Source organism: Haliotis rufescens, unplaced genomic scaffold, assembly GCF_023055435.1.
Source record: "Haliotis rufescens isolate VD_foot unplaced genomic scaffold, xgHalRufe1.0.p SCAF_118, whole genome shotgun sequence".
In the NCBI taxonomy this organism is placed as follows: Eukaryota; Metazoa; Mollusca; class Gastropoda; order Lepetellida; family Haliotidae; genus Haliotis; species Haliotis rufescens.
This window is the reverse complement of record NW_025963800.1, coordinates 86,318-230,496: the sequence shown is the minus strand read 5'-3', so window position 1 is coordinate 230,496 and position 144,179 is coordinate 86,318. Positions and strand designations below refer to the sequence as shown.

At 43.0% G+C, this 144,179-nt stretch overlaps 4 protein-coding genes across 11 annotated transcripts in view; 3 read left to right on the top strand and 1 right to left on the bottom strand.

Annotated features, from left to right (window-relative positions):
* The window catches only part of LOC124123871 (60S ribosomal protein L21-like), a 7,661-nt gene extending 7,320 nt beyond the window's left edge, over nucleotides 1-341 (top strand). Inside the window, exon 5 of the mRNA XM_046487061.2 lies at nucleotides 218-341. Within this exon, the coding sequence (XP_046343017.1) occupies nucleotides 218-307 (90 nt within the window). The 3' untranslated portion in view covers nucleotides 308-341. The remainder of the gene's footprint in view (nucleotides 1-217) is intronic.
* Nucleotides 342-4,500: 4,159 nt separating this feature from the next.
* On the bottom strand, nucleotides 4,501-35,184 carry LOC124123868 (sterile alpha motif domain-containing protein 9-like). 7 transcript variants are annotated; one of them, XM_048393209.1, is made up of 8 exons: nucleotides 34,949-35,169; nucleotides 30,374-30,738; nucleotides 24,347-24,566; nucleotides 23,798-23,919; nucleotides 16,069-20,690; nucleotides 7,582-7,662; nucleotides 6,340-7,473; nucleotides 4,501-5,761 (listed from the first exon to the last, which is right to left on the bottom strand). In XM_048393209.1, exons 2-8 carry the CDS (start codon nucleotides 30,714-30,716, stop codon nucleotides 5,711-5,713), a joined length of 6,573 nt encoding a protein of 2,190 aa, XP_048249166.1. In that variant the 5' UTR covers nucleotides 30,717-30,738; nucleotides 34,949-35,169; the 3' UTR covers nucleotides 4,501-5,710. The 7 variants fall into 7 exon arrangements, with proteins under 7 accessions (XP_048249166.1, XP_048249165.1, XP_048249167.1 ...); XM_048393208.1 differs by having other exon boundaries at nucleotides 6,340-7,493; nucleotides 7,602-7,662; XM_048393210.1 differs by lacking the exon at nucleotides 6,340-7,473 and having other exon boundaries at nucleotides 34,949-35,184.
* Nucleotides 35,185-43,716: 8,532 nt separating this feature from the next.
* LOC124123866 (translation factor Guf1, mitochondrial-like) lies at nucleotides 43,717-105,757 on the top strand. 2 transcript variants are annotated; one of them, XM_048393203.1, is made up of 19 exons: nucleotides 43,717-43,864; nucleotides 46,467-46,515; nucleotides 47,327-47,438; nucleotides 48,691-48,839; nucleotides 50,509-50,589; nucleotides 50,919-51,080; nucleotides 51,375-51,439; nucleotides 52,596-52,708; nucleotides 54,683-54,773; nucleotides 56,868-56,997; nucleotides 58,703-58,812; nucleotides 61,726-61,853; nucleotides 68,558-68,628; nucleotides 69,098-69,199; nucleotides 83,281-83,414; nucleotides 86,161-86,206; nucleotides 88,170-88,382; nucleotides 98,154-98,205; nucleotides 103,766-105,757. In XM_048393203.1, the coding sequence occupies exons 1-19, from the start codon at nucleotides 43,785-43,787 to the stop codon at nucleotides 103,897-103,899; spliced, it is 2,022 nt and encodes a 673-aa protein (XP_048249160.1). In that variant the 5' UTR covers nucleotides 43,717-43,784; the 3' UTR covers nucleotides 103,900-105,757. The 2 variants fall into 2 exon arrangements, with proteins under 2 accessions (XP_048249160.1, XP_048249161.1); XM_048393204.1 differs by lacking the exon at nucleotides 103,766-105,757 and having other exon boundaries at nucleotides 98,154-103,196.
* An 8,596-nt stretch (nucleotides 105,758-114,353) lies between these two features.
* LOC125378201 lies at nucleotides 114,354-130,603 on the top strand. Its single transcript, XM_048393202.1, has 9 exons — nucleotides 114,354-114,588; nucleotides 124,574-124,687; nucleotides 125,664-125,885; nucleotides 126,221-126,413; nucleotides 127,176-127,288; nucleotides 128,463-128,625; nucleotides 129,728-129,832; nucleotides 130,157-130,182; nucleotides 130,513-130,603. Exons 1-8 carry the CDS (start codon nucleotides 114,384-114,386, stop codon nucleotides 130,164-130,166), a joined length of 1,125 nt encoding a protein of 374 aa, XP_048249159.1. The 5' UTR covers nucleotides 114,354-114,383; the 3' UTR covers nucleotides 130,167-130,182; nucleotides 130,513-130,603.
* The last annotated feature ends 13,576 nt before the right edge of the window (nucleotides 130,604-144,179 follow it).

Here is a 144,179-nt window from a genome sequence, read left to right as displayed (position 1 = left end):
ACTATGCTTGTCAGTAGAGGCAACTATTGGGATCAAACGGACAGGCTCACTGACTTGGTTGATCCATGACATTGTATCCCAATTGCGTAGATTGATGCTCATGATGTCCATCACTGGATTGTCTGGTCCAGACTCGATTATTTCCAGACTGCCGTCATATAGCTGGCATATTGCCTAGTTAAATAGTTACTTGAAGAGTGAAATTGTTTTTTTTCAGCCCAAGCAGCCCCGAACTGCCCACTTTGTGAGGACACGCTACAACAAGCCCCAGCTGGTGGTACCGATCCCATACGAGATCATGGCCTAATATAACTGCGTGAAATAAAAAAATATGAAAATTAGATGTGTATGTTGATTATTTATAGATGTTGCCACCTGCACAGCATTAAAATATTTCACGTTTACTCCATAACTGAGCACATATCACTTTTCACCCATTCAAGGCATTAAATTCACCTGCTGTGACCTTCAGGCTACTACTGTTTTAAGGATGGGAATTTATGGAGGTCAACTTCTATATTATGAGGAACACAACGTTTCAGAGTACGTGCTTACTCCTTCATGAGGTGAAATGTTGTGTTCCTCATAATAAAGAAGTTGACATCCATAAATTCTCTTCCTTATGTGTATCACTTCTAAATGCCTTTCAAAGACCTACTACTGTTTTAGATTGTTGGAAAATAAACAGACCAACACACTTCTTTATGAAATGTTAAATACAAAAATACTTCAGAAGAAAAGTGTATGTTATTCATCAATCACATTCAGCTGGCGCAGTGGACTCAACAAATGGGAACTGACACACAGTAAGAACTTTTCCCCCTCAACCTACAATACAAAGGACAAGATCTCTGTCGGAAAGTCTTCCCAGATATGTTCTGAAGAGCATGCGCACTTGGTTGGACCAGCATCACAGGACTCGCCTCCGTTTGACATGCTGTGATGTGACTTTACTGTTGTCCAACTCTGAAGAGCATGGGCACTTGGAAGGACCAGCATCACAGGACTCGCCTCCGTTTGACATGCTGTGATGTGACTGTGCTGTTGTCCGACTCTGAAGAGCAGGAAGGATCTATCTGTTCTGCCTGACATTGAACTTATTGGTTTGACGGTCTCCAGGCTACATGTTTACTCAAGGCATGGGGAGTCTGACTTAGAATTGGTCCCCATCACCATTAATTATGTATAATGGATGGCCAGTAATGGTGTCAACATGCCCTGTTGGCATTGATTGTTGCTTATGATATCAATCACTGGATTGTCTTGTCCAGATTCAACTATTTACAGGCTGCTGTCACACAGCTGGAATATTGCTCAGATGCAGCATTCAGCAAAACAAACACATGCACGTCTACTTAACATTTGCAGCTCATGATCTATTGAATATGGGGGCACGGGTGGCCCAGTCGTCCAAGGCGCGTGATTCGCTATGCAGAGTTGCGTCCCATGGACACACCAGAAACCTATGATTGTGGGTTCGAATCCCATTTTGGCCCGATTATGTTTCTGGCTTTGTCACCACCATACCGTGCTCGTGGGTTTCACTGTAGTGGTAAACGTCTGAGACCTGCATCACTTCCGGCTTTCATCCCATATTAAGCTGACACTCCCGTGATATAACTGGAATACTGTTTAAAGCGGCGTTAACCCCAACTCACTCACTCAATTGTATATACTTTGTTTTCACAGATCGCTCAGCCTCCATTAACTAGCACTAAAACAGGTAGCACAAACTGACCAGAGAATTTTCAAAATGATCAATGCAAGTTCGTTGTGTTGGTGTCAGTATATAGCACATCTTTACCTCAAGTTGTATAGGAGTAAATAGAGTTCAGCTGTTACTCTGGTTTGTGTGATGTAATTTTGATCAAGCTTAATCCTAGGTATCACAGCAAGGTGGGAACAGACTTGGCAATAATATCTTAAAGCACAAAAGTGACGAGATTCAAAAAGTCTTTCACAATATGTGCAGAAAACGCAAAAAATATCCCATACGAATCATTGTGTGTAATACATGGGCTCGTTCAGTGCCTCTGACTACAGGACACGAGTTGCCCAGTCTTAGGCACCGCAATTCACTGTGCAGAATTGTGTCCCTTGGGCATGCCAGAAGCTAAATGATTTTCTTGAATCCAGGTTCGCCCCGTCTGTTTCAAGGTTTGTCGGTACCATACTCGTGGGTTTAACCAAAGCGGTAAATGGCTAAAACTTGCATCACTATGGGCTTTCCCCCCCACACCCAGCTGACACACCATGATATAACTGACATACTGTTCACAGCCACAATAAATCCACTTCACTCACACACACAACTACACTGCTGTCTGAGAGGGGGGTCTTGGCCCGTATTAAAATTCGTGTCAGCATCCTCATATCCAGGAAAATTGTACAATGCACCATACCGCTATTTCAAAAGAAAAAAAGACGCCATTACATGTGACAAATTTAATTAAGAATGAAGAAGATATTGTATTCAACATGGTGGGGCTCCTTGCCAGCGGTGGTCAAGCAAAAAAGTGAAGGGTCACGTGCCACATTGACATGTTGGTTTGGTTGGTTTGTTGTTCAATTCTGCGCTCAGCAATATTACAGCTATATGGCGGCGGTCTGTAAATAATCGAGTCTGGACCAGGCAATCCAGTGATTAATATCATGAGCATCAATCCACGCAATTCGGATCGATGACATGCATCAACCAAGTCAGCGAACCTGACCACCCGATCCTGTTAGTCGCCTCTTACGACAAGCATATTGACATGAAACTACATGTATGACCATTCCTTTAAAATATATTGTTGGAGTGACAATGTAAGACATGCTCAATCTGTATTTTCCAAATAGGAATTGTTGTTCCACTTTGGTGCATCTATATTAAGTTCTATAGGTCAGTGCATATAAATGAGGTGTCAAAGTATAAGTTTATACCATATCTATGGTAACATAACTCTAAAATTGAAACAGTGCATTCATTAGCCATCATGACAAAGTTGAGCCATAGGTTCTTGGTATTTTCATAGAAGTTGTGGATGATGGGACATTGGTGAAGTATGACATTTGGAGTAGGTGGCCGAGTAATGCGTGGGGATTTTGTGATGGATGTACACAGAGCAAACAACCAACACTCCAATCAACCAGGCAGAACCATAAAGACTATTTCGACTGGCAACTTTGACAGCACATAACTGACCAGCACCCCTAAAAAGAATTAATCAGTCTGAAAGTTATAGTCCTACAGAGCTTGCCACTACCACATCATTGGGATACAAACGATGTCAGTTGGTGTCAGATTTCAAGATTTCTGTGGCTTCCTGAAATGCATTTTCCAACAATGAAATATGTTTTAGATAAGTGTCATAACAGCATTTTGCAACGAACATTTGCTGAAACAGTTTATAAAACTGCCTTCCAGCGTTTTGCTTTAAGCAGTGATGCATTTTCTCAACTCAACGTCGTCAGCTAGGGATGGAAGTGTAATGGAATGTCATGACGCGAACCAATGTGAACCTTAAGTTCGGGCACTAAACACATATTTGCTAAACTAAATTAGAACTGTCGTAGCAACTTTGCAGGTTTTAATACTTTAGGGCATACCTAATCACACACGCTTTTCTAACATAAAATTTGAAAAATTGATATAGCATAAAAACACACAATAAAAAAACGACAGGCAATAGCGTCCCCCAAAAGAAAAAAATCCACCAGAAAGGGGATGCCCTTAGTGGGGTTAATAGGTTCCAGCTGTTTGACGCGCTGCGCAATTACAACGATCATGGTGATCTGGCCGACGCCGAGACTGCCTACTTCTGCCTCGGATTCTGTAATGAACTGAACTGGACTGGACTGGACTGAACTGAACTGAAATTTACACTCAGGCCGCTATCAGAGGTACAAAATTATTTCAACAACATAATACATATAAATATGGAATAGATCAGAGGTACAAAATTATCTCAACAACATAATACATATACATATAAATATGGAATAGATACACAAACATCTTTGCCGAGCATGCATGCATATTTATACAGATTCACTAGTGTAGTAATATATGTGCAATTCAAAAAGAGGTTTAAAACAATGACATGATGATTTTACAGAATTTGGACAGTTTCTCAATGTTCCTACTCGTGAATTATTGAAAAGTAAATTTATTTTATGCCATTTGGGTTTGACGTAGTAGAATCTGTGTAAAAATTGTTTTCTTATGTTTTCTAAACATGGACAAATAGACAAATAATGGAATTCCTTGCCTTTGTCAGATAATTTTCAAAGTTGGCATTTCCTTTTGGTTAAAGGTATTTTTCTCCATCTCCCAGTTTCAATAGGTAGATTATGGTTACAAGTCTTAAACTTAGGTAAGACTCGCCAAATGTTTTGCTGCAATAGGTTTAAATAATATTCAAAATTAAGGTAATCATTTTTTTATGAAACTATACATTGCGCCTTTTGAAGACTTAACTCTTGCACTTGTCAAAACTGTAGGTTAATGTCATTTAATTTTTCATGGACTAAATGTTTTAGCTAAGTAGGACTTTTTAATACATTATATTTTTCTGTCTGCTCATATATTAGATTACGGTATCCACAACTTATGTCGTCACCTTAGTAAGAACACTGAAGATGCCTTCAGTTGTCTACACAGATGACTAATCCCTGACAGGTATTTATCGTGAGGATTAGGCCCGAGGGCAGCTGGTGGTTTATTACCTAAACATGTTGGTGATAAAACGCTAGTTACTAATTATTAATTGTTATTTTAATCACTCACAAGGTTAAGATCAAAGGTCGTTTCACACATTTAATAATGTATGCAATGATGATATTATGATTAACACAAATAGCAGAAACAGTGTGTGTATAACGGCTGAGAATCACACGATAAATAAACAAGGCAAACCTAATAAAAACAGTTGTCACGGCTGCGCCGGTAGCTTTAAGCCACACCCCAAAATAGGTTTGTTTTGGAAGCCAATTACAGAGCGTGTGATTTCAGGACTTTCACATGGAAATTTAAATAATTTGTATGAATATTTTGAATTTTTCTCTCTCCAAAATTGACTAAATGTATTTTGGAAAATTTATATTAATATCGAAAAGCATTTTATTCACTTACTTACCCTTAAAAGATAAAGTGCAAACTTCTAACAATCAACAGTATTTCTATAAACTATAGTGACATCAAATCAATATAATATCACTCACTACAGCAACCTTTTTCCCAGCAGTAGCAGCTGCAAAACCACACATAGAAAAGAATGTGATGTCTTAAGATCTCTCCCTCACTTTCTTCCTCATTCATCCTCTCCGTCACTCTCTCATTCCTCTTATCGCCATGGGGATTCCAGAGTAGAATATGTCCCCAGCAACACTTGCTGACGTAAGTGTCTGTGACATCAACCACTAGGCCGAAACCCAACTCCAGCAAACATTTTTTCTATCTGGTAATATCAGCTAATAGAAGACATTGAATATCAACTTTGAAATATACTGAAGAAAGTTCAGGTCAGGTTTGGCACATGGCCGTTTACATGAGGTCACAGTGTGCCACTGTACAGCGGGAGCACGCACCACACCATCTAGCACTAGTCTACCCGGCCGAGATGCTGTCCGGGCCTCAGTAAGCCATACACCGAGCACGATGACATTGTGGTGAATACTGTGATCCTGTACAGTATCAGAGAGAGACTGAAACCACAGGTGTTGCTCATTACTGATCTCTTGTTTGCTTCTCGGGTTGTCTCTGTTTTGGGGAGATCTCCTGAAAGTGAAATTTCAGAGCATGTATATTTTTGCCTGACGACTATTTTCAGAGTGATATTACTTGCATTTCCACTGCTACAATTTGCTATTTCAGTTATACATAAAATGTCCACAATCATCACATCAGGGTCTTCTACCTTATATGTCATCTAGAGTCCTCGCCACTTGAGAAAGAGTCTGGTAATATCGCGATGATTAATTAACGAAGATAGCTGCATGTGTGCGAATACTACTGAAGTGAAAACAAGCCATTCCGCCGAAAAGGAATATTACTTACAGTAATAACCAAAAATGCCAAGTGCGCCTTTCTGTCAAGTTCTCAGCGATAGACATCATTATTGAGTTTTCATCACATGGTTACAATGCGGGCAAGAATCGGCATCAGGCCACAAACAAACATTTGTTTATGCAAATTGTTTGAGTAGCGGGTGCTACATGTAGGGCAGGATATAGTTACACTTTTTGCAAACACCTGGTGTTATCGATGATTTTCAGTGATCCATTTCTATTATTTTGACTGCTATTTTCAAACAATATTCCAATAGTGGTATTCCAGAGTTCTTGACCTCCACTTACCCCAGATGCCGTGTTCTTATGTCTTGTCACATTCCGAGGTGGACCTCCACTTTCCCCAGATGCCGTGTTCTCATGTCTTGTCACATATCGAGGCGGACCTCCACTTTCCCCAGATGCTGTGTTCTCATGTCTTGTCACATATCGAGGCGGACCTCCACTTTCCCCAGATGCCGTGTTCTCATGTCTTGTCACATATCGAGGCGGACCTCCACTTTCCCCAGATGCCGTGTTCTCATGTCTTGTCACATATCGAGGTGGACCTCCACTTTCCCCAGATGCCGTGTTCTCATGTCTTGTCACATTCCGAGGTGGACCTCCACTTTCCCCAGATGCCGTGTTCTCATGTCTTGTCACATTCCGGGGTGGACCTCCACTTTCCCCAGATGCCGTGTTCTCATGTCTTGTCACATATCGAGGCGGACCTCCACTTTCCCCAGATGCCGTGTTCTCATGTCTTGTCACATATCGAGGTGGACCTCCACTTTCCCCAGATGCCGTGTTCTCATGTCTTGTCACATATCGAGGTGGACCTCCACTTTCCCCAGATGCCGTGTTCTCATGTCTTGTCACATATCGAGGTGGACCTCCACTTTCCCCAGATGCCCTGTTCTCATGTCTTGTCACATATCGAGGTGGACCTCCACTTTCCCAAGATGCCGTGTTCTCATGTCTTGTCACATATCGAGGTGGACCTCCACTTTCCCAAGATGCCGTGTTCTCATGTCTTGTCACATTCCGGGGTGGACCTCCACTTTCCCCAGATGCCGTGTTCTTATGTCTTGTCACATTCCGAGGTGGACCTCCACTTTCCCCAGATGCCGTGTTCTCATGTCTTGTCACATTCCGGGGTGGACCTCCACTTTCCCCAGATGCCGTGTTCTCATGTCTTGTCACATATCGAGGTGGACCTCCACTTTCCCAAGATGCCGTGTTCTCATGTCTTGTCACATTCCGAGGTGGACCTCCACTTTCCCCAGATGCCGTGTTCTCATGTCTTGTCACATATCGAGGTGGACCTCCACTTTCCCCAGATGCCGTGTTCTCATGTCTTGTCACATATCGAGGTGGACCTCCACTTTCCCCAGATGCCGTGTTCTTATGTCTTGTCACATTCCGGGGTGGACCTCCACTTACCCCAGATGCCGTGTTCTCATGTCTTGTCACATTCCGGGGTGGACCTCCACTTTCCCCAGATGCCGTGTTCTTATGTCTTGTCACATTCCGGGGTGGACCTCCACTTACCCCAGATGCCGTGTTCTCATGTCTTGTCACATCCCGAGGTGGATACCATTGTCGTGTCCAATGTTGACCACCTCTGTTAATCTGATTATAGACAAAAATATACTTAGGTCATCTTGCTATAGTCAGCCTCATAAGCCATTCATTCTTCAATATTATTCTTTCAAAACTGAGAAAACTTTCAATTACCAGGTTAAGTTCGAAATATCGTTTTATGTACAGTCTTCAGAACCAGATACTGCAGGTAATGAAGCTCACCTTTCTTGGATGAAGTAACACTTTATTGAGGATGTACTCTGGAAGTTTGCCTTCAAACATAATATCAAGGTATAGAAATTTGACAAAGCTTTTTTGTTTAAATGTGTTTCCATAAACCTTGAGAAATTGATTATCTTGTTTTATTAAGCCTCTTTTCAATAAGCATTTTTGTTCTACTTAAAATTATTCATGATTGTTCTGTGGTATTGTATAACTGGATATTTTTAAAAACAAAAAGATTTGCTCATGGAGAAATGGTTCAAATTTCACATGGCATTCACATGTCATATACTAATATCTGATGTTACATGTATGGACACGTGATGATGATGATGATGATGATGATGAATAAATGTTACTCTTTAATATATGTATTTGTGTCTGTTTACATGACCTCACTGCAGTTGATTTACTTGTGACGAGTGCTACCTGTGGGCAGGATATACTCACCTTTTCGTGAACACCTTTTATCGTCACTATTTGATAGTGATTCATAAACACATGCTCATGATATAATGATATAATCAGAATCATACAACCCATCTCACCTTAACACTACGTTACATAAGACTGCTTTATCATGGAAACAGCTTAATTAACATCCCTCTACTGACTGTTATCAGTAATGTCTCTTCAGTTTGTCACCACACTCTGTCTTTTGGAATGCTGGATCTGTCTAGCACTGGTTCTTGGTAGGGGCGGGGGAGTGGAATGGGGGGATTGATGGAAGAAGATGACGATAATCTACAACTAAAGACGTCTTGCTTTTTCTTTGTTCTTAAATAGTCCTTATAGAACACAGTATATAGATATATTCAATATACATGGACTTCATGAAAGAAATACATATACTGAGTCAAATCCTAGGTGTGTTCGGGTGAATTGTTTCTTACAAGTAGGTTTCCACTTAGGATTGAAAGAAGATGAGAAATGCATAGTGTGAGATGGAGGATAAAATTTAAAAACTTCACATTTTTAAAAGTAATCCCATATATGATATACAATGGACAAATGTATCAGAGAAGGTAATTTATATTCATTAATGTCAAAAGAAGAATTTTAATTAATGGTGGTAACCATCATTTGTTCTAAGCACCTACGGTATTTGGTAATAACATCAACAGTTTAAATCATAAGTCCCAAGCACGAGAATCTGATGGCACACAAGTTCAGTAGCGTGTATGGCCACCATGTGCGTTGACTGCCACACAACGCTTCCGCATGGACCTTGTGATGCTTGTGAACACATGATTGGGAAGACGACGCCATTGTTGCTGCAAAATGGTGCCAAGATCTTGCAAATTCTGTGGTTGGTTCTGGAGAGTGCGCAGACTTCTGCCAAGAGCATCCCAGACGTGTTCGATGGGATTGAGGTCGGGAGACCTTGACGGCCAGTCCATGATGTTGACTCCCGCATTCTGAAGGAAATTCCTTGTCAAAATTGCTGTGTGGGCTCTTGCATTGTCTTGTTGTAAGATCAAACCGGGTCCATGTGCTGCCATAAAAGGCAGACCTTCTGGTGCCAGTACCTGGTCGCGGTAAGCAGCAGCGTTGAGGTTGTCACGGATGACAAGAAGCCTGGAACGTGCATTGCCACAGAAAGCACCCCACACCATGACACTTCCCTCGAAATCTGTCAACTTCCTGTACACAACACTGGGCGGAACGTTCATGACGGCGCCTCCACACCCCTGCCCTACCATCAGCAAATTGAAGATTAAATCGGGATTCATCACTGAAGACGGCTTGATTCCAATTCAACGGCTTGAGTCCATCGTAAGTGTCGCTGTGCCCACAATTGACGTTGACGTCTGTGTAATTGAGTCAGAATCGGCCCACAGTATGGCCGTCGTGCTTGAAGGTGAGCAGTTTTCAGACGGTTTCGAACAGTTTGCGCACTCAGTCTCCCCCTAAACAGTTCCTTTCTGGTTGATGTAGCCATCAAAAATCGGTTACGGATGTGCCATAAGACAATCTGACGATCCTCTGCATGTGACATCACACGTGGTCGACCTGGCCGAGGGCGATCAGCGGTGGTACCCGTTTGCTGTAGACGCGTCTGTAAATCATAAACAGTCCGTCGACTACAACCCATCGTCCTTGCGACTTCAGCTACGGACGTCCCCGTCTGCAACATGCCGATGGCACGTTCACGTTGCACATTTGAAAGGCGTGGCATGACAAATGGCCGTAAAGACTTTTATTTTCTTGTGTTTTTCTTTTTTTGTTAATGACTGCTAACAAGTATGGCTGAAAACACGTGCAGTATTATGGCCACGTGACCAGTTGCACGTGAAAAAACACTTATGCCACTATAGTGCTGTGCACATGATTTTGATCGATTCACCTGCACAAAAACGGGTGTTATCTGAAGACAATACGTGGCCATTACTGTTTAAATACACAATAAGGGCCCACAATGATAACTGGTCAAAATGTTAAAATTTTTACAAACATGTAGAGGTTATGAATTCTTTGATGAAATCCTCCTTGGGGCACTTATTGCATTTTCCTTGCTCAAGAAAATCTACATGACATAGTTGTAACCATTTTCCTTAATAAAAAATGTTACCACACAAAAAACTTTGTTTTTGTATGATGTATGACCACCCTACGGGGCCTCACCCTCCACGCCGCGTCACGCCAGGGGGAGCAACTCTCACCCAAATCACTTTCCATATGTCTAATGCTGACGGAATGTGGGGAGGTGGGTGGCCGTGGAGGATTTCATCAGAGAAATCATAACCTCTACAGGTTTGTAAAATTCTCTTTCAGATTAAATCCTCCTTGGGGCACTTATTGCATCAAGATAGACTCGTAAAGCTAATCTAGGAAGTGGCATCCGTCAGCAACAAGCGTGCATAAATACATCGTATTTTGATTTTTTCAAAGAATAAACAAGAGTTCAATAAATGGAACCAACCTTATTGTGAGGCACCACCGTCGAAGGGCGGGGGCTAGAGTGCGTGGTCGACCATATACAATGAAAAGAGCCATTATTTGTGGCTTATCATATCGAGAACTCGAGACCCCCCACCCCCTACACACACTTTTTGGAACAAGTGATAAAGGGGCGTATATCACGATAGACCATAAACCCGCGCTGCGCTAGGCCAGAGGGTCCCCGTGAATCGAAGGAGTGCGTGTGCAAATACGAGTATTATCAAGTAGTAAAGACTGGTAATTTTATCGACAGCAGAAGATATAATCCGGACCATTACTGAGCAGTATAACCGGAGTGTGGTCTAAAATCTCAAAGGCTCATTCGGCTAGAGATTAGAACTTTGCCCAGTTCGGAGAACTGACTGACCAAACTGAGCACGCTCGCTTGAGTGTTTGTCGAGTTGGTAATGTTTGATGAACGTGCTGGGCTGGCTCCAAATAGCCGCGGAGCAGATCTCTTCAATGGGCAGAGCTGCGGCGTACTCTTGTGACGTAGCCACTGCTCTAACCAAATGAGCCTTCAACCTGGTAGGGGGGTCCCTGCCTTGAAGTGTGTACGCATTTCAAATAGTAGACACTATCCACCTGGATATAGTTTGTTTGCTCGCAGGTGAGCCAGCCTTCCTACCGCCATAACAGCAAATAGTTGATTATCCTTACGGATACCCATAGTTCTGCTGATGTAGGCCTTGAGGGTCCTGCGGACATCCAAGACATGAGCATGTCTTGTAGTGGTCCCTGACGAGGAAGGCTGTGAAAGAGCAGGTAGCTCAATAGGAGCCGTCACGTGGAAGGCGTGTGCGACCTTAGGACGGTAAGAGTCCAGCAGGCGAATACTGACCCTGTCCCGGTGGAACACAGTTAGTTCGGGATCGGCTGACATTGCATGAATGTCGCCTACCCGTCTGCCAGACGTTACCGCCACAAGGAACGCCATCTTCAAGCTCAACAGCTGAAGAGAGAGAGACGACAGATCCCGAAAGGAAGGACTGGACAGCCAATCAAGAACGATTGACAAGTCTCAAGGGGGACTGATCCGCCGGACAGGCGGTAGGATCCTGTCCACACCTGCTAAAAAGCGCTGCACTAATGGGTGTGCACCCAGAAGTGCCCCGTTGACAGGGACGTGAAAAGCTGCAATAGCTGTAGTGTACCCCCGGACTGTCATCTAGTCGCGACTGGAGGAACTCAAGCACGGCTACAAGATCTGCAGAAAAGGGATCTGCAATCCCTTTATCGACACACCAGCATGCATAGCAGGCCCATCTTTCCTCGTACTGAACGTTTGTCGAATCCCTCCGCGAAGCCAGTATTGTGTCTGCAACTCGTGCAGGAATACCGCTCTTCTGGAGGCGATTCCTGACAGTGGCCAAGCCACCACTGAATCATGGGACGAACCACTTAGCCACGAAGCAGATCCAGGAAGCGTTGGAACACCAACCTGACCGCTCTCAGTTATAGCACATTGACATGCAATTTGATCACCAGCTGGGACCATAGTCCCGAGCCAGTGTGATCGTTCAGAACGCCTCCCTAGCCGGAGAGTGACGCGTCTGTTTGAACTGTGAGAGACGGAACGGGAGTGTCGAGGGGGAGTCCCCGGGACAGATTCCCGACCTCGGTCCACCACTGAAGGTGTGTAAATGAGCCACTGCGGGGTCTTGAGAACAATCCCGAGATCTTCCGAGTTCACCCAAAGTCGACGGAGCGCTTGTTGAATGGGCCCGCCAAACCACATCCACTGTCGCCGCCATGTTGCCCAGTAACTGGAGCCATGTACGAGCAGTGTGAATTGCTAACAGAAGGAACTGGGTCATAACACTTCTGACCTTGGTAATGTGATCTTGTGAAAGAGATACAAGACCGCTCACCATGTTGAAATTCGCCCCTAGGAAGACTAGATTCTGAGTAGGGCTCAGATCTGACTTCTTGAGATTGACTATCCACCCTAGAGTGATCAGAATATCTATCACTTGTTGTGTAGCTATCTGACTTAGGGATTGCGATAGAGCTCTTAGTAACCAGTCGTCGAGGTACGGATCGCAGAACCGACCTTTCAACCTGGCCACTTAGGCAGGAATCAACATCAGATTGGTGAACACCCTCGGGGCTGTTGAGATGGTAAAACCCTGAACTGATAACACCTCCCATCGAAAGAAAACCTCAGGTATTTCTTGAACTCAAGGTGTATGGGTACGTGGAGATAGGCGTCTTATAGGTCTATTGACGTTAGCCATTCTTCTGTCTCGACAGCTGAGATCACTGAGCGCAGTGTCTCCATTCTGAAGGACGGTACCTCTATAAGTTTGTTCAGCCAGATTAAGGATAGGGCTGAACCCTCCGTCTTTTTTGGTGACTAGGAAATATGTGGAGTAGAAGCCCTCACTTTCATGTCCCACGGGAACCGGTTCGATCGCAACCTTCATTAGAAATGTGTCGACCTTGGCACGGAGGAATTCCACCTTCTCTCGGGTAGCAGGCACCCGAAGTGGGGCGGATGATGTTTCCACTGAGGCAAATGGCCATCCCTTAGAGTGGACAGGGTCCAGGGATTGGATGTGACTGTCTCCCATTCCTTCAGATATGAGCCAGTCGGCCGCCTACGGGGACATCCGGCTTGAGGCAGTGGACCCCGGCTGTCGGCAGGTCGATAACATGCGACTGTGGGTCCACCCGGGGCTCTTCGGGCGCTAATGGAAACCCGATGGGTTCCCGGCCCCGCGAAAGGCTGCTGGCCTCGACCAGCTGCCTTGCCCTGGCCCCTGCCTCGCTTGTTCTTCCCGGCCCCCTTACCTGTAGGAAGCGGCTGCTTCCAAGCAGGTGCAGACTTCTGACCCGGCGCATCAGCATAGGAGGAGTCAAGTGGAGAGGTCCGCTTACGCGGTTTAACACTGGGTACCTCCAACAAGGCCTTAGAATCCTAGATAGAGGCATACAACTGCGCGGCCTCTCGGACCACCTGCTGAGCCCCAGGGAAGAGGGTGGCTACCATCTTATAAGGCAAAGCAAGTAGATCCTGGCGTGTGGAAGCCGAGTATTTTGATACCGACATCCACAGCCTGCGCATGCCCACATCATCTGCGAGGCACAGCTATGAACAGCATCCCGCGCAAGATGACTGTGAACCTCTGTAAGTTACGCGGCCAACTCAGGAGAGTCGGTCGGCCCCTCTCCCGCTAACTCCCTCTGCCGACAGATATGCGGAGTGTACGGACACACCCGCTGTTGTCATGCATTACGATATTGCTCCTCGAAACATATGTAAGCAGCCTTCAACTCCACACCGCACCGGGAAAGGGTGGCAACCGCCGGCCCTGCTTGACCTTAGGTAACGGAGGTCCTAACGCATTCATCCACCACCGGTACCTCAAAGTCACCATCCTCTGCAAGTGGGTACCGCTTAATAAGTTCTGGCAGGTCGAACTTCCTGCGGGCACCCGACAACAGAGGGTTGATGAATTCATGCACCAGGGAGGATAGAACACGGAGCCGCACCTGGGGCTTTTTGCTAAGAGCAAAAGCGTCCCCCGGAAGGTGGAACTCGGTTTGGGCATAGACGCAGTACCTGGACAATCTTGTCCCGCACGTGCCTCAACGAGGAAGCGAAGGAAAATGTTCTCGATGTCTCTGAGTCGTCTCCCCCCTCTTCCATCCACTCCTCTCTCGATTCCGAGCCGAAGTTAATTGATTCTTCCCCGACAGATGAGGCAGACGAAGTCGGAAGGGGACGCCCGAAGGCCTGGGCCTTCGCATCCCCAGGCAGCACCCGGCCCGAAGCCGAGTCCCGGTCCCAAGGTGCCGGGGGTTCAAGGGAACCCATCTGGCTCTGGGCTAGGAATCCACTAGAGGAAGCCTCGGCCTCGGAAGAGGCGTCTCGCTCCGCTAGGGAAAACTGTGCATCGGTAGTGCACGGGCCAGCGCCCGCCACCCCTCCGCTGGGAAGCGACCTTGAGCCTGCGCTGAAGCCTGGTCTGAGATCGTTCCCGAGACCAAGTGGCCTGCCTCGGCCGACGCCGGTCATATCACAAGGTCTCGAAACCCCATCCGGCGCCGACAATGGGGAAGGCTCGGCCCGCAGCTGCTGCCGGAGCTGAGACTTTACCTCCTCCATCATCGACACCATTTGCGACTTTAATAAAGACGGTGCAGGAGAGGGTGCAGTGTTTGTTACGGGGACCCTAGAGCCTTCTCCCCCGACCCATCGTCATGCCCGTCCTCTGCCAGACATTTGAGGCAGCTGTCATGCTGGTCTTTGGATGCTGAACACCCTGTACACAATTTGAAGGTCTGTAAAAAAGACCGTAATTTCTGAGGTGGGCAGGAAGGGTATTAAAGTGTATCAGTGCAATTGAAAGATCGGAAAGATATGTGCAGAAATTGTGAAACTAGTAGCAAAGGCGTAATTTAGAATGCGATTTGTTAACGCGATACTAATAGCCAATGTCGTATTATAAATATAACCGCGTGTTCCGCGCGAAGGTGGAAAAAAAACGTAAAAAAGGTAAGTGTAGTTTAATTATAATTAACACACCACCTTGGGTTTATGTAAAGGAAAAAATTGTAGACCAAAGCCGTATGATATAACAAAAAAAACCAGCCGTTTTTAATGGCCTTGGTGTTACATGTAGTACTACAATATGGACGCCATTACGGCCATTTTAATTCAAAGGCACATACACATGTCGTATAATTACAACTTTATAACTTTACAATGCGAGGTATTACGCCTTTGCATGAAAGAAATGTACCATACATACAGTTTGGTCAGCCATGGTTTTTGTACGAATGATATTCTTGTATTCTTGTACTTTGTTAGTCTTGAAAAACACAGGGACGTCTGTCTTACAACAATGTCATGTAGATTTTCTTGAGCAAGGAAAATGCAATAAGTGCCCAAAGGAGGATTTAATCTGAAAGAGAATTTAGGATTGTGAAGTTTTTAATTTGGTTTAGTATATTTGGTTTTATATTAAAGTGATAATGCTATATATACTATATATCTGGTATTAAATATACCTTTAAGAATGTTTGTTTTTTAAGTTGTTATTCTTTCATATATTCAACAAACATTCTTCTTGATGGTCACAAAATCCCAGAACAGGACCAACAGTTGACACAATTAGGAAGTGACAATCCTTGTGTGACAGGTCCATATTGAGATATAAACAAGGGGTCTCATGATAAAACCAATAACACCAGCTAGCTACAGATGTTGGAAAGTTAGCCCCTGGTGGTTCTTTAAGACTGTATTTAAGCAATGTATACCCTACATACAACAGATGACCTTACCGGAAGTCTTTGGGTACCATAGTCTCTTCCAGTATGGTGCTGCAACTGTGGCTGTGGAGAGTTTGATGTTGAAGCAACAGATGAAATCTCCTCTTTGGAAGGATCATCCAAAGTGACATCATAGGCCTTTGGTCCAACCCAGCTGAAGCCAAGTACAAAATACACCTTCTTTTGCCACATATTCTTTTTCATTGGCAGTGACGTTGGGATATAGATTTCATAATGGTTTCCTCCAGGTGACTTAAAGGTGGCTAGGATCTTGCAGCCATCCATCAGCAATGTCCCTTCATATCTAAGAAGTCTTTGCCTGGCCCTCGGTGTGTTCCAAAAATCATCATTTATTCGCATTTTATCTTCACTTCCAACCAATTGTCCCTGATAAACGATTTCATCCATTCCTTCCCCTCGACCAAGAAAGAACAACGTTGTATCTTTTTTCCTGAAGCGTTTTTGCTCCTCCTTCTGTTTAGGGTATCTGGTGTAAAATGCTTCCTTCCAAAGTTTCATTGTGTCTCTGATAGTAACAGACTGACACAGGTCATACCCGTGTTTTAGTCGTGATGGAGTTGGTACATTGAACAGCAATATGTAGAGGAAGGATTCCAACATTGGTCTGTCAGGTTGATTCTGGTCTATCAACTTCTGACTTAGGCCAATGATTTCTGAAAAGGGTATCGTTTTTACAAACTCATCCTCACACATAAACATTGCAACCAGTGCATTCAAAACTGTTGTCAGGTCAAAGGCATTACAGTTCTGTGTTGTCACATTCTGCATGATCAAATCATACACCCTTAAAAGGTAACTGTGATCACTGTTTTTTAATCGAAGCGTCAACAGACCTTGTAGTGATGTCCCACCAAGACGACGTACACGTCGGCGCCTAAACTCACATTGGTCTTCCTGGTTCAGATTGTCTGGAACTTTATCTGTGTTTTCCCCATAAAAACGAAACAATTCTTCCTTGACTGAAAGCAAATCACTGAGACTGAAGAAATAGTTTGTATGAAGAGACTCATGTTTGGTGTCTGCCTTTAACTGGAGGAGTTCATCTTCAAGTTTCTGGATAACCATTGAAGCAGTTTTACCACATACCTTAACAAATTCAACATGTTCTTCATCAAGAAAGGAAAATGCCTCAGGTATGAAATCTGGTTCTACAAGAAATGCATGCAAATCACTTTCTTCAGCTTGATCATGACATTTTTCCAAAGCTTTGAAAAGCTTAATAACAACTCGAACTTCACCCAAGTAGCCATTGTAGTTGTATGGTGCATTTTTTTCTGTTTCACTGATAGTCAGTTCTTTCTTAAAGATTTCAATTGCCTTTTTAACCAATTCCAGAACTTCCAACAAGCATTGTTTTGTAATGATTGTGTTTGCTACTTTCCATTTGAGTTGCTGTTCAAACACCTGTGCATAGGTATCCCACAAAAAGGAATTGGACTGAACGAGTTTTGTTGCTTTTGCAGCGTATTTTTCAGCTTCAGACCAGTTGCGGTAATGTATGTATAGGCGAGCAAGCTGTTGTGCAACCATAGCAACATTTGTCACCTTGAACACCTCTACGAAGACTTCAGCAGCTTTGTCCTCTCCTTCCTTCTGCATGATTTCAAGAATTAGAGGAGAAAACTTTTCCACACGCTTGTCTTTTAGTGTTGCTCTTTTCTTCACAAGGTTATTTATGAGGCCAAGCAAAAAGTCAGTATTTGCATTTTCAAATTCAAAGATTTCAGATCCCAGGAGTTCCAAAATAATATCACTAAGCTTAGATGGACCAAGCAGTGTAGCCAGAATCTCTCTTGACAATAAGGAATTGATGATCTGTATGCTGCTTGTTTTTGCACCATACACCATCCTCTTTGAGGATTCATTCAAGAGTACTCTAATGGACGACCCCAGTGTTGTCTCCCAACCCCTCGGTCTTTTTTCCACTCTGTAGAGCCCTGTTTGCATAAGAACTGTCTTCTTGGTCCTCACTTCCATTATAGGATCAAAACATGATACAGGTATTGCGTAAAAGTCAATGTCATATGTGTTCAAAAATGATAGATATCTGAGGATTTTCCTTTCTTTGGGATCATCGATGTCATTCATCAGTTCTTTTACAGTTCTTTTCACATAGTCTTCAGAAAAGTTTGTTTTCAGCATGTTGAATGAGATTAGCAGTTTAGGATCTACACCTTTGTGTTCATCACACATACGCTGAAGGTCATCATATTTTTTGCCAAACCAGGACAATTCTTGTGGTGACAGATCATGGCGTAGATGGATTTGCTTCCCTTCATGAGACTGTGGTAAATTAGCTCTTCTCACACAATGAAGTAAAACACAGAATACATTTGTACATTCCTCATTTCTCCTGGCACTGAGGCGTGCTATATCTTCAAGTTCTGCCAGAAGACGGTCAACACTTTCCTCGTCATAATTGTCTATTAGAATCAGTGGTGGTTTAGGATTTGAAGCTTCTCCAAATTTTCTCAAAGATGCAATTTGTTCTGCCGTCTCATCAGTAATTCTCTGTACAACAAAGCATTTGTATTGTTGCCTGAGATCCCACAGGACTTGCCTTGATGTTGTTGTACCACCAGCTCCAGGTTGATGTAACAATGTCACAAGGATAACCTCGTCTGCTTTAGGAGTTTTCAGGGCTTTTTCTACCTCTTGAATCAGATTAGCATGCTGCTGTCGTTTTTTAACATGATCCTCCCCAAACCAAAAATTCCACCACTCAGCTGTTCCTCCTCTAAAGAACTTCTCTTCAACCCTTCTCCTGATAGATTCCAGTTTATCTTTGTCATTGATGTCCTCAATGACATCACATTCTCTACTGCTGAGAATCTCCAGGCCACACAAGTTGTTTCTCTCTCTTTCAGAAAGTTCTGTGAATGCACCAGTTGATAATGGCAAGTAGCATGATGGAACCTTCTGTGTTTGAAAGATGTCCATGAATGTCTGATTGATGTGTGACCAAGGCATACCAATGACACAGCGTTTTTCCAAAGAATCTTTCTTCAAAACATTCCGTCTTGTCATCTCAGAGTTCCAGAGATGAGCAATAGCTTCATTCTCAGCAATAACCATCCAATGATCTTTAAACTTCAAGAGAATCTCTTCTGCTGCTTCTAGCAGTACTTCATAGTTCTTTGAAAAAAGGAAAATGATGGCTAGGCCTCTGTCCAGTGGAATGTTTTGATGATAAAAATGCAGAGCTTCTTTAAAGCCTGCACTCCTTTCCTGCTTCCAGTCAAATGGCTGAAGTCCTGGCTTATGAAGGCCACTATAGCCATTATTGAAGATCCAAGCCTTATGAGCAGAAGTGGCTTCTTTGTGCGTTTTCTTATCTCGTTGCTTGAAATTGTCAGTAGTCAGCACTGCATAACACTGATTCTCCTCCTCATCCAAGAACTTATAAAGACCATCATCACTACTCTCTGGGTCAAAATCAAATACTGCACTGGTATCAAAATGTTGTATGAAGGTGAGGTTTTCTTTCATAAACTCTTGATCCATATATTTATCTAGAGGGCTTGTAAATAACACCGGATAGATATCATCCTCTATTGTATCACTCCCACCTGTAACCAGATCCAGTAATTTCTGTCTAAGGTTTACTGCTGGTTGAGTTGGTGGTTTAGTTTCTTGTTCACGTCTAAGCTCTGTTAGATTTTGCTTTTTGTTCATAAACGAGATCATGCTGTCTTCTGTCTGTGGTTGAAGTTCTCCTGAAATGAATCGATACAAGTCTTGCTTTCTTTTCTTTCTCCGTCCTCCAAGTAATTTAGTTTTTACAAAGAAAGCATTGTTTCCAATGAGGACAGCACTAGGTATAACATCAACTTCTACGACATACAGTTTTTTTACTTTCTTGGGTGATGTTTCTTGATCAGTGACTTGTATGAACTTGATATCACTGATTGCCCGCTCAGCAACATCAAGTTGTTCCTCATAAAATGACTCGTTTATGTATTGTTGCACCAGTCTCTCACACTGGCCTCTGTCGATCTGAAGTCCAATGATTTCTCCCTTTTGTCCACTGTTGGTTGTTGATGGGCTTATTCCAGCATGAAGTGTCCCGTTCGTTCTGTCATTCATGCAGGCTGAGGCAAATATTACCACCTCCCTGGCCACTTTTCTGCACAGCTCTGTGCCCTCCTCCTGGGGGCAGATGAAGTGTCTCCTGGGTACAATCATATTACCTCTTGAGTGACCGTCTACCTCAACTAATCTCCCTCTTATGTACTGGTCAGTGACACAAACACTTGTGTCAAATTGGCGGAATGAATCTGGATACATTTGATTCTTCTCTCCTTCTGAGGCAGTGTCATCCTGTGTGCTTGTCCTACTGTATACAAGATCCTCTCTTGGTTGAACAAAGGATTCCACTTCAAGTTGATTTTTCATTGCTATGAACTTCAGACGTTTGCCAAGCGTCATCTCAGAAAAGTATTCTTTCAAATGGTTTTCTTCTAACAACAAAAATGCCTGGCCATCAATGTCTTCAGCTATCATGTTATCAACAATGTCTTCTTCCAAGTTTACGTCCTTGAGTCTTGGTCTGAGGAACTCTCCGAGTTGACTGGCTGACATTGTCATAATGTAGTCCTTCATCGTTGTTGTTCCTATGAACAATGTCAATGTATTAAACACTATAAGGCAAAACTTAAACAACTTTCATACAATAAAAAAACAAAGACCTAAATATTCTTTTGCCCCAAAGTAAATGAAGTATATATGGTATCCCAAGGGTGAATACAGTGGCAGTATAGCATGGAAAGACACTGTGTCTTGCTCCTATTCTAGGTAATCAGATAACGTACATGTGAAAACACAGTCTGTTTGGCTCCAAATGAGAATACTGAATTGCAAAACCACTCAAAATCGAGAATAGTCTATTAAATGTCTGTACCCTACACGGCTATGAATACCATGTACCCAATAGTATCTGATGATTGTTATTTTTATTCCCATCACTGTAAGAAGTTGTTTAAGAAACTATCGTGTTGTTATGTGTGCAAGATGACATTTTGAACAGAGGGGGGCACAATGGTACAAACTGTACATGTGAAATACTTCAAAATATCTGAAGACGGAATAGTGCACGAAGTAAACACATGACTCTCACACTTAAAGGGGCACTGATCTAAAGCAATTCCCCGGGACTGGTTGTTGCCTTTGTTATTGTTTTTTCCCAGTGAGTACCCGGATGTATAGCAGAAATCTAGACTAGTTCGCGACCTCTGCTGTGCCATTCGTAAGCGCATTAGTCACTTTTTAAGGGCGTATGGTCACATTGATCAACAAAATGAAATACAGTTTTCGAGATAATAAGGAAATGTAGGTATATTTGTGGGTAGCATCGGTAATGGTGACGAAGTTTCGATAAGTCACTTGCTTGGTAATTTTGCAATTTTCGTTTACACTATTTTTACTTGCAACACAAAGAAAATATTTCACCTGAGCATTGCTTTTTTATAGTGTGTATATTTTTTACAGTCAAAATGTGTAACATTTTAAAATTTATTAAACGCCTAAATATTCAGTTATTTTACAAAGTGACTGAAAAACATTTCCATCTGTATTATTATGATAATGAATTCCAAACATTTTGATGTTTAATGTCATCACCAAGACACTGAAAATGTTACGTTGAAAAGTACATTTCTATGTTGTTTTGCTTCTAATCCTACATAATAATCTGTTGTGATGTTTTAGGCCCTTTTGATCGTCTTAATCAAGTTTAGTCAATCTGGACAGATTTTCAGTCAAAATGACTGAAATATTTACACATTTTATAAATTGCCTGAGAGAATCACATTTTACAATTGACGGTAATATATACACGCTTACAAAGGAAAAGACGTGAAAACAACGTCTATCGTGCATTGAAGAATTTCCCAACCAAGACGTAGAGAAACAAGAACGAATCGGTTCAATGCTACAGCAAATGAAGGAAAACAAAATGCAAATACCATAATTACAACCTGCAAAATTTATGTGTATAAATTTTAGGCAGCTTCCTTGTTCGAGGAAAGTATCCTTGAATATCCACACAAAGGAACAATATCCCACTTGTCTGCAGCTGTACAAAGAAACTTATTCGATGTCACGTGTCTCTGTAACAATCAAATATTTTAAAAGATATATATCGTTTCGGGATATTATAACCCGTGTTCGTTTCTCAACTGATCACTTAGATTGATTCAGGTGTTTAACATAGGTGTCAAGTCTCAAGGCGCCGGCTAAGAAAGCCCACGTGACAACTATTTTCATAACGTCAACGGTTCCTAAAAAATCGATTGAGTGATAGATAACAATGACCAATCAATCAACGTATTGTCAGTTAACCCTTTGAACAAAGTATGTTGTTTTTACATCGGCGCTTCACGCCATGATATGAGTGTATTCCCTTTGTTTTAGTAAACCTTGACATGTAAACACTCACTTTTGACATATCCACTGTGCAAGATAATAGTGATTAATCAATCAACGTATTTTCTGTTAATCCTTTGATGAGTAGGAACGATCCGTTGATTTACAAAAAAAGCAAATCAACTGATCATTCACCTCTTGCTGGACTGCCACGTGCATATTACATAACACACATTTCACCTCACTTCAAACCAGGATTTAGATTGAATAATTACCCCAGACACAATAAATGCCAAATGGGAACCTTTGTCAGGTAATCTAAGTGGTGCTCCCACTTATTGTACCTGTAATAAATTCATTAACTGAGCATCAAGTGAATGATGACAAATAGGGTTGTGTAGGGTTATACCAGAAAACGTGGATGACAACAAGGGAGTAGTAATCGTATTATCGACACAATCCGAAATCCGAAAATGCTTTCACTGCATGGATACTTTTTATTATTATTAAACTATAACCATCTGGGGTATTTCCAAATGACGACATCTGATGAGCTCCGCCGTTCTTTTTGTCTGTTTGTTTAGGCTGAAGAAATTTATTAACATGCACCCTTTGTCGAAATCTTCATAGATCACGGTTAACCAGTGTTCAAATATGCGTAAAACAAATATTGCCTCCAGCCTCCAAGTTTATTTAGCTGTCCTTGCAGACGGTAGCCCCAGACTCTGGTCACACTCAGTTGCTTTGCGTATCATCCGGGTACTCACGGGGAAAAAACAATAACAAAGGCAACAACCAGTCCGGGGAATGGCGTTAGATCAGTGCCCCTTTAACATTGTATCATTTTGCTTATTTGTTGTCACACCCTAAGGACTCATACCACATTATATTCACTGACAGAAAATATTTCTTGCGTAAACAACTTGATCATCCACACTAGTGAACAGTGTGTCAGTTCGCAGGCCAGAGTATAAAACACTGGATAGAACTAAAGAAGGGAGATCTCGCATCCACATTGTAAAAGGGGATTACTAATTTTCCTTTCTCAAATAACGGAGCCACTTATGATGACCTACTTGCATAAAGTGCTTTCCAGCACTTATGGATGTGAGAACAAAGCAGTGAGACTGATTTTTAAACATTATATTGTTATAAATAGGGTCATAACAACTGCTCTCATTTGCTGCTTTGATTTTCAATTTTCTGACTGACTTAACTGGTGGACGTTTAAATATCGGGAGTATTTTATGTATCCTTGGATATTGTTTCAATTAACATAGGTCACACATCACACAGCTCAAAATGCAAGACAGCTAGTATTAGTCAGACAACTATTAGTGGCTAAACTAAATCTTACCATCAGCACCTGCAGTTGGTGTTTCATCAGAATTTGCTGTGTCAGGTTTTCCTTCTTCTTCCATGTGTGTGCTGACATCAGAAACCTGATCTACCTTCAGACCAATGTTTCTAAAGAATGGACTGAACAATTGTGTTAAGTGCACAACGAGCCTGCATTTCTGTGTGTGTATGTATGCATGTCAATGTGTGCATTTCTGTCTGTGTATGTGTTTATGTCTGTATGTTTGTCTCTAAATCTATGTGTGCATCACGTTGTGTGCAGTTTTATGTGTGTGTATATTTAACTTTCTGCTTTTTGTGTGTTATTTTGTGTCTCACAATGTGTGCCACTGTATTCCAGGTAAACATATCTTTGTGTTTTCAAAGAAGCGTTACAATCGACTCACAAATTCACTGTTAGTGTTCATGTCTCTATTTGTTCCTCTTTGTCTCTGTGTGGATGGGTGTTTGTTATTAGGCCACTCTTATTCAGAACAAATTTAGCTAACGGTAATAACACAGCCCTGTCTGTGTAGAAATACAAAAAGATTATTATAATAAAGGATACTTTTTCTTCTTTTTCCTTTTCTGGTATTCAACTCCAATAAATACTTCGATAACAAAGTTCCTCAGTTGGTCGACGTTCCAAGTGAATTTGATGCCATCATTCTCTACCTGCTTCGCAACATGCTCCACTTCAGACAGACTACAGGTGAGACCTGTCTTATTGTCAAATGACTGCACAAGCAAACTTCGAAGCCTTTTCTTTAGGTTTCCTTCCGATGTATCTGAAAATGTCAAGATGTATCATCAAATTTGTTAGATACATAAGGCATGATTGAAAAGTTCTGAGCAAAAAAATGCCTTTAATGCCCACACACACTTCTAACAAATAGTGCCAAGATGTAGAAGGCTTTCTCCTGGGGGTGTGAAAAGTCCTGCCCAGTAGAAATTACGTCATCATAGTTTGAATAATGCTTGCCAGACAGTTCTTTTTTCAAGTTTTGTAAGAGATGGATATATGACTGTACCAAATCTGGTGAATATGGAAGATGTTCAATCAGTTCAAAGGTACACTCCTGCAGCCATGATGAAAACATACTTGTGGGCAGGTGCATTGTACTGCTGGAACAACAGGTTATGAAAAGATTATCGGTTACAGCTACAATTACAGTGGTTGTGCATGCTGGGTGACACCTTGTGAAATATAGTGATCAGGTGATTACTGATATTAGTTAACTGATTAGTTCACAAATTGACATCTGATGGAGCTCTGTATATATATTTTTGCAACAGAAAAAAACCCGTAACAAATGTGCCCACTCGTGTGTTGACTACTGCCAGAAACGTAACACTATTTTATTGATCTACCAGTGTTTTGACATAATGTGAGATGCAACATTTCATTGAACCATTATAAACATTAGTCAATATTGAAGGTCATGCAAGGGTCTTTGCATCTCAAAGATGTTCTATTATGTGGGTTCCTTTCTGGACTAAGAGCAGATCATGCTCTGGTTACAATTGGTATCCTATCAGTGTGCAGTCAAGCATTATCGTGCTGAATTTAAAACTTTTATGTCTGGCAATGAGGGTGCAACTGCGATCCCCAAAACCTGATAGATAAAAACCCTGCGTTGTCATACCATTATTGCTACTAGCTCCATCAAATTAAAAGACGACAAAGGCAGTTTTTCAATGGAGACCATGACAAACTGGCCTTTCCATGAGTTTTGTTTGAGAAGACAGTTGTCACTATTCCATTATTACACTCATACGACCATTAGAAATATACACACAAAAAATACCCTTCATCTGAGAGAACAAGATGATCCGCCATTGGTGATGTCACCAATTAACTACAGCCATGGACCACTGGAGATGCCTGATGATGACATAAGGTCAAAGAACAGCTGGTTATCACTCAAAGTACCTGCCTAAACATGGCGTCACTGATGGCACTACCATGGGTTTCTATCATGTTTGGTGCAATTTCCATGGCCATTAATCCTTAGGACTTGCCCCAGTGGTGGAAACGTGGAAGTAATCAGTTGTATATCAGATTTGGTGTACCAAATGCTCACTGTCGGATTTTATGTATTTTAAAGTTTATCCTCTATCTCACACCATGCATTCTCATATTCTTTCAATCCTAAGTGGAAACCTACTTAAAAGAAACAATTCACCCGAACACACCTAGGATCACCATGGTCACCACCCAACAATCTGGGTCATGCATGCTTTTCATGCCCAGTGACCTACATGAGCTAAACACATGCTTCCCCAAACTCATTGTCTTTCTAATTGCCACAATGTGGTGATGTGTTCTGGAAGAGACTTCTATTTTGGTTGTTGTTTTTTTCTCTCTTCTGAGTATCTCCCTCTTTGAAGACTTCAAGACTTTTTTCTCCGCACATGGACGAATAAGCTACACGCTTATCTGTGTCCTTCACTTGTAGGCGGAGTTTTCCCCTACAGACCCACATAATGTCTACTCGGATTGCCACGGTCACTGCAGTTCATTTGCGCATTGTTCACATTTTGTCTGCCTAAATGGCGAGTATGTCAGCATTTATCTACACAACTCACGACGCAGTGAGCAAAACAAGCTCTTAATCCACTGACAAATTATCCAAGGTGAAGAAAACACCTGCGAAGAAGTCTAAGAAATCAACTACGCTACCTACAACTCCAACGATCAGCGGATTGTTTACCCCCTCACTTCTTACACTGTCTTAATGATGATGGAGTATCTGACGGCTTTCTCACGAAAGACATTCACGTTTCGAATGTTTGCTCCTTTAAAAGTTCTCTCATTGTTCTTGGATCTGACCAATCCACGGTATTTTCTTCACAGTCAGTCGTGCTCACTCTTGCTCACACGAAGCCTGCCATAGACCGTTGTTCTCTTTCATCGCACTCATTTACTGTTGTCAAGCTTCAGCTGAACCTTTGTAGTTGCTCCTATGATCCATGTCTACCTCTCCACTTTCCAGTTCCCCTGTTTGACGTTCTAAATGACCTCTCTCTTGGGGATCAGTCGTCGCGGTGTGGGTGCCCAGACTCATCGGACCCTTCTCTCAATCAAGAATCGCATAGGTCACGTTCTCGAGAGTACTCAGCTAAGGATCAGTGCTGGAGAGTACTCAGCTAAGGATCAGCTTGCGTAGAACGGGCTTTCGGCGAATAAGAATTCCTCCACGGTTATTTCGGGGAGATTAAATTGATGCTGTTCGAAGAATCGATGAACTCAAAATTGGGATTAAAAATATAGGGCTCGACGATCTTCACAGACTCGCCATACTTTCGACAATGTTCTCAGGTTCTTTGAACATATAAAGATGCACCTCTTGACAAACTTCCAAGGTTACATGTACCTGTCCGGATCAAAGTACCTCAAAGGATTGACGCACAATTACCTCTCTAAGGATCGATGTTCCACCATGATTCGATGAACGTAAATGACCTGCATCCACACCCACTCCGCCCAATATCTGGAAGGTTATTGGTAGCAGATCCAGTTCTTTTCATGCATGTGGTCGTGGTCACCAAGGACAATAATGTGGCAAATCTATCGGATGTACCATTTCTTTCTTGGGACCGAAAGGTTGCGGGGAATCTCCCAGAATGGGAGATATGAACAGCAGAAGACTTGACTCCTCTTTAGACACTGAGTGGTCACATTGCCCATAGGTGGAAGATTGGGTGTTTTCACAAAGAATTGTACCATCCTGGACGACCCATTTATGTGACACCTTCTACAAATTGGTTATCATCTACCCACCATTGCGATTCCTCCTACGACTAACAAGACTCTTCAGCAGCTGTATTCAGACAAGTGGCTTCTGGTTATCAATGATGCCATAGGTATGGTACTTGCAAAGAATGCCATAGGATAACATAGAGCACAGCTCCCACAACCCCAGGTTTCTACTCACCCATCCCAAAGAAAGACATGAAAACTTTAAACAAGTTATTCTAAGTGATACGGCCACCACTACCAATGGAGGCATGTTTGAGTTGTTCCTACATGTTTGAGGCATCGTCTTTAATTCAAACATCGATGACTGCATTCAGGTATCCTTCTACTACATCTCAACTTCATGCAGCGCTTCCTTCAACTCAGCTGGCTAGTTAACACCAAAAACTCTGAGACGATTCCCACTCAACGTCTTCAATTTATCAGGCCCTGTTCAACTTGTGCCTAGGCAACTTGTTCATGCCCCAAGATCCTTGGGTGAAGATTTAACACTCAGATAGTCACTCTTTCTGCATCAAAGACAACAACTTCTCAGTCTCCTGGCACCGGCACAGGCTCTCATCAGGAGAGGACAACTCCACTGGCGACCCAATCAGTGCTTCCAGTCTATTTGATCTATTTGGACAACCTATGAGTCGTCTGTAAAATAGACAGGATGGGCTCCACCAAGTCGATGTCACTACTGTCTCTGGCTCTCCAACTCTTTTAGCCGATCGACTCAATCAAAATCCCTGGTGTCTCCAACGTCATGGCCGACTCCGTGTGCGAACCCAACAGGCCATCTCTGATGAAAAGACGCCTCCATCCAGTGCCTGTTTCCAGTACTTTTTACAACCCACTTCAATACTCAGCAATCCCAGTTCTTATCTCCCATCCGAAATCCTCAGGCTTGGGACCACGATGGATTAGCAATCTTGTGAGAGGGCCTACACGCTTATGCCTTTCTACCTCGGGTCCTGCAGAAGATAGCATCCACCAGTCAGGTCACACTGCTTTGGGTCATGGCCTATTAGCCAACTCGCAGAGATAAGATTTCATCATCTACAACCACGGGTAAACCTTCTTCAACCTCACTCCAAGCTGCTCCACTCGTTGCACAAAACACGCAATCTGAGCATTTGTCACATTTACAGAAATCACTTGTTATTCCAGAAAAGTAGCCAAGACCATTTCGGAAGCTCATAGATCATCATCCAAGTCCCTGTTCAACCATAAGTGGGTTCTTCCTTAGCTACGTATCTTGGTACGATCAATTCTACCTAATTCGGTCTTACAAGTTGGTGGACCAGTAATCTCATTTCGACCACTGACCAGGGATCTCAAGTTCTCAACGTCATACTTCAGAATTTAACTTCGGCTGGGAAGGTTTGAAGGTTCCATGTTTGAAACAGTCTTTCTTTTTGCTCTTGTGACAGCTGCTCGAGTGAGTGAGATTCATGCTTCAGACGTCAACAGACTTCGCTACAAAGGTGCTCTGCATAGAAAGCTTTTCTGGGCTTGTGGTTGTGGTTGGACTTCATCAGCAATAATAAACTCCCCGGACAACTTGATTGGTTATTTACTATCCTGCCTTTGACGTCCATCCTGAATCCTGAGGATCTTGAAGACATATTCTTGTGCCCTGTACGTGTGCTAGGGATCTATCTTGATGCTCTTTATTCAACTTTCTATGTCAGCTGTTACACAGTTCGTACCACAATTTCTTTTTGGATTCGGTTTTGCTCCTTCTCCTCGCTTATACTTTTGCTGGCCTGCCTGCTCCGGTCGCTTCCATCCCTTATGAAACTCACACTGTCGCCACTACTATGGCTTTACACAGTAAATGCACTTTATGTGCACAGTTTTCGCATCCCACTACCTTCCAGACATCTCTGTGACTGACATCCAAGGTCTGCATCAATTTGGGCCATTGCTTCTCTTACGGCGTGTACCCGATCCAGTTCGTTTTACTACGTCTTCTCTCTATATAAAATAAACCTTGTCACAATTATGTGAGTGTATACTTTTTTAGGGTTTTTCTCCCAGACTGAGTATTCAGTTGGAGGATGCATTTACTCGTCTGCAGAGACTTTGTTTTCATGTTGAAGTCGTCGTCAGAACTGTCCATCCCCGCATCACATTTCCTATAGCCAATTAGCTCTAGAAAGAGAATGAGTTTGATGGGGAAATCACGTGTTCAACGAAGGTCAGGTTGCTCGGCATGAAAAGCGTGCATGAACCAGATTATTGGGAGCTGACCATGTGATGATCGGTGTGTTTGGGTGAATTGTATTTTAGAAGCTGGAAACCTTTGTTTAAGCATGTTTCCACTTAGGATCAACAGAAGATGAGAAATGCATAGTGTGAGATAGGATAAGTAGATAAGCAGAAATGTCAATCAGCTAAAGTCAATTTATTCACGTCCATTCAAATATAATTGTATAATATTCATTGCTTATATTAAGTTCTTCGTCTACACCTACCAGTATCTGTGTCACATAGGTTCTACATACAATAACACATATGCGATCCCCTATCGACAGTTAAGAGGTGATTGTTACTCACTTAATGCTTATGTATAACTATCCCAGTCTGTTACCTTGTTACACCATTACTTCCTTCACCATAGTTAGGATAGGTACGAGGCAGAGGTGGCTGTGGACCAATTCTAATCCAGAATCCCATGTGGTTTTATTTCTGATTACCAATGTGACATGTTCTTTTTCATAACTGGAAGAATATTTTGAACATCCTCTCAACATTTTGAAAACATTGTACCAAATGGATCGACTGACACACGGACAAAACATTTAAGGAGGGCAAAGCATATGTGATCCATTAAACAAATAAACTTACCAACACAATCCTCACAGGAAATTTGTTCATCATTAGTTTTCAAAGATACATCTGCTGCAGCCTTGTCCAAGTAATCAACGAGAAACTTGCTGTCCTGTTCGAGTAATACTTCTTTCAATTTGCTGTAAGGTCGGCATGTTGCATCTTTGTGCTTTAAAATATTCAACAACTTTTCAATCTTGTCATTTGCAACCGGCTCTACAATTATACGTTGCTGGTCCTCAGGTTGTAAAACACCTCCTTCAATGAGCTTATCCAGGAATCTGTTCGTTATGACCAACTGGTCAATAAGCTCAGGCCAGCATTTGAGAATCACCTCCCACTCATTTTTTGGCATAGGCATGGTTGTTTGTCTTGTGTTTTACCTACAACATAAAGATAAGCCATGGAGCCAAAATAAGCCATGGAGATACCTACAGTGCAACAGAAAATTCACTGCCCTCACAATCCATTTGCTACAAAAGATGTTCATTCCTTTACATAGATACTCCCCCAATTCATCTCCTGATGCTTCTTTAATAAAAAAAATGTGTTTAATAAAGTTTCTTTGAGCATTTGCCCCAACATCAGCTCAGGGCCCTTGTCCCCTCTACATGCAGCCCAGACAGAAAATGGGACTTCTCCTAGGAAGCGCTGCCTTGTCAAACCCATCCAGAACTTTTCAGAGAATGTGAAGAGTCCCCAACACTGCAGCCTTCTGCATTACCAAAATTGTAAGAAGGGCTGTATTCCTGGTAGCAAACGCGGATACTCTACCAATGTCAGTCAACAAATTGGCAAGTACCAAACCTAAGGCACCGAGAACAATGGGGAGTCGGGCAACTTGGTATTTGGGATGCAAGCATGGCATTTCGAAAGCGAGCCCCACATATTTGCAATGTTTTTCCTGAATCTTGACAATCACATTATATGATTTCATTGAATTTATCAAAAAGGATGAGATCCGGTTTGTTGGCCTGGATACGTCTGAGGCTGTATACGGGCCTATTCCAAATAATTTTGTATTTTTCATTTTCCATGACGGCCTCTACGTATTCCGGGTCGTACCATGGATGAACATCTGTGTCAAAACGACAAGCATGGCAAAGACAGTAATAAAATGATCAAACTATTCCATCATGTCGCTTAAGATACTGTGTTTGTGCCAAAGCGGGGCATCCACTGACAATGTGTTGGACAGTCTCATTAAATTCATTGCATAATCTACATTATATATTTACATTTTGATGCAAAATCACACATTGACGGTTTCGAGTGGGACGTGGCTGGTTCTGAGCAGCAAACAGAAAGTATTCTGTTTCACTTTTCAGGCCAGTCGACTTCTTCAGGGCTGCTGATCTTCTCAACACACTGCACATAGACTCGGTGCAGTGGTCGTTCAGATAGCCTCTCCTTGAAAAACTGAGTCTGGGCCGATTTGATATGGCACTTCGGTTGGATATACACTCATTTCTGTACCGTCCAGCAGTACAGAACCATCAACAAAATCAACACTTACATTGAGGTTATGTCCCACATCCTTGGCTCGTTTAAGAAAGCTGTGGAATGCCTTGTTTTCATCATGGGTCTTGAGATGCTTCACAAGATCATCAGACAAATAAATGTGTGTAAAAGTGCACAATACAATTCTATCATGAAGAGCCTCTATGTTAATCAAACCACGCCCTCCACACGCAAACAAATACTGTATATATTGTATATGCTAAGTTAGTATGCAATATTGTATGTCATGATATAATATATAATAGTGCATGTTCTAATGTGGTATGTAATACTATGTATGATAATGTAGCATGTAATATTGTATGTCATAATGTTGTATTCAATATTGTATGTAATAATCTAGCATGTATTATTGTTGTGTATTGTTTCATGTAGCGATGTAGGTAATATTACATATATTAATGCTGCATGAAATATTGTATGTGGTAATACACACACACACACACCCCGTTCCGAAAATTTGTAATTATTTCGGTTTAAATGAAAATCGTCCGGGAACTGAGGTTTCCGGATATTTGAAGTCCGTATAAGCGGGGCATGACTGTATTCTGTGACTTTGAATATTATGCGCAGAAAAATTACACCATACCCCTTCAGCGAAGTCCGGCAAACGAACGGATGATGAGAAACTTCGTCAGTACAAATTCGAAATTTGAGATAAAAAATCCCCAGACATGTTGATTTACCGTTTAAATTGTATTTTTTTGTTCAGCTAGACATTGTTTTTATATCCGGGGATTAAGATTACCTTCTGCATTTTCTCGTAAAGTAAGTGGGACACAGCAATCAGCTGTACACACGTTTTCTTAGAATCTACCGGTGATTCGATCAAGACACACCCAATGATATAACTTTACAGGATTTTAAAATGCAAGGATCGGCAAAAGTTGTATCTGAAACTATTTTTTATCAGGAATAATATATTCCAATATCTTGTTAATTTAGATGCAGCTTTCACTAAACATATTTAAAATAATAATAACCCTAAGCGAAGCAGCTGATCGCTATTGCCGAATATTATTTTTTACATGGAACCAGTCTGACCAGTCACCGTCAAGGCTCCCGTGCACGTGAACGCGTGATCGCGAGAATTACGTGTTGACATATGACCGTCCAACAAAAACAAATATGACTTTTAACGAATCAAAGTATGGCATTTATGATATATGTATCCATTCTCTGTCAACTAAAGTTCGTTTCAAGGCGTCAATAGCGGTAATCTGACCGTGGTTGCTGTTAATAACGGCGAGTTGTGCGATCTTCCGATCGCTTCACACACGAACTAAAACAATATTAAAAGGAATTTTGAATAAAATTAATGAAATAAGTTACAAACTTAAGTCCAGATATACAAAGAACACTTTTTATAGCCAGACAGTGTAATTACATGAATAATTTGCGAACTTCAGTATGGATTTGTTGACATGGTATTTCCGGTGTTACGTGCTCACAGTAAGGTCTTTCCATGGGGGACAAAACATCAAAACTCATTAATTCGTGTATAATGCGCACCCCCTTCTACACAGCTGTGTTTTTTGGAAAAAAGTGCGCACTATTCTCAAGAAAATACGGTAAGGCTTACTGATGAATTTACGCCAATTTGACTCTGAATTGGTCCCAAAAAGCGCCCACCTCTTCTGTCTTTTTTTAAGCGCCTTCGGCGCTTATTGGGTCGAATACGGTATGTAATATTGCATTTAATGTAGCAGCATTTTCATGATTGGTTAACTTTGAACGCCTCTTTGTTCATCATTCATGCTTATGACAACACACGAAGAACTGAACACTGCTTAATATTTCTCCATCTATGGAGCATCAGAGTAGAAGATTGTAATGAGATCAGATAATACATCAAGATTTGTTGAGATTATATTTTTGGTGCGCCTATGTATATGAAAATGTTGGTACACAACCTTCTGACCCAAATGTGAAAGGCATGCAGGATCCTTTAGACCTCTAGAATACATAGAATGTCATTATTTATTTACTCAGTTTCCATATTGAGATGTAAAACGCTTAGCTAAATCATCAATGTATATCAAGTGGCTTTTAGTAATCGTTTCCACCATGCACATACAGGAATTGTTGCCTCCTCTTACCTAAATCAAAGAGTAGGGTTTGAAAGTGGCTTGTGGCTCGTGTACCTTCTCGTATGTTCACAGGTCCTCGTCGCATGTCAGGATTACTTCTGTGCGGCGTTAGTCAACAAACACTTTCTTTTTCATATAAATTATCTGGCGTTGGCGTTTTATATTGATGCATCACAGTTCACATTGTTTCAACTTATTTCTTGCTGACATTTATTCAGAAATAAGTTCGCCTCACTACGGAGGCTAATTATTTAGTAAAATAGACGTCAATGGTCTGGCCATCCATTCCACATTACTGGTTGGGGTAAATCTGAGTACTTAATACTTTATCCATAACGCAATGTATCCGATGTCTCAACAACCCGCCAGTTCACCCGGAAATCTTTTGATAAGGTGGACCAAAAAAACGCCAAATCTACTTCCGGGTTTAACGTCAGCCATTTTGCCCGAAAGCGGCTGAGTGAACATTTCTCTATTAGAGTCATTAAACAGAATGTTATTGTTAAAACTAACCAACGTTACTTGTAATTACCCTGTATGGTGTAAACCCATGTTTTCAGGCAGTATATTCACGTGTTACTAGCCTATAGTCTATGTTGTGTTGACTTCCTAGTTTAATCCACATATAACTTCACTTTTCATGTTACTTATATATACTCATTTGTGAAATAATTGAAACTGATAATGTTTACATGCTGAAGGTAATGTAGTAAGTCAGACCGGAAAAGACATTTGTCTGTTGCAATTTGGATAGCCTGTGACTCACCTGAAAATGAAATAGTCTTTAATATTTTCCTTGGACATTCCCTCAGTTGTTTGCCAAATATTCCATGTCATTCTATGACAATTTTTACTCCCACCTGGGCTACGTGTGATAGTATTCCTGGTATTGGACGTGAAACCACTGTGACTCATACTTTCGGTTTAAGATCAACGACTAGAAATGTCGACATGGTCGTTACTTTATCCATACCGTTCTTACCGGTTTAGCTATTAACTCCAACACATGTCCAACTCCAAAATGTTGTTTTCCTTCCGAACTGTATTCACTGCCTACATCAAACGCACGCCGTATTAGTCTTATGGTAAACAAATAATCGCCAAATGCAGACTAGGCCAGGTGGGTCCCGCCATTGTGGATGTTGCACAAGTGGATTCAAGTTATCTCGATAACGCGTCACCACATTATGAGGGATGGTATAGCAGTGTAAACCCACGTGACAGGCGTGAAGAGCCATCACCCGTGATCAGACCAACAGTGGTTCCTGGGTAACCAATTAACAGATTTTGAGATATCGCAGTTTCTATGGACAAGGGCACACAGCTGAAATCTGTGCATTATAAAAAATATATTGCTGAATAGATGGGTATGTGCTCTTGATACAACCCATCTCACTTTGAGGGGTCGTATAATAAACATTTTGTATAGTTTTTTTTGAAGGGCGTGAACCTTGGGTATTCGGTATATCAACTAGATTATGTCAAAGGCATCCAGGAACACAGGCCAATAAATGATGAATAACATAAATAAATTATGAATAAAATAAACAAATGATGAACAATGAATGAAGTATCCGCCGAAGATGTTGTTCTACTGAATAGTTCTTGAACTGAAAACACAAGTCTGATTGCAGGCCCACAAAATTATATTCTCCACCAGACTTTAAGCCCCAGCATGAAGCCCTCGAATTCCAAGCGTTTGTCAGGCTTTCAGAATATCATACAGGATATAGTGCAGGCTTCACCAGAGACCTCATTAAATTCACCTCCAGCCATTATTAGCCCTTGCAATAATTGCGATAAAAGCAAACTACATTATTTCCGTCTCTATCGTGAAACCATCTCATTGCGGGACATGCTTAGGGAAGATCATACCTCGCATAGTCCATAGTCTTCATGAGTATGCTGAGCAGAGCCTTAAATTATTGCAACAACTTAAACTTAAGATCAAATCTTATTCTTTAAATCTATAATAGTAAAGAGGATTAAATTATGCCAATCAGATGCAACCGTTCTAAAGCGAATTTGCTACTTTTTCAATCTTCGCGGCCTTCAACGGCACTATACGGATAGATTTACTAATCATTGGTGTAGGAATATGGTACCACCGTCAAAATAATAATTTTCGTTACGTGACTTAAAAGTCAGGCTGTAAATTATCGATAACATAGCGTCAAATTATTTATATCCATTCTGAACTGCCCAATTACCTTCGTTTTCGAGAGGGGGCACGGGTGGCCCAGTCGTCTAAGGCGCCGCGATTCTCTGTGCAGAGTTGCGTCCCTTGGGCACGCCAGAAACCTATGATTGTGGGTTCGAATCCCGGTTCGCCACGATTATGTTTCTAGGTTTGTCAGCACCATACCCGTGCTCGTGGGTTTCACCGAAGTGATAAACGTCTGGGACCTGCATCACTGCGGGCTTTCCTCCCACATTAAGCTGACACGCCGCGATATAACTGGAATACTGTTAAAAGCGGCGTTAAACCCAACTCACTCACTCACTCGTTTTCGAGAGAATCAGAAGGCAAGTATGCTCTGAAGGCTTTGCTCGCTCCTACCGATACTTTATAAGCCTTCATGCTAATTAAGTAACTTCACCTGACATGGCCTACAACGAGAGGTTTGGCAGAGAAGGGTATCGACCTGGAGTAACAGAGTAAGTGAGTGAGTATGGCCAAATGTCAAAGAAGTTTATTGTACAAAGGCCTACGGCCAATATATACTCAACAACAAAAGTTCCCGTGACACCAATATTTTAAGTAAAGTTTGGTTTTCAATATTGTAGTACATGTATTGAATCAAGTCACAAAAACGCAACTGCTACAGAAAAGCATGCATTCCATGCTTTTATGCCAGCCCCATGCATTTCACTACCCAAGAATGGGTATAAAAACATGTGCGTTAACGGGATTCTATATGCATTGTTTCGCATCGTGCTGACAACCACTCAGAAAAACAAGAAAATTACGCAATTATTTAACATTAACAAAATGCCACGCCTGTCTGAAAATGAGTGTCTGCGAGCCATTGGTATGCTTGAAGCAGGATCGAGTCAACCTGGTGTTGGAAGACAATTTAACGTCCACAGAAACACCATTTGGTGCTTTTGGCAACGTTGGCAACGGACGAATGCAGTCAGAGACCATCCTCGGAGTGGCAGGCCACGCGTAACCAATAATCGACAAGACAACTCGATTCGAACAACACACCTACGAAATCGATTCCAGCCAGCAACAGTGACTGCAAGAAGCATCCCTGGCCTTCGACGAATATCTTCACAAACCGTTCGTCGCCGCCTCAGATGTGCAGGGATTGTCGCCAGAAGACCCTCCAGACGTCCCACTTTGACAGGAAACCACCGTCAAGCACCTCTACCGTGGTGCAGACAGCGTCCACGGTCGACAGCCTTGCAGTCGGGACAATTTCTATTCACTGACTAGTCTCGTTTTCACCTCAGCCACAGCGATGGACGGATTCGAGTGTACCGACGTCGAGGTGAACGTTACGTCAATCATTGTGTCATGGAAGAAGATCGGTTCGGGGGCGGCAGCGTTATGCTATGGGGTGGGATTACAGCAAGACAGAGGACCCGTTTGAGGGAAAACTCAATGGACAGCGCTACCGCGACGAGATCATTGGTCCTGTTGTTCTACCGTTTTTGTGTCGACATGGTCCAGGCATTACCTTTCAACATGACAACGCCCGGCCTCATATTACTCGACTTGTTCAGGAGTCTCTTCAACAAAACAACGTGAATGTCATCCCCTGGCCTGCTCGCTCCCCTGATCTCTCACCAATCGAGCACATGTGGGATGAGATGGATCGGCGTCTTCGGCGTCAACCACGTGTTCCGCAGACACTCCAGGAACTTCAAAACATGCTCCAGCAGATAGATATATATGGACACATATCCCAAAGGACTTTGTGCGACGCCTGGTCCATTCCATGAGACGAAGATGTGTTCCTTGCATCGCAGCAACCAGGGGGTGCCACACATCGCAACCACGCGCTTTTTTTAAAAATGAAATCACGCATTTTCTGAAGACAGTATGGCAAATTAAACCATTTCAACACTTACAGGAGTCTTTTATCCGTTGCAAACCGAAATTGATTTGTGGCAAGACACTGTTACAATCTCCACAGAAAAAAAGAGTGAGTGAGTGAGTTGGATTTTACGCACCTTTTAGCAATATTATAGTTATAGCAATAACTATCAAGGTGGGGAAGAAGAAGAAGAAGAAGAATATGATGATAAATTTTCATTTTCTGCTTACCTGAAGGAGTTAAAGATGAATTAGATTAGTGTAGGGCAGAAATAATTATAGATCCTTGTAATACAGTTACTGCGCGAGATAAAGTTGTTAGTAGACATTGTATAATTTGTCAGCAAACATACGCCTGTAAATAGCAAAATACTAATTGCCCATATTTTATACTTTAAACTATATTATACATGATCATGTTTTGGAAATCCAAATTTGCCATTTTATCGATGTAGAGAACGTATTTGATAGCACTTCGCAACATAGTATATCAAAACATATTCATGTACATGAGTAGTATAGTCTCAGTCCGCAGAAACCCTTTTTGGTTGATCCAGTTGATCCAGGCAGATCCGAAGTTAATTGGCTGATCCAAGTCACGTGATCAGATAGGATGACTCATGGATCAACGGCGCGTCGGGAAAGGGGGGAATGAAAGGTGTGTGTTTTTAATGCAGGAAACCCTTTATATGAAAACAAAAGCAAAGGGTTATGAATAGAGCTATGTGTATAGCGTGCTGCCCTGAAGTACCTGTCAGCCCAGTTTGAATTGAGCGCGCTTGACAACTCACGTGGCCTCGTCGTTTCAAATAGCCCGCGCTCGCTAGAGCGTGCGACCTGGTTTGATGAATACAGGGTGTGTGTTGAAAGTACAATCATACCACAATAGCGACGGGTTGTGTCAACATGATATGCGCCGGGTAATGTAGGGGGAAAAAAATGTACGTCTAGCTGGATCAAATCCATCTTATACGGTCTACAAGTTGTACACCATGAACGTTAGACAACCTGTATGGAAAAGACATAGAAGAAATATATAAGACTACACAATCAGCAAGCTAGCAGTGACGTTTAATTACATTTAGCGCGCAAGAACGAGGTAGTCATGTCACCCTGCATTGACTATAACGCTGAAGGCAGCCGGATTTCGAATCACCCGCGCTGGGTACTATTGTGAACCATTTGTAAAGAATTATTCAGCCCTGTCCCGACTTGCATAGTTGATGTTTCAATGCTAGCTTTTCCATTTAACGCGATGACAAATAAGCCCTACGGTTTGAGTTTTAACCGTATAACATGATGTGCACAGTTTTACTTCAGAACGTGCTATTTTGAAAATAGATAGAAAACTGATAAGTACATGTACCAGTGTGACAGCACAAAGCTAGGTTTGTTGGGAAAGTGATGGAAGCAATATATAGGACATTTTCATGTTTACAATACTCACCCTTAATTCGAAGAGAGAACAGAGTTTATCATGGAAAATTGTTTGACGAGGAAAATGTTTTATTGGAAATATATGTCGAAGCAGGTTTATTCATAGCTAATGTATAGCAGAGAGACTAAGCGACCGACCGCCCATAACAATGTCAACATACCCCGGCCTTACAATTAATGTCAACATACCAGCCTCGCCTGAAGCTTCCCATTCATAAATTGTGACCAGTGTCCCGTATTTATGATATGTTAGGGAAGATGTGTTGTACATTTGTTATTTTAAAAGGGAGTTATTTCAGAGAGGATATATATGGGTATTCCCCTCATTAAACCTTTCTTTCGTTGATGTCTATTAAACGTATCCGGTATTTAATACATTTGAATGATGTAGGAAAGTATGTGCGTGTAGATGTTGTACCTATATCCCAACACGAATGTATGACACCTTTCAATAGATCAATTACGGTTCATGGTAAATGAGGCAGCCACGAGTGGACTTGCGATGTGCTTGTAACGGCGTGTGTGGATTTGCAGCGGCGGCGGCGTTAGCGGGTGGGCTTGTAATGGCGGGTGGATTTGCGGCGGCGGCGTTAGCGGGTGGGCTTGTAATGGTGAGTGGACTTGCAGCGGCGGGTGGGCTTGTAACGGCGGCTGTATGCTAAGTTTATTTCTCCTGTGTCGTAACATGACAACTCTCCTTGAAAACATTTTTACACAATCCGGACTGGTGGCAACCCCCATGGTGATTCAATACGGTGTGCGATTAGAGGGTATGAAGCTTTCTTTTATACCCTTGACTCTGTTGACGCTTCAAGGCAGCAAGTGCCCGTTCCACCACAGCCTTCACCTCTGACACATGTTGTATTTTCACGGGTTGGGGTGTTGTCTTCAATCCCTGTTTGGTTGTCATCGTTTTCATTTTAGGTGTTACCTGTCTCTTCTTTGTCTTCAGCGTTGACTTCTTGGCTGCTTGTGGTTTCTTTCTCTGTTGTGATATTCTCAACGTAGTCTTCCTAAATATATCTCTAGGGTCAAGTCTAATCTCTGATGCTTTCTTCATGTTGTTCACGTCCAATCTGTTTGCTGGCGAGAATAAAACTGTTTGTCGGGCTACACTACTGTAGAGTTTATACTGTCTTACACGTGCAGGGAATCTTGGAAGACACTCTTTTCTTCACAGCATTTTGTATGTTAAAAAAGTGATCATATTAGTATATAGTCTTCGTCATACTACACCTGTGAAGGTCCGGGTTATAGAATCGACCTTCAGTAACCCATGCTTATCGGCGACTGACGGGGATCGGTTGGTCAGTCTCGCCGACTCGGATGACACGTGCCATCGGTTCCTAGTTGCACAGATCGCTGCTCATGGTGTTGATCACTGGATTGTCTAGTCCAAGCTCGTTTATTGACAGACCACCGTCCTAGAGCTGGAATAATGCCGAGTGTGGCGTAAAACTAAATTCACTCACTCACTGATACCAATACATCTAAAAAGTAATGTCATCAGTTAAATGGTGCGTTTAAACGCGTATTTTACCCTTACAAGGACGAGTGCATTCCACACACCCTTCCTGTTATCAATGTGTCACTGTTTACAGTTCGGGCGAACATAACCCTTTAGACATGTGTGCGGGCGAGTTCATTCATCAGAAATCTGTCATTTACGATGTGTTTATAAATATGAACTGCTAACCACGCTCATAGTCATGTTGCGTGTCGTGGTTAGAACCGTAACTGATCTATTGAAAGGTGTCATACATTCGTGTTCGGATATAGGTACAACATCTACACCAACGAAAGGAAGGTTTAATGAGGGGAATACCCATATATATCCTCTCTGAAATAACTCCCTTTTAAAATAACAAATGTACAACACATCTTCCCTAACATATCATAAATACGGGACACTGGTCACACAATTTATGAATGGGAAGCTTCAGGCGAGGCTGGTATGTTAACATTAATTGTAAGGCCGGGGTATGTTGACATTGTTATGGGCGGTCGGTCGCTTAGTCTCTCTGCTATACATTAGCTATGAATAAACCTGCTTCGACATATATTTCCAATAAAACATTTTCCTCGTCAAACAATTTTCCATGATAAACTCTGTTCTCTCTTCGAATTAAGGGTGAGTATTGTAAACATGAAAATGTCCTATATATTGCTTCCATCACTTTCCCAACAAACCTAGCTTCGTGCCGTCACACTGGTACATGTACTTATCAGTTTTCTATCTATTTTCAAAATAGCACGTTCTGAAGTAAAACTGTGCACATCATGTTACACGGTTAAAACTCAAACCGCACGGTTTATTTGTCATCACGTTAAAAGGAAACGCTAGCATTGAAACATCAAATATGCAAGTCGGGACAGGGCTGAATAATTCTATACAAATGGTTCACAATAGTACGCAGCGCGGGTGATTCGAAAATCCGGCTGTCTTCAGCGTTATAGTCAATGCAGGGTGACGTGACTACCTCGTTCTTGCGCGCTAAATGTAATTAAACGTCACTGCTAGCTTACTGAGTGTATAGTCTTTTTTTTCTATACAGGTTGTCTAACGTTCATGGTGTACAACTTGTAGACCGTACAAGATGAATTTGATCCAGCTAGACGTACATTTTTTATTCCTACATTACCCGGCGTATATCATGTTGACACAACCCGTCTCTATTGTGGTATGATGTACTTTCAACACACACCCTGTATTCATCAAACTAGGTCGCACGCTCTAGCGAGCGCGGGTTATTTGAAACGACGAGGCCACGTGAGTTGTCAAGCACGCTCAATTCAAACTGGGCTGACGGGTACGGTCTGTCTATTTAGGGCAGCACGATATACACATAGCTCTATTCATAACCCTTTACTTTTGTTTTCTTATGAATTCTTTTCTGCCTTATAAACACACACCTTTCAAAAACCCCTTTTCCGACGCGCTGTTAATGCATGAGTCATCCTATCTGATCACGTGACTTGGATCAGCCAATCATCTTCGGATCCGCCTGGATCAACCGGATCAACCAAAAAGGGTTTCTGCGGACTGAGACTATACTACTCATGTACATCATTTTGGTCAGATGGCTATTTTTCATTATGTTGACTGTAGGTTAGGTCCTGTCTGTTCAGGAAGGTTCAGGTTGCAGTATTGAATTACATCTAAATGTAAGCACTAAACTACATTCAAAACGGCTATGACAAAATACATCTTAAATCATCTTTATAAGGATATGTTTCTTAGTAAGCCTACGGGGGCACGGGGGCACGGGGGCACGGGGGGGGGGGGGGGACCAGTCGTCTAAGGCGCCGCGATTTGCCGTGCAGAGTTGCGTCCCTTGGAATACTATGATCCAAGCTCCTCACAGCGATAGTACGTTCCCGGAGCTCTCTATACTATCGCTGCCACCAGTCAAAACTCCCCACTGAGAAAAGGTGGCCACAACCATGCTTGGAGTTGAACTCGCAACCGAATGACCGTTATGTTTACAAACAAGTGACGACTGTCGAGACGCCGAATACACCTATCGCTGCTAAATTACTTTCTTCGTTTGTCAATTTGAATTTCTGTGTCATTAAAACTATCGTGTTATTGATAATGTAAGGGGTAAGTTGGATGATTTTCCGTTAGTCTGCAATCTCGAACCAATCTGATTATCAAAACAACAAGGTAAATTCGAAAGTCCAGTGTATTATTTCTCTATTCTGCGGCAAGCGACAGTTAAATTCGAAGAGTGTCGTTAGTAAATTGTGAGTGAATATCCTTTGAAGATGTTTGTTGACATGAAAATAAAATGATTTCATTAGAACATGTATAATTTTACCGCGCACTAGTCGTACATCGCCGTAAACAACGAAACCAGGAAATCTGTTTGTCCATGTATCCCCTGTTGACATTATTGGTTTGCAGATAACACGGTGAAACGATAGCTATTCCCGTTCCGTACTCAACGTGATGTAGGCTCTGTCGTCAACCTTTTGATACCAAGATCGACTAAAAAAAGAGTTCACTTCGATCTAGCACTTTTAAATTTACCGCCATAGAATCACATTTAAGGGAGCAGCTGATTTAGACAAATGTTGTTTGCTATCTGTACACGCTATTCTTAAGACATTAAGGGTGAAATGCGTATGACTATTTAAACATGTTATTTTCGATATTACTTTTCACAATTGTTACTCTGTTCGTCTGTAGGATATGAAAATAGTGTATTGTCATTAACTTCACAACGAGTACTCTGTGGCCTCGGTTTCAAAACAAAATGGCCGCGCCCTTGAATTGACATGCGACACAAACATCTTAAAACAAGTTTTGTTTGGAAATGTTAATGGATTCAAAATGAAATATATCTTTCAGTCTCTGTGTCCATTATGTAGAAAATTCATATCATGGTCTGTGAGGAAGACAATATTTGAAAGGTGCGAATAAATAATCAACGATATTTCAATGTTCACTGAATAGTTCAGCATGCACATATCGATACACTGACAGTGATACATGGAACACTAACCACATGAATATTACCTAAGACATTCACCCATCATTGCAGACCCGTCGCCTTATGGTGTCTCAGTAGTAATTGACAATATATACAAATACTATTTCTTCATGTAAGTTTTAGAAAATGTCTAGATCTAAATATATAGGATAGAAGTTCCAAAGAGATTTCGGAACAAGATATTTTGATTGTTGTGTTTGGCCATTAGAGGCAAGATTTTCAGGATTTAAAGTTGAGCTATAATTTGGTGAACACCACAATGTGTTCAAATGGGTGTGGTAGTGTGTTGTTGCCATAGCAGAATTAATCTTGCCTGATAATATTCTGTCCAGATATCACAATGTCTCGACACATGTTGTCACAATTTTGATTTTATCAAAATTCCTAGTATCCTAAACAGTTTGAGAAAAAATATCTGACAATTGAATCTGTAGATCTGCACAATTGATGCAGCCTATAAAAAGCAGCTAGGGGTGGTAGGTTCCAGTGTTGAAATAATTTTAAAACTCAACAAGAAAGTCGGGCAGTCCCGTAAGTGTTTCCTGTCCATCTTCAAAGATGAAAAGTCACTGAAACTAAGAGACAAATCATGTCTTGATTCAGCTGAAATAATGCAAACAACTACTTGAGAATCTACAAGAGGTTAGACCCAGGCAGATCCGGGGTAGTCCATAGAATAGGTCTTCAGCAACCTATACTTGCCGTAAAAGGCGACTATGCACGTCGTAAGAGGCTACAAATGGTATCAGGTGGTCAGGCTCGCTGACTTAGTTGATGCATGTCATCGTATCACAGCTGCATGGATCGATGCTCATGATGTCAATCACTGGAATGTCTGGTCCAGACTTGATTAAATACAGACCGCCACCATATAGATGGAATATTGCTGAGTGTGGCGTTAAACAACAAATAAACAAACAAACTGCAAGAAGTTATAATAAAACTGAATACACAAGTAGTCTTAAAATTATAGTCGGGCAGGTGGGGGAAATTTCATGCTGCCCAACAGAAAAGTTACCAGCAAAGCATCTTTCCCCCAAATTGCTGTGTTCGTCCAGATTTTCTCAACTTTGCTGTGCAGTAATCATATTAATCCAAAGCTTAAGGTGTTCATTTTCATTTTCTATGGCTATAAATGTGGACAGAATTCACAATACCACAAATAGTGACATTCTACCATAAACTTGGAAATTACTCAATTCTGATTGGTCATTTGGAGGGTTCAAATCACAATAACTGCCACTAATTGATTTGATGGCTGCACCATTGTGAAAGCTAATGTTTACGGAAAAATACTTATTCTGCAGTCGTTGTCATTTGACATGTTTAAATAATGATATCTGCAACTATAGATAACAATTAATTTCAGAGTTAGGGTTACTGCTATAGTCAATGGATGGGTGGCATTACATTTTGTGTCCCCATGTGTGACATTGTAATCGTGACGCGTTTTTGAACTAAACTTTACAAGGCTTCCTTAATTTTTATGCCGACATTCAGTTCCAAATTCAGTATAGTGTAGTTAGATCTACAAGTAACCCAGCTCTACGTTGCAAACACAGGATGTTTATCTCAGAAATAAACACTTCCCATGGTTATGCTACTTTGTACATGCGTTTATTTGTAATTATGTGTGTGATTATATATTGATGGAATGAATGGTTAAACCTTGGAATAAAGTATCTGATGTTAAATTATATTTTACAATTACAAGTTACAACTATTTACCAGGTCATTAATCTTCATGGAGTTGCCGATCAAGAATCGATTCTAAGATAAGAATAATACAGTAAACTACAGTTATAACGAACTTAAAGGAACCACTAATTTTGGTTGGTTATGGCTGTAGTTGTAAGCATATATACAACAAACACACAGCAGATGGACTGGACCACAAAACAGTTCGTTATATCTGTCAGTTTCTTATAAACGTGTTCGTAATGAATTTAGTCTATTGTCAATACTTTGTTATCATGAATGAAATTTGTATACCATCATGTTGTAGATATAGATACAGAAATAGAATCATATATGAATATGAATATTGACAGAATGAGAAAATGACTTTCATAATTTGCCCTGATCACGTTACCCTTGGTGATACCTATATGTTAGCAGCACAGACAAGAAAGAACGTTCTGAATAACATCTTGACTCCCTTAACATGACACGTGGTTGCCATAACTGTGTAGAGTTGCATTACTACCAGCAGGAGTAGAAGTGAAGGGGTATCCCAGCTTCCTTGAGGATTTCAGCTTTTGTATTGACTCCTTAATCTTGGTACCTTTGTCAACAGGGTTATGTCATTGTTAACTTTGTACAACATGATTTTGTGAATCCAAAGAATTGCCTCAGTTATGATTCTCAGTTTGTCAGCATACAACTTCAAGATGTTTGTGACCTGCATCACATTAGTCCAATATATCCGGTAACTAAATACTGTTCAAAGCAGCGTGAGTCCTAAGTCATTCATGAAAGCATCTCCTCAAGTCCTTGACGTCGACCTTCACGTTTGTTCCCAGGTCAACTCGGGGGGTTCGATGGTATTCCAACGAAAAGATCACAAAGAAAGTAAGTATTGACCTTGAAGGTCACTCTTTGGGAATTAGGTGTCTCAGACGTCTGGCATTTCTAATTTCAGTCATGGGAAATCAAAGCATTCAAACTATGGACTGTAACAGCACCTGTCACGTCATGGTTGTGTCAGCTGTTGAGGCCACTTTAAAGAGATAGTACATCAACGGTTCTGTGTGTTTTTAAATAATGCATGAAATAATTTCAGTGTGTGATGGCCATCACATGCGCCTGATTTAATTCTAAAACCCAAAGAAAAGAGCCCTGCACAGTGAAGCCGACAATCTGAACCACTTGGCTCGCCAGCAAACTCACATGCCCTGATATAACAATCAAGGTCACTCACTCATGTGAGTCTTGTTAGTGGGTGGGCACCAGTGGTGTTGGGTGCCACAATTAATTGGACCCGATTATGTTTCTTGGTTTGTCTGCACATTAAACATGCTTGTGGGTTTCACGGAAGTGGTAAACATCTGTGACCTGCATCACTTCGGGCTTCCTCCCACAGTAAGCTGACATGCTGTTATATAACTGGAAAAGTGTTTAAAGTGGTGTTAAGACTCACTCACTCAACTCACTCACTCGTTAATAGGCATTTGACCAAACTGTTTATGTTCACCTGGTTCCAGAGTGGAGAAGAGTTACATGGTGATAGAGCTGTTTCTGGTGATGCATGGAATGCAAACACCCTTTTATCATTTTTTTGTATTTTGTACCATATTGTATTTTGCATGCTTTACAGAAACATTGTTATCTGTATAATCTTGTCCGCAGAATCATTAACATTGAACTGTCTTGACTTCTGCAGACAAAGTTGGAGCTTTCAAACTTTCCTGCAGAAAATATTCGGAACTTCAGCATCATCGCCCATGTGGATCATGGGAAGAGTACTCTGGCAGATCGTCTACTGGAGATCACAGGTAGGTGGATCAAGGGGAGAGAACTCTGTCTACTGGAGATCACAGGTAGGTGGATCAAGGGGAGAGAACTCTGGCACATCGTCTACTGGAGATCACAGGTAGGGGGATCATGGGTAGAGAATTCTGTCTACTGGAGATCACAGGTAGGTGGATCATGGGAAGAGCTCTGGCAGATCGTCTACTGGAGATCACAGGTAGGTGGATCATGGGAAGAGCTCTGGCAGATCGTCTACTGGAGATCACAGGTAGGTGGATCATGGGGAGAGAACTCTGTCTACTGGAGATCACAGGTAGGTGGATCAAGGGGAGAGAACTCTGGCAGATCGTCTACTGGAGATCACAGGTAGGTGGATCATGGGGAGAGAACTCTGTCTACTGGAGATTACAGGTAGGTGGATCAAGGGGAGAGAATTCTGTCTACTGGAGATCACAGGTAGGTGGATCATGGGGAGAGAACTCTGTCTACTGGAGATTACAGGTAGGTGGATCATAGGGAGAGAACTCTGGCAGATCGTCTACTGGAGATTACAGGTAGGTGGATCAAGGGGAGAGAACTCTGTCTAGTGGAGATCACAGGTAGGTGGATCAAGGGGAGAGAACTCTGTCTAGTGGAGATTACAGGTAGGTGGATCATGGGGAGAGAACTCTGGCAGATCGTCTACTGGAGATCACAGGTAGGTTTATCAAGGAGAGAGAACTCTGTCTAGTGGAGATCACAGGTAGGTGGATCAAGGGGAGAGAACTCTGTCTAGTGGAGATCACATGTAACTTGAGTAGTTCCCCTAGCTATCGGTGAGAGAGGCAGTACCGAGATGAGGACTCTGGGAGGAATGATGGAGGTACCTAAACACAAGTGCCTCGCTATATACTGCTTGTCACTCACGCCAAAGACCTGGGTTCGATTCCAGACATGGGTATAATGTGTGAAGCCCATTTCTGGTGTCCCCTGCCGTGATATTGCTGCAATATTGCTAAAAGCCGTGTGAAACCACGCTCGCTCACTCTCACTCACTCACTCACTCACTCACTCACTCACTCACTCACTCACTCACTCACTCACTCACTCACTCACTCACTCACTCACTCACTGCTTGTCACAAACGAATCCAAGTGAATCCTTGGTAATTTCATGCATAAAAACCTAGATCATTATGTATATATATTCTCGTTATCATGCATAATTCAGCACTGTTTCATCACCTCGTTGTCAGGATGAGGGGTAGCTGTGATCAGTTTCTGTGATTTGTGACAGGTGTGATACCGAAGACTGGCAGCAACAAGCAGGTGCTTGATCGACTGCAGGTGGAGCGAGAGCGTGGCATCACTGTCAAGGCCCAGACAGCATCACTTTTCTACCAGCTTCATGGAGTCACGTACCTGCTTAACCTCATAGACACACCGGTCAGATGATTTTACATACTTGTAATCAGCCTAAAACAGCAGTGTCCAATTTATGGGTCCTGTTTATTTTAAGATTTTCTGCTGTAGTATGTTGAGCTCACTAGCTGGAGTGTGACTGATCAAGAAGATGTGATATCTATACATACCATGTTGATAAGACACCAAATATATGTGATGCCCGTTGGAGAGTGTCTGTGTTACAGGGTGTCTGTGTTACAGGGTGTCTGTCTGTTACAGGGTGTCTGTGTTACAGGGTGTCTGTGTTACAGGGTTTCTGTGTTACAGGGTGTCTGTCTGTTACAGGGTGTCTGTCTGTTACAGGGTGACTGTTTTACAGGGTGTCCATGTTACTGGTTACAGCGTGTCTCTGTGTTACAGGGTGTCTGTGTTACTGGTTACAGCGTGTCTCTGTGTTACAGGGTGTCTGTGTTACTGGTTACAGCGTGTCTCTGTGTTACAGGGTGTCTGTGTTACTGGTTACAGCGAGTCTGCCTGTGTTACAGGGTGTCTGTGTTACTGGTTACAGCGTGTCTGCCTGTGTTACAGGGTGTCTGTGTTACTGGTTACAGCGTGTCTGCCTGTATTACAGGGTGTCTGTGTTACTGGTTACAGCGTGTCTGCCTGTGTTACAGGGTGTCTGTCTGTGTTACAGGGTGTCTGTGTTACTGGTTACAGCGTGTCTCTGTGTTACAGGGTGTCTGTGTTACAGGGTGTCTATGTTACTGGTTACAGCGTGTCTGTCTGTGTTACAGGGTGTCTGTGTTACTGGTTACAGCGTGTCTCTGTGTTACAGGGTGTCTATGTTACTGGTTACAGCGTGTCTGTCTGTGTTACAGAGGGTCTGTGTTACTGGTTACAGCGTGTCTGTCTGTGTTACAGGGTGTCTGTGTTACTGGTTACAGCGTGTCTGCCTGTGTTACAGGGTGTCTGTGTTACTGGTTACAGCGTGTCTGACTGTGTTACAGGGTGTCTGTGTTACTGGTTACAGCATGTCTCTGTGTTACAGGGTGTCTGTGTTACTGGTAACAGCGTGTCTGCCTGTGTTACAGGGTGTCTGTGTTACTGGTTACAGCGTGCCTGTCTGTATTACAGGGTGTCTGTGTTACTGGTAACAGCGTGTCTGTCTGTGTTACAGGGTGTCTATGTTACTGGTTACAGCGTGTCTGTCTGTGTTACAGAGGGTCTGTGTTACTGGTTACAGCATGTCTGTCTATGTTACAGGGTGTCTATGTTACTGGTTACAGCGTGTCTGCCTGTATTACAGGGTGTCTGTGTTACTGGTAACAGCGTGTCTGTCTATGTTACAGGGTGTCTATGTTACTGGTTACAGCGTGTCTGCCTGTATTACAGGGTGTCTGTGTTACTGGTAACAGCGTGTCTGTCTATGTTACAGGGTGTCTATGTTACTGGTAACAGCGTGTCTGTCTGTATTACAGGGTGTCTGTGTTACTGGTTACAGCGTGTCTGTCTATGTTACAGGGTGTCTATGTTACTGGTTACAGCCTGTCTGCCTGTATTACAGGGTGTCTGTGTTACTGGTAAGAGCGTGTCTGTCTGTGTTACAGGGTGTCTGTGTTACTGGTTACAGCGTGTCTCTGTGTTACAGGGTGTCTGTGTTATTGGTTACAGTGTGTCTGCCTGTGTTACAGGGTGTCTGTCTGTGTTACAGGGCCATGTGGACTTCAACTACGAGGTGTCCCGCTCCCTGGGGGCATGTCAGGGGGTCGTGCTTCTGGTCGATGCCAATCAGGTATGCCTTGTTTCCACTGGAGTGCAATCATCAGATTGATGGGAGCTGATGGCTGCTTTTGGTGTCTGCTCTAAGTGCATGCTCTTGATGCCGACACTTTATGCCTACTCTTGGTGCCTACTCTTGGTGCCTACTCTTGGTGCCTACTCTTGGTGCCTACTCTTGGTGCCAACTCTATGCCTCATTTCAGTCAGCCTATATATGGTGGTCATATTGCTGACTTAAGTCTAGAAAAGCTCTAACAGAAATGTTACCTAATAGCCCTGTGAACATCAGTTGTGGCTAAATCTCTGCTGAAATACTCGATGATATTTCTCCTCTGAATGAAGGGTGTGCAGGCACAGACCATGGCCAACTTCTACCTGGCGTTTGAGTCGAACATGGTGATTCTACCGGTGCTGAACAAAGTCGACCTGAAGGGGGCCCAGCCGGAGATGGTCCTGCAGCAGCTGCACAACCTGTTTGACATCCCCCCCGCCGACGTGCTGCAGGTCAGTGCCAGCGCGTGTGCAACAACCTGTTTGACATTCCCCCCTCCTCAAATGTGTGCAACCTTTTTAACATCCCCCCCCTCTGACATGCTCCAGGTCATTGCCATTTCAGCACACACACCTAAAACACCATCACCTCATCACCAGTATATACGTGTTGCAGTATATATGTGTGTGAGATGTGTGTTGCAGTTTTTATGTGTGTGAGATGTGTGTTGCAGTATATACGTGTTAGATGTTTGTTGCAGTATAAGTGTCTGATATTGTGTTGCAGTATACGTGTCTGTGTTGCAGATCTCGGCCAAGCTGGGAACGGGCATCGAGCAGCTACTCCAAGAGGTCATACTTCGGATTCCTCCGTAGGTAACCATGGCAACTGTGTATAACATGGAATGTTCTGAAGCTCATGTGCTGCATGTTGGATATAATGTTTTCATGATGATTTAGTCATCATTTTCTGTGTGGAGATGTGTCCCTAAGTTTTGCTGTGCTGAGTTTTGTCCCTAAGTCTAGCTGTGCTGAGTTGCGTCCCTAAGTCTTGCTGTGACAAGTTACGTCCCTAAGTCTTGCTGTGCCGAGTTGTGTCCCTAAGTCTTGCTGTGCCGAGTTGGTCCCTAAGTCTTGCTGTGCCGAGTTGTTCCCTAAGTCTTGCTGTGCCGAGTTGTGTCCCTAAGTCTTGCTGTGCCGAGTTGTGTCCCCAAGTCTTGCTGTGCCGAGTTGGTCCCTAAGTTTTGCTGTGCCGAGTTGTTCCCTAAGTCTTGCTGTGCCGAGTTGGTCCCTAAGTCTTGCTGTGCCGAGTTGGTCCCTAAGTCTTGCTGTGCCGAGTTGGTCCCTAAGTCTTGCTGTGCCGAGTTGGTCCCTAAGCCTTGCTGTGCCGAGTTGTTCCCTAAGCCTTGCTGTGCAGAGTTGTTCCCTAAGCCTTGCTGTGCAGAGTTGTTCCCTAAGTCTTGCTGTGCCGAGTTGTTCCCTAAGCCTTGCTGTGCCGAGTTGGTCCCTAAGTCTTGCTGTGCCGAGTTGGTCCCTAAGTCTTGCTGTGCCGAGTTGGTCCCTAAGCCTTGCTGTGCAGAGTTGGTCCCTAAGCCTTGCTGTGCCGAGTTGGTCCCTAAGTCTTGCTGTGCCGAGTTGGTCCCTAAGCCTTGCTGTGCCGAGTTGTTCCCTAAGCCTTGCTGTGCCGAGTTGTTCCCTAAGCCTTGCTGTGCCTTGAGTTGCATCCCTGAATGTCGCCATAATCCCAGGTGAAACCTGTATATTATCCTTCATATGTCAGCAGGGCGGTCGGGTAGCCTAGTGGTTAAAGCGTTCATCGTCACGCTGAAAACCTCGGGTTCGATTCCCGACAGGGGTACAATGTGTGAACCCATTTAAGGTGTCCCCCGCCTTGATATCGCTGGAATATTGCTAAAAGCGGCGTTAAACCATACTCACTCACTCACTCATATGTCACCAATGTGGTAAACGTCGACAACCTGTGTCCCCTTTCTTCCTTCATCATGAAACTATTAATGTTAATTGCAGCCCATCAGGTGACCCTCACCAACCACTAAAAGCGTTGCTGTTTGACTCGTGGTATGACCAGTACAAGGGTGTGATAGCCCACATGGCAGTCTGTGACGGACATATCAAGAGAGGTGAGTTGTAGTCATTGTACCATGCGATGTATCGTAATCATTGTACCATGTGGTGCATCGTAATCATTGTACCATGTGATGCATCGTAATCATTGTACTATGTGATGCATCGTCATCATTGTACCATGTGGTGCATTGTAATCATTGTACCATGTTATGTATCGTAATCATTGTACTATGTGATGCATCGTAATCATTGTACCATGCGATGTACCGTAATCATTGTACTATGTGATGCATCGTAATCATTGTACTATGTGATGCATCGTAATGATTGTACCATGTGGTGCATCGTAATCATTGTACCATGTTATGTATCGTAATCATTGTACCATGTGATGCATCGTAATCATTGTACCATGTGATGCATCGTTATCATCGTACCATGTGTTGTATCGTAATCATTGTACCATGTTATGTATCGTAATCATTGTACCATGTGATGCATCGTAATCATTGTACCATGTGATGCATCGTAATCATTGTACCATGTGTTGTATCGTAATCATTGTACCATGTGATGCATCGTAATCATTGTACCATGTGGTGCATCGTAATCATTGTACCATGTGATGCATCGTAAACATTGTACCATGTTATGTATCGTAATCATTGTACCATGTGGTGCATCGTAATCATTGTACCATGTTATGTATCGTAATCATTGTACCATGTGATGCATCGTAATCATTGTACCATGTGATGCATCGTTATCATCGTACCATGTGTTGTATCGTAATCATTGTACCATGTGATGTATCGTAATCATTGTACCATGTGATGCATCGTAATCATTGTACCATGCCATGTACCGTAATCATTGTACCATGTGATGTATCGTAATCATTGTACCATGTGATGTATCGTAATCATTGTACCATGCGATGTACCGTAATCATTGTACCATGTGATGTATCGTAATCATTGTACCATGTGATGTATCGTAATCATTGTGCCATGTGATGTATCGTAATCATTGTACCATGTGATGCATCGTAATCATTGTGCCATGTGATGCATCGTAATCATTGTACCATGTGATGCATCGTAATCATTGTGCCATGTGATGCATCGTAATCATTGTGCCATGTGATGCAATCTCATTAATATCAGATCTAAGTTCTTGCTACAGCTAAACAAAGATCTGAGGACATCCCATTACGGGTCACGTCAGACCGACCTTGCGCAAACTTTCACCGACCAATGGAATGACCAATCAGAAGGCAGCTTTTTCGTGCTTTACAGCACTTATTTCAAATTGGCGACTACGTTTCGAAACATATTTTGACAATTCTTTTATTAGAAATTTGAAACCTGAACAAAAGAACATTCTGGAATGGCTAACAGATGGTCTAGATTGTATGGATTCAGTTGTTAAATCCATAACTATCGCTGGGAGTTTTCGAGGTTGCATGATTAGAAATCACATTCCGACTGTCACTTTCATAATATGGTAAGCGATGCTCTGATTGGTCGGATGAAAGTGTGCTCAGATCATTGTTTAGCGGTAGCGAGAACTGAGGTCTGATTTTAATGAGATTACATCGTAATCGTAATATGGCTTCAGCAACCCATGATTGCTGTAAAAGGCAACTATGCTTGTAAGACGCGACTAACGGGATTGGGTGGTCAGGCTCGCTGGTTTGGTTGATACATGTCATTGTATCCCGATTGCGTGGATCGATGCTCATGATGTCAATCACTGGATTGTCTGGCCCAGACTCGATTAGTTACAGACTGCCGTCCTATAGCTGCAATATTGCTGAGTGCGGTGTTAAACAACAAACAAACAAAACCATGTGATGTATCGTAATCATTGTACCATGTGATGTATCATAAGCATTGTACCATGTTGTGGATCATGGCAGGTGTAATGTGTGTCATGGCTGGGTTAGTGTGTCACAGAATTTAGAGGCTGATGGGTGACGGAGGATGGGCAACACACATAACATGTAATGTCTGCTTTGCCCTCAGGAGACAAGATCAAGTCCTGTCATGGCCAGAAGGCGTACGAGGTCCAGGAAGTTGGAATAATGCACCCCACGGAGATCCCCACGTCTGCTCTGTAAGGTGCTAACTTGGGTGTATACAGTCAAGTCTCGTTAATCCGACAATCAGCTTTATCCATCACAAATGATGGGAACCAATTAAATTAGTGCTATTTAGACTCGTTAATCCTACAGTCTTGCACTCCGACTCCGATACACCTAATTTGCAGGGAATTACGGAAATCACTCATTAATCCAACATAGTGATCAGCGTACTCTGTGGTCACCTGTTCGCGAGTACACATCAACGTGTTATGATGCGAGACAAGTCGGCTAGTAGCTGCATATTACAATGGCTGCAGAGTTAAACTTGCTTAACAATAAACAATTAATGCTTTGAATAAACAAATCAGGAATAATCACATGCCTCGATTACCTCAATCTCATATAAATCAGAAACAGGTTCTTGCTACCGCTGAGTACATCTCATTACAGCTCATGTCAGAACGACCTTTTGTGTACTTTGATGGACCAATAAAATGACGAACAGGAAGTCTACATTAGCAGCTAAGAAAGCTGCTTTCTTGAGCTTTGTGGCACTAGTTTTAAACTGGCGACTTCCTTTCCAGACTATTCTTTTGTGTTTTTGTCTGATTTTCGATCACGAACGTTGACACAACTTAGTTTCATTTAAACCCGTGAAGATCCGGGGTAGAATTAGTCTTCAGCATCCCATGCTTGCTGTAAAAGGCGACTTTGCTTGTCACAAGAGGCGACTAACGGGATCGGGTGGTCAGACTCGCTGTCTTAGTTGATGCATGTCATCGTACCCCAATTGCATGGATCGATGCTCATGATGTCAATCACTGCATTGTCTGGTCCAGACTTGATTATTTACAGACCACTGTCATGTAGCTGGATTATTCCTGAGTGAGGTGTAAAACAACAAACAACAACTAGTTTCGTTTATCTCACATGCTCGTTAATCCGACATAATCATATGCAACCAACCATGTCGGATTAACGGAACTTGACTGTATATCTGTAAGGCACTAATAGTGGTGTATACATCTCTGGTGATTCCAGGCACTGTCTGGAGGGGGGAGGACTTCATAGCATCCTGTCTTCATTCTAAGACCCCAGGGGGGCACAGGTGGCCCAGTCGTCTAAGGCGCCGCGATTCGCTGTGCAGAGTTGCGTCCCTTGGGAACGCCAGAAACCTATGATTGTGGGTTCGAATCCCGGTTCGCCCCAATTATGTTTCTAGGTTTGTCAGCACCATACCCGTGCTCGTGGGTTTCACCGAAGTGGTAAACGTCTGAGACCTGCATCCCTTCGGGCTTTCCTCCAACATTAAGCTGACACACCGCAATATAACTGGAATACTGTTAAAAGCAGCGTTAAACCCAACTCACTCACTCACTCACTCCAAGACCCCAGCGCCACAGGCGTGTCTTGAGAGCTGGCTAGAGGGTGTAGTGGTAGCCTCGGTGACTGGTGGGATTGCATGATGTCATGCCTCCACAACAAGCATGGCTGCTAATCCTTCCATTCATTGGTTTGTTGGACGATGTGTTAGACGAATGAATGTTTCCTCTGCACCTTATCCTGATGTTGACAAACTTATTCTTGAGACACCCATATCTGGACGCCATAATGCACCTAAAAAGTGGAAAAGATGCTTGTCCTGACAATACTGTGGTTGAAATGATAAAAAGTTCCAAATTTGAGTTGATGTCTTTTCTTAATAAATGTTTCAATGGGATGTTTGACTGGTATATTCCCTGGTCGTGTTTGGGAAATATTTCCAATAGGTAAGAAAGAAGTTTATAAGATGTTACCTAGACAACAATAGAGGAATAATGAGGGTTCTTGGGAAAATTTCACATCTGTACTTATTCCAGGATTACGAATTAGGCTAATATGCGAGATAAGATTCACAAAACTTAGGCTGGTTTTAGAAAAATTACCCAATGACAGATCATGTATTGAAATTATATTGTATGCATTAATCCATAAGTGTCCATCTTGATGGAATCACAAATTGCATGTAACCTATGTCTGTTTACAATTTTTATTGACTCCGTTGATCATTATAGACTATGGTACTGTTTAGGAACTACCGGTCTCCAGGGGAAAATGTACTGTATAATGTCATTGTGATGTTTCAGGTATGCGGGGCAGGTGGGCTTTGTGATGGCCAACATGCGCAACACCAGGGAGGCCCAGATGGGCGACACATTCCACCTCGTTGACAGACCTGTCACCCCTCTTCCTGGCTTTAAACCAGCTAGACCCATGGTAGGTAGAACCATGACCCCTCTGCCCGACTATAAACCAGCTAGACCCATGGTAGGTAGAACCGTGACCCCTCTTCCTGGCTTTAAACCAGCTAGACCCATGGTAGGTAGACCCGTGACCCCTCTGCCTGACTATAAACCAGTCAGACCCATGGTAGGTAGAACCATGTCCCCTCTGCCTGACTATAAACCAGCCAGACCCATGGTAGGTAGAACCGTGACCCCTCTGCCTGACTATAAACAAGCTAGACCCATGGTAGGTAGAACCGTGTCCCCTCTGCCCGACTATAAACCAGTCAGACCCATGGTAGGTAGAACCGTGACCCCTCTGCCTGACTATAAACAAGCCAGACCCATGGTAGGTAGAACCATGTCCCCTCTGCCTGACTATAAACCAGTCAGACCCATGGTAGGTAGAACCATGTCCCCTCTGCCTGACTATAAACAAGCCAGACCCATGGTAGGTAGAACCATGTCCCCTCTGCCTGACTATAAACCAGTCAGACCCATGGTAGGTAGAACCATGTCCCCTCTGCCTGACTTTAAACCAGTCAGACCCATGGTAGGTAGAACCGTGACCCCTCTGCCTGACTATAAACAAGCCAGACCCATGGTAGGTAGAACCATGTCCCCTCTGCCTGACTATAAACCAGTCAGACCCATGGTAGGTAGAACCATGTCCCCTCTGCCTGACTATAAACCAGCCAGACCCATGGTAGGTAGAACCATGTCCCCTCTGCCTGACTATAAACCAGTCAGACCCATGGTAGGTAGAACCATGTCCCCTCTGCCTGACTATAAACCAGTCAGACCCATGGTAGGTAGAACCATGTCCCCTCTGCCTGACTATAAACCAGCCAGACCCATGGTAGGTAGAACCATGTCCCCTCTGCCTGACTATAAACCAGCCAGACCCATGGTAGGTAGAACCATGTCCCCTCTGCCTGACTATAAACCAGCCAGACCCATGGTAGGTAGAACCATGTCCCCTCTGCCTGACTATAAACCAGCTAGACCCTTGGTAGGTAGAACCATGACCCCTCTGCCTGACTATATACAAGCTAGACCCATGGTAGGTAGAACCATGACCCCTCTGCCTGACTATAAACAAGCCAGACCCATGGTAGGTAGACCCATGACCCCTCTGCCTGACTATAAACAAGCCAGACCCATGGTAGGTAGAACCATGACCCCTCTGCCTGATAATAAACAAGCTAGACACATGGTAGGTAGAACCGTGACCCCTCTGCCTGACAATAAACAAGCTAGACCCATGGTAGGTAGAACCATGTCCCCTCTGCCTGACAATAAACAAGCTAGACCCATGGTAGGTAGAACCATGTCCCCTCTGCCTGACTATAAACCAGCCAGACCCATGGTAGGTAGAACCATGTCCTCTCTGCCTGACTATAAACCAGTCAGACCCATGGTAGGTAGAACCATGTCCCCTCTGCCTGACTATAAACCAGGTACACTCATGGTAGGTAGGTAGGTAGGTAGACTTATGCCTGGCTTTAAACCAGCTAGACCCATGGTAGGTAGACCCGAGTCCCCTCTGCCTGACTTTAAACCATCTAGGCCTAGGTAGTTTTGTGCCTGGCTTTAAACCATTTTCTTTACACAACACATTCCGTATCAAAAAATGATGTACTGTTTATTGTTGACTATCAGGAACATTTTGTAAACTTCCGACATGAACATTTCAGGTGTTTGCAGGAGTATATCCCAGTGACCAGTCAGAATACAGTGCACTGCGTAACTCAATAGAGAGGCTGACACTCAACGACTCCAGTGTCTCCATCAACATTGACAGTAGGTGAGTTGAGCAGGTCTCTGTCACATCAACACCAGGTGTCTGTCACATCAACACAGGTGTCTGTCACATCAACACCAGGTGTCTCACATCAACACAGGAGTCTGTCACATCAAGACAGGTGTCTGTCACTTCAACACAGGTGTCTCACATCAACACAGGTGTCTGTCACATCAACACAAGGTGTCTGTCACATCAACACAGGTGTCTCACATCAACACAGGTGTCTGTCACATCAACACAGGTGTCTCACATCAACACAGGTGTCTGTCATATCAACACAGGTGTCTCACATCAACAAAGGTCTCTCACATTAACACAGGTGTCTGTCATATCAACACAGGTGTCGCACATCAACACACGTGTCTGTCATATCAACACAGGTGTCTCACATCAACACAGGTGTCTGTCATATTAACACAGGTGTCTCACATCAACACAGGTGTCTGTCATATTAACACAGGTGTCTCACATCAACACAGGTGTCTGTCACATCAACACAGGTGTCTGTCACATCAACACAGGAGTCTGTCACATCAACACAGATGTCTGTCACATCAACACAGGTGTCTCAAATCAACACAGGTGTCTGTCACATCAACACAGGTGTCTCATATCAACACAGGTGTCTGTCATATCAACACAGGTGTCTCACATCAACACAGGTGTGTGTCATATCAACACAGGTGTCTCATATCAACACAGGTGTCTGTCATATCAACACAGGTGTCTCACATCAACACAGGTGTCTGTCACATCAACACAGGTGTCTCATATCAACACAGGTGTCTGTCATATCAACACAGGTGTCTCACATCAACACAGGTGTCTCACATTAACACAGGTGCCTGTCACATCAACACAGGTGTCTGTCACATCAACACTAGGTGTCTGTCATATAAACACAGGTGTCTCACATCAACACAGGTGTGTGTCACATCAACACAGGTGTCTCACATCAACACAGGTGTCTCACATCAACACAGGTGTCTGTCATATCAACACAGGTGTCACACACGAAACTAGGTGTCTGTCACATCAACACAGGTGTCTCACATCAACACAGGTGTCTGTCATATCAACACAGGTGTCACACATCAACACTAGGTGTCTGTCACATCAACACAGGTGTCTGTCACATCAACACAGGAGTCTGTCACATCAACACAGATGTCTGTCACATCAACACAGGTGTCTCAAATCAACACAGGTGTCTGTCACATCAACACAGGTGTCTCATATCAACACAGGTGTCTGTCATATCAACACAGGTGTCTCACATCAACACAGGTGTGTGTCATATCAACACAGGTGTCTCATATCAACACAGGTGTCTGTCATATCAACACAGGTGTCTCACATCAACACAGGTGTCTGTCACATCAACACAGGTGTCTCATATCAACACAGGTGTCTGTCATATCAACACAGGTGTCTCACATCAACACAGGTGTCTCACATTAACACAGGTGCCTGTCACATCAACACAGGTGTCTCACATCAACACAAGTGTCTCACATCAACACCAGGTGTCTGTCACATCAACACAGGTGTCTGTCATATCAACACAGGTGTCTGTCACATCAACACAGGTGTCTGTCAGATCAACACAGGTATCTCACATCAACACAGGTGTCTGTCACATCAACACAGGTGTCTGTCAGATCAACACAGGTGTCTCACATCAACACCAGGTGTCTGTCACATCAACACAGGTGTCTGTCATATCAACACAGGTGTCTGTCAGATCAACACAGGTGTCTCACATCAACAAAGGTGTCTGTCACATCAACACAGGTGTCTGTCAGATCAACACAGGTGTCTCACATCAACACCAGGTGTCTGTCACATCAACACAGGTGTCTGTCACATCAACACAGGTGTCTCACATCAACACAGGTGTCTGTCACATCAACACAGGTGCCTGTCATATCAACACAGGTGTCTGTCACATCAACACCAGGTGTGTGTCATGTCATATTCTGTAGCATTATTGTATCATTAGATGCGATTATAATGTCGTGTTTGCTGTGTCCATTTGATTAGCTTTGTTAGAGTTGTGAGTTGTTGTCAGCTGTGTTGACCTGCCTGTTTCAGTCCAGTACTAGGGCAAGGTTGGAGGCTGGGCTTCCTTGGCTTGCTGCACATTGAGGTCTTCAACCAGTGTCTGTCACATCAACACAGGTGTCTGTCAGATCAACACCGGTGTCTCACATCAACACAGGTGTCTGTCACATCAACACAGGTGTCTGTCAGATCAACACAGGTGTCTCACATCAACACCAGGTGTCCGTCACATCAACACAGGTGTCTGTCACATCAACACAGGTGTCTCACATCAACACCAGGTGTCTGTCACATCAACACAGGTGTCTGTCATATCAACACAGGTGTCTGTCACATCAACACAGGTGTCTGTCAGATCAACACAGGTGTCTCACATCAACACAGGTGTCTGTCACATCAACACATGTGTCTGTCAGATCAACAAAGGTGTCTCACATCAACACCAGGTGTCTGTCACATCAACACAGGTGTCTGTCATATCAACACAGGTGTCTGTCAGATCAACACAGGTGTCTCACATCAACAAAGGTGTCTGTCACATCAACACAGGTGTCTGTCAGATCAACACAGGTGTCTCACATCAACACCAGGTGTCTGTCACATCAACACAGGTGTCTGTCACATCAACACAGGTGTCTCACATCAACACAGGTGTCTGTCACATCAACACAGGTGCCTGTCATATCAACACAGGTGTCTGTCACATCAACACCAGGTGTGTGTCATGTCATATTCTGTAGCATTATTGTATCATTAGATGCGATTATAATGTCGTGTTTGCTGTGTCCATTTGATTAGCTTTGTTAGAGTTGTGAGTTGTTGTCAGCTGTGTTGACCTGCCTGTTTCAGTCCAGTACTAGGGCAAGGTTGGAGGCTGGGCTTCCTTGGCTTGCTGCACATGGAGGTCTTCAACCAGAGACTGGAACAGGAATACAATGCCTCCATCATTGTCACCGCCCCAAATGTTCCATACAAAGGTGAGATATAAAAATGATTTACATATTGCATTTCTGTCTCAGTCTGGTAGTGTTCTATCTGTCTGTCTTGTAGTGTTCTGGATGTCTGTCCGTCTGGAATTGTTCTGTCTCTCTGGTAGTATTCTGTCTCTCTGTCTGGTAGTGTTCTGTCTGTCTGTCTGGTAGTGTTGTGTCTGTCTGTCTCGCAGTGTTCTGTCTCTCTGTCTGGTAGTGTTCTGTCTGTCTAGCAGTGTTCTGTCTCTCTGTCTGGTAGTGTTCTGTCTGTCTGGTAGTGTTCTGTCTGTCTGTCTGGTAGTGTTCTGTCAGTCTGTCTGTCTGGTACTGTTCTGTCTGTCTGTCTGCCTGGTAGTGTTCTGTCTGTCTGGCAGTGTCCTGCCTGTCTGTCTGGCAGTGTTCTGTCAGTCTGTCTGTCTGGTACTGTTCTGTCTGTCTGTCTGCCTGGTAGTGTTCTGTCTGTCTGGCAGTGTCCTGCCTGTCTGTCTGTCTGGCAGTGTTCTGCCTGTCTGTCTGTCTGGTAGTGTTCTGTCTGTCTAGCAGTGTTCTGTCTCTCTGTCTGGTAGTGTTCTGTCTGTCTAGCAGTGTTCTGTCTGTCTGGTAGTGTTCTGTCTGTCTAGCAGTGTTCTGTCTGTCTGGTAGTGTTCTGTCTGTCTGGTAGTGTTGTGTCTGTCTGTCTGGCAGTGTTCTGTCTCTCTGTCTGGTAGTGTTCTGTCTGTCTGGTAGTGTTCTGTCTGTCTGTCTGGTAGTGTTCTGTCTGTCTGGCAGTGTCCTGCCTGTCTGTCTGGCAGTGTTCTGTCAGTCTGTCTGTCTGGTACTGTTCTGTCTGTCTGTCTGCCTGGTAGTGTTCTGTCTGTCTGGCAGTGTCCTGCCTGTCTGTCTGTCTGGCAGTGTTCTGTCTGTCTGTTCTGGATGTCAGTCTGTCTGGTAGTGTTCTGTCTGTCTGTTCTGGATGTCTGTCTGGTAGTGTTCTGTCTCTCTGTCTGGTAGTGTTCTGTCTGTCTGGCAGTGTTGTGTCTGTCTGTCTCGCAGTGTTCTGTCTCTCTGTCTGGTAGTGTTGTGTCTGTCTGGTAGTGTTCTGTCTGTCTGTCTGGCAGTGTTGTGTCTGTCTGTCTCGCAGTGTTCTGTCTCTCTGTCTGGTAGTGTTCTGTCTGTCTGTTAGTGTTCTGTCTGTCTGGTAGTGTTCTGTCTGTCTAGCAGTGTTCTGTCTCTCTGTCTGGTAGTGTTCTGTCTGTCTGTCTGGTAGTGTTCTGTCTGTCTAGCAGTGTTCTGTCTGTCTAGCAGTGTTCTGTCTCTCTGTCTGGTAGTGTTCTGTCTCTCTGTCTGGTAGTGTTCTGTCTGTCTGTCTAGCAGTGTTCTGTCTCTCTGTCTGGTAGTGTTCTGTCTGTCTAGCAGTGTTCTGTCTCTCTGTCTGGTAGTGTTCTGTCTGTCTGTCTGGTAGTGTTCTGTCTGTCTAGCAGTGTTCTGTTTGTCTTGCAGTGTTCTGTTTCTCTGTCTGGTAGTGTTCTGTCTCTCTGTCTTGCAGTGTTCTGTCTCTCTGTCTGGTAGTGTTCTGTCTGTCTAGCAGTGTTCTGTCTCTCTGTCTGGTAGTGTTCTGTCTGTCTGTCTGGTAGTGTTGTGTCTGTCTTGCAGTGTTCTGTCTGTCTAGCAGTGTTCTGTCTCTCTGTCTAGCAGTGTTCTGTCTCTCTGTCTGGTAGTGTTCTGTCTGTCTGGTAGTGTTCTGTCTGTCTGGTAGTGTTCTGTCTGTCTGGCAGTGTTCTGTCTGTCTGTCTGGTAGTGTTCTGTCTGTCTGGCAGTGTTGTGTCTCTCTGTCTGGTAGTGTTCTGTCTGTCTAGCAGTGTTCTGTGTCTCTGTCTGGTAGTGTTCTGTCTGTCTGGCAGTGTTATGTCTGTCTGTCTCGCAGTGTTCTGTCTCTCTGTCTGGTAGTGTTGTGTCTGTCTTGCAGTGTTCTGTCTGTCTGGCAGTGTTGTGTCTGTCTGTCTTGCAGTGTTCTGTCTCTCTGTCTGGTAGTGTTCTGTCTGTTTGGTAGTGTTCTGTCTGTCTGGCAGTGTTGTGTCTGTCTGTCTCGCAGTGTTCTGTCTCTCTGTCTGGTAGTGTTCTGTCTGTCTAGCAGTGTTCTTTCTCTCTGTCTGGTAGTGTTCTGTCTGTCTGGTAGTGTTCTGTCTGTCTGTCTGGTAGTGTTCTGTCTGTCTGGCAGTGTTCTGTCTCTCTGTCTGGTAGTGTTCTGTCTGTCTGGCAGTGTTGTGTCTGTCTGTCTCGCAGTGTTCTGTCTCTCTGTCTGGTAGTGTTCTATCTGTCTAGCAGTGTTCTGTCTCTCTGTCTGGTAGTGTTCTGTCTGTCTAGGAGTGTTCTGTCTGTCTGTTAGTGTTCTGTCTGTCTGGTAGTGTTGTGTCTGTCTGTCTGGCAGTGTTCTGTCTCTCTGTCTGGTAGTGTTCTGTCTGTCTGGTAGTGTTCTGTCTGTCTGTCTGGTAGTTTTCTGTCTGTCTAGCAGTGTCCTGCCTGTCTGTCTGTCTGGCAGTGTTCTGTCAGTCTGTCTGTCTGGTACTGTTCTGTCTGTCTGTCTGCCTGGTAGTGTTCTGTCTGTCTGGCAGTGTCCTGCCTGTCTGTCTGTCTGGCAGTGTTCTGTCTGTCTGTTCTGGATGTCTGTCTGTCTGGTAGTGTTCTGGATGTCTGTCTGGTAGTGTTCTGTCTGTCTGGTAGTGTTCTGTCTGTCTGTCTGGTAGTGTTCTGTCTGTCTGTCTGTCTGTATGGTAGTGTTCTGTCTGTCTGGCAGTGTCCTGCCTGTCTTTGTGTCTGGCAGTGTTCTGTCTGTCTGTCTGGCAGTGTTCTGTCTGTCTGTCTGGCAGTGTGCTGTCTGTCTGTCTGGTTGTTCTGGATGTCAGTCTGTCTAGTAGGGTTCTGTCTGTCTGGTAGTGATCTGTCTGTCTGTCTGTCTAGTAGTGTTCTGTCTGTCTGGTAGTGATCTGTCTGTCTGTCTGTCTGGTAGTGTTCTGTCTGTCTGTCTGTCTGGTAGTGTTCTGTCTGTCTGGCAGTGTTCTGTCTGTCTGTCTGGTAGTGTTCTGTCTGTCTGTCTGGCAGTGTTCTGCCTGTCTGTCTGGTAGTGTTCTGTCTGTCTGTCTGGTAGTGTTCTGTCTGTCTGGCAGTGTTCTCTCTGTCTGTCTGGCAGTGTTCTGTCTGTCTGTCTGGTAGTGTTCTGCCTGTCTGTCTGTCTGGCAGTGTTCTGTCTGTCTGTTCTGGATGTCAGTCTGTCTGGTAGTGTTCTGTCTGTCTGTTCTGGATGTCTGTCTGGTAGTGTTCTGTCTGTCTGGTAGTACTCTGTCTGTCTGTTCTGGATGTCAGTCTGTCTGGTAGTGTTCTGTCTGTCTGTTCTGGATGTCTGTCTGGTAGTGTTCTGTCTGTCTGGTAGTGTTCTGTCTGTCTGTCTGGTAGTGTTCTGTCTGTCTGTCTGTATGGTAGTGTTCTGTCTGTCTGTCTGGCAGTGTTCTGTCTGTCTGTCTGGCAGTGTTCTGTCTCTCTGTCTGGTTGTTCTGGATGTCAGTCTGTCTAGTAGGGTTCTGTCTGTCTGGTAGTGTTCTGTCTGTCTAGCAGTGTTCTGTCTGTCTGGTAGTGTTCTGTCTGTCTGGTAGTGTTGTGTCTGTCTGTCTGGCAGTGTTCTGTCTCTCTGTCTGGTAGTGTTCTGTCTGTCTGTCTGGTAGTGTTCTGTCTGTCTGTTAGTGTTCTGTCTGTCTGGTAGTGTTCTGTCTGTCTAGCAGTGTTCTGTCTCTCTGTCTGGTAGTGTTCTGTCTGTCTGTCTGGTAGTGTTCTGTCTGTCTAGCAGTGTTCTGTCTCTCTGTCTGGTAGTGTTCTGTCTCTCTGTCTGGTAGTGCTCTGTCTGTCTGTCTAGCAGTGTTCTGTCTCTCTGTCTGGTAGTGTTCTGTCTGTCTAGCAGTGTTCTGTCTCTCTGTCTGGTAGTGTTCTGTCTGTCTGTCTGGTAGTGTTCTGTCTGTCTAGCAGTGTTCTGTTTGTCTTGCAGTGTTCTGTTTCTCTGTCTGGTAGTGTTCTGTCTCTCTGTCTTGCAGTGTTCTGTCTCTCTGTCTGGTAGTGTTCTGTCTGTCTAGCAGTGTTCTGTCTCTCTGTCTGGTAGTGTTGTGTCTGTCTGTCTGGTAGTGTTGTGTCTGTCTAGCAGTGTTGTGTCTGTCTAGCAGTGTTCTGTCTCTCTGTCTAGCAGTGTTCTGTCTCTCTGTCTGGTAGTGTTCTGTCTGTCTGGTAGTGTTCTGTCTGTCTGGTAGTGTTCTGTCTGTCTGGCAGTGTTCTGTCTGTCTGTCTGGTAGTGTTCTGTCTGTCTGGCAGTGTTGTGTCTCTCTGTCTGGTAGTGTTCTGTCTGTCTAGCAGTGTTCTGTGTCTCTGTCTGGTAGTGTTCTGTCTGTCTGGCAGTGTTATGTCTGTCTGTCTCGCAGTGTTCTGTCTCTCTGTCTGGTAGTGTTGTGTCTGTCTTGCAGTGTTCTGTCTGTCTGGCAGTGTTGTGTCTGTCTGTCTTGCAGTGTTCTGTCTCTCTGTCTGGTAGTGTTCTGTCTGTCTGGTAGTGTTCTGTCTGTCTGGCAGTGTTGTGTCTGTCTGTCTCGCAGTGTTCTGTCTCTCTGTCTGGTAGTGTTCTGTCTGTCTGGTAGTGTTCTGTCTGTCTGGCAGTGTTCTGTCTGTCTGGCAGTGTTCTGTCTCTCTGTCTGGTAGTGTTCTGTCTGTCTGGCAGTGTTGTGTCTGTCTGTCTGGTAGTGTTCTGTCTCTCTGTCTGGTAGTGTTCTATCTGTCTAGCAGTGTTCTGTCTCTCTGTCTGGTAGTGTTCTGTCTGTCTAGGAGTGTTCTGTCTGTCTGTTAGTGTTCTGTCTGTCTGGTAGTGTTGTGTCTGTCTGTCTGGCAGTGTTCTGTCTCTCTGTCTGGTAGTGTTCTGTCTGTCTGGTAGTGTTCTGTCTGTCTGTCTGGTAGTGTTCTGTCTGTCTAGCAGTGTCCTGCCTGTCTGTCTGTCTGGCAGTGTTCTGTCAGTCTGTCTGTCTGGTACTGTTCTGTCTGTCTGTCTGCCTGGTAGTGTTCTGTCTGTCTGGCAGTGTCCTGCCTGTCTGTCTGTCTGGCAGTGTTCTGTCTGTCTGTTCTGGATGTCTGTCTGTCTGGTAGTGTTCTGGATGTCTGTCTGGTAGTGTTCTGTCTGTCTGTCTGGTAGTGTTCTGTCTGTCTGTCTGTCTGTATGGTAGTGTTCTGTCTGTCTGGCAGTGTCCTGCCTGTCTGTGTGTCTGGCAGTGTTCTGTCTGTCTGTCTGGCAGTGTTCTGTCTGTCTGTCTGGCAGTGTTCTGTCTGTCTGTCTGGTTGTTCTGGATGTCAGTCTGTCTAGTAGGGTTCTGTCTGTCTGGTAGTGATCTGTCTGTCTGTCTGTCTAGTAGTGTTCTGTCTGTCTGGTAGTGATCTGTCTGTCTGTCTGTCTGGTAGTGTTCTGTCTGTCTGTCTGTCTGGTAGTGTTCTGTCTGTCTGGCAGTGTTCTGTCTGTCTGTCTGGTAGTGTTCTGTCTGTCTGTCTGGCAGTGTTCTGCCTGTCTGTCTGGTAGTGTTCTGTCTGTCTGTCTGGTAGTGTTCTGTCTGTCTGGCAGTGTTCTCTCTGTCTGTCTGGCAGTGTTCTGTCTGTCTGTCTGGTAGTGTTCTGCCTGTCTGTCTGGCAGTGTTCTGTCTGTCTGTCTGGCAGTGTTCTGTCTGTCTGTCTGGCAGTGTTTTGTCAGTCTGTCTGGCAGTGTTCTGTCTGTCTGTCTGTCTGGCAGTGTTCTGTCTGTCTGTTCTGGATGTCAGTCTGTCTGGTAGTGTTCTGTCTGTCTGTTCTGGATGTCTGTCTGGTAGTGTTCTGTCTGTCTGGTAGTACTCTGTCTGTCTGTTCTGGATGTCAGTCTGTCTGGTAGTGTTCTGTCTGTCTGTTCTGGATGTCTGTCTGGTAGTGTTCTGTCTGTCTGGTAGTGTTCTGTCTGTCTGTCTGGTAGTGTTCTGTCTGTCTGTCTGTATGGTAGTGTTCTGTCTGTCTGTCTGGCAGTGTTCTGTCTGTCTGTCTGGCAGTGTTCTGTCTGTCTGTCTGGTTGTTCTGGATGTCAGTCTGTCTAGTAGGGTTCTGTCTGTCTGGTAGTGATCTGTCTGTCTGTCTGTCTAGTAGTGTTCTGTCTGTCTGGTAGTGATCTGTCTGTCTGTCTGTCTGGTAGTGTTCTGTCTGTCTGTCTGGTAGTGTTCTGTCTGTCTGGCAGTGTTCTGCCTGTCTGTCTGGCAGTGTTCTGTCTGTCTGTCTGGCAGTGTTCTGTCTGTCTGTCTGGCAGTGTTCTGTCTGTCTGTCTGTCTGGCAGTGTTCTGTCTGTCTGTCTGGTAGTGTTCTGCCTGTCCGTCTGGCAGTGTTCTGCCTGTCTGTCTGGCAGTGTTATGTCTGTCTGTCTGGCAGTGTTCTGTCCCTCTGTCTGGCAGTGTTCTGTCTGTCTGTCTGGCAGTGTTCTGTCTGTCTGTCTAGTAGTGTTCTGTCTGTCCGTCTGGCAGTGTTCTGTCTGTCTGGCAGTGTTCTGCCTGTCTGTCTGGCAGTGTTCTGTCTGTCTGTCTGGCAGTGTTCTGTCTGTCTGTCTGGCAGTGTTGTGTCTGTCTGTCTGGTTGTGTTCTGGATGTCTGTCTGTCTAGTGTTGTTCCGTTGTATGCTCATCATAATGAGCTGTCTGCTTTTCATTCCAGTGAAGATTTCGGGTTCCAAGAACATTAGAAAATACGGAGCCCCGGAAATAACGCTGTTGAATCCTTGCCTGGTGAGTTGATCTTCCTGTACAACACCAAATAGTTCCCCAAACATGCCTGGTGAGTTAATCTTCCTGTACAACACCAAATAGTTCCCCAAACATTCCTTGTGAGTTGATCTTCCTGTACAACACTGAATAGTTCCCCAAACATTCCTGGTGAGTTGATCTTCCTGTACAACACCAAATAGTTCCCCAAACATTCCTTGTGAGTTGATCTTCCAGTACAACACCAAATAGTTCCCCAAACATTCCTGTTGAGTTGATCTTCCTGTACAACACTGAATAGATCCCCAAACATTCTTGGTGATATGATCTACCTATACAAAAGTGAATAATTAAAATCAAACCTGCCAGTCAAGACTTGTCAAACAGCCTTTAGTTAACTCACTATGTTAGTTTCAAGTACAGATGGTAGCCTCTATGTTATGTAAGGCTTTCAAAGGAGGAAAACTTTATATTTGTTTTCTTGATGCTACAGCTACCAGATACTGCCATTATTGAAGATTTCCAGGAACCTATTGTCACGGGAACCATCTTGATGCCGGACTCCTACCTTGGCAGCGTCACATCTCTTTGTATGGTAATCGGCTTATATTACATAATGTGTATGTGTGTGTGTGTGTGTGTGTGTGTGTGTGTGTGTGTGTGTGTGTGTGTGTGTGTGTGTGTCTGTGTGTGTCTGTGTGTGTCTGTGTCTGACTGTCTGTCTGTCTGTCTGTGTGTGTGTGTGTGTGGATGGACTTATATAACACATCACTGGGCGTGGTAATAGACTTATATTACACATCACTGGGTGTGGTAATAGACTTATATTACACATCACTGTGTGTGGTAATAGACTTATATTACACATCACTGGGTGTGGTAAAAGACTTATATTACACATCACTGGGTGTGGTAATAGACTTATATTACACATCACTGTGTGTGGTAATAGACTTATATTACACATCACTGGGTGTGGTAATAGACTTATATTACACATCACTGGGTGTGGTAATAGACTTATATTACACATCACTGTGTGTGGTAATAGACTTATATTACACATCACTGTGTGTGGTAATCAACTTATATTACACATCACTGGGTGTGGTAATAGACTTATATTACACATCACTGTGAGTAGTATAGGTAATGGGGGTTCTGGCTCACTTCCACTGGAGCAGGATTCATATACCTATACTGCTACTACAGGAGGAATTTTTTATGCTAAAATGACTATGCAATTCAATGATAGTCATGAGATTAAGTTAAATTGACTCTAGCGCACCACCACCTGGAGCCAATGATATAAATTTTTATAGGTAATAGGGGTTCTGGACCACTTCCACTGGAGACGGATTCATATACCTATACTGCTACTACAGGTGGCATTTTTTATGCCAAAATGATTAAGCGATTTAACGATAGTCATGAGATTGGCTCTAGCTTACCACCACCTGGGGCCAATCAATGCTTCTATTAGTATAAAAATGATTATGCGATTCAACGAAAGTCGTTTTAAAAGAAATATCAATATTAATTAATAATGGATAAAATTTACTATAGCCCACGAGGATATTGGAAAGGTGTAGGAGCAATAAAAAAATTAGCCACCGCGGCTAAGGTATCTAAAGATGTGGCCAAGGATTGGTTAAAGAAACGAGCGATGTGGCAGATATATTTACCGGCACCGCGTTATATACCGAGGAAGAAGTCTGATATTTTTACAACGAATGAAGTTCATCAGGCTGACCTCTTGTTTCTTCCCCACGATAAGGTAAAACGCAAAACGTATAAATACGCTTTAACCGTAGTAGATGTGGCTAGTCGATACAAAGAGGCTGAGCCATTAACATCGAAAGAATCAACAGAGGTAGCTAATGCACTGAGCCGCATATATAAACGCGGACCGCTAAAATGGCCTAAGCTATTTCAAGTAGATCCAGGTCGCGAGTTTATGGGATCGGTAACTAAACTGTTAACAAAGAACGATGTCGAAATCGTCCGTGGTGAAAGAGAGGCCCACCGCAGTCAAGCTATCGTCGAAAGATTTAACCGGACATTAGCGGAACGTTTGTTTGGTTATCAGTATGGGATCGAAATGAAATCGGAACGATTGAGATCAACCGAATGGGTGACACGATTATCAGCCGTTGTATCAGCGCTGAATAATGAAGTAACGAGATTAATAGGGAAGAAACTATCCCATGCTATTAAAATGAAATCCGTGACTTCCGAATCTTCAGCACCGAGGAGAGGCAAAGAACAAAAACTTCCGGATAGAGTAAGGGTAAGATATTTATACCAGGCAGGTGAACTCGAAGGAGGCCTACGTCGCGCAACCGATCCCATATGGTCCCTTAAGACGTATAACATTAGTCGATTGGTTACGAAAGAAGGAGAGCCTATTCTTTATTATCTTCAAGATGGACTGGGTAGGGCATTTGTACGAGAAGAGTTGTTCATAGTCCCCGACGGTACGGTATTACCACCATAACCATAAGCATAGGTATTTACACCATCATTATCAATCCATCTCTTTGTATTTAAGGGGGATAATGATGTCTTGTTCATTCTTAATCCATATATCCTATGATCGTAACTTCTTAAAGAGTTCATCTCGTGTTTGAAAGTTCTACCGTTAAATAATGTTCTTTATACTGTTCGTGTTTGATATGCTTTTTTACAACATACTTCTTAACGCCCTTAGCTTTTCTTATCTCCCCATAATCGGACTTCTTTATAGAATACATCTTAGGTCTTAATCCTACATACTCCGCTATAGGGGTCCCAGCACATTCATCCTTCATCTTACCTAACACCTTTTTATTTACTACGCTGTGCAGTGGATTATCTTTAGGGTAATCGCTCGTGTCGTACATATCTATTTTTTCTGCCATATCTTTATACACATCCTCGGTTTGTATTTCCATCAACAAAGAATCTGTGTCGGTATATAACACCTCGCATCTATCGCCGTATTGCTTCTTAAGTTCGTTGTAATAAAAGTCATACATTAAGTGTTTTGACAAGTCGAGAATACTCATACCGACGTACACCGGTCTGTTGAATTTTATATTACTCTTCTGCATATGCAACGCGGCTAAGTCGTTATCGAATATCTTGCTTCTGTTAAAAGCCGGACTGGCTATAAGTTTCCTGAGTCTTTCTTCCTCATTAGATCTGACTAATTTAACATCAACACGCTTCCTTAGATTCTCCATAGTTTTACCAAATACCGAGTTATTCATGAGCTTATATAGATTCTTTTCGAAATCGCTGGTAGCTATCTTTCTTAAATCTGTGTTCAACCTTATATAGGGCTCCATCCAAGGGCTTTGATCGAACTTAAGAACTCTGTGTATTTTCTTAAGTTTCATACCTAACGATAGATACAACTGGAGATTTCTGTAGTGAACTATATATTTTGTTTTATCTATCAAATTTGGTACGAGTTTTTCTACGTTAGCTAACCTACTATTACCCATCAAGGAGCGTTGATATTCCGACATCCAGTCTTTATTAACCATTAATCTTTCGGGAGCTAGCGGATAACTGTTATGGTCTTTATGTAATGAACTTGGATATTCCAAGTCAACTTCTAGTATGTACCCTTTATTCGCATCATTATTATGGATATCATTCACATTGATATTATGGATATCATCGACCCATTCAAAACCACCCTTGGGTAAAGGTTGACTCATAGCCCATCCGTACAAATTGTTAGCGTCGAGATATAATATGTGCGTGTCGGGTTTACTCGGATCGTATCCTTCCACTAATTTATTATTAGCCTTAGAATACCTTTTAGCTGCCATCGATATACCACCTCTTAATCCTTTCTCAATAAACAAGTGCATATCGTAATCTGTGAGTAGTTTTATTTCTACGCCGGTCTTCTTCAACAATGCATCCCACGATAGTCCGGGACTGGAATAGTACCATGCCGGGTCCAAGCCATATTGTTTGAAACATGTCTTTCTAAATATCTCGAATATATCGGCGAGTAACAGTACATCGGTTTTTAAGTACAGATCGTGATAATCGCCTAAATTCTTACAACCTAATTTATCCCAGACCGTCAGAGCGTGTTCATAATCGGCATGGGTTATTCTAGATTCTGTTAAGTTACTATAGAATGATTCCAGGGGTGGTAATTCAGTTTCTTCGAATCTAGACCAATCATCCATATATTCGTAAGGATATACACCTTTTCTCAGCAACAAATGACGAGTTATCTTATCGGTATATTTATTTGTTATCGCTAAGTCATCGGGATTGTTCGCATTAGCTAAATTGTCCAGGGAAGATAACAGAAACTGTACGGAGTCTATGAATCTAAGCCCATTACTTTGCTTTATTCTAGATTTCCCATCCTTGTCCCTATAATGTATTGGTTTAGTCAACGAGAACGATATGTATTTTTCCATATTATTAGGAATGCACGTTAAACCGCCGTCGGTCTTTGAGATAGCTTGCATAATGAGATGTGAATAGTATCCCCTAAGGTTATGAAACACAACGGGGATGGGTATTGTTTGAGAATTCATTTTTAGTTTCAAGTTACACTCGTTATGAGCGGCCCCCCGATAATTACCGGTGACGTGGCAATGATCTCTTACGAAATCCCCATCCAGGGGTTTATTACAAACGTGACAACTCGTTGACTTCTTATGGGCCCTCCAATCATCCCTCGTCATACGCATGGGTTTCTTACACGATAATTTTTCCCTGATAATTTTTCCCTGATTATTCTCTCTTCATTTTGTAGATATTCTAGGAACTTTCCAGCTGCATCGAGACCTCTGTAAATCACGGGCGGGTTTGTTTTCCCATCATACCTTACAACTATATATATCCAAACCCACAAGGAATATGTTCTTGAGTTTTGTAGGTAAAACTAATATCAGTATTGCTATGGTTGGTATTTTCTATGGGTTTGATAAGCGCTTCGAAGTCGGCGTAAATTACGTACGGTACTGGCATTTGATTACAATAATGTTCAAATTTTAATATATTTTTTCCCTCTTTAGGCATATCGATCCTGATAGCATTCTGTCCAACACCTCTACAGTCTTCTTTATGCGCTTCTAATAGATCTTGTCTGCTGTACCCATGTAGGCATCTTTCGCAGAAATATTTCTTTTCTTTATGTTTTGTTTGATCGTATAGCACCCTGTTTAAACTCTTTATCCACGTATAATGATATTTTCCATCTTTTTCGATCAGAAATGAATTGATTCTGGGGATATTTTCCGGAGCGGAGCTTATCCTGTGTACAACAATTCCTTTAGAATGTCCGAAAACATTTATAGCTAAATTATTTTGCTTTTCCACCTTATCAATTTGCGATATTGGTGTAGGTTCGTCTATACCATCGAAGTTGAGTCCATCGTTTTGGGGATAGCTAGAAGGTCTATCCGGATTTTTGTCTACGGGGAACAATGCAGATCTTATCATCATTCTTAAACAGTCATCGCATTTATTTTTTACGTTAATTATGGCTTTTTTCTTCTTATAATACGGGGGTAAATCTATATAAGATCCACCTTTGAAAGGCATATAATTCGCTATATCTAAGTATAAACTATCGATTTTATCCACACCCCAACCCGAACCTCTATTAGTCCAGCGTTCTAAAGTTTCCTGTATTCTCTGAATTGATGTATCTAATGATGCGTTTATAGTATCGGATTCGGTTAAAACTTCTTGATTGCTTCGGAAATATGGTTCGGTATATTCGGTGCTATCGTCTGTGTTACTTTTACTTAATGTCATTTTAATCGTCAGCTGGTATTTTATACTATGTAAATCATCTAATTCTTCGTTAATTTTACTCGATATGATGGGCTTAATATCGTTAACATCCATGTTGGAATTAATATCCATCTTCCAACCTCTTAGATATTTACCAACGCCGGCGGATGTGGGTACAAATATTAATTCTTGTTGTTTATTCTCAACATCATTATCATTATCAACATTATTATGTTGAATATCATCATTAGGTTGATTATTATCTAGTAAAGCGATCAATTCAGCTCTTCTCATTCGAGAATAACCTCTCAGCCCACTGTCTCTCGCTCGAACTTTGAGTTCTCTAACAGTCTGGGGTTTGTTGTATTCCAAACCGAGTAAATCCATCAATTCAGCTTTTCTCATACGAGAATATCCACGCAGTCCACTTTGCTTTGCCATAGCTTTTAATTCTCTGACAAAAACCATTGTGGTTGAATGGTATATGCAAAATGAGACAAATGTCTAATTGGTTGTTTTTCATATATCTAAATACGTATTCTCCCCAACCTATTCCTCTCATTGATGTAATCTCTCTTCCTAGCATAAATAATCTGGTTCCTGACCCTATCAGCAACGTGTTTCTTGCATAAACAATAACGACCTTTGACCCCTATCCCGCATTCAGAACACTTATAGTTTATGTTTCCGCGCCTGATGTAATAATTGTGTATACCGCAGTAAAAATCAACACAGCGTCTATTACATAGAGTAGTCTTACCCATGAGTGTAAACTTGCAGTTATTCATGGTATATACATCTATCATATCATTTGTCTTAATGCAAATCACATCTACACTAGGCGAGATATTGATTATGCTATTTATAGATCGCTCTAAACTAGGTCATAGCCACAGCTGTCACTGCGTATTCATGGTATAGCTGAAAATCAATACAGCAGTCAATCCCAACATGATAAATTTTACCTCTCGGTTCTTTTGTTCCTCTGACGGTGTATAAAACTGACTCATTGTTGGTCTCGGTGTTGGGTCGAGTTTTTTCCCAAAAACGAGGAAGTACCGGGTATTCGTGCATGGCATATTCGACATCCTTAAACGTTTGAATTGAATGTCCTTCCTTAATCAGTTGTTCATGAATAAAGTCTAATCTCTTCATTCTCTGCTGTGTATATTGCAACTGGGCTGCTTGGTATTGTTCTAAAGCTTCATTATGTCGTTTACGCTCCTCTTCAACTTCTTTAGCGTTTGATTCCCTCATACTGGAAAATAAATAATTACTCCCCGAAAAAGCTAGAGCATTAACAACAGCTCCACCGACCATCATCGCAATTGTTGCCATGTTTAATAATATAAAATATTCAAATGTTTAATTACTTCATTATGTCTTCCGGGATAAGTCCTTGTTTGATGGGCATATCCTTCGTTGCCATAGCCAATCCAATATCCAGAACCATCATTCCGATGTCAAGTCCATTAAAATCTAGCTTGGGAGGTGTTGCTTTAGTAATCATTTTAGCCATACGGGCATAGCCAATGGCCAAGCCGGTGACCACCGCTGAATGATACGTCGCGTTTACCAACATTTTACTATTTTTACATTTACATTTTATATTTACATTTTACTATACCAGCAACTCCTACTAGTGCCCATGTTTTAATCGGATTAATATTTGAATTATTTATTAATTTCGCTTTGCGCGCCAACCCTCCCTTTCTTCCTGCGGCTATTTTTTGGGGGTTCTTAGTAACTCTGGGTTTTAGTATTTTCTCATTCACATGTGGTGCATTCACATTCTCATTCACATGTGGTGCATCCTCATTCACTTGTTGTTGTGTGTTCACTTGTTGTTCCACAATCTGTTGTGGTTCCTCGTTCACAATCTGTGGTGTCACCTGTTGTGATTGTGTCTCCATTATTATTAAGTGGGCATGTATGTTTAAATTGACAATACCTAGCCGTTATTAAAGCTGTGGTGAACGGAGCTAAGAACATTCCGAATCTATGATAAAACTCACAGCTCACTGCGCTTATAGCGTGTTCGATGAAGGGGTCTTTCTCGAGAGATTCGCATAAATACATGCGATGTTCTGCCGGGATGGGGAGAAACGTACTAGCTACGACTGTGTATAGTTGTAATATAGAAGACCCTAATTTTCCCCCAAATATTGGGAACATTTTCCACCGGCTACCAAAGCGGCGAGTCTTTCTCTATGTTTATCAGCATGTTGATGTGTTTTTTGATCTACATCAGATTCTTTGAGCTTTTGTTCGATGAGTTCGTTGCATTCCATAATGTAATACCTAAGGAGATATTTAAGTCTAACATGATATAATATGACATATCCAATACAACCCGTAATAATGAACTGTTGCGAAAGAATGAGGATTTCGAACCACATTTTATGTAATATTAACCGCTAATGTTCAATTTGCTACATTTTTGCTATAATTTTGCTACATTTTGCTAAGCAGTTGCTATAATTTTGCTACATTTTGCTACATTTTGCTAAGCAATTGCATAAGCAGCTGGTTGATCGGTTTTTAATACGAGTTTACAGTGCTTCGTTGCCGCTAACACTTTTCTGACTTTTGCTCGTTCGATCTTGGTATAAATGACATCATTTTCGCGTAAACATTCCTCGAATGAATCTCGATCTTTGCAATGAAACAGCGCTACCCATTTGGTCTGCTCTCTGAGATCTTTCAGGACAGAGTTGTATTTTTGAGTAAGTACCCAAACGCTACGTTGAGTATGCCGACCGGAGAATGCTAAATACGAAAGCATATCTTTCTTTTTTGTGAGTTCTTTACTCGCGCTGCAGTCGTCTGTTACGAAAAGAGTCGATTCTCCTTTGTATTTTTCGTGACATACTCGGAGAGAGTCTTGTAATCGATCGCCCGGATCGACTCTGTGTACCCCGTCATCATTCATTACCCAATCTCTCGATAAGTATGTTTTATTAACGCTTATATTCGGGCACAGAATAATAATATGATCGAAAACGTCCCGATAATGACTTTCTAAAATATCTAGAATAAAAGCTGTTTTTCCGCAGCCCGTTTGCCCGCATATAATAGCGCAGTGCGGATCTTTAGGTAAAAGATTATCAATAGATTGCTTGCACGAATCTCCCATTCTGTATATTAAGTTGCGCTTCCATAATCACGTACAAATATATGTTTAATTTACCAGCCGCTTCCTGGAGCTTCGTTATCTGTATGGTGGCACCCTCGCTAGCATTTTCTATTCTCCTCCCACTGCCGTGTAATTGGTCATCGTCCGTTGTTCGCATGTCGAGCCATAGCGCGTACTTCGTGGTGAGGTATTCACCCATCGATACACTCCCGAGAGACAGATCTTTCACGACCGCGTTAACTTCCGGAGAACGTTTTATAGAAGGAAGTTTTTTAATCTCATCCCACTGGTGATACGCTAGCATTCCTTGGCTATATAGTTGATTAGGAACGCCCTCGATAGTCAATTCTACTTTTGTAATCTTGGGATTGTAAAACTTCTCGGTATTTCTTTTAAACGCATCGGAGGGGTCCTCGAACAACATTAAAATACCCTTCAGCGACCTCGTGGGGACGTTTAGATTGATATTCCACATCGTATCTTTTTTGTCCCTCGTGATCTTTCGGTGTCGCAGCACGCGATCGTACAAAATGGCTAAACTTCCCGTATACTGGTTACGAATTTGTCTGGCTAATTCGGGATCCGTTATCATATCGTACTCCAGAGAGATATTGTCAATGGAATATCTAGCATCTTCATTAGCAGATCTGATTACTCTACCGTAGTCATTAAAAGTGAGTTCGTATTCTAACCTATTGCCTAGGGATGCTTGATAAAAGGGCATGTGGGAATCTAGTAATTCAAAGTCTAGGGGAATATAGAATCTGTTACCTAATGCGTCGGCAACGGCCTTATCTTTTTCGTTGGTATCAACACCATTTTCAGCACCCATGCGCAGTCTCAATGTGTTCTTATTACAAATACCTTGGTACTGTAAGTTTTCCCGCTCTTTATCCGTTCTCCAGAGATCCATGTAACAATAGTATACATCGCTATCGTCGATACACAAAACCTCATTACCGCTAATTTTAATCGCAATTTTCTTAACGATAGCACGACCTATGTTCTGAACGGGCTCCCTGTTAACGTCGGTAGAAGTCAAACTAATCGTAAATGCTAGTCGGACAGTTCCCGGAACGAACACATCGTGTGCGCCGAGATTAGGAAAGCGAACCAGAAGCGTTTGATTCTGATCTATGGTACTAGGGTTATTAGTTATAGTTACAGACTGACAAATTGCTTTGACCCCTAATGGATCTCGAAGTCTACGTTGTGGGTTTAACTTGCGTCCGTATTGCGAAGACATTGTTTATATTGAAATTATGTACCCTATGTTTAATATAAAAATGGCTAATTTTGAACATAATGACTTTGATCTAAGTACCTTTGATGACTTTGATAACCCAAACGAAGAGGGTACTGATGAAACCAGGTTTAGTAGTCTTAACGATGAACTTTTACAATCGTCCGTCAATGATTATTACGATGCATTAAAAGATGATACCCCAATAGGTCGTGACTATTCAAAGTTTACGATAGATAGTAAAGGAATATTGCGACTGCGTGGCGCTCCGGATATTGATCTTATGCATTCTCGTACTCGTAAGCCCCTAGCCTTGCCTACGATAGCTGCTAAACATGGCATCGGCACTGTTCGTGATAAATTAGGTTTTGTGGACTACCGACGACTTTCCGCGAAGACTACTAAGGTTCTTCGAACCGTGCGTGATGAACTCGTTAATACAGATGATTTGGAGGCTTCCTCGAAGGTGGCCTCAGACGGACTCGGAGAAATCTTAGATACTCATTACGATAATTCCACGTTACAGGTACCATATTCGGAGTTCAGTATTAGGGAATTACGAGGTCTTGACAAGGCAATGCGAACAATGCGGGGAGAACTCATCAATAATATAGCCAAGATATCCGAAATCGACAAGCATATAGCTCAAGAGAAAACAAAATTTGAACAGGCGGGCGATGAGTTCAGTAGACGCCGCGTGGCGGAAAGATTGCGTAACTTAGAAGACGAAAGATCAGCCCGCCTCGAAGCAGCATACTCCCGGGAATAACAAATGGTCAGTCTATTGAACTGCTTCATACTATCGATAACTCGGATGGACAACTCGAAGTAGCTCTATGTGATGTAACATATTACCCACTGTGGACCAATATAAATGCCATAAAAAGAAATAATGAGATGATTATACCAGGTGAAAGCAATAGTATTGAAAAACGCATTACTATACCTGATGAGTATTACAGCGTATGCTCACTCAATGATGAAATTTTTAAGCCTATGCATATGGGAGCTAGTCTCATACAAAATGAGTCGAATGGGGCGCTGATTTTAAACGCTGGAGTAACAAGTATACTTATTGGTGAGAACTTAGCAATTACACTTGGATTTGGACAGCCAGTAATATTAGCACCCCACGAATCAGTGATTGTATATGCATTACCCGATTTAGTTCCCTATAAAGAGTTGTGTATCCATCTTGATCAGATCAGTACGACGGATAATATTCAACAAGAAAGTCCTTCAACTCTGCTCAGAAGTGTTCCAGTAAAAAATGAAAAATATAATAGTGGTAGAACGGAATCTTTCTCAACATTACAATATAAAAAATTAAAGCGGGGTATTATTTCAGACCTCAAAATTTCTGTATTAGATGTAAAACACCAACCTGTACATATAGGATACTTAAGTGTAACACTCCATATTAAAAATAATGGTTGATTCCATATTTAAGTTATGATATAGTATCATTGTATATTTGATATGTATGTTACACTACCTGGAATAACAAATGGTCAGTCTATTGAACTGCTTCATACTATCGATAACTGGGATGGACAACTCAAAGTAGCTCTATGTGATGTAACGTATTACCCACTGTGGACCAATATAAATGCTTCGGAAGTTTATAGAGATATTATTATACCTGATGGTGATTTCATTTCTATACCTGATGGGTATTACAGCGTATGCTCACTCAATGATGAAATTTTTAAGCGTTTGGGATCTAGTCTCACACAAAATGAGGCGACTGGGAGACTGGAAATAAACAATGGGAAAAAAGATATATATATTCACGAGAACTTATTAGTTACACTTGGATTTGCAACACCACCAAGTGGTATCTACAGTTCTATGAGTTTAATACCTGGAAGAGCTTCTGGAGAAAAATTACCCGATTTAGTTCCCTATAAAGAGTTGTTCATCCATCTTGATCAAATAAGCACGACGGATAATATTCAACTAGAAAGTCCTTCAACTCTGCTCAGATCTATTCCAGTTAAAAATGAAAAATACAATAGCGGTAGAACGGAATCTTTCTCGTCATTACAATATAAAAAATTGAAGCGTGGTATTATTTCAGACCTCAAAATTTCTGTATTAGATGTAAAACACCAACCTGTACATATAGGATACTTAAGTGTAACACTCCATATTAAAAATAATGGTTGATGCATCAGGCCCTGGAACACTAAGACAATGTAATACAATTACGCTTTCCGATCTCGGAGACACAGAAGGATTCGATAAACCCGGTACTGATGGTAAGTTATACGCTTTACACTTACACGATAATGTTTACAAGCGGAAAGAAGTCACATTCACGGGTAATCTAGGAGATTTAAGCGATGTCGATGTTAGTAGACTCCTTAAAAACACTTCGTACAATATTACTCGCAACGACGATAATAAATGGACTATGGTCGAAGCAAACATCGAGTGGCTACTGAATATCGTCATTACCCCACCTTATGTGATGATGGGTAAAGGACATAATTTAACTAAGATAATAAATAGTGGCATCATACTTGCGGCTTATATCCCATCAAAACGAAAAAGTGTGTTAGTTACCCCCCTGCCAGAAAACCCAGGTCATATGTTATATAGTCGTCCGGCCTTAAAAAATGTTACTTTAAATTTGGTTACTGAATTCAATGAAATTAAAGTTAACTTGAGTGCAATACCTAATCTTTCTACGCTTATTATTGAAGTCTTGTTCGGAGATGCACCGGTAGATGCCTTCGAAATATTACCAGGTCTATCGATTAAATGGCTCAAGAAACACGAGCGTCAACGTTGCAGTATTATTCATATCGGAGCATCGCCCGTTGCAACCCTCGAGGGGGTCCAAATTATTAAAAGTGACAGCATTTCTCTTTCTAAGATATTATTGCCGTATAATATACATTTGATAAGATTGATGTATAGTCTCAAAACAATTAAGCAAGACCAATTAAAGACTATTATATGAACGTAATATACACTATGAGTTTATATCCGGCGCTCGATGAAGCATTTGAAAAGATGGAAACTGTTGATGGATTTCGATTACATCAAATAAGCGACATAAAACATCGAATAGGGAAGGATAGGGAGTTGAGACTTGGATTGTATAAAAAGTATCGCAGAGCCGTGAATGCTCTGGACGGAGTTGACACCGCTCTTGTAGTATCTGGCATGGGACTCGGTGTAGCGGGTATCGGTTTACTATCAACTATAATCGCCGCGCCTATCGTGCTCGGCATGGAAATAACCGCTGGAGTCTCGGGACTGGCAGGAATAGCGATAAAATTCATTTCTCGTAGGTTGCAAAAGAAAGCATTAAAACACGATAGTATTCGGATACTTGCCGAAGCAAAGTTGAACAGCATTGAGGATCATATTTCGACAGCAATGGCCGATTGTAAGATATCCGAGGATGAGTTCCGTTTAGTGCTGTCAGGAACTCACCAAATACAACGAAATGAAGCAGGAGATTCGATCAAAATCTCGTAAGACCAGCGGTATTAGCGAAGACGAGAAAAAAAAGTTCATAGAACAGGGGAGGCAACAAGCACGTCAATTATTCCGTGCCAAAACCAAAGAACTGGTTGGAGATTAAAAATAGATTGCTTACTATCGTTTGATCACATTTAGACAAATGCTTACATAAATATATAATAATGGAAAAAGCTATTCAATGGAGAGAATTACCACAAGGTTTTTATTATATCAGTGATGTCAAACCAACCAAATACGGTTATCAATTGTTTCTTATCAATTTACAAAAAGAGTGTAGTTATATAGTCTGGTCTCCTAGTAAAATGAACGAAGAACTTAATAAAAATGTTGAATATCGCTTTATCGATAAAAATAATAAAGAATATTTTTATTACCATTTAGACTCATCTAAAGCAATGATTGGCCCCAGGTTTTGGTGAGCTAGAGCCAATCTCATGACTTTCATTAAATCGCATCATCATTTTGGTATAAAAAATGCCACCTGTAGTAGCAGTATAGGTAATAAATCTGTCTCCAGTGGAAGTGAGTCAGAACCCCTATTACCTATAAAAATTTATATCATTGACTCCAGGTGGTGGTGAGCTAGAGCCGATTTAACTTAATCTCATGACTATCATTGAATTGCATAGTCATTTTGGCATAAAAAATTCCTCCTGTAGTAGCAGTATAGGTATATGAATCCTGCTCCAGTGGAAGTGAGCCAGAACCCCCATTACCTATACTACTCTGTGTGTGGTAATCAACTTATATTACACATCACTGTGTGTGGTAATAGACTTATATTACACATCACTGTGTGTGGTAATAGACTTATATTACACATCACTGGGTGTGGTAATAGACTTATATTACACATCACTGGGTGTGGTAATCAACTTATATTACACATCACTGTGTGTGGTAATAGACTTATATTACACATCACTGTGTGTGGTAATAGACTTATATTTCACATCACTGTGTGTGGTAATCAACTTATATTACACATCACTGTGTGTGGTAATAGACATACAATGTCTATGTATCTTGGTGTTGAAAGGACCGCCGTGGCATCATCAAGGACCAGACGTACATCGATGAAAAGAGGATAATGATGAAGGTGAAGTTCCCGCTGAACGAGATCCTTGTCGACTTCTTTGATCATCTCAAGTCTCTGACATCAGGCTTCGCCAGGTAGTAGCCTTCCTCAGTCTCCACAACAACCACTGTGCTCTATTCCTGCCACTTCGCATCCTTTAAATGCCTGGGGCGGTCGGGTAGCCTAGTGGTTAAAGCGTTCACTCGTCACGCCGAAGACCCGGGTTCGAATCCCGACATGGGTACAATATGTGAAGCCCATTTCTGGTGTCCCCAGACGTGATATTGCTGGAATATTGCTAAAAGCGGGTGTAAAACCAAACTCACTCACTCACTCACTCTTTAAATGCCTAGCTCGCGCCCAGTACAGGGGTCTGCTTGTTGTGTTTGCTGGCACTACAACTGATGTTAGAGATGTTTGACACTCTGTGCTTCTGTAATTGTGTAATTGTTTTTAGTAATTAAGGATTGGACTTTGGGGTCTTGATTTCATCAGGTCCTGGGTCACCTCCAGCAAAGTACCTCAAACATCAGGACATTCTGGTTTAATTAAGACATAAACGACGAGTGGGAGTTGTTAATTGTAGCAGGGAGAATCATCAATAAAACATGTGAACTGTAGGCAACTACATGAAAACCTGCATTAAATACTCTTCAAAAAAAAAGAAACTATACATGCATAAATTTGATGACACTGGACCGGATCGTTTTTGTATGGTGGAAAAGTAATCATTAAAATTCATTAAATTTTCAAGTAAACATGCAGATTGCCCGAAACGTAATGTTGTGACGTCGCGACTGAGCAATTCGCCCAAATGCAGCTGCAATGCCATAAACATGCAGCATGCAATTGCAATTGCATGTGGTGCAGGTGATGGGTGTGGCCAGATTGACCATCTCTAACTTGTGGAGACGTTACAATACCACTGGCAACGTTCCTGACAGGCCAAGGTCTGGACAACCTCGCATTACAACGCCTGGCCAAGATCACTACATCCAGGTACGACACCTGCGGGACCGTTTCATCACAGTGACGTCAACAGCCTCACAAGTACCAGGACTGATCGAATATCGGATCAGACTGTTCGAAATCGTCTGAGAGCAGCTGGTATTCTAGCCAGTAGACCCGTGTTGTGTAACGTCCTGACGCCGCATCACCTCCATGAATGTCTGCAGTGGTGTTGTCAGAGAGTCACATGGCCTCTGTTCACAGACGAGTCCCGTTTTCTGATGTACTGATGGACTTGCCCGTGTGTACCAATGTCGTAACAAATGTTACGCTGAAAATTGCGTTCAGCAAGTTGATCGTTTTGGAGGGGAAGCGTCATGTGGTGGGGAGGCATTCATCACGGAGGCTGGACAGCACTTGTGAGGAGGGATGGTGCTCTGAATAGTCTGCGCTACAGAGACGAGATACTGCAGGACCACAGTGTCCGCTTCATCAACGTCAACGGCGGCATCTTTCAGCAGGTTAATGCCAGACCCCACGTCGCACATGTTTGCACAAGGTTTCTGCGTAAGAACAATGTGCCTACGCTACCCTGGCCTGCCTGCTCGCCAGACTTGTGCCCTACTTATAATCTGTGGGACGTGCTGGATTGCCGCATCCGTCAACGTCAACCACTGCCACAGAAACTTCAGGAACTGTTTGTGGCGCTAGAGCAGGAGTGTCAGGACATACCCGCGTCTATGGTCGGTCGCTGCCATGAGGCGACAGCAGCTCGAGGAGTCCACAATCTTTACTGACTTTCCACCTACCCCAGACGTCTTTGCGCCTGTTTTTGTAAAGTGCATATTATACAGCAATAATATTTATGAAATCTAAACTCGAAAAAAGAACCCAGTTGCAATCGTGATGTATAGTTTCTTTTATGAAGAGTATATTTGCTGGTGTTAAAAGTCCAGTCATGGGTGGTCCAGTCCTTGAAGATGCCACATTGTACCCATGTGGGGAATCGAACCCGGATCTTCGGTGTGACGAGCGAACGCTTTAACCAAGGATCACCGCCCCAACTGCTTGTAATCAGCTTGTTCTGTTGTTTTAATTTGTATCCAATCAGTGTGTACAACTTAATCCTTACTGTATATCTGCCTTCGTTACCTGTGTGCTACCAGCTTGTAAGATGACGTCAGTGTTCTGTCACTGTTGGCCACCAGTGCCGGCACTAGCAACTAGAATTAACACTGCAATAACCGTAATGTGTGACTCGTGTGTTTTATCTCACAGGTGTGATCCATGACCGTAATGTGTGACTGGTGTGTTTTATCTTACAGGTGTGATCCATGACCGTAATGTGTGACTCGTGTGTTTTATCTTACAGGTGTGATCCATGACCGTAATGTGTGACTGGTGTGTTATATCTTACAGGTGTGGTCCATGACCGTAATGTGTGACTGGTGTGTTATATCTTACAGGTGTGGTCCATGACCGTAATGTGTGACTGGTGTGTTATATCTTACAGGTGTGATCCATGACCGTAATGTGTGACTCGTGTGTTATATCTTACAGGTGTGGTCCATAACTGTAATAAATCCATGAAGATCTGCGTTGGAATAGGTCTTCAGCAACCCATGCTTGCCTTAACAGGTGACTATGCTTGTCGTAAGAGGCAACTAACGGGATCGGGTGGTCATACTTGCTGACTTGGTTGATGCATGTCATCGTATCCCATTTCCATGAATCAATGCTCATGATGTCAATCATTGGAGTGTCTTATCCAGACTACATTATTTACAGACCGCCGTCATATCGCTGGAATATTGCTAAGTGCGGCGTTAAACAACAAACAAACAAACAAACAAACAAACAAACTAACCATAATGTGTGACTGCTGTGTTTCAGTTTCGACTATGAGGATGCTGGGTATGAGAGTTCAAGTCTCACAAAGGTAGGTAACTCTTGCTGTTCCAACACCTATTACCTTCAGCATTTCACAAACATTTTGTTCATCAGTTCACGGTTGCTTGTGTTGTTTGTTGAGCTTCCAGAAATATTGACCTTCAAAGTTTAAGTGACAGATATCACACTAGCACCCACTGGGTTCAGACTGCTTGTGTTCACACTATCACCCACTGGGTTCAGACCTGCTTGTGTCTACACTATCAATTACTGGGTTCAGACTGCTTGTGTTCACACTATCACCCACTGGGTTGAAACTTGCTGTGTTCACACTATCACCCACTGGGTTCAGACCTGCTTGTGTCTACACTATCACCCACTGGGTTCAGACCTGCTTGTGACCACACTATCAATTACTGGGTTCAGACCTGCTTGTGTTCACACTATCACCCACTGGGTTCAGACCTGCTTGTGTTCACACTATCACCCACTGGGTTCAGACCTGCTTGTGTCTACACTATCACCCACTGGGTTCAGACCTGCTTGTGTCTACACTATCACCCACTGGGTTCAGACCTGCTTGTGTTCACACTATCACCCACTGGGTTCAGACCTGCTTGTGTCTACACTATCACCCACTGGGTTCAGACCTGCTTGTGTCCACACTTTCACCCACTGGGTTCAGACCTGCTTGTGTTCACACTCTCACCCACTGGGTTCAGACCTGCTTGTGTCTACACACTCACCCACTGGGTTCAGACCTGCTTGTGTCCACACTATCACCCACTGGGTTCAGACCTGCTTGTGTTCACACACTCACCCACTGGGTTCAGACCTGCTTGTGTCCACACTATCACCAACTGGGTTCAGACCTACTTGTGTCCACACTCTCACCCACTGGGTTCAGACCTGCTTGTGTTCACACTATCACCAACTGGGTTGAGACCTGCTTGTGTCCACACTATCACCCACTGGGTTCAGACCTGCTTGTGTCCACACTATCACCCACTGGGTTCAGACCTGCTTGTGTCCACACTATCACCCACTGGGTTCAGACCTGCTTGTGTCCACACTATCACCCACTGGGTTCAGACCTGCTAGTGTTCACACTATCACCAACTGGGTTGAGACCTGCTTGTGTCCACACTATCACCCACTGGGTTCAGACCTGCTTGTGTTCACACACTATCACCCACTGGGTTCAGACCTGCTTGTGTCCACACTATCACCCACTGGGTTCAGACCTGCTTGTGTTCACACACTATCACCCACTGGGTTCAGACCTGCTTGTGTCCACACTATCACCCGCGGGGTTCAGACCTGCTTGTGTTCACACACTATCACCCACTGGGTTCAGACCTGCTTGTGTCCACACTATCACCAACTGGGTTCAGACCTGCTTGTGTCCACACTTTCACCCACTGGGTTCAGACCTGCTTGTGTCCACACTATCACCCACTGGGTTCAGACCTGCTTGTGTCCACACTATCACCCACTGGGTTCAGACCTGCTTGTGTCCACACTATCACCCACTGGGTTCAGACCTGCTTGTGTCCACACTATCACCCACTGGGTTCAGACCTGCTTGTGTCCACACACTCACCCACTGGGTTCAGACCTGCTTGTGTCCACACTATCACCCACTGGGTTCAGACCTGCTTGTGTCCACACTATCACCCACTGGGTTCAGACCTGCTTGTGTCTACACTATCAATTACTGGGTTCAGACCTGCTTGTGTCCACACACTCACCCACTGGGTTGAGACCTGCTTGTGTCCACACTATCACCAACTGGGTTGAGACCTGCTTGTGTTCACACTATCACCCACTGGGTTGAGACCTGCTTGTGTTCACACACTCACACACTGGGTTCAGACCTGCTTGTGTCCACACACTCACCCACTGGGTTCAGACCTGCTTGTGTCTACACTATCACCCACTGGGTTCAGACCTGCTTGTGTCTACACTATCACCCACTGGGTTCAGACTGTTGTATGATCTCTGTGTTACAGGTGGACTTCTTATTGAACGGTAAGCCCGTGGAGGATCTGGCTATGATCTGTCACTCCACGAAGGCCAGGATGATGTCGAGGGGCGTGTGTGCCCGCCTCAAGGAGTCCATCCCTCGCCAGCTGTTCACCATCACCATCCAAGCAGCAGTCGGCAAACACATACTAGCCAGAGAAGACATCCGAGCCCTCAGGAAGGACGTACTAGCCAAATGTGTAAGTATGTCTGAACTAGCCAGAGAAGACATCCGAGCCCTCAGGAAGGACGTACTAGCCAAATGTGTAAGTATGTCTGAACTAGCCAGAGAAGCCATCCGAGCCCTCGGGAAGGACATACTAGCCAAATGTGTAAGTATGTCTGAACTAGCCAGAGAAGACATCCGAGCCCTCAGGAAGGACATACTAGCCAAATGTGTAAGTATGTCAGAACTAGCCATAGAAGACATCCGAGCCCTCGGGAAGGACATACTAGCCAAATGTGTAAGTATGTCTGAACTAGCCAGAGAAGACATCCGAGCCCTCAGGAAGGATGTACTAGCCAAATGTGTAATTCTCTTTCAGATTAAATCCTCCTTGGGGCACTTATTGCATTTTCCTGGCTCAAGAAAATCTACATGACATAGTTGTAACCATTTTCCTTAATAAAAATTGTTACCACACAAAAAACTTTGTTTTTGTATGATATACGTCCACCCTTATGGTGCCTCACCCTCCACGGCGCGTCACGCCAAGGGAAGCAACTCTCACCCAAATCACTTTCCTTATGTCATCTGACAAAGACAGACGTGCTTTTTTTTTTATAAGACAAAACAAAGTACAAGATAATCGTTCGTACAAGAACCATGGCAGACCAAACTGTATGTATGGTACATTTCTTTCATGCAAAGGCGTAATACCTCGCATTGTAAAGTTATAAAGTTGTAATTACGGGCCGGGTGCAGCCCGGGGATGCGAAGGCCCAGGCCTTCGGGCGTCCCCTTCCGACTTTGTCTGCCTCTTCTCTCGGGGAATAGTCAATTAATTTCGGCTCGGAATCAAGAGAGGAGGAGTGGATGGAGGAGGGGGGAGACGACTCGGAGACCTCGGGAATATTTTCCTTCGTTTCCTCGTTGAGGCATGTACGGGACAAGATTGTCCAGGTACTGCCTCAGGTGGCTGCGCCCATGCCCCAGTCGGATCCGACTGAGTTCCGCCTTCCGGGGGACGCTTTTGCTCCGAGCAAGGCGCCCCAGGTGCGGCTCCGTATTCTGTCTTCATTGGTGCATGAAGTCATCAACCCTCTGTTGTCGGGTGCCCGCAGGAAGTTCGACCTGCCCGAACTTATTAAGCGGTACCCGTTAGCAGAGGATGGTGATTTTGAGGTACCGATGGTGGACGAATGCGTCTGGACCACCGTTACCCTGGGGGGGTCTTCGACCCCCAACTTGGCTAAGGTCAAGCAGGGCCGGCGGTTGCCACCCTTTCCCGCGTGCGGTACGGAGCTGAAGGCTGCTTACGTTTGCTTCGAGGAGCAATATCGTAACGCATGTCAGCAGCTCCGGGTGTCCGTACACTCCGCTTATCTGTCGGCCGTACAGAGGGAGTTAGCGGGAGAGGGGCCGGCCGACCCTTCGGAGTTGGCCGCGCAACTTACGGAGGTACATAGTCATCTTGCGAGGGAAGCTATTCATAGCTGTGCCTCGCAAATGATGTGCGCAGTCATGGGCATGCGCAGGCTGTGGATGTCGGTATCCAAATACTTGGCTTCCACACGCCAGGATCTACTTGCTTTGCCTTATAAGATGGGTGCCACCCTCTTCCCTGGGGCTCAGCAGGTGGTCCGAGAGGCCGCACAGTTGTATGCCTCCATCAAGGATTCTAAGGCCTTGTTGGAGGTACCATGCGTTAAACCGCGTAAGCGGACCTCTCCACTTGCTTCCTCCTACGCTGATGCGCCGGGTCAGAAGTCTGCACCTGCTTGGAAGCAGCCGCTTCCTTCAGGTAAGGGCGCCGGGAGGAGCAAGAGAGGCAGGGGCCGGGGCAGGGCAGCTGGTCAAGGCCAGCAGCCTTTTCGCGGGGCCGGGAACCCATCGGGTTCCCATTAGCGCCCGAAGTGCCCCGGGCGGACCCACGGTCGCATGTTATCGAACTGCCGACAGCCGGGGTCCACTGCCTCAAGCCGGATGTCCCCGTAGGCGGCCGACTGGCTCTATTCCTGCAGGAATGGGAGACAGTCACATCCAATCCCTGGACCCTGTCCACTCTAAGGGATGGCCATTTGCCTCGGTGGAAACATCATCCGCCCCCCCTTCTCCGGGATAAAGCACACTCCGGTGCCTGCTACCCTAGAGAGGGCGGAATTCCTCCGTGCCGAGGTCGACGCACTTCTTATGAAGGCTGCGATCGAACCGTTCCCGTGGGACAGGAAAGCGAGGGCTTCTACTCGACATATTTCCTAGTCACCAAAAAAGACGGAGGGTTCAGGCCTATTCTCAATCTGAGAAGGTGTTATTAGTTCAGGGTTCTACCATTCGGGATCGCTACGGCCCCGAGGGTGTTCACCAAGCTGATGTTGATTCCCGCCCAAGTGGCCAGGTCAAAAGGTCGGTTCTGCCATCCGTACCTCGACGACTGGTTACTAAGAGCTCTATCGCAATCCCTGAGTCAGATAGCTACACAACAAGTGATAGATATTCTGATCACTCTAGGGTGGATAGTCAATCTCAAGAAGTCAGATCTGAGCCCTACTCAGAATCTAGTCTTCCTAGGGGCGAATTTCAACACGGTGAGCGGACTTGTATCTCTGTCACAAGATCGCATTACCAAGGTCAGAAGTGTTACTTCCCAGTTCCTTCTGTCCGCCAGTCACACTGCTCGTACATGGCTCCAGTTACTGGGCAACATGGCGGCGACAGTGGATGTGGTTTGGCGGGCGCGCTTGAGAATGAGACCCATTCAACAAGCGCTCCGTCGACGTTGGGTGAACTCGGAAGATCTCGAGACTGTCCTCGAGACTCTGCAGTGGCTCAATGCACACCTTCAGTGGTGGACCGAGGTCGGGAATCTGTCCCGGGGGCTCCCCCTCGACACTCCCGTGCCGTCTCTCACAGTTCAAACAGACGCGTCACTCTCCGGCTGGGGAGGCTTTCTGAACGATCACACTGCCTCGGGACTATGGTCCCAGCAGGAGATCAAACTGCATATCAATGTGCTAGAACTGAGAGCGGTCAGGTTGGTGGCTTCCTGGATCTGCTTCGTGGCCAAGTGGTGCGTCTAGAGATGGACAACCAAACGGCGATGACTTACATCCGGAAGCAGGGGGGAACGGTGTCTCCGTCGCTTCTCCAAGAGACGTGGCAGTTCCTCCTATGGTGCGACTCACACTTTATCAGGGTGCTACCTGTTTATCTCCCGGGGGTAGACAACGTCCGTGCGGACGCTCTGTCTCGCCGGATCCTCGCTCCTCACGAGTGGAGGCTCGACCCGGGGATATTCGGGATTATCTCCCAGTTATACGGGTCGTTCCAGGTGGATCTGTTTGCGTCTGGGGTGAATCACCAGACCCCAACGTTCTGCTCCCGAGTCCCCGACCCGAGGTCGGTGGCACCGGACGCCTTCCAGCTAGATTGGACGGACAGAATTCTGTGGGCATTCCCCCCAGTACCTCTGATTTCCAAGGTCCTGTCTCAGCTAGCCACTCAGCCTGCGCGACTACTTGTGCTCCTGGCACCCCTTTGGTCGGCGCAGAGTTGGTTTCCAGTCATACTCAGGTTTCTGGCTCAGCCTCCTGTTCTATTACCTTTACGACCGGACCTCCTATCCCAGAACGAGGCCCTCCACCCGAATCCCAGGATTCAGTGGGTGGCTTGGCCACTGTCCGGAATCGCCTCCAGGAGAGCGGTATTCCTGCACGAGTTGCAGACACAATACTGGCTTTGCGGAGGGATTCGACAAACGTTCAGTACGAGGATAGATGGGCCTGCTATGCGAGCTGGTGTGTCGATAGAAGGATTGCAGATCCCTTTTCTGCAGATCTCGTAGCCGTACTTGAGTTCCTCCAGTCGCGACTAGATGTCGGCCTGGCCGCATCGTCAGTCCGGGGGTACTCTACAGCTATCGCTGCCTTTCACGTCCCCGTCGACGGGGCACTTTTGGGTGCGCACCCATTAGTGCATCGTTTTTTAGCAGGTGTGGACAGGATCCGACCGCCTGTCCGGCGGATCAGTCCCCCTTGGGAATTGTCAATCGTTCTTGATTGGCTGTCCGGTCTTTCCTTTCGGGATCTGTCGTCTCTCTCTCTTCAGCTGTTGAGCTGGAAGACGGCGTTCCTTGTGGCGGTAACGTCCGGCAGACGGGTAGGCGACATTCACGCAATGTCAGCCGATCCCGAACTAACTGTCTTTCACCGGGACAGGGTCAGTATTCGCCTGCCGAACTCTTACCGTCCTAAGGTCGCACACGCCTTCCACGTGACGGCTCCTATTGAGCTACCTGCTCTTTCACAGCCTTCCTCGTCGGGGACCACTACAAGACATGCTCATGTCTTGGATGTCCGCAGGACCCTCAAGTCCTATATCAGCAGAACTAAGGGTATCCGTAAGGATAATCAACTATTTTGCTGTTATGGCGGTAGGAAGGCTGGCTCACCTGCGAGCAAACAAACTATCTCGAGGTGGATAGTCTCTACTATATGTACGGTGTACACACTTCAAGGCAGGGACCCCCCTACCAAGTTGAAGGCTCATTCGGTTAGAGCAGTGGCTACGACACAAGCGTATGCTGCGGCTCTGCCCATTGAGGAGATCTGCTCCGCGGCTATTTGGAGCCAGCCGAGCACATTCATCAAACATTACCAACTCGACAAACACTCAAGCGAGCGTGCTCGGTTTGGTCAGACAGTTCTCCGAACTGGGCAAAGTTCTACATCTCTAGCCGATTGAGCCTTCGAGATTTTAGACCGCCCGGACCGGTTATAACACTGCTCAGTAATGGTCCGGATTTTATCTTCTACGGTCGATACAATACCAGCCATTACTCCTCGATAATCATCGTATTTGCACATGCACTCCTTCGATTTACGGGGACCCTCTGGCCTAGCTCTGTGCGGGTTTATAGTCTCTCGTGATCTGTGCCCCCAATATCACTTGTTCAAAAAAGTGGGGTGGGGTGGGGGGTGTGTGTGTCTCGAGTTCTCGATATGATAAGCCACAAAAAATGGCTCTTTTCATTGTGTATGGTCGATAACGCCCTGTCTCCAGCCCCCGCCTTTCGACGGTGGTGCCTCACGATAAGGTTGGTTCCATTTATTGAACTTTTGTTTATTCATTGAAATAATCAAAATACGATGTATTTATGCACGCTTGTTGCTGACGGATGCCACTTCCTAGATTATCTTTAGGAGTCTATCTTGATGCAATAAGTGCCCCAAGGAGGATTTAATCTGAAAGAGAATTTTACAAACCTGTAGAGGTTATGAATTGTCTGATGAAATCCTCCTTGGGGCACGGCCACCCGCCTCCTAACATTCCGTCAGCATTAGACATATGGAAAGTGATTTTGGTGAGAGTTGCTTCCCTTGGCGTGACGCGCTGTGGAGGGTGAGGCACCATAAGGGTGGACGTATATCATACAAAAACAAAGTTTTTTGTGTGGTAACAATTTTTATTAAGGAAAATGGTTACAACTATGTCATGTAGATTTTCTTGAGCCAGGAAAATGCAATAAGTGCCCCAAGGAGGATTTCATCAGAGAACTCACAACCTCTACAGGTTTGTAAAAGTATGTCTGAACTAGCCAGAGAAGACATCCAAGCCCTCAGGAAGGACGTACTAGCCAAATGTGTAAGTATGTCTGAACTAGCCAGAGAAGACATCCGAGCCCTCAGGAAGGACGAACTAGCCAAATGTGTAAGTATGTCTGAACAAGCCAGAGAAGACATCCGAGCCCTCAGGAAGGACGTACTAGCCAAATGTGTAAGTATGTCTGAACTAGCTAGAGAAGACATCCGAGCCCTCAGGAAGGACGTACTAGCCAAATGTGTAAGTATGTCTGAACTAGCCAGGGAAGACATCGGAGTACTCGGGAAGGACATACTAGCCAAATGTGTAAGTATGTCTGAACTAGCCAGAGAAGCCATCCAAGCCCTCAGGAAGGATGTACTAGCCAAATGTTTTAGCATGTCTGAACTAGCCAGGGAAGACATCTGAGCCCTCGGGAAGGACATACTAGCCAAATGTGTAAGTATGTCAGAACTAGCCAGAGAAGACATCCGAGCCCTCGGGAAGGACATACTAGCCAAATGTGTAAGTATGTCTGAACTAGCCAGAGAAGACATCCGAGCCCTCGGGAAGGACATACTAGCCAAATGTGTAAGTATGTCTGAACTAGCCAGAGAAGACATCTGAGTCCTCAGGAAGGACATACTAGCCAAATGTGTAAGTATGTCTGAACTAGCCAGGGAAGACATCCGAGTTCTCGGGAAGGACATACTAGCCAAATGTGTAAGTATGTCTGAACTAGCCAGAGAAGCCATCCGAGCCCTCAGGAAGGATGTACTAGCCAAATGTTTTAGCATGTCTGAACTAGCCAGGGAAGACATCTGAGTCCTCAGGAAGGACGTACTAGCCAAATGTGTAAGTATGTCTGAACTAGCCAGAGAAGACATCCGAGCCCTCAGGAAGGACGTACTAGCCAAATGTGTAAGTATGTCTCATCTAGCCAGAGAAGACATCCGAGTCCTCAGGAAGGACATACTAGCCAAATGTGTAAGTATGTCTGAACTAGCCAGGGAAGACATCCGAGTTCTCGGGAAGGACATACTAGCCAAATGTGTAAGTATGTCTGAACTAGCCAGAGAAGCCATCCGAGCCCTCAGGAAGGATGTACTAGCCAAATGTTTTAGCATGTCTGAACTAGCCAGGGAAGACATCTGAGTCCTCAGGAAGGACGTACTAGCCAAATGTGTAAGTATGTCTGAACTAGCCAGAGAAGACATCCGAGCCCTCAGGAAGGACGTACTAGCCAAATGTGTAAGTATGTCTCATCTAGCCAGAGAAGACATCCGAGCCCTCGGGAAGGACATACTAGCCAAATGTGTAAGTATGTCTGAACTAGCCAGAGAAGACATCCGAGCCCTCGGGAAGGACATACTAGCCAAATGTGTAAGTATGTCTGAACTAGCCAGAGAAGACATCCGAGCCCTCGGGAAGGACATACTAGCCAAATGTGTAAGTATGTCTGAACTAGCCAGAGAAGACATCTGAGTCCTCGGGAAGGACATAATAGCCAAATGTGTAAGTATGTCTGAACTAGCCAGGGAAGACATCTGAGTCCTCAGGAAGGACATACTAGCCAAATGTGTAAGTATGTCTGAACTAGCCAGAGAAGACATCCGAGCCCTCAGGAAGGACGTACTAGCCAAATGTGTCAGTATGTCTGAACTAGCCAGGGAAGACATCCGAGTTCTCGGGAAGGACATACTAGCCAAATGTGTAAGTATGTCTGAACTAGCCAGAGAAGACATCAGAGCTCTCGGGAAGGACGTACTAGCCAAATGTGTAAGTATGTCTGAACTAGCCAGAGAAGTGAGTAGAATTGTCCCAGCATCTTTTGGGGCAGGGCAGGGCAGGGCAGGGCAGGGCAGGGCAGGGCAGGGCAGGGCAGGGCAGGGCAGGGCAGGGCAGGGCAGGGCAGGGCAGGGCAGGGCAGGGCAGGGCAGGGCAGGGCAGGGCAGGGCAGGGCAGGGCAGGGCAGGGCAGGGCAGGGCAGGGCAGGGCATTCAACCTGGCTGGTCTGGTGGTTACAATGTGTGACTTGGATGGTTGTGTCACCCTTGCTGGATCCATGCAGACCCTTTGGTACATGCATAAACCAATGTTTACTCACTGACTGAATATCTCTGTAATGAAGCTTGCGTATTTGCATAATTTATGCATTTTTCACATATTTGGCACTAAAAATAAACATTCCTGGGCTACTTGATAAGTAAAACACAATTGATGGCACCTAGATGACCTGGTGGTGAATCACGAGGTCCTTTTTCACCAAACATGCATTTGACATTAGCAAAAACAACTCATGTCTATGAATAGCACATTTCATGGAATTTGGCAGTGATTTGCTGTCTTGCCATTCAGAAATAATCATAAAAGCGGGAATTTAATGAGTTGTTTCAAACAATTTCATTCGTTAAGCCTGGCAGTGATTTGCACAGGTCTTTCATTGAAGTCTGATAAGCAATGCTGGCAAACATTGTGACCTTTCTGATCGTTATTGTGGCCTTAATAATTTAAGTGGCAGTGTCAGATTTCGGGGAAAAGGTGAAAACGCCCCAGAAAAGAAACCTCAGAGAATCACTGACTTCTTTGAAAACATTCAGATGAATCTTCATCGGTTCAATGTAATGAGTGAGATTGGAAAGCATGTAAACGCTAGTGATAGTCATAGTAATTTTTATATCAAATCAACCAAGGCCAAAGTGAAATGTAAATTTGTGCCAAAATGCCAAAGGGAATGGCTTGGGTAGTATGAATGGCTTGTGTACAGTCATGCCCCGCTTATACGGACTTCAATTATCCGGAAACCTCGGTTCCCCGACGATTTTTATTCAAAACGAAATAATTACTATATAAATTTACCCGTATATATGGAAATTCAGTTTCCGTAACTGGATGGTCATTTTCATACACAAAACACTGAAATACACACAAAATTGTCTCACTTACCCGGACAATACACTTCCGCTGATGGTAATCCTTTGATTCGTGAGACTAAGTTACGTTTGAGACGAGCTTGTTTATTGTACATGTAATCCCATTCGATAAATATGGCGTCTGTGGAGGTCAGAGGTCAAAGTTGTGACTTCAAACTGTGAGTGGATATATCTGTTTGCTCTGTCATCTGTCATGAGTTGCATAATTGAAGGGAAGTAACTATTCCAGTAAGAAGCTGGTTTCAGTTATACGGAAATTCGTTTATACGGACGAATTGTGAAATGACGCAAGTGTCCGAATAAAAGCGGCACGACTGTACATACTTGCAATGTGCCCCATGGCGCTAGGTTCTTGTTCATTCTGGATTCAGTACGTAGACAGAACTGGGCAAGTAATGTTAGACGTATTCTATTTAGTTCAGGTCTTGGCTGTGCTTGGGTTTAGTTTTCTTAACCTTTCACAAGCCTGACTGAAAGATATGTACTAATATATTATCATCAAGTACTAGATATGAACCCGTGAAGATCTGGGAAAAGAATAGGTCTTCAGCAACCCATGCCTGCTGTAATAGGTGACAATCCTTGTCGTCGGAGGCGATTAACGGGTTGGGTTGTCAGGCTCGTTGACTTGGTTGATGCATGTCATGGTATCCCAATTGCGTAGATCATAACGTCAGTCACTGGATTGTCTGATCCAGACTCGATTATTTACAGACCACAGCTGGAATATTGCTGAGTGTGGCATTAACCAACCAAGGACTTGTTATTAATTTGTACTCTATTTAAGATAACCTTGAAAGCAGCGAAAATATTTCATAGATTCGGTCCTTTGTACATTTGCGACCGATTTTGCTTTTGTTCGAGTTCGATGTACAAAGCTTAATATTGACATGGGGAGACACCACAAGATTCCAAAATTTTGAAAGATTATGTACATATTATGACCTAAATAATATGGAAGATCTGTATCGTTTCATCTTTCTATGTCCATCCTTCAGAGATATTCGAAAGCAATACATACCAAATAAATATGTAATTGGATCTTCAAACCAACAATTTGTCAGCATTATGGCAACAACAAATTGTCAAAATTTAAAACTGTTACATTTCAACTATGCCTTCAAGAGTAGAAATGTACTGAAATGAAACATGTGAATATATTTGTAAAATGTCCCTGCACTGTAGTGGATGCATTTGATGGATTTGAATCTATGGCCGTTCGTACAATAAACATTGGACCACTCAGTGCAAGTCCCTGATGCAACAGCTAATGGTTATAATGTGTTTGGATGTTTCAGTATGGTGGTGACATTTCAAGGAAAATGAAGTTGCTGAAGAAACAAGCAGAAGGTAAAAAACGTATGCGGCAGATCGGAAACGTGGAGGTGCCAAAGGATGCCTTCATTAATGCCTTGAAGAGATGACTCTAGGCACCTAGGACACTTGGGTCAGGGGCTACTGGGCACCATGGCTACTTGGGACAGGGACTACTGGGCACCTTGGACACTTGGGAAAGGGACTACTGGGCACCATGGCTACTCGGGACAGGGGCTACTGGGCACCTTGGACACTTGGGTCAGGGGCTACTGGGCACCTTGGACACTTGGGACAGGGACTACTGGGCACCTTGGCTACTTGGGACAGGGGCAACTGGGCACCTTGGACACTTGGGTCAGGGGCTACTGGGCACCTTGGACACTTGGGACAGGGACTACTGGGCACCTTGGCTACTTGGGACAGGGGCTACTGGGCACCTTGGACACTTGGGACAGGGACTACTGGGCACCATGGCTACTTGGGACACCTGGGACACCTAGACAACACACCTGTACAACACCCTAGTACAACATGCCTGGACAGCATGCCTCTACAACACACCTGTAAATCACACCTAGACAACACACCTGTAAATCACACCTAGACAACACACCTGTAAATCACACCTAGACAACACACCTGTACAACACCCTAGTACAACATGCCTGGACAGCATGCCTCTACAACACACCTGTAAATCACACCTAGACAACACACCTGTAAATCACACCTAGACAACACACCTGTACAACACCCTAGTACAACATGCCTGGACAGCATGCCTCTACAACACACCTGTAAATCACACCTAGACAACACACCTGTAAATCACACCTAGACTACACACCTGTAAATCACACCTAGACAACACACCTGTAAATCACGCCTAGACAACACACCTGTAAATCACACCTAGACAACACACCTGTAAATCACACCTAGACAACACACCTGTACAACACCCTAGTACAACATGCCTGGACCGCATGCCTCTACAACACACCTGTAAATCACACCCAGACAACGCACCTGTAAATCACACCTAGACAACACACCTGTACAACACCCTATTACAACATGCCTGGACAGCATGCCTCTACAACACACCTGTAAATCACACCTAGACAACACACCTGTAAATCACACCTAGGCAACACACCTGCACAATACCCTAGTACAACACACCTGTAAATCACACCTAGACCACACACCTGTACAACACCCTAGTACAACATGCCTGGACAGCATGCCTCTACAACACACCTGTAAATCACACCTAGACAACACACCTGTAAATCACACCTAGACAACACACCTGTACAACACCCTAGTACAACATGCCTGGACAGCATGCCTCTACAACACACCTGTAAATCACACCTAGACAACACACCTGTAAATCACACCTAGACAACACACCTGTAAATCACACCTAGACAACACACCTGTAAATCACACCTAGACAACACACCTGTACAACACACTAGTACAACACACCTGTTAATCACGCCTAGACAACACACCTGTACAACAGCCTAGTACAACACACCTGTAAATCACACCTAGACAACACACCTGTACAACACCCTAGTACAACATGCCTGGACAGCATGCCGCTACAACACACCTGTAAATCACACCTAGACAACACACCTGTAAATCACACCTAGACAACAAACCTGTACAACACCCTAGTACAACATGCCTGGACAGCATGCCTCTACAACACACCTGTAAATCACACCTAGACAACACACCTGTAAATCACACCTAGACAACACACCTGTAAATCACACCTAGACAACACACCTGTACAACATCCTAGTACAACATGCCTGGACAGCATGCCTCTACAACACACCTGTAAATCACACCTAGACAACACACCTGTAAATCACACCTAAACAACACACCTGTAAATCACACCTAGACAACACACCTGTAAATCACACCTAGACAACACACCGTGACAACACACTAGTACAACACACCTGTAAATCACGCCTAGACAACACACCTGTACAACAGCCTAGTACAACACGCCTGTAAATCACACCTAGACAACACACCTGTACAACACCCTAGTACAACATGCCTGGACAGCATGCCTCTACAACACACCTGTAAATCACACCTAGACAACACACCTGTAAATCACACCTAGACAACACACCTGTACAACACCCTAGTACAACACGCCTGGACAGCATGTCTCTACAACACACCTGTAAATCACACCTAGACAACACACCTGTACAACACCCTAGTACAACATGCCTGGACAGCATGCCTCTACAACACACCTGTAAATCACACCTAGACTACACACCTGTAAATCACACCTAGACAACACACCTGTACAACACCCTAATACAACACACCTGAACAACACGCCTAGAGAACACACCTGTACAAGACCCTAGTACAACACACCTGTACAACACGCCTTGACAACACACCTGTAAATCACACCTAGACAACACACCTGTAAATCACACCTAGACAAAACACCTGTACAACACCCTAGTACAACATGCCTGGACAGCATGCCTCTACAACACACCTGTAAATCACACCTAGACAACACACCTGTAAATCACACCTAGACAACACACCTGTAAATCACACCTAGACAACACACCTGTACAACACACTAGTACAACACACCTGTAAATCACGCCTAGACAACACACCTGTACAACAGCCTAGTACAACACACCTGTAAATCACACCTAGACAACACACCTGTACAACACCCTAGTACAACATGCCTGGACAGGATGCCTCTACAACACACCTGTAAATCACACCTAGACAACACACCTGTAAATCACATCTAGACAACACACCTGTACAACACCCTAGTATAACATGCCTGGACAGCATGCCTCTACAACACACCTGTAAATCACACCTAGACAACACACCTGTAAATCACACCTAGACAACACGCCTGGACAGCATGCCTCTACAACACACCTGTAAATCACACCTAGACAACACACCTGTAAATCACACCTAGACAACACACCTGTACAACACCCTAGTACAACACGCCTGGACAGCATGTCTCTACAACACACCTGTAAATCACACCTAGACAACACACCTGTAAATCACACCTAGACAACACACCTGTACAACACCCTAGTACAACATGCCTGGACAGCATGCCTCTACAACACACCTGTAAATCACACCTAGACTACACACCTGTAAATCACACCTAGACAACACACCTGTACAACACCCTAATACAACACACCTGAACAACACGCCTAGACAACACACCTGTACAAGACCCTAGTACAACACACCTGTAAATCACACCTAGACAATGCACCTGTAAATCACACCTAGACAACACACCTGTACAACACCCTAGTACAACATGCCTGGACAGCATGCCTCTACAACACACCTGTAAATCACACCTAGACAACACACCTGTAAATCACATCTAGACAACACACCTGTACAACACCCTAGTATAACATGCCTGGACAGCATGCCTTTACAACACACCTGTAAATCACACCTAGACAACACACCTGTAAATCACACCTAGACAACACGCCTGGACAGCATGCCTCTACAACACACCTGTAAATCACACCTAGACAACACACCTGTAAATCACACCTAGACAACACACCTGTACAACACCCTAGTGCAACACGCCTGGACAGCATGTCTCTACAACACACCTGTAAATCACACCTAGACAACACACCTGTAAATCACACCTAGACAACACACCTGTACAACACCCTAGTACAACATGCCTGGACAGCATGCCTCTACAACACACCTGTAAATCACACCTAGACTACACACCTGTTAATCACACCTAGACAACACACCTGTACAACACCCTAATACAACACACCTGAACAACACGCCTAGACAACACACCTGTACAAGACCCTAGTACAACACACCTGTGCAACATGCCTTGACAACACACCTGTAAATCACACCTAGACAATGCACCTGTAAATCACACCTAGACAACACACCTGTACAACACGCCTTGACAGCATGCCTCTACAACACACCTGTAAATCACACCTAGACAACACACCTGCACAACACCCTAGTACAACATGCCTGGACAGCATGCCTCTACAACACACTTGTAAATCACACCTAGAAAACACACCTGTAAATCACACCTAGACAACACACCTGTACAACACCCTAGTACAACATGCCTGTAAATCACACCTAGACAACACACCTGTAAATCACACCTAGACAACACACCTGTACAACACCCTAGTACAACATGCCTGGACAGCATGCCTCTACAACACACCTGTAAATCACACCTAGACAACACACCTGTAAATCACACCTAGACAACACACCTGTACAACACCCTAGTACAACACACCTGTAAATCACACCTAGACAACACACCTGTAAATCACACCTAGACAACACACCTGTACAACACCCTAGTACAACATGCCTGGACAGCATGCCTCTACAACACACCTGTAAATCACACCTAGACAACACACCTGTAAATCACACCTAGACAACACACCTGTACAACACCCTAGTACAACACACCTGTAAATCACACCTAGACAACACACCTGTACAACACCCTAGTACAACATACCTGTAAATCACACCTAGACAACACACCTGTAAATCACACCTAGACAACACACCTGTACAACACCCTAGTACAACATGCCTGGACAGCATGCCTCTACAACACACCTGTAAATCACACCTAGACAACACACCTGTAAATCACACCTAGACAACACACCTGTACAACACCCTAGTACAACACGCCTGTAAATCACATCTAGACAACACACCTGTAAATCACACCTAGACAACACACCTGTACAACACCCTAGTAGAACATGCCTGGACAGCATGCCTCTACAACACACCTATACAACACAAGATTTGCTGCAATGTTGGCATTCCTGGGTCTTCATAATAATCTACAGAACAAGCTGCTTGATGTGAAATATGTACAGTAAATGTTGTTGTCTTTATTTGGGTCTGTTGTTCTTCTGCACATTCTCTAGTTAGAGGGCTGAGCTACACAGAAACATCACTCATCAGTCACGAGGAAGTTTTTATTGAAAAGTAAAAGAAGAAAGATAAAATCACAGGGAATACTTCAGGTGCAGCTATAATATAAAAATGAATGTAAATAAAATAGATATCTGGTGAAGTTTACAAAAACGAGGTAGGTCAGAGGAGTACAGATCTAGACATCTACTTTCTCACAGACATCATCATCACTTGATAAATACAAGACACAAAATAACTAACTGGCATAACAAATAGGTAGATCTCTGAGTGAAGGGTTTGTATGCCATAAATACGAGAGCTGGTCAAAAAGTTATAAGGCTAACAAACAAAATCAACAATTGAGAAAGTGTTTTTAATTGTAATTTTCAACATAATCTCCCAGCTTTTCAAAACACTTCTCACATCGATAGTGAAGCTTTTCATTCAGTCAGGAACTTTTCTGAAGCCACCCTGATAAACCCTTTCACGGCAGCTTTGAGGTCATCGTCGTCGTCATATCGTTTTCCATGGTGTTCTTTCACTTCAGGAAACGTGGAAAGTCATGTCTGGCGACACATTGTCGCACAGCAGCCTTTGCAAGTCGAGGTGTTTGAGAAGAAGAGGCATTGTCAGGAAGTAGTAGAACACCAGCAATCAGCCTTCCTCACTCCTTTTCTTTGAAAGTGGAAAGTGCCATTCCATGGATTGATGTTTATCACTGTTCGAACCGAGAAACATGCGTTGAGGTTAAACGTATGACACGAAATAATTAAATGATAAAATTCCACACTATTGAAAACTGCCGACTTCGAAGTTTGTTAAAGTGCTGTATTCATGTTGTATTTTGAAGTCGCTTGATGTCTTTGACAAAACAGTGTCTTTAAAAGCGACATGCCGCGCAAACATGTCCCACGTCAACCGACTTGGTCAACTCGCGTAACCTTGTCCATGTGTTGGTGAAGGGACACTGTGTTGCAGTTTCATTTCACTTGTGTTATTGGAACATAATTACGAATTGTATTTTTACAAAAAACGTTTAGAATGCAGTAAAAAAATGTTTTGTTTAACGAACCCAATGTACATGTATAGCATCTCTGTATTTCTCTTTCAACAGTTTTTCCCCTAAGCTTGCTGATTCCACTAAGTCGGACACAGACTGCATGTTCTTGAATTTGAAATTTGCAAATAAGATAATTGATGACTTATATTTAAGTAACTTTCTCAGCCAAAAATCATTTTCCCAAAATGTCCCACAATATTCAAATTTCAGGAACCACCAAGAGTTTCACACAAACACCTGTATGGAACGTGTTGCAGAATGAGGACTTGGCAACTCATGATGTAAATTCCACAGCTTTTGGCTGTCAATACTCGCCATGTTGCTAGCAGTCTCTTGTCATATCTTCACAGGAGACTTCTCTAATGTTGATGATATCAACCTTCGTCTGTTATTCCAATATGGACTAACATAATATGAGCAGCCTCCATCCCATTTGGTCAGTTGTCCCCTTATTTCAGTGTTAGTTCAGTTGTTCCCTTTGTTCAGTATTTGTCCAGTTTGTCCCTTTGTTCAGTTGTTAATTCAGTTGGTCCCTTTGTTCAGTTGTTACTTCAATTGGTCCCTTTGTTCAGTGTTAATTCAGTTGTCCCTTTGTTCAGTTGTTCCCTTTGTTAAGTTTTGGTCCAGTTATTCCCTTTATTCAGTTGTTCCCTTTGTTCAGTTGGTCCCTTTTTTCAGTGTTTGTTCAGTTGGTCCCTTTTTAAAGTGTTTGTTCAGTTGGTCCCCTCGTTCAGTGTTTGATCAGTGTTGTCCAGTTCCCTTTATTCAGTGTTGTCCAGTTGTTCCCTTTGTTCAGTGTTAGTTCAGTTGGTCGCTTTATTCAGTGCTTATTCACGTGTTCCCTTTGTTCAGTGTTAGTTCATTTGTTTCCTTTGTTCAGTGTTAGTTCATTTCTTTCCTTTGTTCAGGGTTAGTTCATTTGTTTCCTTTGTTCAGTGTTAGTTCAGTTGTTCCCGTTGTTCAGGGTTCGTTCACTTGTTGCCTTTGTTCAGTGTTATTTCATTTGTTTCCTTTGTTCAGTGTTAGTTCATTTGTTTCCTTTGTTCAGTGTTAGTTCATTTTTTCCCTTTGTTCAGTGTTTGTTCAGTTGGTCCCTTTATTCAGTGTTGTCCAGTTGGTCCCTTTATTCAGTGTTGTCCAGTTGTTCCCTTTGTTCAGTGCTAATTCAGTTGTTCCCTTTGTTCAGTGTTAGTTCATTTGTTTCCTTTGTTCAGTGTTAGTTCATTTCTTTCCTTTGTTCAGTGTTTGTTCAGTGTTGTCCAGTTCCCTTTATTCAGTGTTGTCCAGTTGTTCCCTTTGTTCAGTGTTAGTTCATTTGTTCCCTTTGTTCAGTGTTAGTTCATTTGTTTCCTTTGTTCAATGTTAGTTCATTTGTTTCCTTTGTTCAGTGTTAGTTCATTTTTTCCCTTTGTTCAGTGTTAGTTCAGTTGTTTCCTTTGTTCAGTGTTAGTTCATTTGTTTCCTTTGTTCAGTGTTAGTTCATTTTTTCCCTTTGTTCAGTGTTAGTTCAGTTGTTTCCTTTGTTCAGTGTTAGTTCATTTGTTTCCTTTGTTCAGTGTTAGTTCATTTTTTCCCTTTGTTCAGTGTTAGTTCATTTGTTTCCTTTGTTCAGTGTTAGTTCATTTGTTCCCTTTGTTCAGTGTTAGTTCATTTTTTCCCTTTGTTCAGTGTTAGTTCAGTTGTTCCCTTTGTTCAGTGCTAGTTCAGTTGTTCCCTTTGTTCAGTGTTTTCCAGTTTGTCTCTTTGTTCAGTGTTAGTTCACTTGTTCCCTTTGTTCAGTGTTTGTTCACTTGTTTCCTTTGTTCAGGGTTAGTTCATTTGTTTCCTTTGTTCAGTGTTAGTTCATTTGTTCCCTTTGTTCAGTGTTAGTTCATTTTTTCCCTTTGTTCAGTGTTAGTTCAGTTGTTCCCTTTGTTCAGTGCTAGTTCAGTTGTTCCCTTTGTTCAGTGTTTTCCAGTTTGTCTCTTTGTTCAGTGTTAGTTCACTTGTTCCCTTTGTTCAGTGTTTGTTCACTTGTTTCCTTTGTTCAGGGTTAGTTCATTTGTTTCCTTTGTTCAGTGTTAGTTCATTTGTTCCCTTTGTTCAGTGTTAGTTCATTTTTTCCCTTTGTTCAGTGTTAGTTCAGTTGTTCCCTTTGTTCAGTGCTAGTTCAGTTGTTCCCTTTGTTCAGTGTTAGTTCATTTTTTCCCTTTGTTCAGTGTTAGTTCAGTTGTTCCCTTTGTTCAGTGCTAGTTCAGTTGTTCCCTTTGTTCAGTGTTTTCCAGTTTGTCTCTTTGTTCAGTGTTAGTTCACTTGTTCCCTTTGTTCAGTGTTTGTTCACTTGTTTCCTTTGTTCAGGGTTAGTTCATTTGTTTCCTTTGTTCAGTGTTAGTTCATTTGTTCCCTTTGTTCAGTGTTAGTTCATTTTTTCCCTTTGTTCAGTGTTAGTTCAGTTGTTCCCTTTGTTCAGTGCTAGTTCAGTTGTTCCCTTTGTTCAGTGTTTTCCAGTTTGTCTCTTTGTTCAGTGTTAGTTCACTTGTTTCCTTTGTTCAGGGTTAGTTCATTTGTTTCCTTTGTTCAGTGTTAGTTCATTTGTTCCCTTTGTTCAGTGTTAGTTCATTTTTTCCCTTTGTTCAGTGTTAGTTCAGTTGTTCCCTTTGTTCAGTGTTTTCCAGTTTGTCTCTTTGTTCAGTGTTAGTTCACTTGTTCCCTTTGTTCAGTGTTTGTTCACTTGTTTCCTTTGTTCAGGGTTAGTTCATTTGTTTCCTTTGTTCAGTGTTAGTTCATTTGTTCCCTTTATTCAGTGTTAGTTCATTTTTTCCCTTTGTTCAGTGTTAGTTCAGTTGTTCCCTTTGTTCAGTGCTAGTTCAGTTGTTCCCTTTGTTCAGTGTTTTCCAGTTTGTCTCTTTGTTCAGTGTTAGTTCAGTTGGTCCCTTTATTCAGTGCTAATTCACTTGTTCCCTTTGTTCAGTGTTCGTTCATTTGTTCCCTTTGTTCAGTGTTAGTTCAGTTGTTCCCTTTGTTCAGTGCTAGTTCAGTTGTTCCCTTTGTTCAGTGTTTTCCAGTTTGTCTCTTTGTACAGCGTTAGTTCACTTGTTCCCTTTGTTCAGTGTTTGTCCAGTTGGTCCCTCACCACCATTGTTTATATTACTGGCTTTACCCTTTTGTATATATTACAGACTTCACCGGCCAACATGTTTTACCCTTCTGTGTACATAACATGCTTCTCCGCGCCAGTGTAACTGCATCTTAAACTTACTCAACTGTAGAAAGACGGCCTCCTATCCTGCATGTATACTTGTCAACCTTAATCTGTACATCACTTGCTTGATAACAATGTTAGAACATACACTGAAACGTCGCTTCTTATTGTAATAAAGAAGTTGGTCATCCATATATCTAATCCTTACTTAGTACTCCAACTTCTAAATGCCTCCCAAAGAAGTCATTTCTTGTGTGTTTCAGTTTTAGACACCACCAAACGTGGGTGTATACTTTCTTTTGCCCGGCAGCCCGGATCGTATCGGCTGGGGCACATAAAGTGTGTCACTGTGGAGACAGGTGGAACAGAGAAAAAGAAATGTGCGTTAATAGCCGGCAGCTGATTCCACCAAGTCGGACAAAGACTGCTTGTTCTTGAATTTGAAATTTGCTAATAAGATAATTGATGCCTTATATTTAAGTAACTTTCTCAGACATGATATCAACCTTCGTCTGTTATTCCAATATGGACTAACATAATATGAGCAGCCTCCATCCCATTTGGATCACAACTTAAAAATAATTATGAATGCTGTCAAAGCATATGTCCAAACATGGGCCTAAAGAGAAGGGGAATATGTTGAATGTATTTCAGAGTGGATGAAGTCAGTGCATGATGTCATTGGTAGAGTGTACAAACTGAAAAACAGGAAGCAGAATCGGAACCTATTCTGTCCCAGCCAGTTGCCATCCCAAGTCTGGCTGCCGAAGAGTTTCTCGTTGTTCCCACTGACAAGGCCCCAAATAAAATAACCATTATTTTGTAAGCATCACTACATGAATTTGGTTGATCAATGAACTTGGTATGCCAGTATGTTATTTCTGGAATATGGCACAAATACCGTCAAACGGCTTGGGGTTGTAATGCGACCTAGGCGTGGCAGGCCTATAAAAAGACACCCAGACAAGATTGTCTTATTACATTAATTGCATGACGCAATAGATACAAATCTGCTTCTGTTATCAATTGAGAATTCCGTACAATTATAGGAGGGCGAATTTCAACATCTACCGTTAAAACTGGCTTTATGCAGCCCGCCTGAAGGCAAACGTCACGTGATGGGTGTGACCCTAACGTCAATCATAGGGGTAAAGATTGGTTTAAACATATTTATTTTCACAAAAGTGTGAAAATGGATTGGTAAACAAGCGAAGCGCTTATGTTAATACCGCTCCATTACAATGAATACATAAATGAAGGTTAGATGTAACAAATAAATTGTACATGCCAAGCTAGATGTGTACATATAATACATCTATTTGCAGTTTATTTTAAACAATCATTTAACTGAAAATCGGCCAGGTTTTAATATAAAGTGTTGAATAGAATCTAATGTTAGCATTTGCTCTTCCTTACTCAAATACGAATTTCCGCATAGCACTGTTTGTAAAGAAGATACATGTTGGTAAAAATCCATTTCATTTCGAAGAGCATAGTAATTTGTACACACAAAAAAGAAGTGTAGAGCATCTTCGGTATGATATCCACAGGAACAAGTTTTTATATCAAAGATATGTCTATTCTACTGATCTGCGTTAAGATCGCTGCAGCCAAGCCTGAGGCGACTGTGAATGATTTGTCATAATCTGCTTCCATAATTTAAATCTCAGTAAAGATTGAGTTCAGCTTGGCAACACCAGGGGCGAGTTGTGCGGGAATGATGTTACACCAAGTCTACAGTGGCGGTATCACATGCCAGGCGAACTAGTTTAGGTTGTTTTGAGTGGACATTTGACTCGCCAGTGATATGTTGACGAAAGTTTGCGTTCTGTAGTTGTTCCATTAGCTCGAATTGCAGGAAAACATCGAACTGCAAGATAAGAATGCCAGACCCCATCGTGCCCACTGTACGCCAGAGACCCAGCGCCTAGCTCTTCATGCGGAATGGCGGGGAATCCAGCTTACACAGGTTAATCAACAGTATGCCATCAAGGCGTCGTGCATGTATCGCCCAACATGGTGCACACACCAGATATTGATCTACATCCCGATATCTAATTTTCACACATTTATCGTCAATTCACCTTCTTATTTGATCAGATCCCTTAATTTTGTAGGTAGTACTAGTATGTCATGTTTTGACATTTTTCATAAATATGAGGTAGTGTATATCGTAGTCTTCTGAAATTTAGGTGAAGCATGGATATTTTCTTTCTTGCCCGAGGTCACTGAAACAGGGTCAGGGATGAGAAGTAAGGTGATTGTTGGTATACTATTTGACTCCGTGAAAGACTGACAGAGATATGATAAAATGGCTGGGTAAACATTTTGGTATACCACTATTAGATAACTAATAATGATCGCATACTGCTCTCATATTCAGTCATCTTGTCAGAGAACAGTCTTAGTTCAGTTGTTCCCTTTGTTCAGTGTTAATTCAGTTTGTCCCTTTGATCAGTGTTAATTCTATTTGTTCCCTTTGTTAAGTTTTGGTCCAGTTATTCCCTTTGTTCAGTTGGTCCCTTCGTTCAGTGTTTATTCAGTTGTTCGCTTCGTTCAGTGTTTGTTCAGTTGGTCCCTTTGTTCAGTTTTGGTTCAGTTGTTCCCTTTGTTCAGTGTTAATTCAGTTTGTCCCTTTGTTCAGCGTTTGTTCAGCTGGTCTCTTTGTTCAGTGTTAGTTCATTTGTTCGCTGTGTTCAGCGTTTGTTCAGTTCCCTTTGTTAGTGTTTATTCAGTGTTTGTTCAGTTGTCCCTTTGTTCAGTGTTTGTCCAGTTGTTCCCTTTGTTCAGTGTTTGTCCAGTTGTTCTTTTTGTTCAGTGTTAGTTCAGTTGTTTCCTTTGTTCAGTGTCATTCAGTGGTAACCGAAGTTGTCATTCCCTGGCATTAACGTTTTATATATCTAATATGCCCGTTTGAAATAACTTGCTCCGTGTTTACATCAAATGCCAAATATCTTGAAGTTAATGAATGAATTTGGTCTGTAAATAGCAATGTAAAAAGTCATTTACATCATTTATATTTCTTGTAATGAAGTTAAGAAATGATAAAACAAGTGATATAAACAATGAACAATGTAGTCTACTGTCCACACAGACTTGCACATTAGTCGTGTGGCTTGTCAGTAGTTTCTGCATTAAAGGCTGTAACACTACGTTCCATAATCCCTCCCTTCGAAAAACGAGCATGCCCAGAAAAAAACTTACAACAGACATACAAGTTATACTGTACTTGTGTTCGCAACAATTGTATCTAAAGACAATTCTCATTAACTCAAAAGTATACACTTGAAAATTGGATTTGACAAAACAGTCAAGAACTTTATCAAACTCAACGTGGCTGAAACCGGTGGCGGAAACACTTAAAAAAAGGTTCAAACACAACTATTATACCGTATCAAATACATGACCATCGAAAGTGTGTCACTGTGGAGACAGGTGCATTAGGGAAAAAGAAATGGGTTAAACATATTTATTGTCATAAAAGTGTGAAAATGGATTGGCGACCAAGCAAAGGGCGTATGTTAATACCGCTCCATTACACATAGGAGATATTACAATAAATACATCAATGCAGGTTAGATGTAACAAATGAATTGAATATGCCAAGAAAGATGTGTATATATAATAAATATATTTGCAGTTAATATCAAACAATTCATCTAACTGAAAACCTGCCAGTTTTAATCTAATATTAGGGTTTACTCTTCCTTACTCTATTACAAATTTCCGCATAGCACTGTTTGTAAAGAATAAACATGTTCGTAAAAATACATTTCATTTCGAAGAGCATAGTAATTTGTACACACATAAAAAAAGTGTAAAGCATCTTCGGTATGATATCCACAGGAACAAGTTTTAGTATCCAAGAAATATCTATCATACTGATCTGCGTTATGATCGCTGCAGCCATGCCTGAGGCAACTGTAAATAATTTGACATAACTTGTCTCCATAATTTAAATCCCAGTGTATACCATTATCCCCCCTTACGTGAAGGAAATTCTGAAATTGAGTAATGGTCTCTGCCCCCGTTAGGCTTTCTGGTAACATATTCCCAAGTTGTGTTATAGCTGGTATAAATGAATCTGCATAAGCTTAGGTTTTACACTTCGCTGTTTGAAGATTAGTTTGAACCCTTAAGTCATATTTGTGTTTTGCGAAACTGTGTCAGGAATAAGCCGACACAGATATTCCCTGGAGAAATGGTTATTCATTTTGTAAAAAAATACCAGTTTTGAATTCTATCGTCTCTCTTTTAATGTCTTACAATTTGTTTCATTGTAAAGCTTCTGATGACTCGTACCCCGGACAGCGCTACATATGGTTCTAAGAGAAAAAGAAATGTGGGTTAACCAGCCGTCAGCTGACTTATATATCCAACACATATGTACGGTGGGGCGGTCGGGTAGCCTAGTGATTAAAACGTTCGCTCGTCACGTCAAAGACCCGGGTTCGAATCCCGACATGGGTACAATGTGTGAAGCCCATTTCTGGTGTCCCCCGCCGTGATATTGCTGGAATATTGCTAAAAGCGGCGTAAAACCAAACTCACTCACTCAGATGTACGGTGTAGGCCAACAAGATGTTTCCAGATACCCGTTGTGATCCACAGTTATCAACTGACGGGACACTACATTAGCGTTGAACTTTCAACGTGGCTTGAAAATTAATTCTAGAAATAATTTCTGGTGAATCGCCACAATGTGCACATGTGCATGTGGGGTGAGGTTCCACACCTAATTGGTAACTAGCGCCATGAAAAAGTCTGACAGTTTCAAAACTAAAAGTTACTTATGTTCAGAATCAGATTCTTTATTTAAGAAATAAACGACGAGTGGGAGTTGTTTATCGTACAATAGAACACTGCAGGGAGAATAAACCACGAGGGGCGCAATGTTTAAATTTACCTTTAACCCGACCTCGGCAATGTCAAACAAGTCCATTTTATGCACATGTGGGTATTTTCCGTATATTCTCACAATCCCCCTTCGAATACCTGTATCTTCTCTCCTAATAAAGATTATTATATCTCTCCCGCTTTTGGATGCGATCGTTCGGCCATCGCGTTTATCTGCGTTGCCTAGCAACATCTATGAGAACAGCTCACTCGACACTCCCCTCTTAAAAATAACGTCGTCATATATACAACGTCATGAAGTTGCGAGCGCGTGTTCGAATCTCGAGAAATGACTTCATGATAGAGCAATGTTTTATCGTGAAATAAACCACGATTCATTCTATATTGTTCTTTGCCATTTATTGCGTCGATATCTTATATTTCTCTTTTTAACACCATCGTTGGCACATGAGCAATAGTTTAACATACGATACGTAACACGTGGAACGGCGAATCAATGAATCAAGATGAAAGGGAGTATACATTTATATATAACCATGAGTATACACGATTAGTTAATACGACTTCAGATTGTATTCTGTATATATGACTTCTTACTTCATTCTTTGTTGATAAGTGCTAGGAATCTACCAAGCTGCTCTAAGTATTTACATTTAGGAAAACATAAGAGGCGTTTTAGATTCGAAATGTTTGGGCAGATGAGGTATTTACTATCGATAAGTGTTATTCTTTGTTTTCTAAAAGCATCATAACGAAATAAATAGTGAAATTCATCTGCAAAGCCTGGTGAGTTACATAAGTTACATAAGCGATCTTCTCCAGGAGTATTGTTCCATCTTCCGGTCTCAGTGGGATGATGATGTAGTGGGTATGATACTGATTTAAGAAGCAAATGGTATTTTTCAAAAGTAGGTATATGCTTAAAATATTTGTAGTAAAATCTCTTAGAGCTTGTTGCGGCTGTACTACGCCAAGTACGTTCATTGTTCTCTCAAAAGCTGGTACAACCCAGTTACAATGTTGGGGTGAACGAAATACGACTGTTAGAACACAGGACTGGCTGTCGTCCGCGGGCCAGTAGAAATTTAATTGTTTAGTGGATTCTTTCCAAAGCTTCCGCTATTTCATATCCCAAGACTTCGGATCCATACAGCAGTATAATAAAATTTTCAATAGCCTACGTAAATCGTCTATTTTTCTGATATTTTATTCACTGCTAATTGTAACTCTAAGCTATTTCTAACTTTTTGTCTCCAAAGAAGAAGGATATGTTTACTTTAGCTATACCTCCACCAAATACAACAACCTTTTTGCAATATTGGCATCAAGTTTCCATTTTCTATAATAACTGTAGAATACATTTAATTAGTTGATACATTCACTCGAATTATTAAAAGTGACAACCGGCTCCAAACCTCCAAACACAAGAAGCATTGGGGACAACAAGTGACATGTATCATTCCAACGAAACTGCTACACGCTAACTGATGAAAACAGGCCAGACATGTTGAGAAAGTAGGAATTCATTTTTCAGTATTTGGTGGTAAAAGTAGGATACTTTCTTAAACTAATGAATGAATAGTCAATTTCTTTGTAGCAACTGTATGACAACACATATATGCAGTACAGCTGTTGAAGTATTTGAAACAAACACTGTAAATGGATGGTGTATCGTATTAAGCTGCTAACATGCTATTAAGACTTTAGGAAAAACCTTCTGTGACAGGACATAGATCGCAATGTCAGTTCGTGTCTACGGCAAAGGCGTCCATGTTATAATGATGACAACTCGCTGTTCATGCAATAAATGCATACTTCTGTGGTGTCAGTTATACAGTAAATTACATAAAATGAATCACTAGAAAATTATGAGACCCTACTTTCCTATGACCACAGAAAAGAAAAAAAACTGTTCCATGAAATCAATAGAAAACAGATGGACCCAGCCATGTGACGCTGTACAGTCATGCGACTCTGCGGGGCTCCAGAACTGCGACCCACTATACGAACAAACTGTATAAATAAGGCCCCTCGATCATACTTGTCAGTAGCTGAAGAATCAAGAAGATGTTCTCCTCCAACTGCTTCGCGTTTCTCCTCCTGGCCGTCCTCGCCACACCAGCATCTGTCCTCTGTCAAGGAACAAATACAAGCTGTCCACCAAGCGGCCGCCTAAGCACAAAGCTTTTGGCCCTCGCCACGGAACTTTCAAGCATTGACGGCGACATTACTTGCTCCTTGGACATCATCGCCCAGCAATGTCCCTGCCTGGGTAAGTGGCTAAATATACTACATTAAACTACATTGAACTTCATATCCTGTTTCACACTTAATGTGCTCTTTTTCTTGTGATCATATTGACTCTAATTGTTACCAGGTTTTTAGTGGTGAAACATAATTGGAAGCATTCCTGTTACATAAATAGGATTATGTTATACTTCGCCACAATATGAATTTGAATTGGAGCTTGACATACCAATAGCTACACGTACAGAGACTGTCTACACAGTGTAACCCCCTGACCGCCCTTTCTCAGATGGACCTTACATGTAACCCCCTGACCGCCCTTTCAGATGGATCTTACATATAACCCCCTGACCGCCCTTTCTCAGATGGATCTTACATGTAACCCCCTGACCGCCCTTTCAGATGGATCTTATGTAACCTTAGGTTCCGGGTACTTTACCCTTCTACCTATGGTCACTTGTGCTTATCAACTACTCCTTGGTTCTAGGGATGATGTAGCTCTCTTGAAAATCACAAGTCAGATGGTTTGCTCCAGCCTCTTTTTATTTATGATAGAATTAATCATAAATATGTACACATGGTCCTCAGATTAGTTCTTGTTGTTGCCTGATATAAATACAACACATACCTAGATGATGGTTGAAGAGCCTGATGTTTTTTCTGATGAATGTTAACTCTACTTCTTTTCTGACTCGGGATCCCAAAACCACAGTGAACCTTTCTGTTCAGCTGTATGCTCCCGACTCCCCGCACCACTCTCGGACAACTCCCAAAATACTATCGGTGATCCTTTTAGCTCCTCCCACCAAAATCATATTTGACATCATGAAAAATGAGTCATAATAGTCATTCCTCTAATGAACCCCAATTTCCATTATAATTAGTTTTACCATCAAATACTCTTCTCGACTGACCACCTTGATTACTTCCCTAGGGTCATTGGTCAACTCGGACATACTCATATAATCAAATACCATCAAATACTCTGTCAGACTGGAAGGCACCGAATAGATACTTAATCATGTTATTTTGACATTCTAATCCAGCAGTAATACTCAGAACTATTTGACCACCACAAGACTAACAATTTTGTTCCATCCATTTATCTCCCGTCTGACATTTTTATTGCAAGACCAATTCTACTAATTCATTGTACTAATGAAAGGTAAACTCTATCACTTAAGAGAAGCAAAACCAATCATCACTTGCCCTAGGGGTTATGCCCTCACCCTGTACGGTCACTTCTCTCATATGCATCCATATTTTACCCAAAAGCTTAATTTAGTAAACTATATTTTAAGTAAATATTAAAAACCCCTTTTTCCAAAATACCCTGGTTATACATGCCCTTCCCGTTGTAGAGCATGTCCCATGCGATTGACCAATGATAATAGAATATGAAATGTAAATACCATAGTACAATATCAATATGTAACAACTTGTGTGTGTATGTATCTGAGGACCAGAAAAATCAATACAATGAAATTTTACAAGGTAATGTCTCAGATAGGATCTGTCTTGGGTTGTACCTATCTGAGAATAACATGCCAAGACTTATAAAGGCATAATCAAATTATGTTTCTTTGTAAAGTTTTTGCTTTTTCTATATAAAGACATATGAGCATTTTCCTTCAGGCAAAAAATCACAATAGTATCACAACACCAATAACCAACTGATGATCAGTTTCAGAGTTCTGTGTATCCAATATATAATCTTACTATTCTGTATCATCAACATGTTCCATGTCCGTATGTTCTAGAACATATTCAACTTACTCTTACTCTTATGGTCTTGATCCAATGGAAAAAGTTCTCCATATCAAATGATCAAAAATGTCCTGGAAGTTTATTTAAGAAATGATTCTCTCCATCATCTTATAGAATGAGGTTGCTCATTCCTACATGTATGACAGTGAAATCTTTGACAGTCCAATCTCTGATGTCCAAAAAGGGTTAATTGTCCAAAAATTCAGTCATTTGTAAATCATTAGGAAATTACTTTAAATTCATGTATTACACTCCATGAAGTCCTCTTTAACTGAAGATTACAACAGTTTATTCTTATAATTTCTCAAGTAAATGTTGAAATTTAGCTTCAGCATCTATACTCAGTAAACAAACAACATCTCACCTGACTCAACAATCACAATAGTTTTGGTTTTTTTCAACATCAAAACAACATCAGCTTATCGTAAGGTCACTGGACATGCATCTACATAGAATATTGTCAAATGTCTCATTGGGCAGTGATGGCACATGCAATCTATCAACTCCTGAGGTGCAATACAATGCATCATATACAACATCCTGGTAACATATAACGGATAGATTTTCTCTCATGAAATTCAACATATGTTTTTCTCATATGGTAGGTGTACCACTTCATATATATTATAAATAAATGCATATAGGTCAGCACAAAAACATAAAACATGTAGTAAAAGTAACATCTTGAATACAGTATAACATCAACATTTATACAAGAGGACACTAATATGTCTGAGATTACTTAAATTTCTAAAACTGTGACATTGCAATGTTCTCTGGTCTCTGCGGAACCAATGGATAGATTAACTTTACATCCCTAACAGCAACTGTTTGAGTAGCAATGGTGCAAGGTAGTGGAGTAGAAGGTCTACACAATTCATAAACAACTATGGGATATTGTACGTTCCCATGTAATCTTGTGACACGTTAAAAGCTGCTTCTTCCGCTCTCATTCTATTGGATAAGATATTGATATGTTGTCGTATTATGTTCACGCCACTGTCACGGCGGTACCAAATAAATTCTTTGAGAATTCACCAATAAAAGGTAGCAATGCTCTCTTGGAGCGAGTCTGAGAACCAACAATTTGACCTCAAAGAATAATGTTCCTGATCAAAGTAACCCCTTCCAACATGTCTTCGAAAGTGTCGTCATGTATGCGATAAGTAAAATTCAATATAGCCCTCATATTCTCATCACAGGACGTATGATTCGCCTGAAGACTAATATTCCCTCACATCTCTCTAAGCATAATCGGATAGTTAGAGATCTTGGGCAATTCAATAGCAAACGTATGATACCATGTCTGTTTGTATGTTAAGTCGTCCCATATATCTGAAGGTATTACCCCAGAGATAGATATCCGGAATGCATGTCGTCAATGGGTTCCACATCATGAGTAGTGTCATCATAGCTTTAAGTGCGAAGCCTAAGGGTCCTTTAGAACGCAAATATCCAAGTAATCTCTCAGATTTTAGATCTGATCTCAATTCCCACTCTGTTATCCCTGTGAAGCCATATCTTCCCTAAGTGAAAAACAATAAACAACAATCCCTATTGATCGTCACCAATGTACCATACAACATATTACTCTCTCATAAATAATGTCTACCAACATTAAGTAAACCGCAGAACACAGCGCTTATGTTCATACAGTTCCAGTTCATGTATCAATAATATGTTGTACTTGTGGGTCAGTTGAATATTTTGAAGTTAAAACGGCCTTGTTTTTAAACAACTTCTGATTTCTTACATCTTCAATCGCAGATATATATAACCGTATGTCCCTTTTCACTCCTATTGCTGTGTCTGTATCTGTGTCAGCATCATAACTCATGAAAAAAAACAAAAAACTCTTTAATATTCCATCTGTACTCTCTTCAAACATTTCCTCTCCTCAACAGGAGGTATACAACAGCCTTCTGACTAGGCAAAACTCTTCTGTACAAATATGATTGGCCAATCATCTACATCCCACGACCGATTTATAGGTCTTCACCCAGGCTACGAGACAAATCGACCCTCTGTCCTTCGTCCCGAGTGAATTCATCGTTAGTCTTTCGACTGTCCTCAATATACTCAGCAACTTGAGGTAGAAACATATCTACCTCACCACTAGAGACTGTCAGGCATCTCTAGACTTGATCTTTCAAGCTTTGAAACAGCATAGGCATTTCCTCATCTATGTGTTTATATTCAAATAACGTAGGCATGTCTCCTCTACGTCCTTGTCGACATTATTACTACGTGGGCATGTCTCCTCCACGGCTTGACAGCGTAGGCATGTGACCTCTACGACTTACCATCATTTCATATCTACGTAGGCATGTTACCTCTACGACGTTGTTCATCATCTCATATCTGCGTAGGCATGTTACCTCTACGACTTTTCATTATCATCCTTGATTTCCTATCTGGGTACCCATTTGCTTTGACACATGACACTATAACTTGGGACTAAAACCAACTTGTTATTATAACCTTGGATCTACATATCCTCCGTATATCATATACCTATATGATTGTCACCCTTCCTTACGTGCAGTTCTATTGTTTACTTTTTGTTGTTTTCTTTCTTCACTTTCCCTGTCATTGTTCTTCTGACATGGAAATCCTCCACAATTTCTGAATTGAGAAACTCACTTAGGACCCCTTCTCTTTTCGAGACACCCGGACTTGGTATCTCATTCCTCTACGACTTATCAACTCCCATTTCATATTTGGATATCCATATTCCCGTCAATCAATGAGTCTTGTCAATATCAACATGGTTGAATGCTTTGTCACCTGTGGTGATAGGCATGGTATGTGTGTTGTCACTGTCTTCTAACTCTCCACACACATTGGCAATATCGACTTCTTCAATGACACCTATTGCTAACTTAATCTCTGAACTAGCAGGGTTCATCAACCTAAACAATGGTACTTGATTGACAGATGAAGTGAGATATCTAGCACCTCACACATGTAACCATTCTGCAATAGACTCAATCGGCTCAACAACGCCTAACTTAATGTACACCGGCAACAAAGTTTCATGTGTGGTGGTGGTACCACATCACATATACATGTAACAAGGTTGGTATTAATCTGAATAGGCAATGAAATTTGTCTCTGTAAGTCCATCCTACAAAGTCAACCTATTATGGCTAACATCAATGCTAGCCTCTGGCTTCTCAAGAAATCTAAGCCTAACAACACATCAATTGATAAGGCTAAAAGACCTGAAAGTCCTGTACAACACATAGCTGACCAACTGTAAGAGGAATTGTAGATACACCTAACACATCTAATGGTTTCCCATCTGCACCAACCAATGACCTTACACCGCATTTTGTTATAGGAAATCTACTCTCACCTCCAATAGATGAGAATACATTTGAATTCATACAGCTCAAAGTTTCACCTGAGTCCCATAGGGCACTGTAAGTCTTTCCAGATATCTTTACCCTAATACTGCTGTGAGATAAGCCCACACTACAAGTCAAAACAACAACCTCGCTCAAATCACTTATCATTTCTATGATCTGGTTCTGTATTATTTCTCATTGTAAAAGAGTGGCCTATGATGTTACCAACATTATCAAAATCAATATTTGCTATATTGGCGGCAGGCTCAAATCCACATGTAGCACTGCCCCTGTTAACCCTTGCACACGTTTGCCTTAATTAGAAAAGTAGAATCTGTTTAGGTGGCCTATCCTACAGCATTGAAAACATCGCATAGATCTCACAAGACTCTCAGACATACTAAAATGTGTCCTACCTCATTGTCCACAAATATTCCATAATTGTGGTTGTGACACCCTATGCTCCTCCGTGTTCATATTCCTTGGAGCAGGGCTCCAGTTTTGTCCACAGGGCACATCATTGTCACTCATGTCCCTGATATCAACATGTGTTGATGTACAACCAATTCTGTGATATTGACGGAATGTTTGTGTCACGTTCTTCACTGGTTGTTGGTCATCAGTACACTCAATTGCAGATTTAATGTACTGCTTTCTGTACATAGAGTTATCCTGATGCTCATATGAAAAGTTCCCTCCTGTTTGAGTATTTTCTGCACTGGTCAATAAGGATACTTGTCCAACGAGCTCCTCTATAACAGACACAAGTCTGTTATTCTCTGATGTGGCCAGTCCAAATGCAGCATCTGCTATTCTCGCACTTTCCAGGACTTGATCCTTGGTCTCATGCAATCTTGTCAAAATGAACTGTTTAATGTGAGGTTGAGAATTCCTAATGACGGCATCCATGAGACAGTTGTCGTCCAGTCTATCAAGACGTTTTGCCTCATATTGCAATTCTTAAAGAAAGTCCTCAAAATCCTCAGACTGTTTCTGTTTCCTATTATAAAGCTTGTCTAGTCTTTCATATCTTTTTGCTGAATTTAGTTTGTACCTTGCAAGGAAAGCTGTCTTCACCTCATTCCAGGAATTGTCACTAAAGTCCTGAGCTTCATGCCACTTTAAAGCATTTTTGTCTAACCATAAACCAAATGCTGTCTTTGTCCATTCTTCTGAATAATTATGTAAAGAATTAAATTTCTCATATCTGCTTAACCATGAACTTGCAATTTCTGGATCACTTCCATTGAATTTCTCAAGAGAAAACTGACTTAGGGAAAAAGCCCTTGCTAAAGCAGCAAAACTCTTGTCTAATTTGTCCTTATTTCCAAGGCCTTCTGAAAATAAACTGTCATTTGTCTCTGTAATATCAGAGGCAGAACAATTTTCATTGTCATGAAACATTTTGAGTCACTTTGGTTCTTCCCTGACAATATGTCCAAATTCAACATCATAATTTCAAGACTTCTCGTGCTCATTTTTGGTGATGAGAGATAATAACAGTCTTATAATACTGCAGAAAGTTCCTATGCACACCAGTGTGCAGCAAGGGTCCTCCTTCAGTGTGACTGTCCCACACTAGAAAATCAATATCACTGTTATGGTAGTAGCCGTACTACCAAAGAAATCAATAACACAGTCTCTTCATGGGAAACTGACCAACCCACGGCTTTCAGACAGTGAACCATAGTCACGCTGGTGAGCATAGTTCACCAATACAAGGGCAAAACACATCCCTCACAATCAATTCACGCTTTACAGGACATCACCTACTGTGAATGGCAAATAGCATCGGCTCGTGTCAGGCTAACAACCATCAAGTGTCCATCAACTCCGCTGTAGATGCAAACCGTTCAAACTTGCGATGAGCATGGTACGGTGATCTTAGAGCAACTCCGCCATATGTAACCTTAGGTTCCGGGTACTTTACCCTTCTACCTATGGTCACTTGGTATTATCAACTACTCCTTGGTTCTAGGGATGATGTAGCTCTCTTGAAAATCACAAGTCAGATGGTTTGCTCCAGCCTCTTTTTATTTATGATAGAATTAATCATAAATATGTACACATGGTCCTCAGATTAGTTCTTGTTGTTGCCTGATATAAATACAACACATACCTAGATGATGGTTGAAGAGCCTGATGTTTTTTCTGATGAATGTTAACTCTACTTCTTTTCTGACTCGGGATCCCAAAACCACAGTGAACCTTTCTGTTCAGCTGTATGCTCCCGACTCCCCGCACCACTCTCGGACAACTCCCAAAATACTATCGGTGATCCTTTTAGCTCCTCCCACCAAAATCATATTTGACATCATGAAAAATGAGTCATAATAGTCATTCCTCTAATGAACCCCAATTTCCATTATAATTAGTTTTACCATCAAATACTCTTCTCGACTGACCACCTTGATTACTTCCCTAGGGTCATTGGTCAACTCGGACATACTCATATAATCAAATACCATCAAATACTCTGTCAGACTGGAAGGCACCGAATAGATACTTAATCATGTTATTTTGACATTCTAATCCAGCAGTAATACTCAGAACTATTTGACCACCACAAGACTAACAATTTTGTTCCATCCATTTATCTCCCGTCTGACATTTTTATTGCAAGACCAATTCTACTAATTCATTGTACTAATGAAAGGTAAACTCTATCACTTAAGAGAAGCAAAACCAATCATCACTTGCCCTAGGGGTTATGCCCTCACCCTGTACGGTCACTTCTCTCATATGCATCCATATTTTACCCAAAAGCTTAATTTAGTAAACTATATTTTAAGTAAATATTAAAAACCCCTTTTTCCAAAATACCCTGGTTATACTTACATGTAACCCCCTGACCGCCCTTTCAGATGGATCTTACATGTAACCTCCTGACCGCCCTTTCAGATGGATCTTACATGCAACCCCCTGACCGCCCTTTCAGATGGATCTTACATGCAACCCCCTGACCGCCCTTTCTCAGATGGACGTAACATGTAACCCCCTGACCGCCCTTTCAGATGGATCTTACATGCAACCCCCTGACCGCCCTTTCAGATGGATCTTACATGTAACCCCCTGACCGCCCTTTCTCAGATGGACCTTACATGAAACCCCCTGACCGCCCTTTCTCAGATGGATCTAACATGTAACCCCCTGACCGCCCTTTCTCAGATGGACCTTACATGTAACCCCCTGACCGCCCTTTCAGATGGATCTTACATGTAACCCCCTGACCGCCCTTTCAGATGGACGTTACATGTAACCCCCTGACCGCCCTTTCAGATGGATCTTACATGCAACCCCCTAACCGCCCTTTCAGATGGATCTGACATCCAACCCCCTGACCGCCCTTTCAGATGGACCTTACATGTAACCCCCTGACCGCCCTTTCAGATGGATCTTACATGCAACCCCCTGACCGCCCTTTCAGATGGATCTGACATCCAACCCCCTGACCGCCCTTTCAGATGGACCTTACATGTAACCCCCTGACCGCCCTTTCAGATGGATCTTACATGCAACCCCCTGACCGCCCTTTCTCAGATGGACGTAACATGTAACCCCCTGACCGCCCTTTCAGATGGATCTTACATGCAACCCCCTGACCGCCCTTTCTCAGATGGATCTTACATGTAACCCCCTGACCGCCCTTTCAGATGGATCTTACATGCAACCCCCTGACCGCCCTTTCTCAGATGGACGTAACATGTAACCCCCTGACCGCCCTTTCAGATGGATCTGACATCCAACCCCCTGACCGCCCTTTCAGATGGACCTTACATGTAACCCCCTGACCGCCCTTTCAGATGGATCTTACATGCAACCCCCTGACCGCCCTTTCAGATGGATCTTACATGTAACCCCCTGACCGCCCTTTCAGATGGACGTTACATGTAACCCCCTGACCGCCCTTTCAGATGGATCTTCCATGTAACCCCCTGACCGCCCTTTCAGATGGACGTTACATGTAACCCCCTGACCGCCCTTTCAGATGGATCTTACATGTAACCCCCTGACTACTACCCCTGGAAGTTATACCTCCATTATGTTTCAGTAGATTATGTCTAACTTTAGCACATACTTGGTACATATATGTACCAACATATGTATATTCAAAGTATTTAACAATTAGTTGACTGATATACTTTAATCAAGATACACATAAGGGAGTGAGTATTGCGGAACGCCGCATCAGCAATATTCCAGCTATTCGTGGGGAAGTAAAAGACAATGAGTGAGTGAGTGAGTTGGGTTTAACGCCGCTTTTAACAGTAATCCAGTTATATCACGGCGTGTCAGCTTAATGTGGGAGGAAAGCCCGAAGTGATGCAGGTCTAAGACGTTTACCACTTCGGTGAACACATAATTTGGGAGAACCGGGATTCGAACCCACAATCATAGGTTCCTGGCGTGCCCAAGGGACGCAACTCTGCACAGCGAATCGCGGCGCCTTAGACGACTGGGCCACCCGTGCCCCCTAAAAGACAATGCCAAGTCTTTGTGAGTAAAGTATCCTGTGTGTTATAAAGTAAACTAATTTACGATGATGTAATGGGAAAAAATGTAACAGTGATGCATATAAAAACAATTTTAAAAAACTCTTTAAATGGGACGATCTCTTTCTTTTACTTGAAAAAAGCTCTGTACATTAAAGAAGAATAACGGGATTTCGTCTTTCCAGATCACTTGTGGCTTATGTGTGCCCTTGTTACTTTTTTACTTTGTTAATTTCTTATTGTTTACAAGTACTAGCAGCATGGTTGGCACGTTTAAGAACCGGGATGCATCAAATTAACGTGGATGTAATCGGTAAAACGCTAGGCACCAATTTTTGACCAGGTCTAATCATTAACCGAGTTTGAAGTAGTATATAAAAAAATATAATTCTTGTTGCAGATGCCTCCAGCGACTGCTTCGAAACACGTGTCACAAGCTTCCAAACCGCTTTACAAGACCTCATGGCGGATGTCGCCAATGTCACAGCCGACGCCCCAGTAGACTGCCCTGAGCGTAGGTCTTTAAGCTACAAGTATTTTCGAATGATAAATCACTGACTCATATAGTTTTTACCACAACTTGTTTTCCTTTTAATGAAATCTGTTTCGACAAATGATCGAGATTGTTCTCTTGACCTTCATATCATTGTTGATTTGACGAACACCTATTTACGGAGCCTAGATTGGCATCGATTGATTCAGATTCTGCATCCCTTAACGAAACAGTTATTATTTATCTTGATGAAGACAACTTAAGCCAGGCGGGCGCTTGCTTATTCACTTCAACTAATTCTATATTAACCTGGCACTGATTCCCACTAGTACCCAGGCTGCCTTGAGACACACGCTGTCCCAGTAAATGATAGCAGATCTAGTGGTGTTTGGATTCCTGTTCACAAACAGAACGAATTGACAAGATATGTCAGACAACTAATTATATATATATCAACTATTTTAAATGTATATTAACTTTATATAGCTATGTATACCAACTATTCTTTATGTGCTGCAATTTAGACGAGTATTGAGCGTAACATTTCTAATTTACACCTCAAAATGTTTGTTGGCCTTGGCCTTGTGTTACTTGGGTTACAACTGACTCTAATATTAGTTTAAAAAAACAAACAAATTTAATATTATTCTGAACAATCCTGCATTTACTTGAAACAATCTTTTTGTAGTTTTAGAATTATTTTCATGTCAAGTTCATTTACATGAAAAAAAACCCTCAAAGTTTTAGAACGTATAAGAACTTTGTTATAGTTATTGTGTGGCTTATTCAAGCTTGCCTTTCTATACATTGATGGTATGAGACTGGCGTCTAAAATAAGTACCAAGATCTGATGAAAAAGTCGACTCACGAGATAATTTCTCATTTGTCAACTAAGGTAACTTCTTGCAATCTTTATCTGTGAATGTTTAGCAAATTTCAGAATAATATGTAACTGCAAAATATACACTAAAACTATATGGCTGCTATATACTTGAAGGTACCGGTGCGGTGTTCGTGGCTTCGTGTGATGAACCTGATGTTGCTGTGGTAGACCCCAATGGTGTCATCCAAAACGACTTCACATTAGGCGAGAATGTAACTAGATTGTCTGTTTTCCCCGACGGTGCTACTTATGGGTTTGACTACCTTAAAAACAACCCGTTTCAAGTTCGATGTCGCGCACAAGATGGATCGGAAACCGTATTAGGCGATACTACTGGTATGTGTATGACAACCTCGTTCCCACGTTTTGACCTCTCATGTCAAAGGGTGTGTTGTGAAAATGTCCTGTTCAGTCATGCATTGTATACTAATGTTAAAAATCAACTGTCAGGGAACGACCATTTATCATGTTGGGGTGGGCCGTGTTCAACATAGCAGTATACTGTCAGGGAACGACCATTTATCATGTTGGGGTTGGCCGTTTTCAACATAGTAATATGCTATCAGGGAACGACCATTTAGCTTGTTGGTGGGAAGATTGCTTTGACACTAGTGAACTTGTGACTGCCACAACTATTTCCCAGTTACAGTTTGTCATTTATTTGTTACTAGATGCTCTACTAACAGCTGGGCCAGTAGGTACTGGGATTGCGTACAATCCTGCCACAGACCAAGACTATGTAGCCATTTCGTTCAACGGTGATGCGTCTCGGAATGGCATCTATTCCTTCAATAGGACCACTACAGATATCAACAAGGTTATCGACATTACTGGCCCGACCGGACAGATTCAGATCTTTAACGGGTATGTGCACTCCAAAACAAGGTCGTAAACGTCCATATTGTTTTTAAATGCACGCAGTTATGACGGATATCCCGGGATGTATTTACTGTATACAGCTATGCCAAGATGTTAATCACATACATAGAATACGTCATCGGGAGAGATTGCGTAATGTCTGTGACCGATAATAACCACTGTCAGGTATGGTTTATATAATGTTCAACCCAGATATTTTGCATTTGCCAGACATATTTTTCAATTTTTATTCAATAGACTTATCTTAAATTTTCTATTCAAACAATCTGGTACATTTAAGTTAGAGCAAGACAACATTATATCCATTTCAAATGTAAATGCGCTCTCTAAGTGTATTATTACTTTCTCATTCGGTGGTAGTGTCAGTCCAGACAGACAGACACATACAGACTATTTCAAACTGTGTAGCACTCCTTGATAGTTACCCTGTCCAAAATGCCACGGTAGTATGTACAACACAAATAGATATGCCATACACAGAATACACAATGTCACTGATGTAGTAACAAAGTGCTGACTAAGAGTTACTATCAACATTACTTACATTTACAGACATTTTGTGCCCGCCCTCAACCCCCGCCACCCCCCTCACGAAAATGTCTTGGATATATGCTTTGAATTATTATATTCTGTATGTATTTATCTATCTTTAGCCGATGACCGCTTTAAGTATTTTGAACTGCAGATGAAGGTTTGTGTCTTCAAATTCACCAAGACAATTGAAATGCAATACTTTTTTGGTTGCAGTGTTGTGTACATGAGCCTCGGTTTGAATATCTTGGCACTGTCTGCTGCAGGTCCTCCGGTGATAGAAGTCTTTTTTGTAGTGCAAATTGCGTCTTTTGTAGTACTCGATGTTGGTAGGTATAATGCCTTTATATTCATATAAATAACATCTAGTTGCTGTATCACTCTTGTGTTACTGGTCGCCGTGACTTGACTTACTTTGCATTTGTTAGTGACGGATGCCACTGGTGGAACAGGATACGGTCGCCATCGTCACCATTTGATAGTTATTCTCAGAAAAGACATGCTTTACAAACGGAATTGTACAATGCTGTAAGCAGCGAACTGTTATGATTATTGAAATTGGACATTTGGCCTAAATTGCTTACATAATTTTGATGCTCCAACTAATCCGATAGTTAATACCGTTGGAACTTTGGGCTGTGTTTGCATACAGACAGGATACAAATGACCCTAGTCTACAGAACGCAAACCATCCTTATACTTTAAACGCAAAGCAATCATTATTCGTATGTTTTTCATATGTTATGCATATGTTTTTCATATATTATGCATATGTTATTCATATGTTATTCATGTTATTCATATGTTATTCATATGTTATGCATATGTTATTCATATGTTATTCATATGTTATGCATATGTTATTCATATGTTATGCATATGTTATGCATATGTTATTCATATGTTATTCATATGTTATGCATATGTTATTCATATGTTATTCATATGTTATTCATATGTTTAGAGGGGGAATCATTTGATGTATTGAATGTTTGGAACAAGGTTGTGACTCGAACATAATGGTTCGAATTAGAGGTGACACAGATGGAAAGTTTCGAATAAAGACGATTCAACACAGGACATTACTTGAACGAGTTCCTTTCAACTCTTGTCAAATCAGACCTTCTATGTATGGCTTCATTGTCACACGGCAAGTAATGACTCATTACTCGTTGATATTGAGGTCTTGTGTAAATTAATTGAACATTAATGCACAACATGTGACCTGCACGTTTGATGTGGACAAGATTATCCTGTTTGTAAATACGTTATGCCCCATTACACTTGTGGTTGAATGAGTGAAAATATTCAATGTCGAAGTTATCCCATAAATCAAGGGTTGACATATAACACTACAATACACATAATCATTTAAATCACAGCATTGCGACCGCCTGATTCCTAATTTACGTCGTCACGGGTAGAGAGGTAGAGAGGTAGAGAGGTCCTCAGCTCTCCAAGCCTAACAGTTTCATACATCCAGTCTCTATTTCTCTCATACAGGTCGTTTTGCGTTTTGTGAGGAGGCAACGGGTTCCGTGTATGTTGTCTTCCCCGCCACCTTTTCCTTCAGGCAGATAAGGCAGCCGAGTTTAAGCAACCAATGTGGTTCCATCGGAGTCAACCCCTGTAACTCCCTGCTCTACGTTGTCAACCAAAACGATGCGTGAGTAAATATTATTGATATGATAGGACTTGATATGCGATAATGCAGTTAGATGAAACGAGCATCCTTACTTCTAAAATGTTATCTTAGATGTTGACCGAGCCAATACATTGTCATCATACGTATTTAAGTAACCGCTTTTGCATGCATCTCCCCTGGAGTCATATCAGGGTGAAGTTTGTTTGTTTGTTTGTTTGCTTGTTGTTTGACGCCGCACCCAGCAATGTTCAAGCTACATGGCGGCGGTCTGTAAATAATCGAGTCTGGAACATACAATCCGGTCGGCGTGTAAATCTTTCTCACAATAAGTGAAACATTATGAACATACTTTTACATCAATCCTCAGTTTTTGTAAAACAATTCTAGCACTGAGCTTTGTTTTCAGTCAGAACATGTAGCTTTTAATCATTTTTCAGTTTGTTCTATATTGCTTGTTTGATAAGGTAAATGCTTGTCATCTGGTATCCCACACACTCCTTTCCATGTCAGATGGCATTGTGGAGATCCCATTTGGGTCTGACGTAAACACAAACAATTGTGTGTGACAACAAGGTATTACTGTCCATCTCCTCTAAGATGGATCGGAAACACTTGTATTCTTTTGTCTTAAGGGGGCACGGGTGGCCCAGTCGTCTAAGGCCCCGCGATTCGCTGTGCAGAGTTGCGTCCCTTGGGCACGCCAGAAACCTATGATTGTGGGTTCGAATCCCGGTTCGCCCCGATTATGTTTCTAGGTTTGTCAGTACCATACCCGTGCCCGTGGGTTTCATCAAAGTGGTAAACGTCTGAGACCTGCATCACTTCGGGCTTTCCTCCCTCATTAAGCTGACACGCCGTGATATAACTGGAATACTGTTAAAAGCGGCGTTAAACCCAACTCACTCACTCACTCACTCACCCTTTTGTCTTAAGACTTACGATTTGGTTATCAGGACCGACCATTTGAGGGCTGCATCTTATGATGATATAGAAATTATACACACGACGAGTTTTTCATCAAGTCAGGATCCAGTTTCATTTGAAGAGTCCATCTGATTGAAGAGAGATGTTAATCTGCGTACTCTTACATTTAAGATGACTATTTGCAAACTTCTTCTTTCAGAAACATTGCAATCTACAACACTACTTCATTTACTTCGGAAGGGACGTTAGCATACAGCTCGTCACCATCTGCTTGCCCATCTTTGGGGGTGGATCCAACATTCTGGTAGGAATTTGTAACTGAAGCATTTCCTTAATAAAACAACCAGCAATGGCAACGACCAATTAATTACCTCTCAATAGAACATAGAATTAGACATTATAACATTTCTTCCAATGTTAATTGCATTTAAAAAAAATATTTTTGATAAATTGCATTAGAATCATTGAACTGTGATTGTGATTGTAGGTCCAACCGGTCCAATAGTATTTATTGAATAAGTTTACTCAAACAAAACTGAAATGTAATCTAAGCCTTAAAATTCGATATGTCAGAGATGTTTTTCATAAGGCTCAAATTGTAATTCTGATGTTTATTTTCATGTTACAGCTGTGCATAAGCGGAGTTCGACGACGGTATGTTAATTAATGTTTATTTTTGTCTGATCCAAGATAGTTATTTCCTTATTACATGACTTGCATTAAACAGTGCGTGAATTTAGCTGTAAACTGCATTTTGCAATATTCCAGCGATCTTTGAGCTTCGTGATATTGTCAAAACTATCCTATTTTGTTTAAGATGACATCAAATGACCATTCCTCAACAGTCTCTTTACCCTCTATGCAATGGATCATACAAGAGGCTAGCTCATGCCTGCTTGCTCGTTTGTTAATCATGAGCTTTTTTTGTGAGCCTGGAAGAATATAGAGAATCACTTGTAATGTAAATTTCTCTCTTGTTTTCAGGTTGAGCTGATATCCCAAGCTACGTCATCCACATAAAAGAATGTTAAAAAGTGTAGAGGCATTGCTTTGTCAATAAACCTATCTTACACAACCAAGATTTATGTTTTTAATGTTTCAATGTAACTTTAAGAACCTGAATTAGAATCTATAAGCATGTCACTAATTTAGTATCATTATGATAGCAGTATACACAGCAATAGTATTATTTCATTGTATCCCAACGAACCCTGTATGAAAGACATTTGGCACAATCGTGTGGAAAGGTCGACACCCAAAAGACACACACACACACACACACACACACACACACACACACACACACACACACATATCACAACACCCCTTCCCTGTCAACTCACACACACACACACACACACACACACACACACACACACACACACACACACACACACACACACACACACACATACATATCACAACACCCCTTCCCTGTCAACTCACCCCTTCTTACAACACCACCCCTTCCTTGTCAACTCACCCCTTCTAACAACACCACCCCTTCTCTGTCAACTCACCCCTTCTAACAACACCACCCCTTCCTTGTCAACTCACCCCTTCTAACAACACCACCCCTTCCTTGTCAACTCACCCCTTCTTACAACACCACCCCTTCCTTGTCAACTCACCCCTTCTCTGTCAACTCACCCCTTCTAACAACACCACCCCTTCCTTGTCAACTCACCCCTTCTTACAACACCACCCCTTCCTTGTCAACTCACCCCGTCTCTGTCAACTAACCCCTTCTAACAACACCCCCTTCAATATGTGATCTCACCCCTTCTAGCAACACCACCCATTTCCTGTCAACTCACCCCTTCTTACAACACCACCCCTTCAATATGGGATCTCACCCCTTTTTACAACACCACCCCTTCCCTGTCAACTCACCCTTTCTTACAACACCACCCCTTCAATATGTGATCTCACCCCTTTATATTCCCGAGGATCAAACTCGCAACCATATCTGTAGCCCAGTGAAAGTGTTTTCTCCAATACTTACAACACACCCCCTTCCATGTAACCCCGGTCCTTCTTACAACATTACCCCAACCCTATGTCCCCACTCCTTTTTACAACACTATCCCATCCCCATAACCCTACCCCTTCTAACAACACTACCCCATCCGTGAAACCACGGTCCTTCTTACAACATTACTCCAACCCTATGTCCCCACTCCTTTTTACAGTACTATCCCATCCCCATAACCTTACCCCTTCTAACAACACTACCCCTTCCGTGTAACCCCGGTCCTTCTTACAACTCAACCCCGTCCCTATAGCCCCACCCCATCTTACAACACTACCCCACCCCTTCTTACAACACTACCCCACCCATATAACCCTGCCCCTTCTTTCAACACTACCCCACCCCTTCTTACAACACTACCCCACCCCTTCTTACAACACTACCTCACCCATATAACCCTGCCCCTTCTTTCAACACTACCCCACCCCTTCTTACAACACTACCCCACCCATATAACCCTACCCCTTCTAACAACACTACCCCGTCCGTGAAACCCCGGTCCTTCTTACAACTCAACCCCGTCCCTATAGCCCCACCCCATCTTACAACACTACCCCACCCCTTCTTACAACACTACCCCACCCATATAACCCTGCCCCTTCTTTCAACACTACCCCACCCCTTCTTACAACACTACCCCACCCCTTCTTACAACACTACCTCACCCATATAACCCTGCCCCTTCTTTCAACACTACCCCACCCCTTCTTACAACACTACCCCACCCATATAACCCTGCCCCTTCTTACAACACTACCCCACCCCTTCTTACAACACTACCACACCCATATAACCCTGCCCCTTGTTACAACACTACCCCACCCCTTCTTACAACACTACCCCACCCATATAACCCTGCCCCTTCTTACAACACTACCTCTTCCCTGAAACCCCACCTAATGTCTGTTCTGGGTATCTGGCCGGTTTATTGTCAGGTCCGATTTTAAAATAAACATCAAATACAACTGCATCTGCTCGAGATATCAGTTTCACGTCCGATGTTTCCCGACAGTTTAAATGTGGACAGTTCTTCAAGGGACGTAACTCTTGTTCATTTGTAGGTACGACATAATTTGGCCGCAAATGCCACAGTATCAGGTTAGTTGTATTCTCAACACGTATGGTATTACGAGGGAAACCTGACCTGACGTTTGATGTTGTGTTCAACGCATCAAGTATTAAAGGCAGATCCGGGCATTGCACCGTTAGACTCAAGATTGATCTCCTTAGCACTCTCAACCGTCTTGACCGTCTTGGAGTCTTAACTTGCCTTGCAATCTGGACCGTCTTTGAGTCTTAACTTTCCTTGCGATCTGGACCGTCTTTGGGTCTTAAAGTGTCTTGCCATCTGGACCGCCATGGAGATCTTGACTTTCCTTGCCACCTGGACCGTCATGGAGATCTTGACTTTCCTTGCCATCTGGACCTTCTTGGAGATCTTGACTTTCCTAGCCATCTGGATCGTCTTTGAGATCTTGACTTTCCTTGCCACCTGTACCGTCATGGAGATCTTGACTTTCTTGCCATCTTGACCGTCTTGGAGATCTTGACTTTCCTTACCATCTTGACTGTCTTGGAGATCTTGACGTTCCTTCCCATCTGGGTCGTCTTGGAGATCTTGACTTTCCTTGCCACCTGTACCGTCATGGAGATCTTGACTTTCTTGCCATCTTGACCGTCTTGGAGATCTTGACGTTCCTTGCCATCTGGATCGTCTTGGACATTTTGATTTTCCTTGCCAACTGGATCGTCTCGGAGATCTTGACTTTCCTTGCCACCTGGACCGTCTTGGAGATCTTGACTTTCCTTGCCATCTTGACCGTCTTGGAGATCTTGACGTTCCTTACCATCCGGATTGTCTTGGAGATTTTGACTTTCCTTGCCAACTGGAACATCTTGGAGATCTTGACTTTCCTTACCATCTTGACCGCCTTGGAGATCTTGACGTTCCTTGCCATCTGGATCGTCTTGGAGATCTTGACTTTCCTTGCCATCTTGACCGTTTTGGAGAGTTTGACGTTCCTTGCCATCTGGATCGTCTTTGAGATCTTTACATTCCTTACCATCTTGACCGTCTTGGAATCTTGACGTTCCTTGCCATCTTTACCGTCTTGGAGATCTTGACGTTCTTTGCCATCTGGATTGTCTTGGAGATCTTGACGTTCCTTGCCATCTGGATCGTCTTGGAGATCTTGACTTTCCTTGCCATCTTGACCACCTTGGAGATCTTAACTTTCCTTACCATCATGATTGTCTTGCAGATCTTGACGTTCCTTCACATCTGGATCGTCTTGGAGATCTTGACTTTCCTTGCCATCTTGACCGTCTTGTAGATCTTGACTTTCCTTACCATCTTGACTGTCTTGGAGATCTTGACGTTCCTTCCCATCTGGGTCGTCTTGGAGATCTTGACTTTCCTTGCCACCTGTACCGTCATGGAGATCTTGACTTTCTTGCCATCTTGACCGTCTTGGAGATCTTGACTTTCCTTGCCATCTGGATCGTCTTTGAGATTTTCACTTTCCTTGCCAACTGGAACGTCTTGGAGATCTTGACTTTCCTTGCCATCTGGACCATCTTGGAGATCTTGACTTTCCTTGCCATCTTGACCGTCTTGGAGATCTTGACGTTCCTTGCCATCCGGATCGTCTTGGAGATCTTGACGTTCCTTGCCATCCGGATCGTCTTGGAGATCTTGACTTTCCTTGCCATCTGGATCGTCTTGGAGATCTTCACTTTCCTTGCCATCTGGATCGTCTTGGAAATCTTGACTTTCCTTGCCATCTGGACCGTCTTGGAGATCTTGACTTTCCTTGCCATCTTGACCGTCTTGGAGATCTTGACGTTCCTTACCATCCGGATTGTCTTGGAGATTTTGACTTTCCTTGCCAACTGGAACATCTTGGAGATCTTGACTTTCCTTACCATCTTGACCGCCTTGGAGATCTTGACGTTCCTTGCCATCTGGATCGTCTTGGAGATCTTGACTTTCCTTGCCATCTTGACCGTTTTGGAGAGTTTGACGTTCCTTGCCATCTGGATCGTCTTTGAGATCTTTACATTCCTTACCATCTTGACCGTCTTGGAATCTTGACGTTCCTTGCCATCTTTACCGTCTTGGAGATCTTGACGTTCTTTGCCATCTGGATTGTCTTGGAGATCTTGACGTTCCTTGCCATCTGGATCGTCTTGGAGATCTTGACTTTCCTTGCCATCTTGACCGTCATCGAGATCTTGACATTCCTTGCCATCTTGACCGCCTTGGATATCTTGACTTTCCTTGCCATCTGGATCGTCTTGGAGATCTTGATTTTCCTTGCCATCTGGACCGTCTTGGAGATCCTCACTTTCCTTGCCATATGGATCGTCTCGGAGATCTTGACTTTCCTTGCCATCTGGATCGTCTTGGAGATCTTCACTTTCCTTGCAATCTGCACCGTCATGGAGATCTTGACTTTCCTTGTGATCTGGACCGTCTTGGAGATCTTGACTTTCCATACCATCTGGACCGTCTTGGAGATCTTGACTTTCCTTGCTATCTTTACCGTCTTGGAGATCTTGACGTTCCTTGTCATCTGGATTTTCTTGGAGATCTTGACATTCCTTGCCGACTGGACCGTCTTGAAGTTCTTTACTTTCCTTCACATCTGAATTGTCTTGGAGATCTTGAAGTTCCTTACCATCTTGACCGTCTTGGAGATCTTGACGTTCCTTGCCATCTGGATCGTCATGGAGATCTTGACTTTCCTTGCCATTTCGATCGGCTTGGAGATATTGAAGTTCCTTGCTATCTTGATCGTCTGCGAGATCTAGACATTCCTTGCCATCTTGACCGCCTTGGATATCTTGACTTTCCTTGCCATCTGGATCGTCTTGGAGATCTTGACTTTCCTTACCATCTTGACCGTCATGGAGATCTTGAGATTCCTTGCCATCTTGACCGCCTTGGATATCTTGACTTTCCTTGCCATGTGGATCGTCTTGGAGATCTTGACTTTCCTTGCCATCTTGACCGTCTTGGAGATCTTGACTTTCCATACCATCTGGACCGTTTTGGAGATCTTGGCCTTCCAGAACATCTTGACCTTCTTGGAGATCTTGACTTTCCTTGCCATCTTGACCGCCTTGGAGATCTTGACGTTCCTTTCCATCTGGATCGTCTTTGAGATCTTTACATTCCTTACCATCTTGACCGTCTTGGAATCTTGATGTTCCTTGCCATCTTTACCGTCTTGGAGATCTTGACGTTCTTTGCCAACTGGATTGTCTTGGAGATCTTGACTTTCCTTGCCGACTGGACCGTCTTGGAGTTCTTTACTTTCCTTCACATCTGGATCCTCTTGGAGATCTTGATTTTCCTTACCATCTGGATCGTCTTTGAGATCTTGACTTTCCTTACCATCTTGACTGTCTTGGAGATCTTGAAGTTCCTTGCCATCTTGACCGTCTTGGAGATCTTGACGTTCCTTCCCATCTGGACCGTCATGGAGATCTTGACCTTCCTTAACATCTTGACCTTCTTGGAGATCTTGACGTTCCTTGCCATCTGGATCGTCTTTGAGATCTTTACATTCCTTACCATCTGGACCGTCTTGGAGTCTTGACGTTCCTTGCCATCTTTACCGTCTTGGAGATCTTGACGTTCTTTGCCATCTGGATTGTCTTGGAGATCTTGACTTTCCTTGCCATCTTGATCGTCTTGGAGATCTTCCCTTTCCTTGCATTCTGGACCGTTATGGAGATCTTGACTTTCCTTGTGTTCTGGACCGTCTTGGAGATCTTGACTTTCCATACCATCTGGACCGTCTTGGAGATCTTTACATTCCTTGTCATCTGGACCGTCTTGGAGATCTTGACGTTCCTTGCCATCTGGATCGTCTTGGAGATCTTCACTTTCCTTACCATCTGGACCGTCTTGGAGTCTTGACGTTCCTTCCCATCTGGATCGTCTTTGAGATCTTGACTTTCCTTACCATCTTGACTGTCTTGGAGATCTTGAAGTTCCTTGCCATCTTGACCGTCTTGGAGATCTTGACGTTCCTTCCCATCTGGACCGTCATGGAGATCTTGACCTTCCTTAACATCTTGACCTTCTTGGAGATCTTGACTCTTGCCATCTTGACCGCCTTGGAGATCTTGACTTTCCTTGCCATCTGGATCGTCTTTGAGATCTTTACATTCCTTACCATCTGGACCGTCTTGGAGTCTTGACGTTCCTTGCCATCTTGACCGTCTTGGAGATCTTAACGTTCCTTCCCATCTGGACCGTCTTGGAAATCTTGACTTTCCTTGCCATCTGGATCGTCATGGAGATCTTGACTTTCCTTGCCATTTCGATCAGCTTGGAGATATTGAAGTTCCTTGCTATCTTGATCGTCTGCGAGATCTTGACTTTCCTTGCCATCTTGACCGTCTTGGAGATCTTGACTTTCCATACCATCTGGACCGTTTTGGAGATCTTGGCCTTCCTGAACATCTTGACCTTCTTGGAGATCTTGACTTTCCTTGCCATCTTGACCGTCTTGGAGATCTTGACGTTCCTTGCCATCTGGATCGTCTTTGAGATCTTTACATTCCTTACCACCTTGACCGTCTTGGAGTCTTGACGTTCCTTGCCATCTTTACCGTCTTGGAGATCTTGACGTTTTTTGCCATCTGGATTGTCTTGGAGATCTTGACTTTCCTTGCCGACTGGACCGTCTTGGAGTTCTTTACTTTCCTTCACATCTGGATCGTTTTGGAGATCTTGACTTTCCTTACCATCTGGACCGCTTGAAAATCTTGACTTTCCTTGCCATCTTGATCGTCTTGGAGATCTTGGCTTTCCTTGCTATCTGGACCGCCTTGGAGTCTTGACTTTCCTTGCCATCTTGACCGTCGTGGACATCTTGACATTCCTTGCCATCTTGGCCGCCTTGGAGATCTTGACGTTCCTTTCCATCTGGATCCTCTTGGAGATCTTGACTTTCCTTGCCATCTGGACCGTCTTGGAGATCTTGACTTTCCTTACCATCTGGAGCGTCTTGGAGATCGTGACGTTCCTTGCCATCTTTACCTTCTTGGAGATCTTGACATTCCTTGCCATCTGAATCGTCTTGGAGATCTTGACTTTCTTTGCCATCTTGACTGCCTTGGAGATCTTGACGTTCCTTGCTATCTGGATCGTCTTGGAGATCTTGACTTTCCTTGCCATCTGGATCGTCATGGAGAACTTGACCTTTCTTGCCATCTTGACCTTCTTGGAGATCTTGACTTTCTGCCATCTTGACCGCCTTGGAGATCTTGACGTTCTTTGCCATCTGGATCCTCTTGGAGATCTTGACTTTCCTTGCCATCTGGACCGTCTTGGAGATCTTGACTTTCCTTACCATCTGGAGCGTCTTGGAGATCGTGACGTTCCTTGCCATCTTTACCTTCTTGGAGATCTTGGCATTCCTTGCCATCTGAATCGTCTTGGAGATCTTGACTTTCTTTGCCATCTTGACTGCCTTGGAGATCTTGACGTTCCTTGCTATCTGGATCGTCTTGGAGATCTTGACTTTCCTTACCATCTGGATCGTCATGGAGAACTTGACCTTTCTTACCATCTTGACCTTCTTGGAGATCTTGACTTTCTGCCATCTTGACCGCCTTGGAGATCTTGACGTTCCTTGCCATCTGGATCGTCTTGGAGGTCTTGCCTTTCCTTGCCATCTGGTCCGTCTTGGAGATCTTCACGTACTTTGCCATCTGGATCGTCTTGGAGATCTTGACTTTCCTTACCATCTGGCGCGTCTTGGAGATCGTGACGTTCCTTGCCATCTTTACCTTCTTGGAGATCTTGACATTCCTTGCCATCTGAATCATCTTGGAGATCTTGACTTTCCTTGCCATCTTGACTGCCTTGGAGATCTTGACGTTCCTTGCTATCTGGATCGCATTGGAGATCTTGACTTTCCTTGCCATCTGGATCGTCTTGGAGATCTTGACTTTCCTTGCCATTTCGATCGGCTTGGAGATATTGAATTCTTTGCTATCTTGATCGTCTGTGAGATCTTGACTTTCCTTGTCATCTGGATCGTCTTGGAGTCTTGACTTTCCTTGCCATCTGGACCGTCTTGGAGATCTTGACTTTACTTGTCATCTGGATCGTCTAGGAGATCTTGACTTTCCTTGCCATCTTGACCGTCTTGGAGATCTTGACTTTCCTTGCCATCTTGACCGTCTTGGAGATCTTGACGTTCCTTGTTATCTGGATCGTCTTGGAGATCTTGACTTTCCTTACCATATTGACCGTCTTGAAAATCTTTACTTTCCTTCCCATCTGGATCGTCATGGAGATCTTGACTTTCCTTGCCATTTTGACCGTCTTAGAGATCTTGACTTTCCTCACCATCTTGACTGTTTTGGAGATCTTGACTTTCCATACCATCTGGACCGTCTTGGAGATCTTGAACTTCCTTGCCATCTTGACATTCTTGGAGATGTTGACGTTCCTTGCCATCTTGACCGCCTTGGAGATCTTGACGTTCCTTGCTTTCTGGATCCTCTGGGAGATCTTGACTTTCCTTGCCATTTGGATCGTCTTGGAGATCTTGACGTTCCATACCAACCGGACCGTCTTGGAGATCTTCACTTTCCCTGCCATTTCGATCGTCTTGGAGATATTGACGTTCCTTGCTATCTTGATCGTCTGCGAGATCTTGACTTTCCTTGTCATCTGGATCGTCTTGGAGATCTTGACTTTCTTTGCCATCTGGATCCTCTGGGAGATCTTGACTTTCCTTGCCATCTTGACATTCTTGGAGATGTTGACGTTCCTTGCCATCTTGACCGCCTTGGAGATCTTGACGTTCCTTGCTTTCTGGATCCTCTGGGAGATCTTGACTTTCCTTGCCATCTGGATCGTCATGGAAATCTTGACTTTCCTTGCCATTTGGATCGTCTTGGAGATCTTGACGTTCCATACCAACTGGACCGTCTTGGAGATCTTGACTTTCCCTGCCATTTCGATCGTCTTGGAGATATTGACGTTCCTTGCTATCTTGATCGTCTGCGAGATCTTGACTTTCCTTGTCATCTGGATCGTCTTGGAGATCTTGACTTTCTTTGCCATCTGGATCCTCTGGGAGATCTTGACTTTCCTTGCCATCTGGACCGTCTTGGAGATCTTGACTTTCCTTGCAATCTTGACCTTCATGGAGATCTTGACTTTCCTTGCAATCTTGGCCGCCTTTGAGATCTTGACGTTCCTTGCCATCTGAATCGTCTTGGAGATCTTGACTTTCCTTGCAATCTGGACCATCATGGAGATCTTGACATTCCTTGTCATCTTGACCGTCATGGAGATCTTGACTTTCCATACCATCTGGACCGTCATGAAGATGTTGACTTTCCTTGCCATCTTGAACCGTCTTGGAGATCTTGACGTTCCTTGTCATCTGGATCGTCTTGTAGATCTTGACTGTCCTTACCATCTTGACCGTCTTGAAAATCTTTACTTTCCTTGCCATCTGGATCGTCTTGGAGATCTTGACTTTCCTTGCAATATTGACCGTCTTGGAGTGTTGAGGGGCGGTCGGGTAGCCTAGTGGTTAAAGCGTTCGCTCGTCACCCCGAAGACCCGGGTTCGAATCCCGACATGGGTACAATGTCTGAAGCCCATTAAATATTCCTGTGAGATTGCACCTGCTAAATATTCCTGAGAGATAGCGCCTGCTGAATATCCCCGTGAGATTGCACTTGCAAAATATGCCTGTGAGATTGCACCTGCTAAATTCCCCCGGGGGATTGCACCTGCTAAATATCCCTAGTAGATGGAAGATGCTCAATACCCAATGTGAGATGGAGCATGGCTAAATATCCCCGGGAGATAGCACCTGCTAAATATCCCGGTGAGATGGTGCATGCGAAATATCCCTGTGAGATTGCTGCTGCCAAAATATCCCTGGTAGATGGCACATGCTAAAAATGCCTGTGAGATGGTGCATGCTAATTATCCGTGGTAGATGGCACCCGCTAAATAACCCTGTGAGATTGCAAGTGATATATATCCCTGTGAGATTGTTCTTGTTAAATATCCCTGTGAGATGGCACTTGCTAAATATCCCTGGCAGATGGCACCTGCTAATTATCCGTGGCAGATGACACCTGCTTAATATCCATGTGAGATAGCAAGTGATATATATCCCTGTGAGGCTGTTCTTGCTAACTAACCCTGTGAGATGGCACTTGCTAAATATCCCTGGTAGATGGCACCTGCTAGATATCCCTGGTAGATGGCACCTGCTACATACCCCTGGTAGATGGCACTTGCTAAATATTCCTGGTAGATGGCACCTGCTAAATATTTCCGGTAGATGGCACATGCTAAATATATGTGTGAGATAGCGCGTGCAAACTACCCGTCGTAGATTGCACCTGCTAAAGATCCCTGTGAGATGTCATCGCTAAATATCCTTGTGAGATTGCACCTGATAAACATCCCTGTGAGATTGCACCTGCTGAATATCCCCCGTGTGTTTGCACCTGCTAAATAACCCTAGTAGATGAAGGATGCTAAATAGAACATATGAGATGGCGCCTGGTAGAATGCACCTGCTAAATATCCATGTGAGATGGCAAGTGATATATATCCCTGTGAGATTACACCTGCTTACTATCCCTGTAAGATGGTGCATACTAAATATCCCTGGTAGATTGCACCTGTTAAATATCCCTGCGAAATTGCACCTGTTCAACACCCCTGTCAGATTGCACCTGTTAAATATCCCTGTGAGATGGCGCATGTTAATCATCCAAGTGAGATTCCATCTGCTTAATTTACCTGAGAGATTGCACCTGCTAAATATCCCTGTGAGCTTTCGCCTGCTAAATATCCCTGAGAGATTGCACCTGCTAAACATCCCTGTGACATTGCACCTGCTAAATATCCCTGTGAGATTGCACCTGTTAAATATCTCTGTGAGATTGCACCTGCTAAACATCCCCGTGAGATTGAACTTCTTACATATCCCTGTGAGATGGCGCATACTAATCGTCCCAGTAAGATTCCACCTGCCAAATATCCCTGTTAGATCCCTAGTAGATGTAAGGTGCTAAATACAACATATGAGATGGCGAATGCTAAATATCCCTGGTAGATTCCTACTGCTAAATAACCCCGGGAGATAGGGCCTGCTACATATCCCTCAGGGATATCACATGCTAAATAACTCTGTGAGATTGCACCTGCTAAACATCCCTGTGAGATTGCACCTGCTAAATATCCCTGTGAGATTGACCTGCTAAAGATCCCTGTAAGATTGCACCTGTTACGTTTCCCTGTGAGATTGCACCCGCTCAACATCCCTGTGAGATTGCACCCGCTAAATATCCCTGTGAGATTGCACCCGCTAAATATCCCTGTGAGATTGCACCCGCTAAATATCCCTGTGAGATTGCACCCGCTAAATATCCCCTTGTGATTGCACCCGCTAAATATCCCTGTGAGATTGCACCCGCTACATATCCCTGAGATTGCACCCGCTTAACATCCCTGTGAGATTGCACCCGCTACATATCCCTGTGAGATTGCACCCGCTAAATATCCCTGTGAGATGGTGCGTGTTAAACATCTCCGTGAGATTGCACCCGCTAAACATCCCTGTAAGATTGTACCCGCTACATGTCCCTGTGAGCTTTCGCCTGCTAAATATCCCTGTGAGATTGCACCTGCTAAACATCCCTGTGACATTGCACCTGCTAAATATCCCTGTGAGATTGCACCTGTTAAATATCTCTGTGAGATTGCACCTGCTAAACATCCCCGTGAGATTGAACTTCTTACATATCCCTGTGAGATGGCGCATACTAATCGTCCCAGTAAGATTCCACCTGCCACATATCCCTGTTAGATCCCTAGTAGATGTAAGGTGCTAAATACAACATATGAGATGGCGAATGCTAAATATCCCTGGTAGATTCCTACTGCTAAATAACCCCGGGAGATAGGGCCTGCTACATATCCCTCAGGGATATCACATGCTAAATAACTCTGTGAGATTGCACCTGCTAAACATCCCTGTGAGATTGCACCTGCTAAATATCCCTGTGAGATTGCACCTGCTAAAGATCCCTGTAAGATTGCACCTGTTACGTTTCCCTGTGAGATTGCACCCGCTCAACATCCCTGTGAGATTGCACCCGCTAAATATCCCTGTGAGATTGCACCCGCTAAATATCCCTGTGAGATTGCACCCGCTAAATATCCCTGTGAGATGGTGCGTGTTAAACATCTCCGTGAGATTGCACCCGCTAAACATCCCTGTAAGATTGCACCCGCTAAATATCCCTGTGAGATTGCACCCGCTAAATATCCCCTTGAGATTGCACCCGCTAAATATCCCTGTGAGATTGCACCCGCTACATATCCCTGAGATTGCACCCGCTTAACATCCCTTTGAGATTGCACCCGCTACATATCCCTGTGAGATTGCACCCGCTAAATATCCCTGTGAGATGGTGCGTGTTAAACATCTCCGTGAGATTGCACCCGCTAAACATCCCTGTAAGATTGCACCCGCTACATGTCCCTGTGAGATTGCACCTATTAAATATCCCTGTGAGATTGCACCTGTTAAATATTCCTGTGAGATTGCACCTATTAAATATCCCTGTGAGATTGCACCTGTTAAATATTCCTGTGAGATTGAACTTCCTACATATCCCTGTGAGATTGCACCCTCTAAATATCCCTGTGAGATTACATCTGCTAAATGTCCCTGGTAAATTCCACCTGTTAAATATCCCAGCGAGATGGCGCCAGCTTAATATCCCTGAGAGATACCATCTGCTAAATATCCCTGTGAGATTGCACCTGCTTAATATCTCCCGTGAGATTGCGCCTGCTACATATCCGTGTGAGATTGCTCCTGCTAAACATCCCCGTTAGATTGCACCCGCTAAACATCCCTGTGAGATTGCAACCGCTACATATCCCTGTGAGATTGCACCCGCTAAATATCCCTGTGAGATTGCACCTGTTAAATATCCCTTTGATATTACATCTGCTAAATGTCCCTGGTAAATTCCACCTGTTAAATATCCCAGCGAGATGGCGCCTGCTTAATATCCCTGAGAGATACCATCTGCTAAATATCCCTGTGAGATTGCACCTGCTTAATATCTCCCGTGAGATTGCGCCTGCTATATATCTGTGTGAGATTGCACCAGCTAAATATCCAAAGTAGCTGGCACCAGCTAAATATCCCTGGGAGATTGCAGCTGCCAAAATATCCATGGATAATGTGTGTTTATTCTGTGAGGAACCGTCTAGTACATCTGATCCACTGCATGAAGCAATGACCAAAATGATCAGTGAGAGATTTCGAAGATGTGCAACAAAGCTACTTGATGATCGTATCTTAGCAAAAGTATCGTTTGGAGGCTAGTAAGGCAAAGTACCACCCTAAGTGTTTGATCGCTCGGCATAATAAAGCAGCCAGACATAAAACATCAGAACAAAACAAGAACAGTGAGGGTAAAAAGACAGAGGCCATTTATGCCAGAGCATTTGCAGAACTTTTGATTTGATGAAGATGCACTTACTGACAGAGAATCACTGAACACATCACCTGGATTTAAACTCTCCAATTTAGTT

Coding starts and splice junctions, on each gene's coding strand:
- LOC124123868 (XM_048393205.1), bottom strand. CDS start 30,716: ATGCCTATGCCAAAAAATGAGTGGGAGGTGATTCTCAAATGCTGGCCT. Junction 24,567..30,373: donor TTCCTGTGAGGATTGTGTTG/GTAAGTTTATTT, acceptor TGACATTTTCAG/ATACATCGGAAGGAAACCTA. Junction 23,920..24,346: donor AAAAGGAAAAAGAAGAAAAA/GTATCCTTTATT, acceptor ACAATTGTTCAG/TCCATTCTTTAGAAACATTG.
- LOC125378201 (XM_048393202.1), top strand. CDS start 114,384: ATGTTCTCCTCCAACTGCTTCGCGTTTCTCCTCCTGGCCGTCCTCGCC. Junction 125,886..126,220: donor CGTATTAGGCGATACTACTG/GTATGTGTATGA, acceptor ATTTGTTACTAG/ATGCTCTACTAACAGCTGGG. Junction 127,289..128,462: donor TTTTGTAGTACTCGATGTTG/GTAGGTATAATG, acceptor TCTCTCATACAG/GTCGTTTTGCGTTTTGTGAG.
- LOC124123866 (XM_048393203.1), top strand. CDS start 43,785: ATGAAATATATCTTTCAGTCTCTGTGTCCATTATGTAGAAAATTCATA. Junction 51,081..51,374: donor CCCCCGCCGACGTGCTGCAG/GTCAGTGCCAGC, acceptor TCTGTGTTGCAG/ATCTCGGCCAAGCTGGGAAC. Junction 51,440..52,595: donor GTCATACTTCGGATTCCTCC/GTAGGTAACCAT, acceptor TGTTAATTGCAG/CCCATCAGGTGACCCTCACC.